This window comes from Python bivittatus, unplaced genomic scaffold (genome assembly GCF_059951505.1).
Source record: "Python bivittatus isolate LINGU-HERP-01145 unplaced genomic scaffold, Pbiv_v1 ctg000480_np1212, whole genome shotgun sequence".
NCBI lineage: Eukaryota > Metazoa > Chordata > Lepidosauria > Squamata > Pythonidae > Python > Python bivittatus.
This window is the reverse complement of record NW_028277075.1, coordinates 59,287,401-59,392,849: the sequence shown is the minus strand read 5'-3', so window position 1 is coordinate 59,392,849 and position 105,449 is coordinate 59,287,401. Positions and strand designations below refer to the sequence as shown.

At 37.3% G+C, this 105,449-nt stretch overlaps 3 protein-coding genes across 16 annotated transcripts; 2 read left to right on the top strand and 1 right to left on the bottom strand.

The window, feature by feature from the left end:
• Positions 1–7,793: 7,793 nt before the first annotated feature.
• On the bottom strand, positions 7,794–37,904 carry GTF2H1 (general transcription factor IIH subunit 1). 2 transcript variants are annotated; one of them, XM_007434963.4, is made up of 15 exons: positions 37,760–37,904; positions 31,034–31,202; positions 29,700–29,892; positions 28,487–28,649; positions 20,049–20,142; positions 17,711–17,860; positions 16,101–16,180; positions 14,854–14,984; positions 13,244–13,331; positions 13,038–13,126; positions 12,460–12,577; positions 11,568–11,658; positions 10,336–10,451; positions 9,242–9,334; positions 7,794–8,635 (listed from the first exon to the last, which is right to left on the bottom strand). In XM_007434963.4, exons 2-15 carry the CDS (start codon positions 31,185–31,187, stop codon positions 8,549–8,551), a joined length of 1,647 nt encoding a protein of 548 aa, XP_007435025.1. In that variant the 5' UTR covers positions 31,188–31,202; positions 37,760–37,904; the 3' UTR covers positions 7,794–8,548. The 2 variants fall into 2 exon arrangements, with proteins under 2 accessions (XP_007435025.1, XP_007435024.1); XM_007434962.4 differs by lacking the exon at positions 37,760–37,904 and adding an exon at positions 37,485–37,689.
• HPS5 (HPS5 biogenesis of lysosomal organelles complex 2 subunit 2) lies at positions 37,874–83,011 on the top strand. 10 transcript variants are annotated; one of them, XM_088146025.1, is made up of 23 exons: positions 37,874–37,981; positions 39,987–40,149; positions 41,571–41,681; positions 43,620–43,684; positions 44,550–44,742; positions 45,509–45,642; positions 47,773–47,988; positions 48,983–49,054; positions 49,980–50,068; positions 53,927–54,105; positions 55,508–55,666; positions 56,211–56,370; positions 64,467–64,590; positions 67,963–68,112; positions 68,573–68,644; positions 69,432–70,078; positions 71,559–71,679; positions 72,027–72,182; positions 72,636–72,755; positions 73,737–73,850; positions 78,471–78,577; positions 79,840–80,116; positions 81,314–83,011. In XM_088146025.1, exons 2-23 carry the CDS (start codon positions 40,051–40,053, stop codon positions 81,372–81,374), a joined length of 3,426 nt encoding a protein of 1,141 aa, XP_088002151.1. In that variant the 5' UTR covers positions 37,874–37,981; positions 39,987–40,050; the 3' UTR covers positions 81,375–83,011. The 10 variants fall into 10 exon arrangements, 8 of the variants coding, with proteins under 8 accessions (XP_088002151.1, XP_088002149.1, XP_088002154.1 ...); XM_088146023.1 differs by lacking the exon at positions 37,874–37,981 and adding an exon at positions 38,164–38,288; XM_088146028.1 differs by lacking the exon at positions 37,874–37,981 and adding an exon at positions 38,178–38,300 and having other exon boundaries at positions 40,001–40,149.
• A 2,366-nt stretch (positions 83,012–85,377) lies between these two features.
• Positions 85,378–104,084, top strand: SAAL1 (serum amyloid A like 1). Of its 4 annotated transcripts, none has more exons than XM_007440349.3 (13): positions 85,378–85,515; positions 86,575–86,739; positions 89,240–89,335; positions 91,505–91,588; positions 92,783–92,862; positions 95,339–95,398; positions 96,720–96,835; positions 97,876–98,059; positions 98,459–98,544; positions 98,645–98,833; positions 100,711–100,907; positions 102,309–102,401; positions 103,518–104,084. In XM_007440349.3, the coding sequence occupies exons 2-13, from the start codon at positions 86,614–86,616 to the stop codon at positions 103,608–103,610; spliced, it is 1,404 nt and encodes a 467-aa protein (XP_007440411.1). In that variant the 5' UTR covers positions 85,378–85,515; positions 86,575–86,613; the 3' UTR covers positions 103,611–104,084. The 4 variants fall into 4 exon arrangements, with proteins under 4 accessions (XP_007440411.1, XP_025030250.1, XP_025030249.1 ...); XM_025174482.2 differs by lacking the exon at positions 85,378–85,515 and adding an exon at positions 85,675–85,915; XM_025174481.2 differs by lacking the exon at positions 85,378–85,515 and adding an exon at positions 85,675–86,114.
• The last annotated feature ends 1,365 nt before the right edge of the window (positions 104,085–105,449 follow it).

Below are 105,449 nucleotides of genomic sequence, written 5' to 3'. Positions count from 1 at the left end.
TATGTTCATTCAGAACTCTGTCTTGCTAAATTCCATGGAATTTATTCATGAATTAGTGCATATAATACTGTACTTAGACAAACTGCAGTTTTATTTTAGTTAGCATCCAGGTGTGGGTTTAGTCAGAGCTGAGAGCGTTTCTGGGTTTGATTTCATAGCAGAGCACAAAATCTTGGATTTATTTATTTTTACTGCATGACAAATATAGTTATATCACTGATGCAGTTGCATGCATGAATTATTTAGAAACTACTTTCAGAATACTGGTAGCAAAATGAACCTCTTAAAAGTTTGCTAGACTATGCTTAAAAATAATTTGTTGAAGCCAAAAGATCAAGGGGAAAAACAGGAAGATTTAGCACAGAAAATAAAATGTAAGATAGATTTGTTTGTTGTTTATTGGATTTCAAGACCATCTGATTCCAAAAATACTCTGAGTTCCTTACAATATTTAAAAGAATACATAATTAAAAAAAGGAACATGATTGTTCAAACAAAACCACATAAATAACGTCCAGTAAAGAAATTGACAGGGGCTCTATAAACACCCTGGTGTCAGGCCTTGGAACAAATCCAGGTCTTAAGAGACTTCCAGAACATTTGGAGGGTAGGAGCCATCCATATTTCGGGAAGGATGCTGTTCCAGGTCAGGGGCTATGGCAGAGAAGGCACATTTCTACAACCCCACAAGATGACATTTATCCAATCATATTGGAAGGACAGAAACAGTTGGAGACAGGGGGTCCCTCAAATAACCAGGCCTTTTGCCATGAAGGGCTTTATAGGTGATGACCAGCACCTTGAATTGCACCTAGAAACCAACTGGTAGCAGTGCAGCTTGCAAAGCAGCAATGGCACATGGGTGTAATGAGAAGCATCCATCAGTGCCCATGCCACTGCATTTTGAACCAGCTGTAACTTCTGAATAGTCTTCAAAGGCAGCCCCACATATAGCACATTGCATTTGTCCAATCTTGGGGAGACTAGGGTGGGAGTAACCATCTGAAGGGTCAACCAGGCAAGGAAACAAAATAATGTTATAGTTCTCACATTCAGGTACCAGATAAAACCTACTTTCCTAGAACAATGTCTAATTTATAAAAGCATCTATTTCTAAGACCTTTATATATATAAGCTATAGAAAATATATATGTCTATACTTACAAAGATCAGAATAGTGCAATCACTGGTATCCCCTGTGAAGTTCCTTGGAAGCAAAAGTTGGATCTTGAATAAGCAGGATAGGAAGAGTATTGAAGCTTTTGAACTTTGTGTCAGAATCCTTGCAAGATTTAATAGTAGATTTTAATGTTGGCTAGTTGGTATTTGCTTTTTACATGCTGAGATTCTGCCATAGTAAAAGGTGGGGGGGAATGGGGGGAAAATGGATGAAACACCGTTAGAGGCAGATGGCTCCTTATCACAGGCGCTGGAATGCTCAAGGCTGTACCAGCGGGAGAATCAGGAGACTAAGGAGGCAAGGGAGGTGAAGGAGGGAAAAAGTAAAAAACAACTTTTGGCGCACACAGGCTTAGTCTTAGCAATGCTTTGGAACTGTACACTTGTTCTCAATAAATGAACTTTCTTTTGAATCAGTATTGGTTGCAAGAGAAGTTACTGGACTTGGGAGCAGCGGGTGGCAGATCATTACACTTTGGTGTTGGAGAAGACTCCTGAGAATACCATGGGCAGCCAAGAATACCAAGAAAACAAACAAATGGATCATCAAACAAATCAACCCAGAGTTCTCACTCGAGGCACAAATGATCAGGCTCAAATTATCCTACTTCAGACACATGATGCAAAGACCTAGCTCTCTGGAAAGGTTCTGGTGCTGGGAAAGGTGGAAGGAAAGAGAAGAAGAAAACAAATAGCAGCAAGGTGGATGGACTCAGTTACAGTCACAATAGATGCACAGTTGTAAGACCTGAAGGACCAGGTTAGGGACAGATTGTCATGGAGAAAATCTATTTGTTTGCTAAGAGTCAACATCAAATTGATGGTAAATCATCAGTCCTTCTCTAAGACAAAATATTAACTGTTTTCTGTAGAATGTTGTCAACATGTACAGCATTATTGTTTATATGAAATGCAAGTTTTCAGGAGCATAAGAATATCCTTCTAGATCAGGCCAAAGTCCAAACTGGTTCAGCATTTTGTTTTTCGTGGTGGTCAGTCAGAAACCCTGGGGTGCTTACAAGCCGAAGGTGGAGACATTTCCTTCTTCTGTTGTACCTAAGCAATTGGTATTTGGAGGAATGCTGCCCCCAACCTGGAAGTCACATTGAGTCTTCAAGGTTAATAAAGGGTTATATTGCAAAAAACAGACTTGTTTTGGGAGTAGCCTCAGTTTCAGCACTTTGGCAGATGGCCATTGACTAAGTGCTACAAGGCTGTCCAAAAACACTGTGCTATTTAGATGGTATCATTGTCACTGAAGTACATCTGCAAAATTTCAAGGTAGCATTACAGAGATTGACAGACTATGGCCTTTGAATATGATGCAGTAAATATGTGTTTTTTAAACCTAACAGTAGGTGGTCACACCATTTGATGCACAAATCCTACACAAGTGTTCAGAGAAAATTCAAGCAATAGAAGAGAATATATATAGCTCAGGGTTGAACTGTGGAGTCTTTGGTGCTCTCTGAGTTTGGTTGTTTGATTGCAGACATTACTCAACTAGATAATATCAGTGTAGTGAGTGTGGGTTTGCTACCTGTTTATATACAATAGCTTGCCCTGCCAGTTTTGGTGGGAGTGTGGTTTTCTCTGATGATGTTACCTAGTTGGGTAATGAAATGTCTGCAAGCAAACAACCAAGCTCAGAGAGCACCAAGGACTCCACAAAATTCAAGCAGTTGTGAATGCTCCAAAGTCACAAGATATGTTATAGCTAAAACCCCTTTTTAGGAATAATTATTATAACAAATTCCTGCCAAATGTAGATGCTGTGCTATATCTCTTAAAATTTTACTACAAGTGGGGAGGAATGGCAATGCAAATAAGCTTTTGGAAGTAAAGAAAATGGTGACATCAGACATGGTGCTCACAAATTATAACTTGCACTTACCAGTGAATTTGACTTGTGATGCTCCAACATATATTAGCATGGTTATGACAAATCATAAAAGATGACAGTGAACCCCTGATAGTTTTTGCATTAGATTCATTCATAGCAGAAGAGAGAACTCTGCACAAATAAGTGCTAAGTTTAGTTTGGGGTGTTAAACACTACAATGCTAGAACTGGTATGGAAGGGAATTTACTCTCATCATTAATCATCAGCCATTACTATCAATCTTCAATCCACAAAACAGATTCCACTTACAGCAACTGCTTGAATGCTTTGGGCTTTGTTCCTCGGAGAACAGAGACACAAAAATGGAATTCAAAAGGACACACATCAACGCAAATGGAGATGGATTTTGTATTTGTCTCTACAGGATAAACCACCTAAAAATGCACATCAGATGGGGATTCCTTTGATATGTTTTCTTTCACGGAGACTGAATCTTCCCACCACAGTTCAGATGATTCAAAGAGAAACCAGGAGAAATCCAACACTGTCTCAAAATGGTTAGCATACATAGCAAAAATCTGTTTATAGGGTTTTATTGCCATGATGAACTTGCATTTGACAGCAGTTGTATTATGTAGTTACTGAAAATCATCGTACAGTTCAAGCTTGGGGCTTGAGCATTAGAGGGTTTACATGTTGGACATCTCAGAGTGGTAAAGACAAAGACACTTGTTTGTAGTTTTGTTTGGTGGCTATAAATAGAACAACAAAACAGCTTGCAAAGAATTGCTTAGGCTGCCAACTTGTCCAAAAGATGCCTAAAAGACCACCATTTACCCATAGGAATGGCCTGCTTTGCCATGGCAAAAAATTCATATAGCCTTTGCAGAGCCATTTATGCACACAACCTTTTTAGTTCGAATAGGCATGTTCGAATAGGCTGGAGGTTTTTCCAGTAACTTCGACAACACTTACTCATACTATAGTTGTATTGAGAAATCTCTTTGGATGGATAGGTGTGGCATTACAATTAAGTGACAATGGATTACAATTTGTAGCTGAAGAGTTTCAGACGTTCCTGAAAAGAATGGAATCAACTTCCTGCCACCCAGCTGCAAAACAATTAGTTGAAAAATTTGCTCAAAGTTTCAAGAATGTTTTTGGAGTGATGTCTGAAGAAAACATTACATTGAAGTAAAAGTTTATGATCAATCTGATTGATGTATTGTCGAAGGCTTTCATCATCCTGGGCACAGAGAGAACTGCTCCTGTCTGTGCTCCTGCTCTCTGAAGATGCCAGTCACAGATGCTGGCGAAATGTTAGGAAACAAAACTTCCAGAACACGGCCACACAGCCCGGAAGACCCACACCAGCCAATCTCATTGATGTTATCTGATGGTATCTCTCATTGTAGCATTTATCAAAAGCAGGTAGTTCTAAGCTTTTATTACTCTGAAGGTGAATCCTCTGATACCTAGACCCACCCAAAAGCCACTAGACATACTGTTTTGCATCAAGTAATTCCATGTGTCTGATTCAAAGCAGATGTCTAATCAATGTAAGTAGTTTCTCCAGTAGAACAATGAATGAATCGTGACATTAATGACTGCCAAAAAAATTATCCAGCCTGCTTTGAAAAACTCAACAACCATCTAGCATTTATTGGTCACCCAAAGATACCTGTGGAAGCAACCTGGTTGGATTACAGTAAGTACAATCAGCCCACAAGATTGTTACATGCTATGGATGATGCCTCAAGCTCCTTGGAAAAAGATGGCATATGTAGTAATGAATGGATCTAATGAATAAAAGGCCACCAAATTAATGGAGCCTGAATCAAGTTATAAACTCATCTACAATCAAAAGTATGGCTGATGTTCCATCTGTTGTATGATTCCTTTCACTTACCTTCTACTAAAGATTTATCAACTTGTAAAAAGGGTTGGAATAGGTATGGGATTGTCAACTATAAAGCAGAGAAAGTAAAAAGAGCCACATTAAGCCATTTTTGTGTGCAGACTGATTAGATTTTTGAATAATCTTAAAATTTCAAACACTGCCCCTCCCAATCATGGGTTACTTACCAGGCACATATTTCAAATTACAGATAAGGAGGCAGACTATGATCTCAGCCATAGTGCCTCAATTGAAAAGTGTTCTGATCCTACAGATGGTCCCAAACACTCCAGCCAGACTGCTGTTGGAAGACCATGATTGTGCTAAGGCCATGGCATGATTTATCCTTTTTATTTTACTGTGAAACCTGCAATTCCCATGCCTTGCATTTTATAGGCAATTCTTACGTCTTTTTACTATATTTAGCCTTTAAGTCTTCAAAAGAAGTTTCACATTGTTAAGAGATTGATCTCTGTGAAAGAGATCTTGTGATGAGTTCCTGATGCCTACTGAAAGTCTCAGGCTTTGACAAGAGAATATAAATGCCTCTTAATGTCTTCTCAGAAGAGGCTATTTGTTTTCAGGAAGGTATGCAAAATCTGTCAAGAGCACATTTTTGTTTCAGTCTTTGCTATTGGATAGAGCAATCAGTTCTGGCAGCATAAAGACCAATACAAATCAAAACAAGATGGGATCTAAGCACAATGTTCAGACAGAAACACATGCACACACACAGGCTCATCTATCTCACCCCAAGGCCTAGAACAACCAGGTCTTCAAGGCTTTATGGAATGCCAACAGGGTGGAAGCCACAGAGATATAATTCTAAAGGACAGGTGTTGCAACAGAAGGCAGGCCTTGGTGTATTAGTGGTACTTCCCTAACATAAATGTTCCATGTCCCAGAATGTCTATCCCTAAATAATGTCATAATTAGAAAAAAGTGAAAAACATTTCCTCTGATAACAATATTGAACTAGTTCTTGTGATTGCCAATGCACTGTATTACTTTTTAAATCTGAAGTAGAAGTTAGAAAATTGGAAATTTCAAGAAATATAGAAATCCAGCCTTTTTGCAGACAAAGTTTGAAAGCCAGTTATGGACCAATGTATTAGACTGTATTATCAGCTTTCTAAAATATTCAGAGGCATAAAACACTAGCAGATACTTGATTCTAGATCTCTGAGTGTAAGAAAAATCACAAAATACATCCTAAAGCACCAGCAAACACTTGAGTAGAGAATTCAGATTTATTCTACAGCTTTTTATCAATGCCAGTGATACAGGTTCTATGAGTTTCTATTAAATATAAGTTCAGATTCCAATGCTTGTATGGTTAGCAAAAGACATTTCACAGTTAATGTTCAAATCACTTATCTGTTTTGGATCATGCTTAAGTAGAAATGGAATCAGCAAGCCAGATGGCAAATGTAGAAGAGAGCTGTCTATAAATAGTATGCCCAGTAGTTGCTGTTGCCACCTTCTGGTAGAAGAATCTTATGGGTCTTATTTGTCAAATAATATAGCCAAAACACTTAATATTTTTGCAACTGTAGTTTTTCTTCAAAGCCTATATATTTGAAATAAAAAACCAGGAAGAAGGCAGTTCATCTTTTGCCAAATGACTATAAATCTAGTTATCTGCCTGAACAAGTTCTGATTAAACCCACATTTATAAGCTTACATAATCTAATTATTGCTCAAAAAAATATCAGTGCAAATGTATTCTTGTCTTCACAGCTCTAAGATGAGCTAGAATGTGTTTGTAAAAGTCAATCTAGCTCTCAAGCCCAATCAAATTATTTGTTTCAGAATCTGTTTCAGTTTGCTCTTTGTTGCAGAGATGATGTTTGAGGATTTGTGTGTAAAATCCGTAATTGGGCACAATGCCAACAAGGTCACCAAAATTAACTTACCCAAATAAATTTAAGTAATCACATACTACCAGAATTATATTTCAGCAAGATGATATTCCCATAGCAGCGTCAATTCTTTATTTTTCATGATTAATTTCAGCTTTTCACAAACCATTTTAACCTGCTGGGAGCAACACAATTAAAATACAAAGGGACTTTTTTGGAGTGGGTAAGTGGGTACAAGTATCATTTTGTAGTACATACCATGCAGCTTCTCTGAAAACAAAAGCAGTAGCAAATTTAAAATTAATGCCTTAAATCTACTCCATAGTATTTCAGTACAGAACAGTGGCTGCTTAAAGTTTTACTTGTTGCTATGTATCAAAATCACTGGCATACACTGAGAGCATGTATACAAGTACATGCTCTTATATAAGGAGAAACTCTTGCAGCTCACAAAGTGATCAGTGCTACAGTGTAGATGGGATAGCAATCCACCATATCAATCCACTGTAAATTAGTAATACAACTCCAGTATTCTTTAATGGGGAGGGGCATTAACTATCTGAATATAATAGAAGGGTTCCACTTTTCCAATATCTGCCAGTAAAATTACTGTTTATGCAGTCATAAGCCTCTGGCTTGTCATTTCAATACATCTTATTACACATAATATAAGCCATTTGCTTGGTCCAAGAATGAACTGTTAATGAGGAAGACATTAAGACAACAAATATAAGGAGTCTGACTCCATAGATTATGCAAAACAAGTTTACTTTTACTTTAGTAAGTCAAGTACTTAATACATGGCAGGTACATTTTAGGTAAGAGTGAACTGCCTCTTTTTTGTATCTAAATGTTGTAAGGATTCCCAATATATTTAAAGATATGGGATAGTCACTCTTCAATGATTATCTAGTCGCCAAATACAGCGCTAACAGTCATCAGGAAAGAACTAAAGAAAACACATTTAAGATTGTTTTTGTGAAAAGTATAAAAGTTATTACTTCTGTAAGTGTTTAAACTTACATTAAAAATGAATTTCTCACCTCCAAACAAAGTCAAGACTTAAAAAAAACCACAGTAGTACACACTCACATTCCAAAGAAAACATGCAAACAATGGCTGGTGAAAATCCTGCATAAAATTCTGCACTGCCTGCAAGTGTGTCTCCTTTGAACACAGCATTTCTCAGTGCACTGACTGATTTTGTAAGGAAACCAGGACAAAAACGTGTCTTCTTGCATCTAAGTTCCTTAGGAATTTGAAACAAATGGTTTTAATTTGTGTAAAATTTTAAACCTGTTTCTAGAAGTACAAACAGAATTCAATAAAATGCTAGGATACAGTAAATAAAGAAATGTTAAGTTCTACCCTGTGCCATACACTTTAAAAAATTAGACGAACAATCTTGGAGTTTATTAATACACCTCTCTTAAAGTTTTTATTTCTGAAAGCAGCTCTTATGAAAATCAAAAGCAGTTCCTGAGTAACTGCAGTAAACAGTGTCTTTTGTGTGTGGGGGTGAGTGTGTGTGTGTATATATATATGTATATTTGCCACTTAGCTGTTCTGGTTTGGTTCCTTTAAACTCCTTAGTTTTCAAGTTTAACCTCTGTTCTCTTCCAAAAAGGTGCAAGCTCAGTAAGCATCATTTTAAAGAGTCTTTATGATGCTGACATCCCCTGCAATTTCTGTAAGATCTACACACAGTTAGTAGTTGTGCTCCTACAGCTATTGCAAATTCTTCCCCATTTAGAAACACTGTGGTCTTCACGTTTTCTTCAACATACGTCGGGACTGCCATGTATGGAATTTATTGTAGGCTGTTTGGAGCATCTCTTCTATGTGATTTACCAGCTGAAAAGAATACAAATTTTATTACAAAAACAATTTCCACTACTACAAAAGAAAATGTGCCACAAGAAATCAGTGATATTTAAGAAATACACAAAGGTAGAATCAAAGACTTCTCTCTCTTTTCCTCTACCAAACTATGTGTTTACTCTTTTATTTTAGCCATTTTAAAGTCAGATATTTTCATTGGCTAACAATTGCAAATAAGATGGGGGCACTTCTTAAATTTGTAGAAAAGGGAACCATATTTGTTTTTAACTTAGATCAAACATCTCTCTCTTGAGGGACAATGGATAGATCAAAATCACAACTAGAGAATCTACATAAAACTACCCCATAAAAGTGGATAACAGTTGCCTGAATTTCAATAGGATATTTTAGAAATGAAAAATATAATTATAGGAAATGTTCCTATGACTCTATAGTGATTGTTCATTCCAGAAACATGTATTCATTTAAAAACTTCCAAATCTATAAAGTCTCACTAATTTAACCAATTTATTTTCTAATAACCAATAAGATTGGCTGAGTTATTTATGAACAAAGCAATTTGCCACTCTTAGACATTATATTTAAGGAGGGTAAGAGAAAAGAATGTTTTTTTCTTACATTTGTGCTTAAATACTGCTTTCGAATTTTCTCTTGGAATGGGCATAGTTTCGTAATTTGAAATCTTTCCAAATTACTCCGCATTTTTACAACCTGAAAGCACATAGAAAATATTAAACAATCACATGGAGCTCTTTTACTTAAATCACACCATTCCTTCAAAAATAATAAATATGAATTTAATATATACATTTTAGTAAGTATCACAGGTGTCCATGAAACAAAAACTGTGTTTTTGTTCTTTGCACAAAAACGTTGTGGCCTTAAAGTTCCAGGTGAGTGGGTGAATTGTGATTCAGCCAAATCAAAGCCTGGAAATCTAGGTGGTTCCATGTTTGGGGTGAGACAAATCTGGAGAGGTCTTATATGAGGAAAGGGGCAAGGCTGGCTCATCCTGTACCCTTCTCTGCATGGCCTAAGTGCCCAACACCACCTGATCTTCCTGCTCGTTCCTTTCCCATGTCTGTTTCCCCATCTTGCATGCTCAGCCAGCTTCTCATCCCATTTTCTCACACTTTCCTTTCTCTAACATCCCTTCAATTGCTTCCTCTTTCAATGACCTTTGTTTTTCCTGCTTCCCCATCATGGAACACCACTACCTTCAGGTCCATGTTGGGATGAAACACAATCCATGCATGTAATGTTTTGCCCATATCTAACATTGCATTGTGTATGGCCTACATTTTAATAATATCACATATTCTGTTTTTAAGCAGATATATCACTACTCTTATTTTAGCGGCTTAAAAGGTTTATTTTATTATTATTGAAATATGCATACTCAATTTAGACTTTATGCCTGATTAAGATATAATAATTTCTATAACTCATTATACCCTTTAATTTCTAAATCCTTGTTGCAATCTAAGCAAGCAACAATAATTAGAAAATATGAGATCCAAAAACTAGGAAATTAATATTAAATTTACCCCAATACAAAAGTTTTTCTTGTGTACAAATAGCCGTACATATCAATGCCCAAATGCCCTGTAATTTTTTTTAATATATGACAGTCATTATAAGAAGCGTGTTTGCTTTTAATTAACTGCTCCCTCTATGAAACACTAGTTAACCTTACTGCAGATTCTTCTTACTTTTTCTTCCAGGAATGGTGTATTAACAGGAAAACAGGACCAGAAGTGTCGTAATAACTCCCCCACTGCAACATACAAGTGCTTCAGTTCAGACTGAACATCATTTGGCAACATCTCTACAATTAACATAAAGAAGGAAAGTACATAGTCATAAAAGGTCTCTCATATGTACTAACAAGATCTCAAAAATTTTAGCTCTCAGGCCAACAATTCCATTCAAGATCTTTCTTCCACAGACACTGAGATTCTTTCAGGTCACAAAAAGCTTCTGATCCAGCAGATGGTTTCCAATGGAGAAAAGGGAAAGAAGGTGACCACCATTACCTGCAAGTCTGCTCTGCAGGATAAGTGGCTAGGATTGCAAGACAAAGGGAGGAACTGGCAAAAAGCACTCATCATCAGCTAAAGTGGAACTTTCCTCAGGCAGGATTCCAGGAAGAAGTGCTGTATCTAAGTCCATATTGTGTATATCTTGACTACTTTCATTATAGATAATATTCCATATTTTACTTAAACACACACATACACACACACACACACACAATCAAATTTGTCACAGCCCATCTCATTGAAAAGCAACTCTGGGCAGTTTACAACGGAGATAAAATCAATTAAAATATAAAAACAAATCTTAAAAATAATACATTCCAAGAATGATGGAATTGGCGAATAACTCAGGAGTGACATCAGGGTGCCAGCCACCCCCAGGATTGATTAAAACTCTTATCGCTCCATGCTAGCTGGCAGAGCCAGGTCTTAAGTCCTTTCCAGAAAACAGGAATATATATATGCAGAGAGACTATGTCATGGAGTGGCTCTGAAATCTTCCTGGGCTTGTTGAAGTAAGTGTGCAAGAGTATGTCATAAGACATGCTTGAAAATCTGAATTTTCTCTCAATGCTGCAGATTAGAAACTGGAGGGGCTGATAGCAAACTCTAAATTCTGTCAATGCTTGGACTGTACAACTAGATGCATTTTAATTTTAATTTTACTCTTTCCAACCCAAGAGAATGTTGGAATATATTAGATAAAGGGGTTTGGTACTCTGTTCATCTCTCTGACTTAGAGTGGAGTTATTTTTGAGAGATTGGAAAGAATTCCAAAAGCCCTGTTCTGCATGTTTTCCCAACCTTGTTTGAAGAGACTGATATAACTACTGTACTGTCATGACCATTTGAGTTGATTATGCACAACTCATTAGTCACAAATAAGCAAGATATCAAGCTCTTACGATTTATGGCTTGCTGTGTTCCACCCTGCATAAGTGCTCCTCCAGGCGACAGGGCTGTAATAGTACTACTGGCAGCACCACTTGAGAGAACCTGGAAGGATAAAGATTTATTTTCAGTTAGTTTAGTAGCAAAAAGAAAACAAAAAGTTGAAATGGAGCTTGAATCATAAGGACTTAGACAAAAATCTATAACAGCTATATATTTCACTACTGAGGTGACAGTTCTTTCGTACCTATATTTACTAGAAGTAGAATATCCTATCTCAATTATTGCCAAGTTATTTTTCAATACAATCAACTAAAACGTAAGGCACAACTAAAATCCATCAAATTAAAGGAAAAGCTAGTCAGAAAATAGTCTGTCTGATATCAGAACCATTGAGGCCAGTAAAGGTTTTTCTCAACTGTTAGGCGCTGTTCCTCTCTCTGGTATCTTTCTTCTTTTCTTGCTCTTTCTAACATCCTCTTCTCTTTCTACTCAACTAGCAGATGAAGGAAAGGGCCCCAGATTTAGCCGGACAATGATTTCTTTGTTCTGTGTTAGCAAATGAAAAAAATGGCACATTCCTCCTGCCTTCCCATTTATCCTGGCCTATCCTTCCCTTCCTCTGCAGTAAAATTTAGACTGTAATCAATAAAATATGTGTACTAATGGCGAATAAATAAATAAGTTAAAATAGGGTTATACATGTAACTGGAGAAATCTCAACAATAATAGTTCCTCTAACTTGCAAGCCAAGTACCCCATGCTTGTTAAAAATCTTTCTGAAACCATTCCACATTCCCTCCAGCAATGTAAATAAGCAGCTTCAATACCCTATCTAATCCCCAAAGGATACCAGGCACTCCATTTTGAATGCTTTTCTTTTAAAAGCAGGAACATTTATCCTACCTGAGTTAATTTGGGTACATAGCCTTCCATTTCTTCTCTAATACTATACAAAGAATTAATAATATCATGGCTAGTTGCATATTGCTGTGACTGAATTGGTGTTGGACCATGGTAATACCTGTTGAATAGAGAAGAGCTTAAAATTAACATTCTGGGAATAAAAACTTAAATCTCAGTATTTTCAGATTATTTTAAGACTTTAGTACCTTTTTCTCTGTTAGTGCCATTTCATCAGCATGACGTAAAAATAGTCTATGCCTAAAAACTGTGAGATCATCTCTCCTACTATCAAAAAAGGTAACAGAGATGATTCAGAAAACTATAGATCAATTAGCTCATTTAGCACAAACAGTAAATTCTGTGCCAGACATCTATATTGGAAACTAAGGGGTTGCCTGTTGTTAGAAAACCTCCTAGTGAAAGAACAGGCTGGTTCAGGGAGGGTTGATTCACTGTTGACTGGTATCTAGTGCTTCAGCATTTTATTGAGAAATAGTCCACTTCTTCTACAGGGTCTCTGTTTACATTATTTACAGATCTCAGGTCTGCACTTTTCCACCTCTCAGGCCAAAACATACCTATCTGATTTCCTTAGATTTAGTGCAATAGTTTTAACGCTGTTGTTGTTTTCTAAATCTTCATATTCAATAGACTCTTGCAGCTTTACCTATAAGAGAAGATATAATCAGGGCTCTGTAAAACCTAGCATAAGAAACAGGATTTGCATTATCCAAAAAAAGGTAAAATGTATATGCTATGCTTTGAATTACTAAGGTAGCCTTACCTTTTTTACCGGTGGCTGAAAGATATCTGAATCCCTAGAGTTTCCATCCATACTGCTGGTCTCACTATAGTGATCATTTTGTGCTTCTCTGAAAACAACAAAGTATGTGCAATTGCTTTGTCTCTGAACATGTAACATAAGTTTAAATCTGCACAATGAATGAATAAAAACCCATTCATCTCTGCATGAAAGCAGAAAACACTTCTAATGTACGATGGAAAAGTCTGGGTAGGTAGGTGAAAGACTTGTTTTGTTCTAGGAAGAGCTTTTTAAGCTTTGTGGGATGTCATTCTGAGATATTCACTAACCCTGGGGAGAAGGGAGTATGTCTGAAATGCCTCTATGCACACGCTGAACTACACTCCGTGTAAAATGTTTTATACCACAGGAGGGAGATGGCAAAGAAACAAATTCATGCAGAAGAAATGACGTGTGGCAAGAACAAGAGCTATAAATTATCTTCCAACATTTACTCCAAAATCAACCCCATAACTCCCTTGGCCAAAGCCTGTATTTTCTTTAAAGAACATCACGCACTTCGCACACAGTTTGAACTGGTTTTGTATAAAGTTTTAAGGGGTTACAGTTCAAAGATCAAACAAGAGTGATTTTTCTGTCAGACACCTCTTTTAGCCAAAGTCATCATTCAATTGTATGCAGAAGCCTGACTCTCATTAACTTGTAAACACCTGTGTGCTACACTTTTGTCCCTAGCAAAATGTCGAATGAAAATACCAGGAGAAACCAGGAGCTAAACAGTATCTGTCTGACAGCATGTGATGCATTTATCCTAAATCTGAATAAGCAGATTTACATCTACCCAGTGTCTGGATGAGCGAATGCCAGTGTGATTTGAATTACATTAAGCAAAGAAAGATGGGATTATAAATGTAGTACTCTTGTTTATATAGCCTGTAAGTTGTCAGAAATCATTTGATTGTGATGGGATAAGAGTGTTATAAATAAATAAAAATTTTCTGAGATATTTCCTAAGTGATAGAATTCATATATGGAGGAATACGTATTTGAGAAAGATGCATTCAGTTACACAATCCTCCACTTGCAAACTGAAATGCTGAAGTTGAGCAATAGTTTTACTTTTTATGATTTTTAAAATACTTTTATAAGTTTAAAAAGTTTAAACATAGATAAAATCATTTTTAAAATTAGAGTTAAGCAAGCAATATTATAATTGTATGGCATGTTTTTAAAAGGGATGTCTTACATGTTTAAAAAACAAACATCAATACAAATAATTTGCCAGTATATACATGGCTAAATGCTAGCTTTTCTCTTTTATTCCTTTCCTACTACAGGATTCATCCTTCTCTTTCTGCTTTCAAATTTGCTCTGGAGAATATCCCTAATCTTCCATATTTGAGAGGTGTTTGGAGAAGAATCAGTCATCAATGATTTTCAAATGGTAATTCTGGTGCAAGGTGCTAGCTGATTTTTTCCAGTTATGTCATAATAAATAAATAAATAAATATGCCATAAACAAACAACTACATTATTAAATCATTGCCTCAGAGATCTCGTGACAATACAAAGGCAGAGAATTCCCAGCCCTATAGTTCCCATATTTAGATTTGGCCTGTGCTGAAACTTACTGTTTTCTGAGACCAGCTGCAAGGACCATGGCACTATGATGATTAAAGCGTTTTATAATAGCAGCGTTGCTGCTCTCCTTTATTGATTTTGTAGAGTTGGATGTGGATGGTGCCAAGGAAACACCGTAACCCTGCCAAAAACAAACAAACCAACCCTAAAATATATGTTGACTCATGACAGATGAAGAACTAATTATTATGTGGTCTAGATCAGGGCTGTGCCAAAATATACTTAACAGTTTTTATAGGAATTCATTTTTTCTGTCTTTGATTGAACAAAGATCAGGCTAAAATAATTTAAATCTAGCAATGTTAGCAGCACAATGTAAAAGTATATAGGATGATTATGAAAAAAAAATCCTAAGGTTTCTATCTACTTTTTTTTTTTTGTCTGCGCTCAGTCATTACTGACCCTGGAGTGACTGCTTGGACGAGTCCTTGCAGTTTTCAAGGCAATTGTTTCGGAAGTGGATTGCCAGAGCCTCCTTCCTAGAGCAGAGCCTAGCTGGCAAGCGCAGGAGGCGGGGTTTCCGTTGCTTCGCACCCTTTTCGGGCGAGCGCGGTTTCACGTTTACTGGCAACTGCTCCCGACTCCCGTGCAAGCGCCGCCAGCATTTTTCCTCCTACACTTTTTCTATTTATGTGCAATTACACGAGGTGTCCTTAAGGGATATATCATGCTATTACAATTAAAAATTGCTCAGTGGGAAAATTTTTTTTCTGAAGCTATCAAATTGCTTTTAGGCCAATGAGCTTTATTTAAAGTTTCCAGTAAGGTTAATGAGAAATATGAATATCAGTTTTTATAAAAATGAAACATGAGTCAATTTGGGTTTCACGTACATGTACGCTTCTTACATTTACACATAACATTTCCTTTAGATCAGTAGTATGTTATAAATTTGCCTAATCAGGGTCTTCTAACAACCAGTACCTGTTAAAGATCCATGCTTGAATAAGATGTGCCACACGTACTCAGATTAAAATCTAGCATATACTGGAAAAGCCCCATATGGAGATTCATTGTAAATTGTCCAATGAGCAACTGAGAAGTGAGTGAATATCACTGCCAAATGTAAGGATAATTCTCATCTATTCTTGTAAATCCAAACTGGTAAGGAAGACTGGCATTTATGAAAGAAGAAACATACTTGCTGTGGCAAAAGAATTATGAATCTCTAGGAATATCCTTTCTGCTCACCCTCAGTATAGAATTTATTTTATATTTTCAAATCACCTGTACTTACTTCATCCAATGATTTATCTTCCAAGGCAGTTAAATCTAATAAAGGATTTTTCACTCCTTGAGAGACCATTGCTTTTAACCCTACAGAAAGAATGAACCAAATTTATATTGGAAATATTGTGTCAGATATATAAAGGATAAATGATTTCAAAGCCCTAAGAACCACAGGACACTACCTTTTTCCAACTTATATTTTTCACCACGTAGCTTAATAATATTGTCAGGCAGTGGTTCTCCAGAATCTCAGAGAATTTTTGCAGCTCTAACTAAAGATTAGGGATTGAACCTAAGACCTTTTGTATATAAAATATGTGGTTTACTATTAAGCTATGGCCCCTCCCATAGAATACCAAAACTTTCCACAGATGGTACTATTTTAAGAAGCTATTAAGATATATAGGTCACAGGAACAACTGTCAGAAAGAGAGAGAATATCCTATTTAGAATTATTCATGGAATACTGACTATTTCATAATGGTTTATGATATTACAATATACTTAACATTAAATATTGGGGAGAATCCACTGGTGCATTTCTATGAGACGGAAATGGAAACAGTGATTCTTCCTCATGCCTGCATCTCACCTCTCATATGAAACAATCAACTGTGAATAATCAAGAACAGAAGGAGAAGATTCTAATATTCTCCACCCAGCCCTGTGAGAGAGTGGAAGCAGCTGTATGCCATTCTGGTCATGACAGACTATAGTCCATCATATGTGCAAACTGGCCCAGTGTGTTTTAGAAGTCTCATTTGAGATGGGTGATGTGGGTCTTCCAGGCTGTGTGGCTGTGTTCTGGAAGTTTTGGTTCCTAACGTTTCACCAGCATCTGTGACCGGCATCTTCAGAGGACAGGAGCACAGACAGGAGCAGTTCTCTCTGTGCCCAGGATGATGTGACCCTAGTGGGTGTTTATAGAGATGAGCAGGGGTGCCTGCGGGGGGGGGGGTGGGTGGTTGTGGGTTAATGAGTGGCTGCTTGTTTTTGTGATTAGCGTATGTGTGTATCTTCCTGGGGGTTAGGCAGGGTTTTTTCTGTTGAGTTGTTAACGAGTGGCTGCTGAGGGTGATTAGCATGTTCATTGTGTGAATTGTTCACGCGTCCTGGTGGTTGATCTGAGTTCGTTGACCTTTTGCAGGCTGTATTTTTCAGGATTGGTAGCCAGGTTTTGTTGATTTTTAGACTTTCTTCTTTTTTATTGAAACTGTGCTGGGGTTCGTGAATTTCAATGGCTTCCCGGTATAGCCTGGTATAGTGGCTGTTGGTGTTGTCCAGTATCTCTGTGTTTTCAAATAGGATTTTGTGTCCAGTGTGCTTGAGAGCATGTTCAGCTACTGCAGATTTTTCTGGTTGCTGTAGTCTGCAGTGTCTTTCGTGTTCTTTTACCCTGGTATGGATGCTGCATTTTGTGGTTCCAATGTATACTTGTCCGCAGCTGCATGGTATGCGGTATACTCCTGCAGCGGTGAGGGGGTCCTCGTTAACAACTCGTTAACAACTCAACAGAAAAAAACCTGCCTAACCCCCTAAAGTCACCTAATACATATAGTTTAGTTCTTTTAAAATTAACACAGTTGGCTATGAATACAACAGTGCTCTTGCACATACCCTTTTCATCCATTTTGGCACATTCAGCAAAAAGGTCCTTCGATCCTGCATTCAATCTATCTCTATGGAAATAATGAGATTGGAAGAATCGTGTCCAGAATTCTTTTTCTGTCATATTGTGTGGAACATTTTCTGCATATTTAAGCTTTACTATAATAAATATAAAAATTAAGACTTAATAGTTATCATGTAATCACAAACTCATTTATCAATTTAAGATATTGGATTTCAGATGAAAGAGCGCATCAAATCAAATACAGATCATTTGGCATGCAATAAAATGCTATTCGGTGTTGTTTCCTGAAGCAAATACAGTATAGGCAATCCTTGACTTACAACCACAATTGGGACTGGAATTTCAATTGCTAAGTGATGCAGTCGTAAAGCGAGATATCACGTGACTGCATTGCTTAGTGACCACAATCGCAGGTTATTAAGTGAGTACCCACGCCAATCCAAGCCATTCTGGGCTTGGTCCCTCCCAGCACCGAACCTCAGTAAGGTTAAGGGACTGCCTCCAACTCCCCCGACCCATGTATTTCCCCCTCCATCTCTGCCCTTTTGGCTGCCCTGCACCCTGTCTTGCAGGATGGCAAGCAGCCCCAGAACTGCACGGCTCTGGGGCTGCTTGCCACACTCAGGAAAGCTGTAACCGCCCCAGCCCCAGTCACTCTCGCCACCCTGTGCTCCGAGACACCTGCCGCTCTGTGCTCCACCGCCCCAGCTGACCTTCATCATCTTCTTGCTCCTGCTGCTGATGAGGGGCGCCCGGCCTGGCTGCTGGGCCAGGCTGGGGCTGGGCTTCATGCTGCGAAAAAAAAGCCGAAAGCAGCCCCTGAGCTGCAGCATGCCAAAAAGCTCCTTTGCAAAAAGCTCTTGGACAGGGCTGGGTTTCATGTTCCCCCCACCCAAAAAAAGAAAAAGAAAAAGAAAAAAGCCAAAAGCAGCCCCTGAGCCATGTTGTGCCAAAAAGCCCCTTTGCCTTTGCTCCTTTGGGCTTTTCTTTTTTTAGAATGCAAAAAAAGAAAAAAAAATCGGCTGGGGCGGCGGAGTGCAGGGCAGCAGGAGGCCAAAAGGGCATATATGGGGGGAAGTAGGGATATGGGGGGAGTTGAAGCACCCCTGCAGTCATAAGTGCAGGCAGGCTGCCATGTGCTCAAATTTTGATCATGTGACTGCAGGGGTGCTGCAATGACCGTAATTTTGGACACGGGTCATAAGTCCCTTTGTTTAGCGCCATAACTTCGGTCGATGGACCAAAATCAAGGACTATCTGTATTCTTTTCCACATAAAGAAACCGAGTATTTCAGCACTGGAAATCAGAGTCTTCAATTTAAGGGACACACAGGTTCTGTTCTTTAACGTTTAATACTACTCTCACCATCTGCTCAAAATGCAGAGTGACATTATCATCATTGTACATCATACCAGTAACACTCAGTATCATATACATATACAGTGCCTGTTGGGACATATGGTCTGGGTGGCTCACTTCTTGGCCGGCTCACTTCTTGGCCTGCTCACTCCAGGATCTTTCCCAATGAGATTGTCTGTGATATATTTGGGGGTTATCAGGCAAGGCAGAAAACCTCACCAGGCAAGCAATGAATAAACTGCGCTGCCAGGAATTAGTCTAGGAGAAGGAGAATGATAGAAAACTTTCACTACTGAACTCCTCTTCCAAACTTCAACCATTTGAAGTGCCTCTATGTTCTGCCTAATAGTGATGTGGCACTATAATGAAAAAAGAAGGCTCCATCAAAGAATGCTCCCCAAAGCATAGACCAGGATTCTTGTTTAAAGCTGGCCTTTCATGAAACAGAGCAAAATTACTCTAGATTAATTCTTGGTCTCCACTTCTATATACACCAGCACATTTGCCAAACAAATTGTTCAGCTCATATAAAAGACAAACTGGAGATATTTTCCTGTACGAGGGAATTATTGGATCATATTGCTTATTAGGGTTATGCAGTGACCTGTATTTGAAGTGGGAAAGGGGAGCTTAAGAGTGGACAGCTTTTAAAGGATTTGCTGATAAGGGCCTTTAGAGCACCCCCATACTCTCAATCAATTTTCTCTCTCTGAAGTCACATCTCTTCACAGCCTGTTTCTATTATGGGAACTTTATCTTAAGCACCAATTTATATAGTATAAATAGTTTAGAGGGATCCATATATTCCTAGTGGTGTATATAAACCAAAAATATAGCATAAGTGGCATATTTAATTGAAGGGATAATACTTTCAAATCACATTTAAAGTGCAGAAGAAAAGTGGAGTATATGTGTAACAGCAATGTTTCAAATGTGTATATTACAATATTATATACGTTTACCTGCAGGATAAGTCCTAAATATTGATTCAATGATATCTGAAGTCAAATTATATCTCAGGCCATTGCATCCATCTGTTTGAGGTCTAACATCAGCCTACAACATAAAAATATCTTTAAAATGGTTGCCCATCATTTTTATTAGCTTACTAGAATTACAACAAAAAAGAAAAAAACATAAATACAAGAAAGCAAAGGAGGAAAAAATGTAGTGAGATATTTATAAAAAGTAATTCAAACCAGTTTTTAAATAACAAGTTAAATCCTGAGCACACAGAATCATATTGTCCAGTCTTTCCATTGCATCAATGAAGGGCAAATTCAAAGGCTAAGAATACACATATTTTGTCAAGCCATACTTCAATTCCTGGTACACAAGTGTCTTTCCAAGAGCATGTATATATTTTTTGTAACATTTCAACCACAAAGATCCAAAGTTCTTCACAGATAAATTCCAAATGTTTGGAATATAACTTAATAATACATTAACATATTTAAATCTTAATCTTCTTCGTAAAACCTGGCTCACCATATTAAGAATATTCAACCAATACCGAGAAACTACAGGACATGACCGAATCATGTACATATACATGCCTTCAAATCTGTTGCATCTACAGCATAGGAAGGTAGGCAACTAACCAACATTTTTTTTTGAATATCTGTTTCAGGGTCCAATCAACAGGAAGGAAGGAAGGAAGGAAGGAAGGAAGGAAGGAAGGAAGGAAGGTCGGTCTGGGGTTAGAGTCGGCTGAGACTCTGTTGTTACTGAAAGAGCCCTGGTTTGTCCACTGCCCTGCTCCCTCTCTGCTGCATAAACCTTTTTGTTTTTATCAGACAGCTTTGGAAGGCATGACATTCTGCTACTTAGTAGGTGAAGGTTGCTTGGATTGTATTTAATATCTGTCCCATTCCTTTCTGCTGTTGCTTCTTGCAGGACGCTTAGTAGGGATGGACTGAGACTGTGCTGCTATTTACTTCAATTGTTGATGAAATGGAATTGTTGGCATAATATATTTTTAAAAATTATATACTATATTCAACATGCTAGGAGTTTCCAAGGCTATCAATTAATCAGATCCCAAATAAATACTCAGCATATGTTCTTTGAGCAAAACATTCATTCAGCAGGTATTAGGCTGGTTATATTCCTTCTGTAATCTCTCAGAAGTTTTCAAGTATCATTAACAATGAGGTAATCTAAGGTAGCAATCCCATTTTCAGCCCACACTTACCAAGAAAAAGTTTTACCTGCCATTTTTAAAATAAGGATTATTCTGAAGAGTTAATTAAATCAAAATTCATGTTCTTTTCTAATAATAGCTAAATATGTCCAACTGCCTTCAGTGCTGGAAAAACCATAGAAATCCAGCTACAATTGGAATACTTGCCAAGATTCAGACAGTTCCAAATAACAACTCTAACTATACCCATAGTGGCACATATTCAATCTCATTTTCATTCCAGTAAAACCAGAGATAAATATGCCCAATGATACAACTGAAAATCAGGAAAATTAAAAACCCTGTATTCCCAGAGGGTTGCAACTTTGGAAGAATCTTGGAGTCTGACTATTCCATAAAAGTTATCATCAACTTGTCGATTTGTCTAATTTTATTTTAGTGGAATTAATATAAACATCCTTCTTAAAACATATGCCCACCATGAGGTCATTTTTATTTTCATATTTTTTTCTTCTCCATAGGCTCAAAGGTATTTTCAACCATCTATTAATATCACTGTTAATTAAATGCAATCTGAATTACAGGTAGTCCTTGACTTACAACCACAATTGGACTGGAACTTCTGTCACTAAGTGATGTGGTCCTTAAGTGAGTTGCACCCAATTTTACAACCTTTTTGCCAAGGTCATTAAGTGAATCATGTGGTTGTTAAGCAAATCTGGCTTCCCCCCATTGACTTTGCTTGTCAGAAGCTTCCTGGAAAGGTCACAAATGACAATCATGTGATCCCGGGATGCTGCAAGTGTCATAAATACATGCTGGTTGCCAACCGCCTGAATTTTGATCACCTGACTGTGGGGATGCTGCAACAGTCGTAAGTGTGAGAACCTGGTTGTAAGTCACTTTTTTCAGTGCCATCGTAACTTTGAACAGTCATTAAACAAATGGTCATAAGTTGAGGACTACCTGTACTCAAATCTACCAACAAAGATATTTTCCTAAGAATAATTATCTCCAAATATTTAAGAAAATCCAAGCAAAAAATGAATCCCCTCTTCATTTATTTTCATAAAAATCTTGTTACTTGTTGGCAAAATATCAGACTTCTTCCAATTGAGTGTATATCCCAAATATTTACCATATTGCTGAACAATTTCTACAAAATTAGGTAAAGAGCTTTGATAGTCATCAGCATACAACAACATTCTACAGTCGTGTGAAAAAGAAAGTACATCCTCTTTGAGTTCTATGGTTTTACATATCAGGACATAATAAAAATCATCTGATCCTTAGCAGTTCTCAAAAGTAGGTAAATACAACCTCAGATGAACAACACATATTACACCATGTCATCATTTATTTTACAAAAAGAAAGCCAAAATGGAGAAGCCATGCATGAAAAATTAAGTATGCCCTTACTGCTTCCATAGGTATGAAGAGGCTAAGTAGCAGCCAGGTGCTGCTAATCAAATGCCCTTGATCAACTGATCATCAGCAAGTGTGACTACCTCTAGAAAAGTTTTAGGAATTTACTGGTCTTGAGCATTGAGGTGTGTGTTAATACAATGCCAAAGAGTAAAGACATCAGCAATGAGAAGCAATTGCTGCTGCCCATCAATCTGGGAAAGGTTATAAGGCCATTTCCAAACAATTTAAAGTCCATCATTCTACAGTGAGGAAGATGATTCACAAGTGGAAAACATTCAAGACAGTTGCCAATCTTTCCAGGAGTGGACGTCCCAGCAAATTCACCCCAAGGTCAGACTGTGCAATGCTCAGAGAAATTGCAAAAAATCCAACAGTTACATCTCAGACTCTACAGGCCTCAGTTACTTGGGCTTGTTTTGCAGCCACAGGACCTGGGCACCTTGCAGTCATTGAGTTGACCATGAACTCCTCTGTATACCAAAGTATTCTAGAGTCAAATGTGAGGCCATCTGTCTGACAGCTAAAGCTTGGCCAACATTGGGTCAATGATCCCAAGCACACCAGCAAATCTACAACAGAATGGCTAAAAAAGAAAAGAATCAAGGTGCTGCAATGGCCCAATCAAAGTCCAGACCTCAACCCGATTGAAATGCTGTGGTGGGACCTCAAGAGACTGTGCATAAACAAATGCCTGCCAACCTCAATGAACTGAAGCAACGTTATGAGGAAGAGTGGGCCAAAGTTTCTCTACAACGATGTGAGAGACTGATAAAGTCATACAGAGAACAATTACTTCAAGTTATTGCTGCTAAAGGTGGTTCTACAAGCTACTGAATCATAAGGTGTACTCAGTACTGGACTGTATATTCAGTTCCAGTCCATCACTGTTATATGGAGCCAACAACAGTTTCAACACTAATTATTTTTAAAATATATACCGTAAAACCTCAGTTCACGAATGCTTCTGTTCATGAACAATTCGGTTCGCGAATAGCAGCGTTTGCAAATTTTTGCTTCCGTTCGTGAACTCCGCATCGGGTGACGAACACGACCCGCAGCCATCTTCCCTGCTCTGACATGTGGTCGTGGCTTCCTCTAGGTGAGATCACGGTCGCAGACAGACACTTGCTGTGAAGCTTTTTGGTATCGCCTCAAGCAAGGTTAGTGTTCTCTCTCTTCATACTGTACTGTACTGTACTGTACTTTGTTTCATATTTTTGTGGTTAAAAAAAAATACATATGGTTCAGAACAGATTAACCTTATTTACATTGAACCTTATGGGGAAATTTGATTCGGTTGGCAACCAATTCGGTTGGCGACCATGTTCGTAGGGGTCAGAACGGATTAACCTTATTTACATTGAACCTTATGGGGAAATTTGATTTGGTTGGCGACCAATTCAGTTGGTGACCAGAATCGTGGAACGAATTAAGTTCGTGAACCGAGGTACCATTGTATACTGCTTTAAAGGAGCTAACAAAATAAATTACAAAAAAATGTTACAACTAGAAAAATAACTAAGTGCCAAAGGACACAGATGTCCTACCACACCCCAAATCCATATTTTATTATGCTTCCTTTGTCACTGCTTATACACATAAGCTCTCCTCAGTCCTGACAGAAAAACTATAAGAGAAAGTGCAGATTTATTTCCAAAATCCCATAGTGAGAACAGCATTCGCATCTGCACTATAGCATTGTATATTTTTTAGATCACCATCTAGAGATTATACTACCAAAGAGCAAGCTGAAGAAGCACTGGTGACGCATCATGTTTATTTTCTATGTTCCGTCAATAGCTAATATACCGGTTTCCGTGATGTTTGATTACGTGCCATGAAATCGGTGTTGACCCTTAGTAACCACATAGATTTTTTCCAAGACAATCTGTCCCCAAACTGGTCCTTCAGATTTTTCAACAGTGCACCTACTGCTACTGTAATTGAATCCATCCACCTTACTGCTGGTTGTCCTCTTGTTCTCTTTTCTTCCACCATTACCAGCATTATAGACTTTTCAAGAGAGCTATGTTGTTTAGTCGTTAAGTCGTGTCCGACTCTTCGTGACCCCATGAACCATATTGCGCCAGGCCTTCCTGTCCTTCACTGCCTCCCTGAGTTTGCTCAGTTTCATGCTCATTGCTTCAGTGATGCTATCTAACCATCTCATCCTCTGCCGTCCTCTTCTCCTTTTGCCTTCAATCTTTCCCAGCATCAGGGTCTTCTCCAAAGAGATCTCTCTTTGCATTAGGTGGCCAAAATATCTGAGCTTGAGCTTCATTATCGATCCTTCCAATGAGCAATCAGGGTTGATTTCCTTTAAGATTGACTGGTTTGACCTCCTAGCAGTCCAGGGGACTCTCAAGAGTCTTCTCCAGCACCACAGTTCAAAGGCATCAATTCTTCGGCGCTCGGCCTTTTTTATGGTCCAGCTCTCACAGCCATACATTACTACTGGAAAAACCATAGCTTTGACTATGCGGATCTTTGTCGGCAAGGTGACGTCTCTGCTTTTTAATATGCTATCTAGGCTTGCCATAGCTTTCCTCCCAAGGAGCAAGCGTCTTTTAATTTCATGGCTGCAGTCTCCGTCTGCGGTGATCTTGGAGCCCAAATAAATGAAGTCTCAAGAGAGCTATGCCTTTGCATAATTCAAAATATGATAATTTAAGCCCGATTATTTGTGAGAACTCTTGATTTGTTCCATCATCCATTTCTTTCCTTGGCTATCCATGGTATTCTTAGGAGTCTTCTCCAACATCAGAGTTCAGAAATGCCAATACAATTTCAGTCCTGCTTCTTCAAAGCCCAACTTTTGCTTCCATAGAGTATCCATACATAAAACCGCTGCCTGCACAATTCTGATCTTCTTACATATAGTCACATCATGACATCTGAATAACTGTTCCAAGGCTTTAATTACTATTCTAATGAATGCTAGTTTGTGGCACATTTCTTGACTGCTGGTTTCTTCATTGTCAGTATTCAATCCTAAAAAGCAAAAGCTACTCACCACTTCCATATCTTCATTGTCAATTTTAAGGCTATCGTTAATTTGGTCTTCTGTATATTTAATCTTAGTCCTATGATTTCACAGTGCTCCTTGACCTTCATTACTAGAGCCTTAAAGACCATTTGCATTTTCAGCTATCAGAATAGCATCATCAGCATAGCACAGGTTATTGATGTTTCTCTCTCCAATTTTAAAAACACCCTCACCTTCTTCCAATCCAGATTTCCTCAATACAGTATATATTCAGCATTTAAGTTGAATAAAAATGAAGAAAATATAAAGGCATGCTTCACTCCTTTGCTGATTGGACCCAGTCTGTTTCACCATGTTCTGCCTGGATTGTGGCTTCCTGACTTGTGAAGCTTTTGCATGAGGACAATGAGATACTCTGGGACTCCCATTTTCCTAAGCACATTCCACAGTTTAATATAATCAACACAAAGGCCTTTCTATAATCAATGAAGCATATATTGACTTCTTTTAAGTATTTGTTGGCGTTCTCAATTATCTAGCGTACATCAGCAATAATGTTTCTTGTTCTTCTGCCTTTTCTAAAACCAGCTTGAACATCTGGCATTTCCTTTTCCATGTAGGTCTGCAGTGGATGGCCTTAAGCATTATTTTGCTAGAATATGAAATTAAGGATAATGTGTGATCGTTTACACATACTGTTTAGTCTCCTTTCTTTGGTTCTGGTATGTAGACTGACTTCTTCCAATCTGTAGCTACTATATAATCAAGATTTGGTTACACAGTTTGGTTAGAACCTATAGAGAACCACAGAGATGACCTTGGAGAAGAAATGTAACAGTTAGCAAAACATGATTTAAGCCCGGGAAAAAAAGAGAAACTTCATCTTAAAGTACTAGAGATTCTTTTAAATATGGAATATTTTCTAAGGTACCTTGGATTTTGAGATGAAAGATTTTTCTGCTCTCATATTTCCTGGGCCATGTAGTCTAGAATACATATGCAAAGCTCTTCTTTATCAGAAGAACTTTCAGAATTCCATTTTGGAGTCTGATTAACAGAATAGCCCATGCACCACCCCTTTCCTTCAAACACCCATCTAAATAAATGACAGAACTTAGATATAAAATTTGGTCAGCTGACTATAATGAATGCCCTAATATATCTTATTATAAAATACACAATACAAGGCAACAACAGAATAATTATTTTGGTTATATCCCCAGCTATATGAGGAAATACCTGTTTGGATATGGGATTTGTCATGTTACTCTTCTTTTTCTTGTAGCACCATACAATGTAAAGTCTACCTTGGAATATTAGGAAACTTTCTGAAACAGAATTTGAGGATGCAGGGTGGTAAAGGAATTATTCCCTTCCCATTCTGTGATAGAAATCAGCTAGATCTCATCACTTATCTTTTCCATTTAACTGTTTATATATCTGATTATACTTTATACTTTCATTTTTCATAAAATTGAATTCTGAAAGAATTTTTAATCTGATTTTCTTGCTTTAAATATGAAATTACTAACAGTTATCATCACTATAGAAATTAGCATTACTATTAACAGAATGAATGGTTACTAAAATTCAAAATCATCCAAGAAGAGGAATCAAACCATGCCTTAATTTGGAATCCTGCACTGACAGGGAGTTGAACTTGATGGCTTAAACGGCTTCTCTAAATCTGGGATTCTAGGATATATTAATAGCCCTGGTAACAGAAGTTACTGTAACTCAGTGTTTGGGAGAAGGGGAAGTGATGAACACTGACCTGAACAAGAAACAAAGGATAAGAGTCCTCTGGCATTAAAGGAGCCACCAGGCAAATACTGAGAAGAATTTTACCATAGAAAAAGACATTTCCTGTATGCTGCCAGGGAAAACCTGAATTGTATCAAAGAAAGCAGTTCCTCAAATATTCTAGTCCCAGGGCATTTAGTATCTTGGGTTGAGCTTGGAAAATATTTGGCAGGCTTCAAAGAGCAGCATTCTGAAATCTGCGGAATTTTCAGATGCTCCTCAAGAGATCTTCATACACAACCAATTACATAAACTAATCTGGATCTTTCCAGAGCATCCAGGTAATTTCCCTCCACAACAGGGTGCAACTAGTATACCAGCCAAAACTAGTAAAGGACACCACAAACTACTAGTGATACCGGAGTATGAAAGACAATAGGGAGAGTGATTTGTCAAACATGACATCCAATATTCAAAACCAAGTTAGCAGGAAGAGGCTGCTCCATATTGGTAAAGCATTTATGACCCTTGTTATAAAAGCAATTTCTAGGCACTACAAATTCCACTACAAACTCCAGACAAGAAACAGGTAATAGAATTAAGACTAGGAGACTTTTACAGAACTATGAGTATATTTAACTGTGGAGTGGAAGACAGACTGAAAGCAATGTGTAGAGTTTCAGAACAGGAAATACTGTGCTTTTTCCAGACTTCTATTCATTAAATATTATGCTCCAAAAATACGAAAAACTTCTGAAGTGGCATCCAATGCAGCATGAGAAACTATAGTTTAAAATGGATAGAACGGCCTCAGTGTGAACCCAGAATTGCTTAGACATGTACACACAGCTCTTCACCAGCCAGAGTTTCAATAATTAGAAAGGGGGGGGGGAGAACAGGTGTATATGTAGTTCAGTTATGGAAACAGGTGTATTCATGTGCAAAAGAAGGCAGTATTCACTGTAAAACATGAAATAGCTATTCAATATTGCAGAAATTTTAATTTAGTTGAGTTGAAGACATATCAAGATAAATTGGAGAGATACTGCAGTAAAACTCTCTGGGTTTCTCCTATTAAAAAAACAAATCAATGAACGTACCAGAAAAGCAGCAGAAATGCCAACATCTTGCTTGTTAGGTGCTGTAGAATTATCCAAGGCATTCATGTTTAAACGGTTGGCCCAGAATTCCTCAGCACTAATCACCTGACTTACAACAAGGTCTTTATAAAGCTGAAACAAAACAGGGTCTTCTTGCAGCATTCTGTAAAGAAAATATTTAAAACTTATTGTTAAGCTTATAGGGCATTAGGAACTAGAGTTTCTCATACAAAGAATTGAATGGTCACACCTAATGTACACTGAGCAGATTTCTACTTTACAGTGGGATTTTCCATGCCTTTCTTTTACTTTGTACTCTTGAGCACTGTTCCCTTCTCACATTAAGTAAGATGACTAAGTAAATTTAAAGAAAGGTGACTGAAAATTTAGGGCAACTAAATCCAACTGGCCCAGCTCTGATACGTATATAATGAGCAGGGAAAAAATGAAGACTTTCATCCAAGTCTCTGAAAATAAAAGCATTTTTACACTACTCAGGAATCATAGGCATGTAGTAGAATACTAAGGATACTGAATAAGAAATAAATTTGAGTTGAAGAATCAAAACAAGTAATATGATTGTGGAAACCTTCCTAAGCCCAAAATTAAGTCTTGATTGATTAGGAAATCATCCATTAAGTTACAGATAAAAGGATAAGCAAACAAGCACATATTTCAAGGACCTATCACATGGTAACTGAATAAACTCTCATTTTCACACATAAGAAAACATATTCTTAGCGCAGTTCTGTACAATTCTACAAAAACACGTTGCAATGAATTTAAGTGTGCTTGCCACCCTACTTTACCATTGTCTATTGCTACCAATCAATTAGAAAGTTTACTTTATAAGTTGTTCTTCAAAATGATAACTTCAGAAAAAATAGTTTGAGCTGCAGAAAAATGGCACCTCAGTGTAATACTGATGCCCCCATGCACTACAATATTTTACTATGCAATCTCATTCAGACCTACAACTGATTGTATGACTTCCATATTTTCACTAAGATAGTAAAAATAGGTCCTATCTCTAACAAAAGAGAGGATAGCTATACCTCCAATAGCAGAGTATCCAGATACATTGAAAGAAATTAGGCTTATATTATAGCTGGCACAGCAGCTCCTAATGTTTAAACCATAATCAGCCTTTACTACTACTGCACAGTATTAACAATTTACTCAAAATACTTTATTTGTAATTGAAGGCACTTACCTGTTTTTTTCCTCAAGTTCCTTATTGGCTTTCCTCTTGAACTTTGGTAGCAGCTGTTGAAGAAGATCTTTTACTGCATCACGCTCTTTTACCGCTGTACTTTCATTAGAGAAATGGAAGTTGGTTGTGTCTCCTGCATGCAATACTAACTGAAGCTGAATCTTAGCTTTTCCTTCAGGGCTGATTTTCTGACCTATAATAAACAGAACATGTATAAGATCAAATGATTTATTAATCAGCCTTAAAGAGATCACCTTACAAGTAACTCCCATTTTTACTGTAGTTTTTATGACATATATTACAATAGCTTTTAATTTTCTGAATGTCACCCTGAACACTCTCATTAAAATACAAGATAGTATAAATTATATTAAGTATTTCAATCAAGAATTAATATATCCAAAAATCAAGTGTGGCAGACACTGGATGGATGTCTTTCACAGAACTGCAACTCTTTAAAGAGCAGCATATCAATCCTTTTCTAGTTCTTTTTATGCATATATGCATTATGTTTTAATGATCCTAAGTTGCAGCCTCTCTCTGTAACTATATATAGCATTCTCCTAATCCAGAGGTGAGCAGCCCATAGGATGCATAGTCCCAAAATTCTACCTGCAGTCACTAGAGTCCCCAGAAAATGGCATTGCTTCTGGAATAAGCAAGTCACCATAAATGGAAAAATGGCACCACTCACTTATGTGACATTATCATGCCACTGTCTTGTCTGCTGGGGCTCAACTACCTTGAAATGGTAATTTTCAGAAGTGTAGCCCCCAGACTCTCTTATACTGCACTAATGATTGATGAGTTCTTCAGATAGTCACCTAGTTACAAACTAGAAAGGCATTTAATTTTTTGTTGAAGAGTTATAAACAGCAATGAAAAAAATTGAAAATTTAGTCTAAAAAATAGTAACCATCAATAGTACATCTCATTGTACTAATAACCAGTGTATGCAGAATGACATTCTCACAAAGGATGTCCTGGAGAATGAACCAGGTCAGCAAAATCCTGTACATTTTAATTTAATGCTATATGGTAATACAACAAAAACTAAGCATGAAAAGGAATGTATTCCATTCTTAGATCCTTCATAAAAACAAGTGTATATTCCATCCCTTTCCTGAACTTCTTAAAATACTGGTGCAAATGGGGATGTGGGTGTTGTGGCAAAGTACAGTGCAGAAAGCCTATTATATACACCTCCTTGAGTTCCAGAATGAAAGGCAGGATATAAATCTAACTAAACAAAAGTAAACTTGCCCCCAAATTAATGTAACTGAAAATCTCAATATTCAGAAAAAAAATGTATGATGAGAAGGTTATCCACTTACATTTTATATCCGCATACATATGGCTGATTGTGAACCGGTCTTTGCCCTCAGGTGCCCAAGCTATTCTTTCAGCCATGAGATAAAGAGCCCCATCCTGTTTCTTTTGACGCACTTTCTTCACTATTAATAACACTTCTTCAGATGATGTTGCCATGATGACTATAGGATACTGAATTAAAAACAATCTTGTCATTTGTTTTCATAGTTAAGTGTTTAAATTTACATTGTGATTTTACACTACTTGTTGCTCACTGTTAGTGCACATCATTAAAAAAAAATCAATAGCAGGGTAAGTACCCCCCCCTTTTCCATCATAATTTGAGAGATTTGAATAAATTGATTAGATTAACAAATTGCACTAAGCTATAATGTGGTTTGTTTGCTTTGGGCTTATGGTGGTTAAAACAAGGCATGACTTTGTATTAGGTGTAAACCTAACCAACAATGTCAGAAACCACTAACAATGATATTTCATATTATTTACATGACATTAGAAAGTAAAGATTTGGACTGCACAGGATTTCATAAGAACTTTTAAAGTACCAAGGCACATTTTATTGAACCTTTCTATTGGATATACAAAACTATTACAGGATTTCCAATAATCTCTTAATTTTAGATATCAACCATTACTCTAACTGGCATATTGTAAGAGGATTTCTTACGAGAAAGATACTGCATCTGTTGTGACGGAACTGCAGATGTCAGGTACTGCAATGTACATAAATACATTCATTCAAATGTTATGCTATATTAACTATTACATTTCAGAATAAAGATAAAAAGTTTCTCCTGCTTTCCCCCCACAGGTCTTCACATAGGTATTTTTTTTAAAGAAATCACATTTTCTTTCATTATTTTAAATGAAATCCAATAGTATGCTTCCTTTCACAGAAAAGAGATAATATCCTCATTCCCTGCTGCAGCTGACTCTCAAAATCTGCTGTCAAAAGTATATTTGAGAGCTGAAGACAATTGGGGGTACATGGAGATAGCAAGGGGCAAGGACAACATGAATTTGTGTGTGCATTTGGATATTACTAACTTAACATACTGGACTACATCCAACAATACATGGGCCACTTAAGACAATGGGGATGCCATTCTGGCACCAGAAGATCATTAGATTTAAACTAGAGCAAGGGTACCCTAACCCTAACCCTTTCAGTACCTACTTTACCTTTAAAACATGTACACACGCGTACACACACATTCAAAATGTGATGTTATGACTTATAATTAAGACAAAGAAGTTCTATCTAATATATAATTATGATTCATAACCATAGATTATTTTTAAATCTAGTCCATCTGGCATTACATTACTTCTTTGGTACTAGTTAGAATGTTCTAAAACCTTCATGCAAAAACATATAGAGAAAACACCTCCCAATAATCTGATTATTAATGATCCACCTAGAATTTTGGGATTAGGTGGATACACATTTCCATAATAAATGCAATTCTCCTTCCCCACTTTAACTCCCAGCACAGCCTCAAACAGGGCCACCAACTATCAGGAGCACACTGGAAGCTCTACAAATAGGAAACCCCCAAGCCTGCTATTGACTGTTAGCAATTGACCTGTAAATATATTTGGCTGTACTGTATCTAACAGTGGTAAAAATAGAAGGATAAAAGCAGAACCAAATGTTCCTTCCCCTTTACCTTTCCAGAGTTCTCAAAAAGAACACTGGCTGTTGTGGGAAGAAGGGATCACACAAAATTGGGTAGACAAACTTTATATGATCTTCAATGGATATATCCAGCTGAATTTCATTAGCTTTGTCATATTCTGCTGAAAGACAGACCAATAGCTTTCTTATTTGAACCTAACCATTAAATGTAAGCAATTAGCTTGCTAACTGCAGATCAAAATCTGTCTGGGTAAACTGAGCTGGAGAAAATTTATAAGAGTGTTCTTGAAACTGGTACTTTCAGGTTAAGTTCCAATCCCTACAGTGTATGTAATGATATCTACTCATGATCATTACAACCTGTGAACTATAGGAAGGAATGAGGGCAAGGAAATGCACAATATGATAATATCAAAGTTTAAGTTTTACAATGTTTTGTAGAAGGGTAAAGAATTTGACAAGGAGCTCCCAGTTTTTAAAAAGTGTTCTGGAAACAATTAGGATCCATGCCAAATAAAGTTGTAAAGATTAGAATTTTAAACTGAGGCCAAAAAAAATGTTCAGTAGCCAATAAAGCTGAAGATTCCATCCATATGTGAAAACCAGGGGAAAACAAAAACACATTGTTTCTCAACAACGGCACCCACCCCGTTGAACAGTCACCCACCCTGTTGAACCGTCTCCTACCTGTAATCTGGAGGGCTCCATCACTCCTAATTTTTGGAACTATCTTTAAAACTGAGCTACAAAAGAGCATTCATTTAAACCTATCATTGGTACACCTACTATTACTATTATTTCTGGTTATAACTTATGAAAGGTTTTAGAAGTTTCATTTATTTCTATATTATTTTTCTGTTATGATCATTTCAGTTTTTTATTTCCATGAATCTCAATGGAGTTGGGCAGGATATAAAGTAAACAATGGTGTAAACTATCTACACCATAATTTGTACCAGCTTTAGGTCCCAGAAAATTTAATCTCATGCTAATTTTTGAGAAAATGCTATAGAAACTACTCCAAATATTGATATTACTATTTCCAATCATTCCACAAAAGCAGCTCTTCAGTAATACGTTTCTTTCAGTGCCAAAATTGGATATCCTCTATCAATATTTTTCTGCAGGACTGGCATTTTTATTGTTTTAGAAAAATCAAACAGTTTCAAACATTAATACATCATATTTGGAATACTTGTATATAATTCCAATTGAAATACACAAACTGGACTTAGAAAATTATGTTCAGTGATAATACAGTCTTAAAATCTTGATAGAAATAAAGGTATCCTCATAAAAAAGTAACCATTTATGTAACTACATCTATTTTAGTTTGTTTTATTTAGCTATTAACATAGAAGAGAGATATGTATCTATGCATTTTAAATTTCTACTTGGCAAGATAGCATAATAGTGCAGTTACATTTGGAATATAAACTAATCACTTGTTTCTTGTGCCTTGGATCTGACAAGAAATGAAATGAAGTTTAATTCTCAAAATTTTGGAAAGCACAGTAGGCTCATTTTTAGGGAAGGTATCAGATTAACTTCTCTTGCTTGCAGGGAACTATTTTTGTGTGTGGAACAAGGGGAGAATTAATTTTACATTCTCTCATGTTTCCTCAAACTCTGCAGCACAATTCTGAACATTTTGAGGCTGTAGAGCAACGTTTCTTAACTGTGGTTCTGTGGAACCCTAGGTCCCACAAAAGGTTGCTAGGGATTCCACAAAAGATTGTGACCAAAACAACAAAAATCATAGTTTTTTGTACTTCATGCACCATGCAATGCTAGCACTCACAGTGGTGAGAATTTTTTATGTGGTGCACTCAGCTGCTGGCCTGCCACTTTGCTGTTGTTATAAACATTATAAAATATGGATTGTGTATGTCAGAAGTGAATTTTATTGTGAAGGGTTTTTTTTTTTTTTTGCTATTTTTAGGAAGGGTTTCCCTGAGACTAAAAATTGATTAAAGTAAAAAAGTAGAAAAAGGCTGCTCTAAAGGGTATGTAATACAACATTTTGTGCAGACTTTCTCACAGGAAGGTCCCAATGTCAGAAAAATACATACTCTTCCTGTCATTGTCACATGAGAAGAATAATCTCTTCAAACATAGAGAGCCCAAACAATTTATGCTTACCTTCTGAAACAGATACATGTACCTATGTTGCTTTAAATATAACCACTGATACAGCAAAATTATTCTTAAGTGGGGATATTCAGACAAGGCATTCTCATATTCTTCTGGTAATCATTTACAACACCATGTTGTCTGAGTGAGAGGGGTGGAGGAAGGGGTTGAGAGTAGGATTTTGGATGCCAGTGAAGTATGCACAGAGTAGTCTATATTTTCGTCTGGTGCCAGGTGAAGAAACAGTTATTCTCCTAAGGAAGTGCTACTTTAAACAACTTTACAGCTGCTTTTACTTTCTATATTGCTTCCTTATTTTTTCTTGTATGATTTCTGTAAGTTGTATCAAATATTTAACTGTTTGAATTTTACTATAAACTACTTTGAGATTTTAAATGGGTAGTAGCATGTAATAGCTTTAAATAAATGAACAAAAATAACTTCTAATTAATTGTAATATTAATATACTCATTCATGGATCTATACTAACTTCCTAATCAAAAGTTTGCAAATATGAATTAATATAATAAATTCTATTTCACAGCAATTCAGTATCAGGAAACAGAAGATTATTGCTGAGGTATTTTTTATGCTGTAAGAAAAGTAAATGATTTACAAATTCTTATTCTTTACACCAAAGAACAGAGAAAAAACCAATGCGCCATCCTATCCCCTTGAGCATCCATGCCCATCCAAGAAAATTCCTTCCCAGCCCAGTAAATGTACATGTCCTATTACACTGTAGCATTTTTCTCCTCAGGAAATCCTCTACTCAAACTTTACAACTAAATACAGTGGTACCTCTAGTTACGAACGCCCCTCCTTACGAATTTTTCAAGATACGACCAGCTCCAGCCCCAAAAATTTGCCTCTACTTGCGAACTCCGCCTCTACTTACGAACTGGATCTGCGGCCATTTTCCCTGCTGCCACGCGGTCGTGGCTTCCTGTGGGCGAGATAGCGGTACCAAGGAGACGTTCGGTGAGGCTTGTGGTGTGTTTTGTGGCGTTTGGAAGGTTTTTGTGGTGTTTGGAAGGTTTTTGAGCTTTAAAAATAAAATGCATATGTTTCAGAACTGTTTAGCCGTATTTACATTGAACCTTATGGGGGAAATTTACCTCGGGGTGTGACCAAATTCGGAGGGCGGATTCGCCGTATTTACATTGAACCTTATGGGGAAATTTGCCTCGTGGTGCGACCAAATTTGGAGGGCGGAACGGATTAACCGTATTTACATTGAACCTTATGGGAAACTTTACCTCGACTTGAGACCAACTCGAGCTGCAACCAGAGTCACGGAACGGATTAAGTTCGTAACTAGAGGTACCACTGTATATAGATTCCTCACATACTAAAACAAGTTTGGGAGATCCTCAACTGCTCTGAACTAAAAAATCATGTCATACAGCAACCAAATATATATTTTTAAACCGGAGATTGAATTATTATTTTTTCATTAAGAATGCATTACTAGCAAAGAGGAAGAGTCAATACCCTGGTACATAAAGTACACTGGTTAACCATGGTTTATAATAAATAGTTATATAATGCATTCAGTTATAAATGGACTTAGCATGATGATATTTCTTTATATACAATCATTTTTTCTCCATGGTGCAAACCCTGTTAATATCTAATTCTATATACATTTTCCTTAGGTCAGCGTACCTGAAATAAGTCACAAATCACTTTTGTAGATAAATTTACTAAAGTAAATCAGTGATATATTAAAAAAAACCCTGATGGACTGCCTCTCTTTGATTACATCTGCCCGTCCCATCAGATCTGGCAGAGAAGGCATGCTGCGGATCCCGTTTGCTAGAGAATTACATTTGGCGGGTCCCAGGAGGCAGGCCTTCTCTGCTGTGGCACCCACCTTGTGGAATCTTCTCCCCCTGGAAGTGAGATTAGCTCCATCCCTCTTAACATTCCGCAAGTTCCTCAAGACCTGGCTATGTGATCAGACCTGGGGGCCCCAGGGGACTGGGGAGATTTTACGATGGCCCCCTTATTAATTTTATCCCCTCCTGTTTTGTGTGTTTTTACAGTTTTCTGTGTGTAATTGTTTTTATTTTATGTATTTATTTTTTAATTGTTGTATGCTGCCCAGAGTCACCTTGTGTGAGATGGGCGGCTATATAAATATGATAAATAAATAAATAATAAATAAAAACATTATCCCAAATTCCACTCCCACCTGTACATCACCCTAGCAGAATTACTAGCAAATCCTTTCCTTGCTCTTACCGAGACAATTCTGGAGAACAGAACTTCATATACCTCTTCCTCAGGGATCAGATAAAGATAGGAAATCCAGAGAAAGAAACGAAAATGCTGAATAGAAACTTTTACTTCATTAAGACCCCACTTCCTTTTAAAGGAAAAATGCACTCCATTTAGAAAGAAACATTTGGTGAGATAATGAAAATTTCCTAGGAGCAGGGAAAGGCAGCATGAATGAAAAACATGCTCCCTCCTACACTCGCCTGCATCTGCCACCTGCTTGTAAGGTTCATAGTGCCCAATCATGCAAAGCAAGAATCTGATGAGGAATCAGGGAGGAAGAGTAATCCTAGGATGGAAGACTAACTGCTTCACTACCCCCACCTCAACATCTCTACCAGGAGAGAGCGAGATGGGCCTCCAAACCCGGAACCGTTGAACCAAGTCACACTGCCTACCGTGAGGGTGGCTACCGTGGCTGTGCTATCACCACCGGTTCTTCCTTTTCTGCTCTCCACACAGAACCACTAACTTCAAAAGAAAGATGGTTCTAAACCTCAATACGGCTTCGTTCACAGCTTGTAAAAAGCTCAGCGGCCACTGCCGCCGCCTCCTCCGGGGCCATGGGGCGGCCAGGAGCACGGCGAAGGAACACGTGACCGGAAACAGCGAGCTCATACACTACAGGAGCAAGAACGCATCACGTGATAGGCTGCGCCGCCATGACACTTACCCGCTCACGTGATAACACCTGTCGCTCTCCAGGCCCCTTTTCTGGTCACGTAACGGTCTGTTCGCATCTCCGCCGCCATGACAGCCTTCCAGAAAAAAAATGGGGTGGGGTGGGTGACAGTACAGTAACAACGCGGTCGCTCCCGCCTCATTCCTTACGAGCCTACTGTCGAGTCCCGCAGAACTGGTGCCTTCCTGTTTTTGCTCCCAAACCTCCTCTTCGGTATAACAGATGGATCTGTTCTCGGTTGCCGGCGCCTCACTGAGGGGGGAGGGGGATCTTGCCCGAGCAAGGGTTCGAAGGGGGGGCAGCAAGGGGAGGGGCAAACGTGCGGCTGTCACGTGATGCGGATCGCGCGAGAAGGGGGCGGCTGCGAAGTGACGCGGCGTCTCGGCGATGGGCGGGTTTGGAGGAGAGGGTAGGGTGCTCGCGGAGTCACGCGCCGGGGCTTCTATCGAGAGGCGGGGCTGCGGGAGCAGAGAGGTCGGAGTTGCTGCGGCGCCTGGCTCTGTGGATGAAGCTGCCGCAGGCGAGTGCTTGAGTGGGTATCCCAAGCTGTGGCACGGGTGCGTGCTCTTTTTCGAGCGAGGAGAGTTAAAAGAGAACGACGACCTGGGCTTAAGGAGTTTTTTCCGTACTGTAGTTGTAAGTCCTTTAAGAGCCCGCACTGCTCCTCTCAAGGGTTCTTCTGTTCAGATTTGGTGTTATCTGTGGACTGTCACAGACAGCCGTGGGGGGAAATGCGTGTGGTTGAAGCCGTTTTTTACTAATTTGATCGCTCTTGTGTATTAATCTTTTCGCGAAAATACTGTCTGCGCGTACGAGTGCCATGGGGGACAAGACGATTTGCGACCTCCTAAGCAGTGCTTTTAATTTCCTCCAATTATACTTCTTGCAGTTGCTCGTTATAGTGCGGAGCTCTCTTGATTTGCACGAAAGGGGGTTCTGAAGTGCAGAGCCCCGTCTTCGATTCATAAGTGATCTATTTATATCTGCTGTAATCTATTTGAGAGTACCTTGGGCTGCTTGTGCTGGGAAAGAGCCCCCTAGGAAATGAACTCAACTCGGCAGAGTATGTACTTAAATTACAGGGGTGTCGTTATATTCAGAGCCACTATTTAGTCAGCCTCTGGCTATGCTTTTAGATAAGGAGGTAAAAAAAAAATTAGATAATTTTCGGTAAAAAAGCAAAACAAGTTTCTGATGTTTGTGTGTGAATTGTGCTCGATTCATATCTGATGATAAAAGTTTATAAAGTTAATGTTATTCTGTTTTGGAACACTCTAACTTGGAGAAAGGCAGGGAAACCACTGTAGTAAAGTGTAGCTTTGTTCAACACAACAGAATGGAAGAGATATTTAATGCATAGAATGCATTTTCACAGTACATTAGCCATGATGAAGACTGAGATTGTGGATGAGGCTGAAACCATGGCTTATAACTATTTATCTCAACCCTGACCCTGGTTTATCTGAATCAGATGGAGGGTCAGTGATTTAATTTCTACATTCAGTTCCTGAATATTGAATTATGTAGCAGAAGCAACAGCAAAATCACTCCTCTGTAGCTCCTAAGTTGTCTACACCTCCTATCCTTTCTCCCTGCTCCCCTGGATGCATGGTTATTTATTGTCAAAATAGTGCCAAGAGAAATATTAGTTGTGTTATTAAGCCACCTTATGACTAAAGTGTTTATTAAAAAAGCTGAACAGTTGCGGAAGGTCAACCAATCACTATAAATGTACTTTGGAAACTGACTGAAGAGGAGAGAAATAGTTTGTTGGGTGCCCCATGTGTAAATCTCTTGTATGTAGTTATCCTAAACCACAGGTAGGAATTTATGTGAATAGTCTCCCTTTCCATGTAATTTGTTAACAAGAACAAATCTGATATACTGTAATGCAAAGAATAAAATAAAACTCCTCAGTGGTACAAGGAAAATAAGTGTTCAAGGGACAATTGGTCTTGCCATAATCTGGCCAGATTATGTATGTCCTGGTTTAAGGCAATGCATGAATCTAACTATTATATTTGTAAACCATAGATTTTAGCTTAGCTCAGTATCTTACAGTAATTGTGGTTTATGGAGCAAAACATAGGTTAGCACAGATGAACCAGGTTAAAGTAGAGCTGGCATTTTATGAATGTTAGGCATTTTATAGCCTGAGTATCAAAATTATATGTTTAGGAAGCCAAATTTAACTGAACAGTATGAAATCATTTTTCAGATTTGTCCTTACAGGAGGAGAAGAAAAATGAAGCAATAACATTTTATGAGAGGCCATTGTTATCATGGCAGTGATACCTGAACCTTACAGCTATGTATTGGCAGAGCTTGAATGCCTTAGTCCCCTGCTTTCTGCTCTCAGGCTGGATTCTAGTCGTCTGAAGGTGTGTTTGAGTTACAACTGCTCTTCTGTAGTTTCTCCTTTTTTGATCATATTTTGATGTCCATATATTTGTAATGTATGATATATTATAAAGCAGCATTTATAATCATCGATCTGTTGGTATGTAACCATGCTAGTGGGTGTGCAACTGAAACAGGAGTTTTGGGCAAAGAAAAATAAAAAGCAAATTATAAAAACAGAAGATAATGAATAATGGAATTGAAGGAGGAACTTAATTGCAAACTGCCTGAGGAACTGAAAGTGTAATATTTTGTTCAGATATAACTTCTCTGTAGTTTAGCCAGATTAAATGTTGCTTCCCATTTCATTTTTCAATTATGTGTATTTGATTTAATGGTCAGCCAAAATATTTTTTAATTTTAGTTTCACTTTTTTTTGGAATTATCAAAACAGATTTCCCTTATCAGTAAAGTGTGCGTGTCCATGTTAGCTCTAATGAAAGGTCGTCTTTCTACTTTTCAGCTAGGCTTGTCAGCAAAGAATAATCTAGCAATTCTTATAAATCTGTTATAATTTTTTACAACTAATTTTCTGTTTCAAATTGTAAGTTAAATCTTGGCTACACTATAGATAATAGATTCTCCACAGGCTCTTCTTTTTCCCAGTGCATTTTGGGTCCAGAAGTGTTATAAACATTAAAACTATGGTTTCTTGAAATAAGACAATTTCAAACAATTGTTTCTGACGTTTGTTTTAACTGTGCATGTTCAAGATATATCACTGTTTAAGGTTTGGAAGTCGCAGTAGCTTATTTCATGTTGGATCTTTTGTCTGCAATAGATTAACAATCATAAACACTGGTTTATTAATCTAAAATGAAAACAAAAGTGTCTGAGTTGCTGGGGGGAGGTGGAGAAGCATGCTCACATCCAAAATTCACTAAGGATTATTCTTTAACATTAAAACATAATATGATGGTGTTTGTGAATTGAACCATTTCTTTAAAGGATAAATATACCCTCTTTTTTGATCAAAGGCAGCATGTAGGTTTTGTGGTATGTATCAGGATACACCTGGTGAGAGGCAAGGGGAAGGAAATGTCTCAAAGCCCAAAGTGGCTCCCTGCCCAGTGGGAGATAACTTTTTCTTCAGTCCCTTTCCATTTTTCATGTTAGTTATCCTTGTTCCCTAGCTCTTCTACTTTAGCCAGTCTATTGTGTTTTTTAATGTTAAGTTATCAAAAAATAATGTCAGCTGTGGAGGGAAAAAGGAGCCACACAAAAAGTCTCAAGGAGCCACTAGTTTAACAACAATGTTTTATACTAAGCAGTAGAAATAAACATTAAGTAAAGATCTTCCCTGCCAGTTTTCCCTTTCTTGAAAGTGAAAGAATGATTAATTATATGAATCAGAAACAGTGTATGGGCTTTTCATAACAACTTTTCCTTTTTTTTCTTTAAGTGCACATGTATAGGAGTTTCTCGAAAATGGTTGGCATTAGGTAGCTCAGGTGGAGGCCTAAATCTCATCCAGAAAGATTGTTGGAAACAGAGGCTTTTCCTGTCTCATAAGGTAAGACTGAATGAAACTTGCAGCAAACTTGTAATGGGAAGGAACTGGGAAGGCTGATTCATAAAAACATCCGACAATGAAAAAATAAACTGTTGATTTTAGAGACCTAATACTACTTTGTTCATTAATACTCCATTGGTACAGTGGGGCAAAAAAGTATTTAGTCAGCCACCAATTGTGCAAGTTCTCCCACTTAAAAAGATGAGAGAGGCCTGTAATTTTCATCATAGGTATACCTCAACTATGAGAGACAAAATGAGAAAAAAAATCCAGAAAATCACATTGTCTGATTTTTAAAGAATTTATTTGCAAATCATGGTGGAAAATAAGTATTTGGCCACCTACAAACAAGCAAGATGTCTGGCTCTCACAGACCTGTAACTACTTCTTTAAGAGGCACCTCTGTCCTCCACTCGTTACCTGTAGTAATGGCACCTGTTTGACCTTGTTATCAGTATAAAAGACACCTGTCCACAACCTCAAACAGTCACACTCCAAACTCCACTATGGCCAAGACCAAAGAGCTGTCGAAGGACACCAGAAACAAAATTGTAGACCTGCACCAGGCTGGGAAGACTGAATCTGCAATAGGCAAGCAGCTTGGTGTGAAGAAATCAACTGTGGGAGCAATAATTAGAAAATGGAAGACATACAAGACCACTGATAATCTCCCTCGATCTGGGGCTCCACGCAAGATCTCACCCTGTGGGGTCAAAATGATCACAAGAACGGTGAGCAAAAATCCCAGAACCACACGGGGGGACCTAGTGAATGACCTGCAGAGAGCTGGGACCAAAGTAACAAAGGCTACCATCAGTAACACACTACGCCGCCAGGGACTCAAATCCTGCAGTGCCAGACGTGTCCCCCGCTTAAGCCAGTACATGTCCGGGCCCATCTGAGGTTTGCTAGAGAGCATTTGGATGATCCAGAAGAGGATTGGGAGAATGTCATATGGTCAGATGAAACCAAAGTAGAACGTTTTGGTCTAAACTCAACTCGTCGTGTTTGGAGGAGAGAGAATGCTGAGTTGCATCCAAAAAACACCATACCTACTGTGAAGCATGGGGGTAGAAACATCATGCTTTGGGGCTGTTTTTCTGCAAAGGGACCAGGACAACTGATCCGTGTAAAGGAAAGAATGAATGGGGCCATGTATCGTGAGATTTTGAGTGAACACCTCCTTCCATCAGCAAGGGCATTGAAGATGAAACGTGGCTGGGTCTTTCAGCATGACAATGATCCCAAACACACCGCCCGGGCAACGAAGGAGTGGCTTCGTAAGAAGCATTTCAAAGTCCTGGAGTGGCCTAGCCAGTCTCCAGATCTCAACCCCATGGAAAACCTTTGGAGGGAGTTGAAAGTCCGTGTTGTCCAGCGACAGCCCCAAAACATCACTGCTCTAGAGGAGATCTGCATGGAGGGATGGGCCAAAATACCAGCAACAGTGTGTGAAAACCTTGTGAAGACTTACAGAAAACGTTTGACCTCTGTCATTGCCAACAAAGGATATATAACAAAGTATTGAGATGAACTTTTGATATTGACCAAATACTTATTTTCCACCATGATTTGCAAGTAAATTCTTTAAAAATCAGACAATGTGATTTTCTGGATTTTTCCCCCCATTTTGTCTCTCATAGTTGAGGTATACCTATGATGAAAATTACAGGCCTCTCTCGTCTTTTTAAGTGGGAGAACTTGCACAATTGGTGGCTGACTAAATACTTTTTTGCCCCACTGTAACACTCAAGTCTGAGTGTTAAGAGGTTGAGAAAATCCATTTAAAATGTGAACAATCCTTAGAGTAAAAATAAGTAATTTAATCGACTAATATGGTTGGAGTGGATAATTTAAAAAATGTATAGGACGTGGGAGTAAGGCATTGTGGAAACAATGTGCTACTAGGATAAGTCTGATCATTTTATCTCTTGGTAGGAAGGTGCCATTTCCTGTGTTGCCTTTTGTTTACATGATGAGGATTATGTTGCTGTAGCTACCAGGTGAGGACATGTTAACTAAATGAGTTATGTACTGTTCCATCATCACATTTCAGCAACGGAAGGAGTATTTCAATGATGCAGGCAAGATGTACAGTACATATATGTGTTGAGAAAAATGAAAGTGAAACAAATGTTGAACTTGGAGATATACAGTCTTTTTTCCATTTGCTCATCCATTTAACTAATAGCCATTTTAGTTTATAATATATTTAGAGCTTCAGATGCTCTGCTGTCCTCCTCTCGTTTGTGTGCATGGGATGAAGAATAAATACATACACTATCAGCTTGTCTTGGTATCCAGAAGCAGTGGGCTATGTTTTGAATGCTGTGGTCAGGTCTGACTTGCAGAATATCATAAATGGAAAATTATGTTCTCTTCCCCTTTTATATAAATAAGGGGGAAAAGGAGGATGAAATACTTAAGGTGCCAAACTATGATTTGTCTGAACAAGGCTAATATTATTTGTCCTTCAGAATAAGTGGGAGATAAGTGCTGCTTAGAAATAACTCATGATACTTCAGCATGTTCACTCTGGCCCTTTTTCATGCATAATGTTCACAAGAAGATTTTGAACTTTATTGAATATATTAGATAGGCTCCAGAGTGTTCTGTCTGTGAACAACATTCTGTTTGTGCAGTGGGATCCATTGGAGGGGAATTGTTAAGAGGCATACAACTTTTTTTTTATTTGTTTGTAAGGGCTAACCATTAGCTGGCAGCTGAAGGATTTGAAATTGCTTCATTTTATAATTAACATTATGCCTCAGTTGTATCGTTTAATGTCCAATGACATATTTGCTATTCATCTTGCTGGAATATATTGAATGAATTGTGGCTTAAAAATAGTAAACCTTATTTTCACAGTCAAGGCCTTGTTGTTGTATGGGAATTGAATCAAGAGCGTCGTGGGAAACCAGAGAGGATTTATGTCTCCTCTGAGCACAAAGGCAGAAAAGTAACAGCTCTTTGTTGGGATACTAATGCACTCCGTGTTTTTGTTGGTGATCATGTGGGGAAAGTGTCTGTGATCAAGATTAATTCCTCCAGACAAGGAAAGGTATGTCCTTACAGAATTTTGAACATAAGAGCCAAGCCTACAAATATTGGCAAGTCTTAAAAGTTAAGATTTCTGATCTCCAAAATATTGGCTTCTTTTTCAACTCTAAGATAGCACAAGCCCCAACCTTGGGAGGTTAATGGGTATATTTTTGAAGGAGGTCCTCCAAAGATTGAAGGATTTTCCCTCTATTCTTCTCAGTTTCAAAGTCAGGGAGAGGTCTAGGTCTGATGATGATTGCCAGGGTGAAATAGAATATTTTCATGGTAAGCATAGGAGGTCAATTTGTGAGTTGCTATATAAAGGGAAACACTGGTTTCTGGTAGACTTTTGGGTTCAAACGTATTGGGCCCAAATTCAGCAGTTTAGATTAAAAAAAAAAAAACAACTACTGCACACAGAACATGCATTTTGGGTATCTTGGCACTCTTATGGAGAATTCCATTTTTTTCTACATTGTGTAAGGAGATAATATCTAAACTATGATGTAGATTTCAGTTGAAAGAAGAAGCACAGTTAAAGAAGCTGCCATGCACTCTGTGCTTTTTTTCCTCCAGTGCATATTAATATTTAGAAAAACGCTTCTGCTGATCCTTAGATATTAATGATGTGCAGCCTTACAAAGATGAAATATATGTAATGTAAGTTGGTTTCTTTTGCTTTTGTTTTCTTGAACAATTTAAGTAATTTAATTTTGAAACTCCTCTATGAATGGAGTTCTGTCAGGCATGAAAAAAATGAGTGCACTTTCCATTTTTTTCTATAGGTCACTACTGCATTTGTGATGTTTCCCATTCATATTATAACCACGGTTGATTCTCGTGTGGTTCAGCTTGATTATCTGGATGGCAGGTTGCTTATTTCTTCTCTTACTCGCTCTTACTTATGTGACACAGAGAGGTAATTAAAATATAAAGTATTGTCTGTGTGAAAATTTGATCCAATGCAGGTAATCTGCAAGGCACCTTTGAAAATAATACCTTGCACTTAGAAATAAGGGCAAATATTTTTGTCACACATCTGAAGGTAACATTAAATTATATCTGTTAGATCAAGAGTCTCAAACTCAAATTGTCATGAGTGCTTCACGGGGACTAGTTAATTAGCCTGAAGGCTACAACATGGAAGCCTTGCATACAATGAGATAATAGTTTCAAGTGAGTTGTAAGTAAGGAATATCATAATCTGCCGTTAAACATGAATTAAATACTTTTTTAAATTGCAAAACAGAGCTGCAAAACAGATATTTTACAGTGGCTACTTAGTTGGCAGCATTTTTCATTAACTAGAACACATGACATAAGGCAGCTTTTGTTTTTTTTTCTCCTTGCTGAGCAGATATCTTTCTTTCCTTCAGTTATTCCTTTCTTTTCTCTCTCTTTGCCTGGCAGAATTCTCTCTCCCTCCCTCCACAAAGAGATGTTGCTTGCTTGCTGTCTTTCTCACATGTTGCCCAGACCCTCAGTTTGGGTGGTCAGATCCAGCCCTTCTCCTTGGTTACCTCATCCTACCCTTTCTCCAGTCTCCTAGCTCATCTCCGCTGGCCAAGCCTTACCTCCCTACTGCCCTGGTGCTATCCCAGAAGCAGCGTCCGCGGCAGATCACATGAATAATAATAATTATTTATTAATTTTATATGCTGCCCAACTCCCAGTGACTCTGGGTGGTTTACAATTGTTAAAACATTTAAAAACAAAAAACAATACAAAGAATAAGACAACACAAGACAAAGGAACAATGATGGCAAGAATAAACCCAGAAGGGAACAGAAAGGAAGATGCCATGCTGGCTTGGGAATTCTGGGAGTTGAAGTCCACACTGGTTAAAGTTGCCAAGGTTGAGAAACACTTATACCCTTTGTCTCAAATGCAGTGACATTAAGGGTCATGTAATTTAATATGCTGCTTGGGTAAAGGGGGTATTCTTTCCTCCTGAATGCCCATTAAATATAAACATATTTCACTTGTGCCACTTTATATCATTTGTGTGAATGCTAATAGGTAAATATAATGATTTGAGGGGGGTTATTTTTTAAGTTCCTCATCTGGACTATCTCAGCTGCAGTGGACACATCTATTATTTCAGAGGGGTGTCTAGATGAATATTTTGTTTGTTGTATCCAAAGTCCACTAATGGGTATCTGTTAAATTGAGGTTTCACTGTAACTATTTTTCCCACATAATTTTAATTGATTAAAGAAATTTCACATCATTTTACCCCTTACAAAGTACTATTGCCAAACATAATTGCATATACCCAAGAGCTGATTTTAATATCCATCACCCTTTTGAAGATCATTCTTATTCCTTTACATTACTTTGAATAAATGCTGATCCAATTTTAGTTCCAATTCTTCTGTTGCCTATGCTAATTTGAGCGCAAACATTTCATGGTAACTATGATGACAAAATAACATTATCAAAAAAGGATAGTGTTATTAAACAAAAAGCTTTGTATCTTGCAGGTATTGCACAAGTAAAAACTGTAGTTTGTAGGAGTTTGTCAACCTTTTCAATCTGAACTGTTTCAAGCACAAAACTTACAAAATTTCCTATGTCAAGTGCAGAACCTCTGAGTGCAAACTGGGCTGTTTTAGCATTTTGGAAGTGATTTGCTGTTGAAGCACTTTCAGAAATGTTCAAAATGGAATGTTGTGCAATTAAAAATGGTTTGAATTGATTTATCAAACAAGGTAGCACAGCCAAGTTCTCCTGATTACATCATGTCAGCCTCCTGTGCTTTGTCATACATTGTTCCTGCAAGTTCTTCAATTTTCAGGAGTGGCTTTTGATAATATAGAAAAGTAAAGGTTGGGGAAGGAGACAGGAAAGCCCTATTGACCTAAAGGACTTCCATTTTTCTGAAGTTGGATCTAATTCCTTATATTTTATAAGTGAGGTACAAACTTTGCCTATTATATATACACATATATACATTTTAGTGGAGATGTGAAGGCCCTTAAACCTTTGGTTTTTTATAGTGTTGTTCAGTAAATTTTCTTCTAAAGTCTCACTATTTCTGGTTAAATAGGGAAAAGTTCTGGAAGATTGGAAATAAGGAAAGAGATGGTGAATATGGAGCTTGTTTTTTTCCAGTTGGAAAGAGTTGTGCAAACCAACAGTCACTGATATATTGTGCAAGGCCTGGTTCACGGATGTGGGAGGTGAACTTTGAAGGGGAAGTGCTAAGTACACATCAATTCAAACAGCTGTTGTCATCACCACCTCTCCCTGTTATTACTATCAGGTATTGGTTCTAATGCAATCATGAGATGTCTAGGCTTGAAATCTAGGGAGGATCAGGCCTGGTTAGTACTTGGAAAGGATTCCATCAGAGTTCCATGTATAGGCTATAGTGAAGAGTTGAAAGAAAATCCAAGAAGTCATCAGTGCCAAATTCTGTCTGTGATCTTGATGTAGTCATTGTGATGATATATGTACAAGATCATGAAGATTATGTAAAGATGCCTTTAAATTGATGCCAGTTGAAATGCTTCTAAAATTTCAGTGCTACTTAGCATAGGGAGAGATGCACAACAATGATAACGCAACTGCTTATAACATCTTTCCAGACTAGCACATTTTATTAAAGAGCTTAAACTTTTGTGAGTATTGCTCACATTAACCATCTGGTGAAATGAGCTGTAGCTTACAAAAGCTTACACCTTTCAATAAAATGTGGTGTCTGAAAGGTACTATCAGACTCCGACTCCTCCTTTGTGGTATATGTTCACAGAATCATTTAGGAAAAGTGATACAGGCAGGCAGAGATACACAGTTTGAGCCATTTTTAATGATACACGTATCTTTTTGTAAAAATGATTATGTAGAAAATCCTGACAATATCCAGCTGTAGAAATATTGCAAGAAGTAGATTTATGTTGGTTGAAGTCGCACCAAGCTTTCAGATATTTGTCTGAAACTGTCTATAAAGTTTCACTTACAATACCTATATGGGTAACAGTTGCACAAAATATTCTATCTATTGTTATAGATAAGTTTAATTAGAAAAATACATTTAGGTGTTTGGGAACATTCTAAAGAATCAATAAAGGTTGGAGGAAAAAAAATAAATGAGTAGGTTCAAGAGAAGATTATAAAATAAAGCTGTTCAGAATTATAAGCAGTACTAAATATTCAGCACATTGTTGTGATTTAACAAATTAATTCTGAAGCATGAAATAAACCTGATGCAATTAGTAGAACTAAGTCCTAATAAACATAAATGTTTCCTTTTAAAGGGAGGATCCAGAGTATAACATTTCTGCGTGCTCTCCTCAGTCCTTGGCATTTCCCAGGCTGCTTTATTTAAGGTAGATGTAAAGCAACATATTATCTATTTCTACAAATTGAGAATTCTTAAATTTATATTTATCTCTTTTACATATTTAAGAATTGTGTTATATGTCATTTATATCCAAAGATGTTCAGATTAGCTTACATTGCTTCTTGTTCTGTTTTATCTTCAAAGCAACTCTGTGACATTAAGAGATAGTGACTTCACATATTGCATTAAGCCATGGTTTGCCTAACAATATTTATTGAATAAAGGGAAATTGGCTGGGTTTGTACAACATGCAAGCTATTTAATCATGGTTTACAAAACACAATAAATAAGTCTCTGTACACAGCCAAAATCCAAATAAATCACATTATGAATTTGCAAGATGTGTGAATTGGGATAGCAATTGGTTAAAAGTCACAGTGTTTTCTTATCAGAATTGGGATTTAATGTAGTCTTGGATTAATCTACTGTTGTAAGTGCCACATAATACCGACTTAGAATTGCATTGTCATAGGACCAATTTCTGTCAATTTTTATGAATCACAGTTCTGCTCCTTTATTTGTGATAAAAACATTTCTTGCCCTAACAACAAGTATGACATGAGCACAGTGCACTGTTTCTGTGCTGCAAACCTAAACAGTGGTTTCTCACATTACACTATTATCATCTATGCATGTTTATTTGGAAATAATTATTTGAGTTCAGTGGGGGATTTGCAAGTTAGAGGGCAGATGAGAACAAATCCTATGCTCTTGGATAAACCAGTGTGCTCTGTTTGAGAGGAAAGGTCTTTTTCCCACCACCTATTTCTAAGGAAGTGAATGCTTCTCATCATGCAGTGGTGACATTCCCATTTTGAGTATTCAAAAATGAAGAATAGTATTGGTGAAAAACAAATATAAAATATTTTGGCCACTTACATTTTCTTTACAAGCATTCTGTTTCCTTGCAGTGAGCACTGTATAATGACATGGACAGAAAGAGGCATTTATATTTTCATTCCTCAGAATGTCCAAGTTCTGCTCTGGAGTGAAGTGAAAGGTAAATGTATAGTGAGCTTCCTTGAAAATGGCTTTTATACATACGTGAAACAATGCAGATGAATTTTTAGGCTCTCCAAATATTATCCTAGAGAAGTTTTAAGCATTTGTTATAAGACAAATCACAATTTAATACAACTTCAAAAGCAATCTCAATTGCAAATGAGCTTTACAGGTAGTCTTAGTTTAGCAACTGCCTCGGTCAGTAACCATTAGCTGTTACGACAGTGATGGAAAAGTAACTTCGAGACCAATGCCTGCATTTAACCACCTTTGCAGCCTCTCAGTCATGTGTTTTGGCATTACAGTCAGTCAGTAGCATTGTCCTGTGCGTGACCCATTTTTTTCTTCCCCCACCCTCTCACAGAGTGGAGAGATTGCCTAAACAAGCTATCTCTTTCTGAGCTGCCCTTCTCCTCAGCTGCTAAAAAGTGCTAACCACAAGTTAACAAGCTCAGCTGTGTGATTAGAATCCTCTAGCTGGCTCCCAGTTGCTACCTAAAATTGACAAGACCCTAATAAGTTTCACACCTTTTTGTTTGCCTCCTAAGGAGCTTGCCTTGAGCATGCTAGGCAAACAGCTGGTGCTAGCGCATTCCTTTGGATTTGTATTCCCCATTGTGTGCCTGCTTACTCTCTTGTAATCCCTTCCTCTCCAATGAATATAAATACAAACATCAGTTCTCTTTTTACTAATTATCCCAATGCCGAGGTGAGCATTCCAAAGGGTGGTGGTTTGCCCTTCTACTCAGCTTCGTTGTGAGTCAAGTTCTGGAATATTCTCCAGCTGCTTGGGTCATATCCTTCTGATACTCTAAAGCAAAGGAAAGCTGAAGTAAAATCATAAGCACAGATGTGGCCATGTGATTTTTCACTTAGCAACTGCTTCACGTAATGATCATGTTGCTGGTGCCAATTGTGGTTGTTAAATGAGGACTACCTGTATTATGTCCTGTACACTTACGTCCTAATAGATGTGTCAGACATATATTGTGCACACCCAGGACTTAGTGATTTGGATTTCTTATTTGAGCAGAGTAGTGATTGGGGGACACGGTGGCGCAGCGGCTTAATGACGCTGAAAGTTGCCGGCCGGAAATGGTCGACGCTTCAGCGGTTCGAGTCCAGCCTTCGCATTAGCAGGGTGAGCTCCTGTTTCCTCCCCAGTTCCTGTAAACCCAACAGTTCGAAAACTCATGTGAGTAGATAAATGGGTACTCTCACTCCAGTGGGAGGAAAAATGCTGGCGGCGCCTTGCAAAAAGGAGTCAGGAGCAGTTGCCGGTAAGCGTGAAAAACTGCACGCGCCCGAAAAGGGCGCGAAGCAACAGAAACCCTGCCTCCTGAGCTCGCCAGCTGGGCTCTGCTCTAGGAAGGAGGCTCTGGCAAACCACTTCCGAAATACTTGCCTTGAAAACTGCAAGGACTCGTCCAAGCAGTCACTGCAGAGCTGGTAACGACTGAGCGCAGATTAAAAAAAAAAAAAAAAAAGTAGTGATTGTTTTGCTGGTAATCTTCCCTCTCTTTTTGTTTTCTCTTTTATTTATTTCTCTTTGTCATTTTAAATATGATTTTATATAGCTGAATGTAAATTAGGCTCAAATTATCCTTTTTTATCTTTTGTGTCTTAGAAATTTATGACCAAGATATCAAAATGATTTTGATTGCTAGCAAAATTATATTAAAATTAAAGAAGGTTCTTGAAGTTCATCTAAATGGGTGAATGAAAAATCAGCTTATGTCCCCATAAACAGGCAATACACATGAATAATGCAACATGATCAGTCACAGAGAACTAAAAAGGTATCTTCATACATGATACATTCTGTAGACAAGTGTCAAATTCAAGTTTATAGAATCTCATTGGAAAATGTAATTTATATATTTACTGCATATGGACATGTTGTAAACTGTTCCAAACATGCACATCAAGGAAAAGGTATGATACCTTTATGATTTTCCTAGTTCTGCGTTTATTTCTTCACAGACAGTGATGATCAGCATATGAAGGAAGTCCTCACTATAAGGAAAGAAAAAAACCCAAATTCTGTGTTGCCTAACTGGGATAGTCTAGACACCACAGCAAGGCAGTAGAAAATTGGCTGTTTCTGAGGCAGAACAGATACAGTGGGGCAAAAAAATATTTAGTCAGCCACCAATTGTGCAAGTTTTCCCACTTAAAAAGACGAGAGAGGCCTGTAATTTTCATCATAGGTATACCTCAACTATGAGAGACAAAATGGGGGGGAAAATCCAGAAAATCACATTGTCTGATTTTTAAAGAATTTATTTGCAAATCATGGTGGAAAATAAGTATTTGGCCAATATCAAAAGTTCATCTCAATACTTTGTTATATATCCTTTGTTGGCAATGACAGAGGTCAAACGTTTTCTGTAAGTCTTCACAAGGTTTTCACACACTGTTGCTGGTATTTTGGCCCATTCCTCCATGCAGATCTCCTCTAGAGCAGTGATGTTTTGGGGCTGTCGCTGGACAACACGGACTTTCAACTCCCTCCAAAGGTTTTCCATGGGGTTGAGATCTGGAGACTGGCTAGGCCACTCCAGGACCTTGAAATGCTTCTTACGAAGCCACTCCTTCGTTGCCCGGGCGGTGTGTTTGGGATCATTGTCATGCTGAAAGACCTAGCCACGTTTCATCTTCAATGCCCTTGCTGATGGAAGGAGGTGTTCACTCAAAATCTCACGATACATGGCCCCATTCATTCTTTCCTTTACACGGATCAGTTGTCCTGGTCCCTTTGCAGAAAAACAGCCCCAAAGCATGATGTTTCTACCCCCATGCTTCACAGTAGGTATGGTGTTCTTTGGATGCAACTCAGCATTCTCTCTCCTCCAAACACGAGTTGAGTTTAGACCAAAACGTTCTACTTTGGTTTCATCTGACCATATGACATTCTCCCAATCCTCTTCTGGATCATCCAAATGCTCTCTAGCAAACTTCAGACGGGCCCAGACGTGTACTGGCTTAAGCAGGGGGACACATCTGGCACTGCAGGATTTGAGTCCCTGGCAGCGTAGTGTGTTACTGATGGTAGCCTTTGTTACTTTGGTCCCAGCTCTCTGCAGGTCATTCACTAGGTCCCCCCATGTGGTTCTAGGATTTTTGCTCACCATTCCTGTGATCATTTTGACCCCACAGGGTGAGATCTTGCGTGGAGCCCCAGATCGAGGGAGATTATCAGTGGTCTTGTATGTCTTCCATTTTCTAATTATTGCTCCCACAGTTGATTTCTTCACACCAAGCTGCTTGCCTAATGCAGATTCAGTCTTCCCAGCCTGGTGCAGGTCTACAGTTTTGTTTCTGGTGTCCTTCAACAGCTCTTTCGTCTTGGCCATAGTGGAGTTTGGAGTGTGACTGTTTGAGGTTGTGGACAGGTGTCTTTTATACTGATAACAAGGTCAAACAGGTGCCATTACTACAGGTAATGAATGGAGGACAGAGGAGCCTCTTAAAGAAGTAGTTACAGGTCTGTGAGAGCCAGACATCTTGCTTGTTTGTAGGTGGCCAAATACTTATTTTCCACCATGATTTGCAAATAAATTCTTTAAAAATCAGACAATGTGATTTTCTGGATTTTTTTTTCTCATTTTGTCTCTCATAGTTGAGGTATACCTATGATGAAAATTACAGGCCTCTCTCATCTTTTTAAGTGGGAGAACTTGCACAATTGGTGGCTGACTAAATACTCTTTTGCCCCACTGTAAGCTATCATCTTGCCCTTCATATGCCTATAAACAGAGAATTTTAAGAGGAGAGCAAGTTTTTTCTTAATTATGATATATGTGCAGTATTTGAAGTTGGTTTTGGACTGATCTCATAGTATTTTTCTTTCTAGATATCTATGATATTGCAGTATATAAAAATGAACTCTTCTGCTTACATACCAATGGAAAAGTCTCTCATCTCTCACTTCTGACAGTTGAAAAATGTGTAGAACGATTGCTTAGAAGAAGCTTTTGGACTCTTGCAGCCAAAATGTGCTGTCTTTTCCAGAATTCTATTGTTTTGTGTCGGGTAATCAATGTTTTTATTTAATATTGTTTTTATTTAAAGTTTAATATGTTCTTTTTGTTTTAAAAAATTCTGAGAGCTTTTTATTACAATATAAATATCTATTGCTATGCTATCTTATAAGTTAACACATCTTAAGAATGTTTACAGAAGACTTATTTCCCCCCTTTCCCCTGTGTCTCCTTCAGAGTCTCTAGGGATTTCAGAACTCCTTTGAACCATGTAGGATGGGGGCAGGAGCTTTTCTGGAAGAAAAAGTTTTTCCAAACATGTCATTTTTTTTAGCTCAATACTTTTAATTTATGAAGATCAAATTATATTAAGACAACCTAAGATTGTTCATGTTTATTCAGTTCATTATTCATTTTCTGTAACATCAATTTTTAATAATGCAGTTTTATTGTTTCTTTAATCTCTTCAGTATCAGATACATATTATTTTAATTCTTTTTGTTTCTGGTATGTTAACTATAATTTTACTGAAATTCTATAAAATTGTTCTTCAATAATCAGTTTAAACATTTATAAATCCTATATAAATCCAAATGCAGGTAGTCCTTGACTTAAGAACCATTAGTTTAGTGACTGTTTGAAGTTACAACCGTGCTGAAAAAAGTGACTTATAACTGATCCTCGCACTTAACAACTGTTGCAGCGTCCCTGCGGTCATGTGATCAAAATTGGGGCACTTGGCAACTGGCACATATTTACAATCCCTGGGTCACATGATCGTTATTTGCAACCTTCCCAGCTGGCTTCTGACAAGCAAAATCAATGGGAAACCATGTGATTCACTTAATTGTGTGATTCACTTAACTGCATGATTGTCAGGCCTAGCCCAAAGAACTCATGGAGACCATGCAGGTTCAATCAGCAAGGTTTATTTGCCAGCACCTGTTTACAGAAATCTTCTCAGACTGACCAGCAGTTCCCAGGCACAACTCTCTACTGACTTCTGGAATGTTTAGGGATGGGCCAGCTTTCTCCGCTTATTTCCAGAGCGTTGCTGTGGAGACGAGAGCACCGTTTTCACCCCCCTTCCTCCATTCCAGTCCATCACAATGATTCACTTAATGACTGCTGCAAAAAAGGTTGTAAAATTGAATGTGGTCACATGATGCCTTGCTTAACGATGAATTTTCTGGTTCCTGTTGTCATAAGTCGAGGACTACCTGTAGCACTTTTAGTTACAAATTATTTTCTGTATTGTTTTGGTTTTTTTATATTGTTTTTAATTGCTGTGAGCCACGCAGAGTCAGATATTTGAAATGGGTGGCTATATAAATTGGAAAAATTAATAATTAATAAATGTGTTATATGTCTCCCCAAACAAATTCAAAACTCTGCTATAACTTTATAAAGCCTTGAGTTTTTTTCCCTCAGACATTCGTTTTGTGCATTGTTAGGCAAGAAAGATTCTTCCTGTAGATAAGCTGGAGCATCTGAAGTCACAGTTGGATCTTTCAACAGAAACTGATCTCATTACTCAACTTGAAGAACTGATCTCAAAACTTGAGCCTTTAGATTCTGCATGCAGCAGCAGAAGAAGCAGTATTTCTTCACACGTAAATATGTTCCTATACATTTATTTTCATTATATGCGTTGCATTAGATATTTTAGGAAGTTGTTAAATGTATTACAATCTTTTAAAATGGAAACTAACATTTGGATTGTATGTTTTATCCCAAGAGTCTAATGACTTGATAGAAAATTAGAGCACGGTATGATTCAGAAAAAAAGTTAATTCAATGTGTATTTTGCCTATAATAAAAATACTCTGTGAGACTGAGATTTTCCTTCTGCAAATGACCTTTGCTATAATAGCACTAACAAGGCAACTTGCTGTATTTATTTATGCATGTATCATATGTATTTTGGGATACTGCTATACTGTTGGGCTGTAGAAATGAATAATGCCACATATAAGCCCTCTCTATACATTTCATTTACTTGGAAAATTAAAATTGTAATCTTTCCTGTTAAAATCTATAGGCCTTTAAAACAACTTGGCTTTGATTTATCATAAAACAAATCTTTTAATCTACATTTAATTCTAGGTGCTGCTTTATAAGAGGAGATTCAAAGTTTACATTATGGTTTCTTAACAGGAGAGTTTCAGCATATTAGATTCTGGAATTTATCGTGTTATTAGTAGAAGAAACAGTCAGTCTGATGAAGATTCTTGTTCCTTACATAGCCAAACCTTATCAGAAGATGAAAGACTGAAAGAATTTCATGTACAACAAGAAGAGGAGCAGGTGGAACATGGTAATTTAAATATTTGTTAAATATTTTATAAACATGCAGTTGGACATTCTGTGATTACTTGGAGAACAAAGTTGCTGGTAATTCTGATCATTTGGCATCATTTGAAGTTTCTGCAAATGTCATTGAATTGACATTGTGATAGGTCTGCATTGATTTTGAATACTGATTTCATATCAAGACTAAATGATAAAAAAGACAGCATTGTGTACTATTTTTTGTAAGTCTTCACCCATATCTTGGGTATTTCCTCTCTTTGTCCCCTTTTCTTGCCTAGCCATAGATAATTCTGAATCTTAATGAGCTGTCAGAAGTTAGCTGATCAGCTAATTCAGTGGCCAGCAACACTCATTGTTTTAAAGCAGAATATGCTTTCTTTGGTTTTGGCTTAGTGTGTTATGAGAGTTAAACCATGGTGGTTTGTAAATCACAGTATTTATGAATTTGGCCATTTTGGCTTGTTAAAACATCATGGTTTAAAAATTAGACATAATCTTCATATATTTGATACATTTTAGTCTATTGGAGAATCCACATTTGGAGCAGTTTCCCTTTCTCATTAATACTCTATTGCTTTTGTATAAAAGCAGAGATATGCAAAATCCATAGATTGGGGAAGAACTCGTTGATTCTGAAGAACTCTGGAATGTAATGTTCCTCTCTGGACCATGCTGAACAAGATTAATATACTGTAAAGTTCTATACATTGTAGGAGGAAAGCTGTGTTACTTTACCATAGCCAAAAAGCAGGAGTCTGGTAGCATCTTTTTTGATTAACAATGTTATTAAAAGACATAAGCTTTTGTGGGATGCAGCTCACTTCATCAACTGCATCTGATGTAATGAATGGCAGTTCATGAAAGCTGCTTTTTAATAAAATTTGTTCGTCAACCACCTTCTGTAGTTTTGTATACGTTTGAGTCATTTGCCATATGGCAATCTTAAGATGCTGACTAGGGTAAGACCGTGTTTATTTTGTATGCTGTGCTTTGTGAGCACTTTGTGCTTTGACTTATTGATAATATTCAAGCCAAGAATCTATAGGAGTTCTGTAGGTTTCCCATCCAAGTACTAATTAACTTAACTTTCAAACCCAGATAAGGCCAGTTAAGTACTGTCACCTTCTGAGATATAATTTTCACACATTATAATTTGTGTGAAAATTCACTGATAACTAAGTTTTGCATGTTTCTGTATAAAATTATACGTACAAATTCATTTAGACCCGCTACGTTATAACATGTGTAATGAAAATCTTTTCTATTCTTGTTTGAATTGAACCCATTTCTTTTAGAATATAAAGTCTTTTAATAATTGGTGTGCAGTTTGCTTAAATTACAGTGTGAAGAAACCAATAGAGGTGAATATGTGTAGCTCAGGGTTGAACTGTGGAGTCCTTGGGGTTCTCTGAGCTTGGTTCTTTTCTTGCAAATGTTTCATTACCTGGGCTAGGTAACATCTTCAGCACTAAAATGGGATGGGGTTTGCTCTCTATTTATATACTGTGGCATGCCTTGCCAGTGCTGGTGGGGGTAAGGGTTTTGTTTTGCTCCTCTGGTAGTTCCTTGATTAGCATAAGTTTACTGCTTAGAGATCAAACCAATCAATCTTAAAGGAAATCAACCCTGACTGCTCATTGGAAGGATTGATAATGAAGCTCGAGCTCAGATACTTTGGTCACCTAATGCAAAGAGAGGACTCTTTGGAAAAGACCCTGATGCTGGGAAAGATTGAAGACAAAAGGAGAAGAGGACAGCAGAGGATGAGATGGTTAGATAGCATCACTGAAGCAATGAGCATGAAACTGAGCAAACTCAGGGAGGCAGTGAAGGACAGGAAGGCCTGGCGCGATATGATTCATGGGGTCACGAAGAGTCGGACATGACTTAACGACTAAACAACAACAACAACAACTGCTTGATTGTGTGCCTGGTGGTAACCTTTGCTTATCTGGGTGATGACTGCTGGTGAGGTGATCTTCTGGTCTTTTGTCTCTTTTGAATAGTATGTAGATGCAGTTTATCTCTGTGTGTCTGTTAATTGCTGCCTTGTCTGAATACCAAGCTTCCAGGAATTATCTTGCATTTTTGGATTTAGCTTGGTCTAAGATGCTGACAGTTTCCCAGTTAAAACTATGGTTAAGTCTGTCCATGTGTTGTGAGATTAAGGAATTTTCATCATGTTTTCTGACTGCTAGTTGGTGCTCGTGGATGCGCTCTGCTAGTCTTCTGCCTGTCTGTCCTACATAGTGTTTGTTACAGTCCTTACACTGTATGTTGTAGATGACTTCTGTTTTTTCTTCTTGTGCTATTAGGTCTTTTGGTTTACTTAAGATATTTTGGAGTGATTTTGTTGGTTTGTGTGCTACAGAGATGCCATGTGGTTGTAATAGTCTGTTGGTGGTTTCTGAGACATTTCTGATGTATGATAGTGTGGTCCTTTTCATAGCTTGTGTAGGTTGTGTGGTAGTAGGTTGAGTGGTCAGGCACTTTTTGCTAAAGTTGCGTGGATATCCATTTTGTTGGAAGATGTTGTATAGGTGACCTTTTTCCTTTTTCTGCTGTTCTGGGTTGCTGCAATGCGTTTGTGCTCGCTTGAATAATGTTCTTACACAGCTCCTCTTGTGGGAGGTTGGGTTGTTACTTTGGTAATGGAGTACTTGATTAGTGTGGGTTGTCTTCTGACAGACTTGGATTTCTAATTTGCTGTTGTTTCCTCTGCTGATGAGGATATCCAGGAAGGGAGCATGTTGTTGTTTTCTTCCTCTCCGGTGAATTTTATTCCTTTGAAGATGATGTTGATGGTTTCATGTGTCTTCTCTAGTTGTTCCTTTTTTATTATAACAAAGGTATCATCTACAGTGGGGCAAAAAAGTATTTAGTCAGCCACCAATTGTGCAAGTTCTCCCACTTAAAAAGATGAGAGAGGCCTGTAATTTTCATCATAGGTATACCTCAACTATGAGAGACAAAATGAGAAAAAAAATCCAGAAAATCACATTGTCTGATTTTTAAAGAATTTATTTGCAAATCATGGTGGAAAATAAGTATTTGGTCACCTACAAACAAGCAAGATGTCTGACTCTCACAGACCTGTAACTACTTCTTTAAGAGGCTCCTCTGTCCTCCACTCATTACCTGCAGTAATGGCACCTGTTTGACCTTGTTATCAGTATAAAAGACACCTGTCCACAACCTCGAACAGTCACACTCCAAACTCCACTATGGCCAAGACCAAAGAGCTGTTGAAGGACACCAGAAACAAAATTGTAGACCTGCACCAGGCTGGGAAGACTGAATCTGCAATAGGCAAGCAGCTTGGTGTGAAGAAATCAACTGTGGGAGCAATAATTAGAAAATGGAAGACATACAAGACCACTGATAATCTCCCTCGATCTGGGGCTCCACGCAAGATCTCACCCTGTGGGGTCAAAATGATCACAAGAACGGTGAGCAAAAATCCCAGAACCACACGGGGGGACCTAGTGAATGACCTGCAGAGAGCTGGGACCAAAGTAACAAAGGCTACCATCAGTAACACACTACGCCGCCAGGGACTCAAATCCTGCAGTGCCAGACATGTCCCCCGCTTAAGCCAGTACATGTCTGGGCCCGTCTGAAGTTTGCTAGAGAGCATTTGGATGATCCAGAAGAGGATTGGGAGAATGTCATATGGTCAGAACGTTTTGGTCTAAACTCAACTCGTCATGTTTGGAGGAGAGAGAATGCTGAGTTGCATCCAAAGAACACCATACCTACTGTGAAGCATGGGGGGTGGAAACATCATGCTTTGGGGCTGTTTTTCTGCAAAGGGACCAGGACGACTGATCCGTGTAAAGGAAAGAATGAATGGGGCCATGTATCGTGAGATTTTGAGTGAACACCTCCTTCCATCAGCACGGGCATTGAAGATGAAACGTGGCTAGGTCTTTCAGCATGACAATGATCCCAAACACACCGCCCGGGCAACGAAGGAGTGGCTTCGTAAGAAGCATTTCAAGGTCTTGGAGTGGCCTAGCCAGTCTCCAGATCTCAACCCCATGGAAAACTTTTGGAGGGAGTTGAAAGTCCGTGTTGTCCAGCGACAGCCCCAAAATATCACTGCTCTAGAGGAGATCTGCATGGAGGAATGGGCCAAAATACCAGCAACAGTGTGTGAAAACCTTGTGAAGACTTACAGAAAACGTTTGACCTCTGTCATTGCCAACAAAGGATATATAACAAAGTATTGAGATGAACTTTTGATATTGGCCAAATACTTATTTTCCACCATGATTTGCAAATAAATTCTTTAAAAATCAGACAATGTGATTTTCTGGATTTTTTCCCCCATTTTGTGTCTCATAGTTGAGGTATACCTATGATGAAAATTACAGGCCTCTCTCGTCTTTTTAAGTGGGAGAACTTGCACAATTGGTGGCTGACTAAATACTTTTTTGCCCCACTGTACATACCGGATTTATACTTTAGGTTGTATGTGAGGAAGTGGTATAGCTTCTAGGCGTTGCATTACAATCACTGCTATGAGTCCTGACAGTGGTGATCCCATGGGTGTGCCTCTGATTTTTTGGTATATTTGTCCATCAAACTGAAAATAGGTGGTGAGGCAGAGGTTGATGAGGTCCATGATTCTGGGTATTTCGATCTGGGTGTATTTGTTTAAATCGGGTGGGTTGTGTAGAACTGCTGATATGGATTCTTTCACTAGTTCTGGGTTTATGGATGTAAAGAGTGCTGTGACATCAAATGAGACCATAATTTCATCTTCATCTGTGTATACGTCTTTGATTTTCTGGAGGCACTGTAGTGAGGAGTTGATAGAATATTCACTGTTCTCTGTGAGGTGTCCAAGCTTTTTTGTCAGTCCTTTCGCTATGTTGTGTGTTGGAGTCCCTGGTAAAGATACAATTGGTCGGAGCGGTATGTGTATTTTAGGTCGTCCATAGAAGTGTGGGAGGATGGGTCCACTGCTTTTCATCTGCCATTGTTCTTCCTTTGTGATCTGGCCTTTCTTAGTTAGGTCGTTGAGGGTTCTCTTGATTAGGTTGTCTAGTTTCTGTATTGGGTTGGTGTTAACAGGGATGTAAGCTTCTTTGTTCTTTAATAACTTTTTGGCTTTTTGCAGGTATTGTGATTTATCCATAATAACTGTGGTGCGGCCTTTGTCTGCTGGGAGGATGATGATGGTTTGGTCTTTCCTTAGGCTATTGAGGGCTGCTCTGTCCTCTGCTTTGAGTTGGTGTTGATATTGTGTTGTTCTGATCTTTGGTATGATTGTCTGCCTTATGTTTTCTTGGGTCTCTGGGTTGAATCCTGTTGTTTTGAATGCTGCTTCTAGGGCTATGCAAAAATCTAGTTGATTGGCATTGTCTACGTTATAGTTGACGCCCTTCTGGAGGATATTGTGTTCTGCAGTGGATAGTGGCCGGCTAGACATATTGATTACCCATTCTGGTTCGGGTACTTCTTTGTTTCTGGGGTTTAATTTGAGAAGCAGCTACATACTATTGAAAAGAGACAAAAGACCAGAAGATCGCCTCACCAGCAGTCATCATCCAGATAAGCAAAGGTTACCACCAGACACACAATCAAGCAGTAAAGGAACTACTAGACGAGCAAACAAAACCCCCACCTCCACCAGCACTGGCAAGGCATGCAACAGTATATAAATAGAGAGCAAACCCCATCCCATTTTAGCACTGAAGATGTTACCTAGCCAGGTAATGAAACGTTTGCAAGAAAAGAAGCACGCTAAGAGAATCCCAAGGACTCCACAATGTGAAGATACTACATTCTTGAAGTTTTTGTTATAAGACAGCAGCATCAAGACACAAATGTTTGCATGTTTTTCTTATCTCCTTTATTTTGCTATTACTTTTAGAGCTTACAGGGTACACTATAAAGAGTTGAATACTGTGAAATATTAGTGTTATTAAATATATACATATATATACTGTGCAAAAGTTTTAGGCAGGTGTGAAAAAATGCTGTAAAGTAAGAATGCTTTTAAAAATATATATTGTAATTGTTTATGTGTATCAATTTACAAAATGCAAAGTGAGAGAACAGAAGAGAAATCTAAATCAAATCAATATTTGGCATGACTACCCTTTGGCTTCAAACCAGCATCAATTCTTACACTTGCACATTTTGTACACTTGCACAAAGTCAGGGATCTTGTAGCATTAGAGTCAGGTGTATGATTAACCAATTATACCAAGCAGGTGCTAATGATCATCAATTTCATATTTAGGTTGAAACACAGTCATTAACTGAAACAGAAACAGCTGTGTAGGAGGCTTAAAACTGGATGAGGTACAGCCAAACTCTGCTACTAAGGTGGGGTTGTGGAAGACAGTTTCATGTCACAGGTCATACACCATGGCAAGACTGAGCACAGCAACAAGACACAAAGTAGTTAGACTGCATCAGCAAGGTCTCTCCCAGGCAAAAATTTCAAAGCAGACTGGGTTTCAAGAGGTGCTGTTCAAGTTCTTTTGAAGAAGTACAAAGAAACGGGCAACGCTGAGGACCGTAGACACAGTGGTTGGCCAAGGAAACTTAATGCAGCAGATGAAAGACACATCATGTGTATTTCCCTTGGACATTGAAAGATGTCAAGCAGTGCCATCAGCACAGAACTGGTGGAAACCAGTGGGACCCAGGTACACCCATCTACTGTCTGGAGACATCTGGCCAGAAGTGGTCTTCATGGAAGAATTGCGGCCAAAAAGCCATACCTCCAACATGGAAACAAGGCTAAGCAACTCAACTATGCACAAAAACATAGGAACTGGGGTGCAGAAAAATGGCAGCAGGTGCTCTGGACTGATGAGTCAAAATCTGAAATATTTGGCTGTAGCAGGAGGCAGTTTGTTCGCCGAAGGGCTGGAGAATGGTGCAATAATGAGTGTCTGCAGGCAACAGTGAAGCATGGTGGAAGTTCCTTGCAAGTTTGGGGCTGCATTTCTGCAAATGGAGTTGTAGATTTCGTCAGGATCAATGGTGTCCTCAATGCTGAGAAATACAGACAGATACTTATCCATCATGCCATACCATCAGGGAGGCATGTGATTGGCCCCAAATTTATTCTGCAGCAGACAGCGATCCCAAACATACAGCCAATGTCATTAAGAACTATCTTCAGCATAAAGAAGAACAAGGAGTCCTAGAAGTGATGATTTGGCCCCCACAGAGCCCTGATCTCAACATCATCGAGTCTGTCTGGGATTACATGAAGAGACAAGGATTTGAGGCAGCCTACATCCACAGAAGATCTGTGGTTAGTTCTCCAAGATGTTTGAAACAACCTACCTGCCGAATTCCTTCAAAAATTATGTGCAAGGGTACCTAGAAGAATTGATGCTGTTTTGAAGGCAAAGGGTGGTCACACCAAATATTGATTTGATTTGGGTTTTTCTTCTGTTCGCTCACTTTGCATTTTGTAAATTGATAAACATAAACAATTACAATATATATTTTTGAAAGCATTCTTACCTTACAGCATTTTTTCCCACTTGCCTAAAACTTTTGCACAGTACTGTGTGTGTGTGTGTAATTATATATTTAAATTACTCTTGAAAAATGGATGAATTCTAGCAGAAAATCATGTTGATTTTTCCCATTATGATTTGTCATATTCTAACTGTACTCAGATCTCAAATATTGGTGGGAATGTACTATTGGGAGACTTGAAAGAACAGGTTAGGGATTGATCATCATGGAGAAAATCTATTTATGTGGTTGCTAGGAGTCAAAAATGACTTAATGCCAAATAATCAGTCAATCTGAGGCTAAGCTAAAATGTTCTCCCAGTTATTTAACAAAGAAAATAATTTTCCTGTGGGGAAAGAACTTTCTCAGATCCCTATTTTTTGGACATTCAAAATGAATGATGTTTCCATATAGATTTTAAAAGGTGGGAGTTATGGCTGGAGAGATTTTTTAAATCTATTTCAGTCTTGAAAGAAGTGAAAAAACTAGCGGGGAATGCCATGTGGTCATTCCTAAATGTTATAGGCAAATCACTTGACAAAATTTCTAAATGTTGTTGTCAAACCACTTAATGTTATGACTTTACATTTTAATTTTGTTCATTAGACAGCATATCTCATGCTTCTGTGGTGGTCGACAATGTTCGGAATGAGCCTTTTCTTCCATTCAGTATTCCATTGTCATTCCGTTCCCCATCTCCTCTCGTCTCCCTTCAAGCTGTTAAGGACAGGTAAAATTGTGTGTGAATTTCTTATCCATCACATCACCCTTTTTGTTTAGTTTAATTTAAACATATCATGTTAATCCATATCTGTTTTCTCCAATCTAACTTTCAACTCGCTTAAAGCTAGCTAACAGAGAGTTAAAGATTCTTTTTAAAAATGTCAGAATGGTGGACTGAGCAATGGACTTCTTCAGTATGTATTTTGCTTATGAGTTTCTGTATATCACTAAGTGTAGTTAAAAGATCTTGGGCCTTTGGGAATTGTGGGGTTTAGAACCAACAGTTGCCCACTTCCTTCATGAGAAGTTGTCTGTACTTTGAATTAGCTTTTCTTTCTCCTTACTTGGTTGCAACAGATCTCGGTGGATCAGCCCTGTCATGAAACTCCATATAGGTTACCTGTGGCAGCTGGTCTTCTTTGGAGCAATTTTCTTAGCTGGTGATAAGGGGAGTTCCCCACTCATACCATGTGCCTTACACTTGCTCTGTATAGACTTTTCATGATCACCAAGACTGCGATCAGAGCCTTCAGAAGAAAGGATTGCCCTAACCACAAGCCCCCCAGGGTTTTTGGAGCAAGCTGCCAATGGTCTGTGAGCAGCACTGATTCCAGTGATGTGATTGAGAAGCTCCTCCACCAGATTGTGAAAAAGTTGCACATGTTAGAGAAGCCAGTGTGAACCATATGGTGTGAATGAAGCAACTTCCTCCATCACCAGCCAAGCAAGTTGCCCTGAAGAACAAGGTCTCCTGCCATGAGGAAGCTGCATGGAGCCTTGTGACTAGATTGATCCAGCAAGATCTGCCACTGCTGACAGAGGAGGAGGAAGAGCACATCCTTTGAAAAAGGTACTTTATGCATACCAAAAGCCCATCTGCCATTTTGTGAATTTGTAAAGTAACAAAGAGGGCCAAAAAGAGTAACTGTGCAAACCTTGAAGTGAGGTCTGGTCTGTGATAACCACAGATATGTGAAACCACAGATAACAAGGCTGCAGGTAATATATGTGCGTCTTTTTCTCTGTTCTTTTCCTGGTAGAATATCTTTGGCATGGGAGGTACTTAGAGGGCCAATTTTATAAACAAAATTTATTTAAGAATATTTTTGAACAGATCATACAATATAGAAGGTGTTTTAGAAGTATAGAACTCCATGCTTATTTACAGAACGATAGTTTTCTTTTTCACTGGTTTGTCTGTTTCCTTTTAAGATATGCTGACTTTTCCTTCTACTCTTTACTCTGTCTACTGCTCATCCTTCCTTATTAAGAAACTGTCCAAATAGCCCTTAATTTACTTTATAGAATGCAAATAATTTACCATTTTAACACTGTCAATTAAGCATCAATTCCTTGACCACTGATCCATTAATATTAAATGTAGAGGAAGCAGACAAGTAAATGCTTCTATGATTGGTACTATATGCAAGCCATTTGCGGGTATGGATTCTGATCAGAAGACTAAGTTGTATCATTTCCACAGAAAAATGTTCCAGGAACAAATTCCACCTCAATATGCACAAAATTATAAGGCCAGGAGAGACAGGCGTAACAGGAAAAGATGGCCATAAGAAGAGTCAAGCTTAAACAGGCAGAAAGATTCATCTGGTCAGCACTCTGGTCTGCTAGTGGCCAAATTATGTCAATGCCCGCAGACAGGTTATGAATGTTGTTGTAACTTATTACTTGGTATAAAGCATAGTTATCATGACTACTTAATAGAATTATCTTAGATAATTAATAGAATTATCTTCTATAAGTTAGAGTTTAAAGCTGTCTGAATTGGTAGCCATTGATTGTGAAGAGAAAATAGTTCCCTTTATCTGTCCTGAACTTCTTATCATTTAGCTTCATGGAGTAATGCCCCACAAACTTTTAAGAAGTTTCAGTTCAGTCCTGGAAAGAGGAAATGAAATTTTGCTCATTTACTAAGTTGATCTTGAAGGTCAGAGGGACCCCGATATGTTACGGATGGCAAAACTGCATCAAAGGAGGAACTGGAAGGATTTGGTGATGTTTCCTAGTGGAAGTTCCTTTCTATTCATGTATGGTATCTTTTGGATCTAAATTTTACTATTCTTCCTATTCAGTTAGCATTAAAAAAAACCAGCCGAAACCACATAGGAAATGATTGTGACTTACAACGAAAACGAAAGTAAAGTTTTATTAGTTTATTTTGCTCCAAATAGCAGTATGCTGTTTTGAAGATGGGAACAAATTACTTTCAGGTTTTGCTGTGTTTTGTTATTTATGCTGTTATTTAAAAAATCTTGTTTTTTAAAATAAAACAAGTGATGTCTAACTACCTGTGTGCCTAAAATTACAGAATTTATTTTTTGGTTTGCATACAGTGTACTTCAGCCCAAGCAGTTATGGTTAATTCTTTTATTTCTGAAAGCTACAATAAATACCGCACCCTCCCAGCTGCTCTTTCTTTGAAAATATAAACACCAACAATTATTTAGATCTATTTCCTGCATATATGCAAGAAACTGCTGGCTTTTTTGCAAAGATGAGCAACTGTTTTTTCTTCTTTCTCTCCTTTCAAGTAGTCCTTCCAAAATGTTTTTCACTTAGCAAATCCAATCAGTGAAGTCTTTATATGATCTTCTATATGTCTTGTTAAGAGCACTTCAGAATTCAGACTTTGGAATAGTCCTGTCAGGTCCAGTGTTCATTCTCTCTACCCCCTCCCCTCCAATTACTTAGCCTTAAATCCTAAGAATAGTTCTGAGAATACTGAAAGATTATTCAACATTATTTCAATTATAGATGTTAATACTGCTGGTAGTGTATATTTTCTTAGTGGACCAATACAGCAGACATCTATACCTACTGGCAATTTTTGCATATTTTGGAAAATACAGATGTTTAACCAATGTGTTTATATGAGTGGTAGAGAACTAGTGCACTTAATTCTGACAGTTGTTTACTGCAATATTCCATTTAATTTTGTTTGCTACAGACCCCCAAAGCTGTAAAATATGAAATTAGAATCAAATTGCAATTTGAATTAATATATTAGATTTTAAGCAATGTACCCAGAACTGAAATAATGAAAAGACTTAATGGCTTTTGTATCATAAAATCTTTGGCCAGTATTATTTAAATATTTAGATCAAACATAACAATTATCTGTCAAGGAATGCTAAACATTTTAATTGTAGAACCTGTATTTTTTTCTAACCTTATTTTGCTTTAACAGTTGAAAATTGGGATGATTCTTAATGATCCAAAATCTCTGCTTATGCTTAACTAAACTCTCTTTCTTCATATTTCCTTAAGGGCCTGTGAAAACTCATGTGATATTAAACCAATATGTTTCCATTTAGCTTTCTGCTCTTTCTGGGGATTATACCATTTTTACTTTGATTTCTAGTGTTTCTAGTTTTGTACGCAAAACCACAGAGAAGATTGAGAAAATTGGTACCCTTCATCTGAATCCTGATAGAATCAGACAAGACGTTAAAGATGAAGAGCCACTCTCAGAAGTGGCTGCCAGAATAGAAGCACAGCCTCTGGAAAAAGAGTGAGTAAAATTTCATTTCACCTGTGCCAATATTTTTCTTTCGGTACGATAATGAATTAGGAAAGCTACTGCTTTGTCAGTAAGCTATGAGAACCTTGCTAGACTACTCATATTTCAGATGCATGCCTAAAAGTTCTTATTTTGAAACATATTAAAATGCCATTCAAAGTTACTATAGGAATTGAACTGGGATAAAAAATGCATTGGAATATATGGTGTAGAACATCAAGCATACAAAATAGATATTTGATAGCAAACATGGTTACATCTCTGTTCAGAATGCTGCTGAGAATACGTGGTTAAATTTAGATTTTAAAATCTGTGTTTGTACTGTTGAAATGTGAGGGACTGAATGTGGAAGGAATCACAAGACTAGACTGATCTTCTAAATGCTACGGAACTAAATAAGAAAGTAAGGATGTTTTTTTAACATGCACCTATTATTTATTAAAATGTCAAGAGTTGAGCTACAGAGCCAGCCTCCAGAAGAGGATTACCTTAAAGACATCAAAGCAGTAACTACAGAAACTCTGTAAGTAAAATCAAGGTCTTTTTAAATGAAACATATGTACTGCTCTGTATTCGTTTGAGGAAAGGCAGAATAAATACAATAAACACATTTGTAGGGTATATTGGGCTGGATCAGACATATCTTCTGCATGAAGATGAGCTACATCTTTCTGTGGAAGGTATTCCAATCCAGCAGAGATGTTTGCTGGAAAAAAATGGTGGAAAAATAATTTTCACATTTTCTCTATCCAGAGCAGATTGCGGAGGGGTGGCATGTATATAGGCTATAGGGAGAAGTGGAATTGACAAAAAACATTTTTCTCTTCTGTCCACAAGAAGGACTTTTATTTGTCTGTGGATGTGTATTTTGATGGATAAGCCACGCTGAATGTTCAGTTGAAATATAAAGAATTTTTCATTTCAACTTCCTCTGGAAGTTGCAGGAACCATGGAAGTTCTTCATAATTTGAATATGAATATGGGAGTTGCACAGACAGAAACAACTTTCTGTATCTTACAAAGGCTTTGAGAACCCATGCATTGAAATTTTACCTGTAGTAGCCAGGTGGTTCTGAAACTGTTAGTAGTTGTAATTGCAGTCATTGAAGTACAAGTAAAATGTCAATGAGGAAAACACAGCATACTTCAAAATTTAATTATTTGAATAATCAGAAATTATGGTGAAGAAAATAAAAAGGGTATTTTGAATGTTGTAGTTAATTAGAATTGCAGTATTAGCTGAACAGAATTCTTTGCCAACAGTTTTGTATTTATTAAAGTACAAATCGAATATCTTTCATTGTTTAAAGGGCCAGACTCCAGGATCCACTTGTTTTGTTACAACCACAGTACTTGAGGGCAATTTTGCTGGATTGGATTCCATTTCTAGAAGAAGCCTGTGGATTAAAAGCAGCTGTCATTTTAGATAATGAGACAACTGAGAGAGACAAAGAAATGCCTTTGCAACCTGAAGACAGAACTTTTCAAGAAGATGTGCTAAAGGATCAATATAATGAACTTGAAGATAAGGAACTGAACACAGTATTGAGAATAAACTATGAAAATGAAGATCCAAATACAGTACAGGGTGAAACTTGGGAAGAAAATACTAATTCAAGTACAAATTATCAGGCTGATAATATATTATGTGAACAGCCTTTGAGGACAGAGGCTGTTTTCAACCAGCCGTATCAGATTAATCCCCCATTTTTTATAGCACAGAACATTCAGAAAGATCTGATAGAGCTGACAACTTTATGTTTTGAATTAAATATATATGAAAGTTCACAAGTAAATAATGAACTGTGTGTGTTACCAGATATTTCATGTGCTCTGGCTTCTAAATTCATTAGGGACTATTTTTTCCTCCTTGATTTAGAAAGGCTGAAGAGGTGTATTATTACCTGTCACAACAATCATCCCGAAGTTTGGGATGCCTATATGGAAGGTCTGAAAGGCAAGTAATTTTTAGGATCTTGTGTGTTTGTGTCTATCCATTCTGTAGAGTTTTGTCTTACAAATAAATCTGTAGAAAATCTTTGGAAGCTTCTGTAAATCTTCCTGCAGGACAGTTGTATATTCTTAAAAAATAAGACAACATTCAAAAGACCTGAAGGCTGAAAGGCAGGTAGGCCCAGTTGGAAACTGTAATAAAAAATGCAGGCAAGCCTTAACCTAGGTCACTGGACAGCACTTACTGTCCGCATGTCATTACCTATTGTGCACGAGCACACACACAAAGCTCATTGTTTTAAAAAAATAAACCAAACCCTGTACAATAAGCCTTTAAAATATCTTTGATTAGGAGTTACCAGGCTGTGAGATTTTCTGTTTTCCTGCTGTGGTGGAAAAGAAGGGCAAGTAGGGTTAACACTGGCAAAAGAGCCAATAGATTTGATGGAAAATCCCTGATGCCAGATTAGGCCTGTGGACTGGAAGTTCCTCACATTTGTCTTGGAGATTTCTTCTGATTTGAAGTATAACATTCAGGATTCTTTGGAGAAACCTATTACTATTCAGTAAGGATTGTGAGTGCAAGAAACCCACATCTAAACTTTCCCATTTCTTTTCTTTCAGTGAAATTCATTGAGAGAGAGAATGGTTGCACATTCATGCCCCTTTAATAGAGTCATTCTGGTAGCAACTTCCAGGCTCTAGAATCTCTTTAAAAGCTGCTATTGATCAATAAATTATTAGGAGTTGCTAATAATACATTCAAATTGTTGGTTTGACTTGAAATTGTGGTTTGAAAAGCTGTCATTAATAGTGTATATGTGCATATACAAATATCCATTGACTCATTTGATTCAAGTAGATTGATTCAGAAGTTTGATTTCAAGGGGTGATTCAGTCATATCATCTCTGAATCAAAGATATGAGGGAGAAGTTAAAGATTATAGCCATATTAAATCTCGGGGTTTTTTTCAGTTTATTTAAATGTTAGTTAAGTAATTTCAATTTAGTATTAGTTCCATTTTTTGGAATTCTAGGAAGTGCAATCCTTGGCCCAAAGATTATGCTCCCCACTACTTGTAAGACATTTTTTTTTCCTTTGTCCCTCCATATTCCCTTATACTTCATATCTACTTCTGAGGATTAAAAATAATTCAGAATAGATATGAGAGATGGTGAGAGGAAACAATGAAATTCCACTATGAGTGGAAATCCTCTCAATATTGTCTGTTGCCCAGTGCACTTCGATCAGTAATACTAGGAGTTACTCATCAAGAAACAGTGTAGCTGAGTATATATGACCATAATCCAGTTATCATAGCTGTAATAGGTCAGATTTGAAATGAAACATATGTACTTTGAAAATACAAAAAGTCTGTTACCTATTCAGCAAAGTTGGTTTAAGATTGGCACTGTGAAAATTTATGTTTTGCATAATGCTGCTGTTAAATATGATGGTTGTAACATACAATTATTGGTTTCAGAATTGACTCTGACTAGCCCTGTGACAGTGGCACTTGAAAATGGAGATATGTTTAAAACACTGAAATTGCTAGTTGATTTGGGGCCCTGGGATGCTCCTGTTTTGCTGGCACATGCTGAAAGGTATAAACCTTTAGATTTGTTTAAATACATATAATTTAATTCTTAGCTGTTGACACAGAGAAAAATCACGTCCCTCTTGAGAGCTGTCATGAAACACGTGTAGTTTGTGAAGAAATCCTATACTTCTGACCTTGATAGTGGATCATGCATGCTGTTGCATACAGAGGAATGATTGTCATATTCCTTTCCATTTTTATAAACTAAGTTTAGGCAAACTTTGTTTGGATAATTTTTTTGTATGAGCAGTATGTGGTACAACTAATGTATTGAAAGCATGCTTACTATTAGCTGAATGATAATTCTAGGAAGAATTATGTTTTAAATTTATCTTCTGTGTCTTATTGTAGGCTTTATAAAAAATTTGGAGAAACTTCTCTAAGACCTTTGATCAAGTTTTATCCTTTGATTGCACCTTCAGATATCAAGCAAATTTGTAAAAATAATCCTGAACATTTTCTAGCATATTTAGACAGCCTTATAAAATCAAAGGCTGAAGATGAACGGTATGTATTATGTTTTCTTAATTTTGGGAAGGGAGGCAAGAGATGGAATACAGGAAAATGATACAAATATTAATCCCATCGTAATGACATTTGACACTTGGAGGAAAGTAGTATTAAGTCAGTATTAGTAATTGTTAGGAAAAGAGTTTGTTCATTAGTTTTATGATCTAGTTATTTTGTCAGCTCATCAAAAAGATGTGCTAAACTAATACTGCTGGTACATAGTGCATTAAACATTTCCTGTTTTCTTTGTTTTTATAAACTCTAGAATTCCTAAAACTAAATAAACTTTGTGGTAATATTTGCTTCTCTTTTTCTTAAAAGAAAAAAAAATGCTATTTAAATATGTAAATACATTATACTGAATTTAGATGTGAAAAATGTGAGGCCCAATTAGATACTGTAAATCTGACAAATAATTACAAAAATTACTAATAAATATTTTTTTTCTAGTTTATCATTCCTTAGATCTCTTCTTCATCCTGATTCATTACAAGTAGAGTGGCTGTGTTTAGCAATGTCTCATGATGCCCCACATAAAACAAGCACAATGGATATCCAAGGAAATCCACGGTATGAATTGTAGTTTACTAGCTTTTCTGATTATCTATGTAGCTCCAAAAAGTCTTTTTCCTAGAAGATTTCATCTACAAATTTTTCCTAAGTTTTCTAAGGCCCAATCTGGATGATTAGATGCTAGCTTAAGGAACCAAAATATGTACAAGTTACATGCAAGTCTTTTGCTCATTTTTAACTCCTCCTTTGTGTTAAATGAATATTGTAAAGCTACAATCAGTCATTATTTTTAAATATGCATTAAGGCTATGCAGCTATTTGGGTTAAAAGCTCCCCTATCTCCTCCAAAACATCTTTTATAGTGCTGATCCAAATAGCTGCATACCCTAGACTGCATGAATCAGAAACCATGCTTAACATTTTCCAAATAATACAAACTTGGAAGCCCACTTTTATCTTCAAACAGATAAAGCCATTTGAAACGAATTCCCTAATGGTTTGGTATAATTAAAATAAAAAAAGATTCAAGACAGTATTTTCTGCCTGTAAGCAATGGGTCCGATGTAATGGGAAGTTGTAAAAACAAGACTTTCTTTCAAAGGTTTATCAGTAAATTTTTCTTTATTTTCTCCTTAAGCGTTTTTTCCTTCTGCTCCTCTTTGTGATATTTTCTCTGGTTAATGGCAGTATATAAAATTCCCTTTAATGATATTAATATTAGGTATTAATAATATTTATATTCCTTGCTAATATAGTTATCAGACATCAGGGAGATATGGATCAGATAGCAAGCCTTTTCTGTGGTAGCCCCCTTACTTTGGAATTCTCTGCCACTGAGGTCCACGTAGCCCGCTCCCTCTTGGCAATTAAAAAAACAGCCAATATAACTCTATTCCACTTTAATCTACCCAGTCTTCTGTTTGGAGCAAAATATTAAAACTGTAAACAAATAGATGTCAGTATAGATTTTGATTACAATTATTTATTGAGCCTTCTTTACAAAAAGCTTTAAAAATTAATTTTTACTACTGTTTTCAGGCCACATTCGCATTTGTTTACTTGGGGGTATAATCAACTGATTGTACTTTTGCTTAATCTTCCGGCTGATGTTGTAAGGAAGGAGAAAATGACTGACATATGTCGAAACTATGGGTAATGTGGAATATTTTCTTAAAACAGTCTTGAAACTTCATTTTCATCGTATAATGCATGTATTCTTTGTTTTGTCCTTTTTCATAATTTATCACTTCACACAGTTCAGCTTCAGTCTAGGATATACGTTACTCTTGTGCACAAACATGCTCCCTATATATTAGTGGTCAGATAGTGACTAATTTACTTGTTGTGTATTCTGTATTCTTTTAGCTTTCATACACATTATCTGTCTGCTTCATCTACCACAATTTATTAAATTGTGTTTCAGTTAAAACAAACCTCTCTCTCTCCTCCCTTCTACTTAGGTGACATTTTTTTTTTATCAGTTTATTAGTTCAGCCCATAATAGCCATTGCTAGAATTTCATTTGTGGCTCAGCTAGTGATATATGGAGACCTTGATTATGGTTGCTGCTGAATAGAAGATTCTGATTATGTGTCATCAGGTCAGTGTCAACTTTTAGTGACCATATAGATAGATTTTCTCGGTGCATCTGAATAGAATAAAAAAAATACTATTGAATTATATATTTTGCTACTTTATTTTGACTAAATTTGAAAATTGAATTAATTTTACCTGTCAAAAGTACAGCCCTAAAAAATTTAAATGTGAATGGTACCAAATGCATAAATTCATTGAACTTAGAAACTCACCTCTCAACTCTTTCATTTTCAGTTGGGTCTAATTATTTAGTCTAGATTGTACCCCAATTTATTAAACTGATGAAATATTTTTCGGTATTGAATCACTCCAAAGTGAACAATTAATAGGAATATGTTTTGGGAACAGAGCATCTCCTAGTTTGGTCTTACTGTCTTTTTTGTAAAGATGTTAGTTAAAAAGGGTATATGCTCTAAGTCATTTCCTGACTATAACTAGTCAATTTATTCATTACATAGAGGGGGGCATCTTCACTCTCTTGGGTTTTCTTCTTTTTTTGTTTTTTCTTTAAAGGAACTGTCCCTGCCACCACCTCTACTGTAACATTCAGCTTGCCTCAGTTGTAGTGGCAATGAAGGAAATTTCTCAAGGCTGCAAGATTAAGACTGTAAATAATCAGCAGCAACAAGGATAAAACTCAGAAGCATAGTCTTCTTCAGGAAATTACAGAATGCATCTGATCTAAAACATTTCGTAAAATATGATGACAAAGGAGACTGTCAGCACTCATGCGATGCTCAGCCTCCCATGTTGCCATCTTGGGGATCAAAAGCCAGCTTCCTTTATAGTTGTCATTGAATCTGTGTATCCCCAGTATTAAAGTAAAGATGGATGCCAAGGCTGCTTATTTTTAGTGACTAAGAGAGAGATACTGGGATTCTCCTCTCCCTGAACAAGAAAAAATGAGTGGAGATTTTTCCTAACTTTGATGATCTATATGTATGCCTGGTGACTTAGTGTTGGTCCTTTTAGTACACTGCTAGTCCTTTGCATTCAATAGAACCACAGAATTGGAAGATGCCCCAGAGGTCATCTTGTCCAACCCCCATTCAGTACAGGATCTGCTAAGGCATTTTGGACAGATGGCTATTAATCCTCTGTTTGCATACTTCCAGTGAAAAGATGAGGCAGCCTATTCCACTAGGTTGACAGCTGTTACCATCAAGAAATTCCTTTTATTATCTAACCTGAATTTGCTTCCCTATATTTTCACATTGGTTCTGGTCCTGCTCTGTGGGGCAATAGATAAGAAGTAAGCTCCCTCTTCTATATAGCAACACTTCAGATATCCAAAGACTGCTATCTTATCTCCCATTTATCTCTTGTGCAGGCTAAATGTACTCAGATTCCCATGGCACTCTACTTGATAACATGGCTGATGTGGAGCCATTTATGAGTACTCTGGTGCAGTCATTGTCAGTTATGACTCCATATAACAGTTATATCACCTAGCTCATATTTTGCCATTTTATTAATAAGGATATAATGATAAATTTTGTTGACTACTTTGCTAAGGTCAAGGTACATATGTCCACATCAATCCCTTAATCTATTAAACTAGTAACTCTGTCAAAAAAGGAGATAAGGATAGTCTGGCATAACTTGGTTGCAAAGATATGCTGGCCCTTGTTCTGCATTCCTATCCAAAGGGTCACTTATTTATTTATCAAATTTGTCACCGCCCATCTCGTTAAATGACTCTGGGTGGTTTGCAAAACAATTAAAATCAAAGTTACAAAATTACAGTAATAAATAAAAACTAAAAGGTTCCAAAAGAATTGGTGATCACTCAGGGAGCGTCATTGAGGTGCTAGACACCCCCAGGATTGGGTTGAGTTGTTATCCTCCCCAGGCAAGCTGGCAGAGCCAGGTCTCCAATTTTTTCCGGAAGGCTGGCAGGGTAGGGGCCTGCCGCACCTCTAGGGGGAGAATGTTCCAAAGGGTGGGAGCAACGGCAGAGAAGGCTCTCCTCCTGGGCTCCACCAGTCGACATTCTCTCACTGACAGGACCTCCAACATGTCCTCTCTGCCTGACCGGGCGGGATGGGTTGATGTGACGGGAGTAAGACAGTCCCTCAGGTAACCTGGACCCATGCCGTGTAAGGCTTTAAAGGTGATAACCAACGCTTTGAATTGGACCTGGAAGCAGAATGGGATCCAGTGCATCTCACGTAATAAAGGTGTTATACGCACTGTTCTTGGGGCACTCAGAATTATCCATGCGGCCGCATTTTGGACCAGCTGTAGCTTCCAGATACTCTCCAAAAGTAGCTCCATGTAGAGCGCATTGCAATAGTCTTGCCGAGAGATGACCAGGGCATGAGTGATTGATCAGAGAGCCTCCTGATCCAGGAAAGGGCGTAACTGGCATACTGCATGAAGGTGGACAAAGGTTCTCCTGGCCACGACTGCCGCCTCCTCCATATATGTTGTTTAGCAATTTAGTTGAGGAACTTTCCCAGTAAAGATGTCAAGCTCACAGGTATTTAATTTCCCAAGTGATCCTCTTTCCTTGTTTTGGAAATAAGAACAATATTTGCTTTCCTCCAGTTATCTGGGATTTCACCAGTTCTCCAGGGATTCTCAAAGATTCTTCAGTCACCTCCTCTAGGTTCTTCAGTACCTTAGGATGAAATTTATCTGGCTCTGGAGAGTTGCATTCATATAAATCAGCTAGGAGTTCTCCTTGTCTGTCCTGAGATGCAGTTTCCTCTTTCCACTAGTGGCAAAGCAATGGTCAGTTAGGTCTTCATTTTCCTTCTGAGAGAAGACAAGTATAAAACATGAATTAAGACATTCTGCCTCCTTAATATCACCCGTTACCAATTCATTCTTTTCTCCTCATGACAGACTTAGTTTCCTTTCATTTCTGACATGCCCATGGGCATTTCTCACAAGGTTCTTCCCAATTTCTGATTTAGTCCTTTTTGACCCAATTCCTATGGTTTCTGGCAATTATCTTGTATCCTTTGATTATATTTCCCTCCTCCATTTTCTATACATGTCTCTTTTTCTTTACGAAGTTTTAGGAAGCTCTCATTGTATCCACACTTGTCTCTTTAGATTTTTCGTTTTTTCTTTCTAGTAGGAATTGTTTATAATTATAGTTTCAGTACACTTCTCTTTTAGGATTTCAAGCCACTAGATCTTACTTACCTTCTAGCTTCTAGTTCACCAAACTGCAGTCTTCTGAAATCCAATATACAAATCTGACTCTTCTCTATTCTCCTTCCCCTTGATATTATGAACATGATCACTTTAGTCACCTTCATTTCTTCAACCAATTCCTTTGTTGGTAAGGATTTCATCCACGATAGCACATCTCCTTATTCCTTTTTATACCTTCTGTCAATTTTTTGAACCTCTACCTTGTGGCAGAGTTAGATTTCCAGATGTCAGAGTAAATGAAATCTTCCATTGGCACTATTGCATGCCTCTTTCAAAGTTTGATCATCTGGCACAGACAGGCTTCCTCCATATCTTCTGCCTGTCCAGGCAAATTATAATAAACTCCCATGATGATATTGCTTTTGTTTCTCTCTTTTTATCCTTACCCTAATGTTCTCAAGATATTTCCATGCTCCAATTCATGAATGTGCACTTGACAGTAAATAAGATTTGTGATCTATACTCTGAATCTATATATTAGTTGAAATAAGAAATTGTTCATCTTCTCATTTAAGTTTAGAATGTCTATTTAGAACTATAATCTAAAGGAAAGGAAGAAAGGAAAGGAAAGGAAAGGAAAGGAAAGGAAAGGAAAGGAAAGGAAAGGAAAGGAAAATGAAATTGATTTACTTATTTAAGTTTAAAATATACATATTGTTAATTCTGGTACCTCTCAATGGACTTTTCCTGATTAATATTGAATGATGAGGTTTTATTATTTGCTAATAGATAAAAGATGAGATATGGGATGAAGAGATTTTTGGTTAAAATGTCAGAAAAGGTGGTAAGTTACTGAAATTGTACTTGTCTTGATGAAGGGGGAAGTTATTTCTTTATATATCTTTTTTTCTTTATATTTTTTTCCTTCCTCTTTTTTTCTCTCTGCACTTTTTTTTTTTTATATTTTTCTTAGTTTGTATTAGCTTTTATCTTTGTATTTTTAAACTTCAATAAACATTATTATAAAAAAATAGAACTATAGTCTAATGTTTTGTTTTACTGTTACAGCTTCTGGCCTGGATTTATTTCTCTCTGTTTGGAGTTGGATAGAAGATCTGAAATATTTGCTAATATTGTTCATTTGGATGATATGGAGTTGTTGAACACCAAAGATGGTTAATATAATTTAAGAATCAAATTATGTGTGTTAAGTATCTAAGGCATGCATTTTTAATTTCATTAACATTGAAATAAAACAATTACATTTAACAAAAAAAAATCTGTTTTTTGGAATTGCATCTAAGAAGACAGTAGAACATAAATTTTGCACGATAAAATTTGAATTTTTTTAAAATATGGTTCTGCTATTTTCTGCAAAAGTAATTTGTAGATTTTGAAAGCCTGTTATATTTAGTTTTTAGGTTTGTTATATTCATGTAATTAAAGTAGAGTCAAAGTACTATGACTTCCTAAATCCTCCTGGCTCTAGTCAGAAGTTGAGTAGTGGTAATTGGTGGTGAGGTCCCTTTCTGCCATTCTTCCCTCCAGGCTCCAATGTTTAAAAAGTTATGTCCAGAATTCTACTTTTATTTAGTTGACATTCATTCCATTCTGTTTGGGATATAAGTTGAGGGAAAGTAAGGATGTAGAATTTAATGCATCCTTGGCAACCTAATATGTCCCCAAACTACCCAGATTTAATAACCATGAAAACTAGAAAAGCCCAAATTCTCCAGGGAAGACTCTTCATTGCACAGTTCCTTCTTTGCCATTGGAAAGGATTCTACAGCATCCAACAGCCACTCTGGAAACAAAAAAAAATTATTCCCTTAATCAGGCTTCTTTATTTTCCCATATGGGTTTATCTTCTGTGTTACCTTGGAAATTGTGAACAAATTCATTTTTAATGTCCCCTTCCAAACTTCAGCAACTAATTGCAGTCACCATGATTTGAAGACGGCCCTCTCCCCACCACTTCCTTTATATACATGCAAAATGCCTTTAGTTTACTAGGAAGGAACCTATTGATGTAAACCAAATAGTGAGCATACCATGTATTACTAACCAATATTAACTCAAAAATGTGATGGGAAGACCAATGGTTCACATATACACAGCTGCCAAAAAGATTTAAATTAGATAAAAGAAGTTATGAATTTACCCCGGAGAAAACTGAGTTTGAATATGCTTTGAACATATTCTGTTTCTTACCCTATACATTATCTTGCAATGTGCATGTTGCTAGTCTGGCTTTGTATCTTCCACTGATGTGTACTGGACTTTATAAATCCATTGATTGCTGTCTAGATCAGAATGTAGTGAGAGAAATGTTGCATAATGCATAGCTGTACCAAGACATTTGCTGCATACCAAGTAATATAAAGTAATTTGCGTTTTGCTGTAAATAGCTTTTTTCATAAATCAAATCTGTATTTAGGGACAGTTCCGAAGACAATAGAAGAGTGGAAGCTCCTTCTTTGCCTTGTGAAGAATCATGACAACATCCTTGTTTCACATGATGACACTGCTGTTAGTAATGGTACTCCTGAATGGTCAAATTCTGTTACTGTTGAAAATGTTGCACTCCTTGCAGCCAGAATAATTGGCCCAGATCGTTCTTTGCAGCTGTTGCAGGAATGTGATCTGGTACCTGAATTATCAGAAAGATTTGCCAAGATCTGTGACATACTAAGAATTGCTGAAAAACGGCAAAGGTAAGTGTTATAAGAATTGTTTCTCATAGATGGGATCCAGAAATACTGTATTATGATTTAGAGCTGTTATCACAATCACAGTGCTTCACAATCAATTTTCTTGAATACTATGATTTCAAGATTTTTTTTGGTGACAAACAGAACATCAACATGAAATAATAAAAAACACAAAAGCAAACATTGAAAAAAACTACTTGGTTGCATGAGCATTTTCCTTTTAAAGCGAAATATACAACTTTTAAATTTTCATATTATTTCTATCCAAAAAGACAAAAATAAGTCTATTAGATTGAGCAATTAAAAATGGAGACCACATTTGAATAAAACAATCCATAATTAAAGAATTCAAGATTCTTTTCTGTTGTGCCAATTTTTTTACAATCAGTATTATTTCCTACACTTTTAATAGGATTGATCAAAAGAAAGATTAAAAGATAGTTTTTCAGTATTTCACTATAATAAATCTGGCAATTAAAAAACTCAACTCTCAACAATTCTGGATGGTTTATAAGTTTATGGTTTATAAGTCTTGGGAAAATTTATAGCCAAATTAATTAACAAAGAGATAAGTGTGATTTTTTTTTCCAATTCTCTGAAAAATATTTGACCAAAGGTAATATTTAAATGGGTATTGTCACCAGAGTTGTAATAGGCAGCAATTTGATTACAGCTCCTCCATCAGTACTGAAAGATTCTGACTGATGCGTCATTTTAAAAGCCTATGTTATATTTCTGCACTGCTGTTATAGACAGCTTCTAATTACTTATCATAGAGTATTTAAAGCGATTTATACCACATGAGTTCTCAAATCCAATGCCCATACCTTTTAAAGATTTTCAAGATACCCTGTTGTATTTGATACAATACTGAAATTGTTCCTTTGATTTTAAATAAAATATGGAAAGCTGCAGCCTGTCCTGGCTATATTTTCTTAAAACTAGGATTAAATAAATCTCTTGGGAAGAAAGTCAAGTAGGATAGTTTTGTTTTGTGTATTGTCTTTGTAAGTTTTTTCAATTTTATTTTGATTTAGGATTGTTTTAACTTAGCAAAGTGGGTAATAGAAAGGTCTTAAGAACTCATTAAAAGTTAGAGCTGTGGTGGTGACAAGTATGTTATATTTATAGGCCAATCAGCTTGATGAAATAATGCATTTCTTTACAATTTTTTCCCTTTATGCTTCACTTCTGTTGCAGAGCCTTGATCCAGTCCATGCTAGAAAGATGTGACCGATTTCTGTGGTCTCAACAGGCATAAAAAACATTCTGGAATATAAAGACAGTGATAAGAAACATTTTTTCCTACTTTGTACCATTTTAAAGAAAAATCTTTCTGAATAGAAAAGGCATAGTAATGAATATAATAAAGCTTGTTTTCAGTTAGATTTCTGTTCAGTATTAGAGATTTATACTGATTATTTATGGAAAGTGTTGGATGACGTTGCCAAAAAGATAGAAAAACATTTATATGCAAAATATTTTTCAACTGTTGGGAGTAAGCATGAAGATGGGATTCTTTATGTTGGAACAAATTCTTATGTACTTAAATTTGGTTAAGAATGAAATATTTAACAACTTTTATGTCAGAAGTTTTTGGATTTTTTTTGGATAAAACAGCTTGCACATGAATATAATTACAAATATTTTATAATTAAAGAGTAATCATGTACTTTCTGAATAAAATAAAAATCTTTGGCATGGTGCATTGTTCAGTTAAGCATGACATGATTTTATCTAACCTTCCACATATGTAAAAAATATTGTGAAATTATACTAGTTACATTAAAAAACTGAAGTGGTAACTAATAGAATTGAGTAATTCTATTAATTGGTATTACTGGCAATACCAATGTCTAATTCAAAATAGGCACTCATGGAACTTATATGTATTTGAAGCTTACCTGTTTTATCATTTAGAGAGTTGATACAATTCATTGTGGAATAGAGATATGAAAAAATTGCTGTATTTTTCTAAAAGCCTGTCTGACAGGGGTAGGAAGGGGGACTCTCTTGCTTGGTTTTCAGGAAATTGAAGACATTGCTGGTAGAGATATGAAACTGGTGTCCTTTCTTACCAAGTATTTGGCTGTGTTTTTCATTTATTCACTATAGTGGTTTGGGTAGATAAATTACGCTTATGTATATTTGGCATGGATCATGTACTACTAATTTTTGTTTATTGCTAAGGTAGTGATTTTTGGTCTGGTAATTGGGGAAGGGAAAGGTTATAAAATTATTATGATTAGTCTTGCATTCAGCTGAACCTTCTCCTGAAATGAATTAGAATTGCACCATCTTTATTCTCTGGTTTACAGCACTGCAATAACAAGCATTTCATGCTCCTACTTATTCATGTGTTTCAGGGTAATTAAACCGGCAGAAATGTTTCTTTTCCTCTTATGTTGAATAAAGAAAAAGAAATATTTGTTTCAAAGCACTAAATAAAAGACCTTGTAACTATATGCCACAATCCAAAGAGTCCCATTCCCACTTGCAGGCTTAATCTGTGTTCATCTCCTGTTTCTACATAGTAGCTTCTTAGCTTGCTATTTTATTTTGGGGAAGCTTTTGATGGAACCATGGAACTATGGCTGTGGCCATAACTTTTCAACTCTTTAAATCTGAGCTCACCCTGTTGTATAAATGAGTACTACCTCATGTTTGTTTTAAGACTGATTTAGATGCACAGGGAGTTCATGAAATAATAATATTTTGCACTGCATTCTATTTTCAAAATTATTATTTTTGGTATTTGTCTTATCTGCCTTCTACTTTTAAAAGAAACAATTCATAAGCACTCAGTATTACTTTGTAAACATTTTTATATTAACAGAAATCTGGAATTGTGCTCATGATTTTACCTAACCTGATGTTTAATAAAGTTAATATAACTTACTTGTTGCTTCTTTATTTTTCAGGACTTTCAATGATAAAGGTTACCACTGAATGTTAGATTTAGCTTTTTTATAACCGTCATGAGTATTTCATTGAAAAACATTTCACTTTTCTTAATATATGACTAACAAGTTTTCATGATATTGAAAGCTTAAAATTTTTGAAACTAAAATCTCTACTTTTCAGCTAAAATCCCCCAAAAGAGACAAGCACAGAGAGAAAGCTTTATTTTTGGCACACTGCTTCCTGTGGCAAGGAAAGACTTGGACTTAAATGAAGTCTTCAAAACTGACTTGCAGTGCCGAAATAGCTTTGTTGGGGCAACTAAATCATAAAGAGGCTATACCATAGTCACCTATTGAGGAATAGAAAGGTGAACAAAATTTAAGAAACCAAACAAGGATTGCAATCCTTAAAAGTTTTTCATCCTGTGAGATATGAAAATTTCTTCTTACATGTCTGCCATTATCTTGATCTCTGATTCTAAAACCAAGGAAATGTATTGGTCTGGCAAATCTTTAGGTTTTTTTTCAGGTGAATAATATAATCAGCTTCTCCCAATATTTTAATTCTGTTAAACTCTTTGTTATGCACTAGCAAGCTTACAACTTCTTTCTAGATTTGTCTTAACTATATAGTAATTGGAAGCAACTGAGTTTCCTATTTTGGAGCTGAAGGGCTTCAGCATCAGCTCTCTTACACCTTTCGTATATATTTAGTATATACTTAATATATTTATGAGAAGGTAACCTGAATCATAAAATGCATGTAGATTTAAATAGGTAAATGTTACTTACATTATGTGCTTAGTGTTTTCTATTTATGCCAGACATCCTTCGTTTTTCATTTCCTTGCCTGAAGCATATGTGTGTGGATGAGAAAAAACAATTGGGAGGCTAATCCTGTGGTTAGGGAATAAGTTGACTGTTGGCATGTGGAAAATGTAAGAATGTGTGTAGATCAAAATACATCTTCTGAAGGGAATTTTCTTATGCTTTGAAATCACATTTTTATGTGGAATTCTAATTCTGGTTTTGGCTGATATTTCAGAGGTCAGGTCTTCCAGGAGTTGAGTTTAACTCTTGGTTAATTGATTACATAAACATGTCCATGTTGGCTTCTTGGAAAACTTATGGAAATTGTTTTCTGTGGCCTTATTCTGGCATGTTTTCTTTTTACTTCCCAGTCTAATTTACAGGTCTGATAGTCTCATCAAAATACTGGTGAAGGTCAATCCTGCTTTGCTTTTTTTAGACCAGTCAAGGTCAGATAGATGCTATCTGTTATGACATAATTTACATCTCAGTCCCAAAGCACATCACACAAGGTAAAGATTTTTTCTTCATAACATAATTTGCTAGGCCCCTTTTTCCTTTTTAAAATTAAATATAACATTCAGAGTAATAAAAAAGATCAAAAGGCTAGTTTCTCTATGCCTCTGAGATACTATCTCCTATACATCTCATTATTTGTACTCCTGTATGTTAAATACAAAGTCATAGTTAACATTAGGGTTACTTTGGCTGTCAATATGTTGATGATTTGGCTGTCAATGTATGCATGATGTTGCTTTATTAGCCTAGTGGAAATGCTTCTTGTGTAGGCAATAAAAGCAGAAGCATCTTATGAGAGTCATGTTTCAGTTGTTCTCACAAGCCAGTTAAAAAAAAAGGATCAAATATGGAAATAGGCTGAATCCAGCTAGGGGTTGCAGAGAAAGAAAAATCTCCCAGTGAATCCTTAGGAGAAAGGCAATTGGATAGGTTATCAGCTCCTCGATTCCAAGTCCTCCTTCCTTATCTTTCCTGATCACCTGACAGAGTAGTTATTGTTAAGGGGCTGAGAAGACTTCCAAAAGCCATGCTCAGCAGGCTTTTCCTACCTTATTAATTTGATGTTAAAAAAAAAAAAACGAAGATAAACACCCTTGAGTGACATTGATTCCTGGTAATTGCAACCATATGGTTTACCTTGGCAGCTTTACGGCTTTCCACTGCCTTTTTCTGGGGGAGATTTTTTCAAATTCCCAAGTGATTTTCCATCCAGGTATTAACGAGGCCCAGCCACCTAGCTTAGCTTTTAAAGCCAGTCAAGTTCGGCCGGGCGCTGTCACCTCCTGAAGCAACAAACAGGACGTGTGAACGTGCCAATCTTGATTCGTTCGATCGCCCACCTTTCCTCCAGCATCTCGACGCGCCTTCGCGTTTTGCTGGCGCCGCCGCAACAACCCAGAGGGAGAGGTTGCACCGTGAAGCCCGCGGAGGGCGGTCATATTTGGCGGCGGCCACTCCCGCGCTGCGTCAGAGCCAAAGCGCTGCGCGCGCGCAAGAACGACTTCTCCGGGCGGGACGCCTCCAGTTCTGGGCATTGCAAGAGGAAGCTCCTTCCGGCCAGAGGGGAGGCCCGGGGCGCTCCAGGCTCAACCCCGAAGTCTTTTCCAACGCCGAGAGGCGGCGAGGGCTGGTCGGCCCGCTCGAGCAGCCCCGGCCTGGCGCCGCTGATAGGTTCGTTCAGCCGCGGGGAGGCGGGAACGGACGGGAAGCTGGGAGGAGGTGGAGACCTCCAGGAGCAAAACAAAACGCGGACCAATCGGTATCCGTCAGCGGACGGGCGGGAAGCTAGATTGCCGGAACAGGGGAACCCGCTGGGAGTGCGGAGGAAGTTGGTGTGGGCGGCGGGAGAAGCCGGTCTCCAGATCTGGCGGCCTTTGGAAAGTGGTTTCCGTGCGTGGGGCTTTCCTGAGGAGGAGGAGCGGCAGCGGCAGCGGCAGCGGCGGCGTCTGCAGCAAAATCCCCGGGATTTTGCGAGGCTAACCTTTAATTCGATGCAGAGCTGATCCCCGATTTGTTTTCGGCTCCAGGGAAACAACAGGGCTTTTCATTTGACACGGAGGCTGGCAAAACGGTTGTCTTCCATTCGCACTGAATTCCCTGACTTGGTTTTCCCTTTTCTGGTTTTGTTTGATATTTGTTTGTAATTAGCTGTATTGAACAGCCCTGTTTTTTTCCTAGGGAGTAAGGGGTTATTTGCAAATCATTTTTAGGAGATCTAAACCCAACGGGACAGATGTGAATCGCTTTGACCTTCCAGTTATTGAAAACATGTCAGCATATTTCCTCCTCACTCTTAACAAATGAATAATTGAATATACGTGTATACATCTTCACCTAGTTTTTTTAAAAATAATTTCTTAGGTGCAATGTGAGTGTGCATTGTTCTGAAGCACTATGAGCAACGTGAGGGTTAACAGGCTTGTCAGCGTTTGGCTCTGGATGTATTTCTTATTTTTAAACCTAGGAGATTATTGGTTTTAGTAACAGACACATTTTTCCTATTTGGCAGGGAAGTATTGCAAGGTACTACTGTAGGCATGAAAAGAGGAATAAGTGACATGTATTTGCAAAGCATCCAAATGTAAAAGTTGGGAGGGGACGTGGATATCAACCAGTGCAAGAATCTATTGCAGTGGACTTCTACATCTCTGGCTAAAATTAATGCATTTTGGCCTTAGCCTTGAGTTGTTTTTCTTTCTAAAATACATTGTTGTTTGTACTCTTTTTTAGGAATCTTTCAATCTATTAATAGGACAGCATTGCATAAATATGGACAGAAATCCTTCACCCCCCTCAAGTGATTCAGAGGAGGAAGAAGTGGCTGCTGGAGATTCCATTGGAAATACAGTCTACAGCAAACTCTGGCTATTTAATGTGCTTACAAAATTAATTGAGGTATTGATTGTCTTCCTCATGCGCACTGGCTGTATTGCTGAAACGAGGGATCTTTTCATAGAAGGGTGGCCTGCACAGGTCAGGTTTTATCATGCATCAGTGATTCAGTACCTTGGGAATAGGTATTTAACAGCTGATTAGGAATAGTTAACTCAAATTATCACTCAAGTTTGCAGACACAGAAGATGTCATTTTAAATTAATCAGAGTGTTAAAAGACTTCACCCAGAGTCTTATGTTAAAATTTGAACAAGGTCAGGCAAAAACCTGAACAATTTTCTAATGGGAAAAATTGACTGGGAATTAAATAATTATTAAAAATATTCAGTTATTCTATGATTAATTCAGGATGGATCAGAACAAAAGAAAAGAAAATATAGATGTCGTAGATAAAAGATAACATTGTATACAGTAGAATTACTGTAGTGCTGTCTTGGACATCTTGACCTGTTAGGTGTTTTCCTATCATGGCACTTATATTCACCTAAAGTTCAACATTTCCATCCTGGATTTATCAACAAAGTGAATGTCAACAGTCCAAAGACATGGTAGAGATTGGGACTTTCCAGATAAATTCTTTTTAGTTTAACTAACTGGAAGCAATAGAAGTGTGTGAGTAAAAAACAATAAATCCTCTTATTTCTAACAGTTCCTAGCTTTGAGGAACAGAGGGACAGAGTAGCAGAATGTCTAAGCAAAGTACGTATTAAGAGTGCGTCAGCATATCTGATGTCATCTGTAATCCTCAATTAGATTAACTGAGTCATGTGTGGCACAGAACCACAAGAGCCAATCTGTCATCTTAAAGGTGATAAATATGTTTAGATTATCATCACTGCCCAATATAGATGTGTGTGTGTGTGTGTGTATATATATATATATGTACAATTATAGTTTTATATGTTAAATATATAAATGTAAAACAACAAAAAATGTTGAAATTAGAAAGACTTGCCTTTTACTAAACATGGATGGACTCTGGCTGCAATAAATAACATTCCTACATCTGCTATGGTAGTATAATTGCAGCATGAACATTACTTCTGTTATGCTTTATGAAGGTAACAATAGATTGTTACAATAATTGCTTAAGTCTACTGGTATGTTTTCCGTGGGCTATCGTATTTGGGTAGAAGTTGCATGTTATATCCCATGTATAGGAGAAAAACTTTGTGTTATTTTAATTGTACTGTTCTAACAGTATGAAATTACCCCTCTCCCTTCAGCCATTTCTCTCCTGAGTTTGAAATCCTTGGCATCTGGTTTGCAGTATATAAACCCTAGTGGGTGGTTGAAAATAAACAGAAACTATTGTATATAGAATGAGAGAACGATCCCTTTTCTCAACCACCTCCCACCCACCCAATAACTCTGCCACATTCTTTGTAGTTTTTATTACTGTTTGGAAAAATCAGTCAATCAAATCTTTTCATAGACAGGTATAAGGTACAATTACGAAGAATTACAACTATTTCAATAATAACACTGAAACTTTTGGGAAATTAAAAAAAATCTAAAAACTAGCATTGCTAATACAATACTATAATATTAAAATGCTAGAATCTCTCTACAAAATTCTTAATATTAATACAAAGACTTAACTAAAAGAGGGGGCACTGTTTGGAAATGGTGATATTTTTCTTCTAATTGAGAGCACTTTCCAAGGACTGTTCAAAATGTTACCATATTTATCAAGATGTGGAAATGGAATGAAAGAGAGCAATAGAGTATTTGATTTCCAAATGATACAGTTGTGAGAAAAATGAATCTTTGGGTGAAAAAGACAAGTTTCTAGAGGCCTCAGATGAATGGGATCGCCTCAATAAGATTGAAACATAAAGGCATGTGGAAGCATCCTTGAAGCTGATGTGAACCAGGCCGGTTGTAAACTCCTTATCACAAACATTCCCATAGCAACCTGGGCATCTGCCCTGAGGGAGGATGCCTTCTTCCTGGCATTTGGCACCTTGAACTAATTTGTGTCTTCTTCTCTGTGACACTGTTGTTTTACTAGCAGATAACAGAGGGGCAGAGAGTAACTTGAGAACTATTGCCTATTTAGGTATGCCTGCATCATCATATGAATATGTATGCATATACGTTCTTTTTCCCTTTCCCTTTTTGTAGAACTGTATAAATATCAGAGCATCCATTTTGCCTGTAGGGGAGTGCCTCCCACTAACTTCTGGTGGGGTCCCCCTCCAGTATGTACTGCTCAATAAACACTGCAGTGAAGCCTTGATTATTCTGCATTTGTGTCCTGTGTTTTGATCCCACACAGTTAATGATGTTCTTCAGCAATACTCAGAAGAGAAACAGTAGAGTGTGTGTCTATCATAAATACTATCTTGGTTATAGGTCTTAATTGCATTTGACACATTCTAATAGTGCTAGATATTTGGATCCAACTCTGGATAACTTTTCAGAAACACTTGAGTTGCTTTGGTAACTTTATGTCTGTGCTCTTTTTTTTACTTTACAACTTTGTTAACACTTAAAAGAAGGCTTCAAAACTGGACAATGCAGAAGAACCCATGGAACTAGATGAAGAGATGGAGAATGATATTTGCAAAGTATGGGACATGTCAATGGATAAGGTATTGGTTAAAACTATCTTCTGTAGAGTATTAAAATCATTTGGGAATAGAATTAAGGGTATCTAAAATTAACTAGGAACTATTAAAAACTATGGGCATGATGCTATGTTGTGATCTAAGGTAGCTGCTAGTACAATCATAGATAGACTGAAGATTTCTGACAGCACTTTTTTTTTTTTTTTTGCAGAGAGGATCTCTTGCTTTTTAGAGATTAAGCAAAAAAGGGTATCTTCAAAAATATGTATTTTTAAGTTGGAAAATTTGGAATTACTTTTTAGAATTAGGTGTCTTCAAATTGGCTTCAGTTTCTGCTATAGAAATATTATCTTGGCCTGTCTTTAGTAATATCCAGTAATGCTTCCAAGGACAATCCTGCAATATCCTTGATACAGTCTATTTTCTTGATCTGTTTTCCCATTCTTTTGTTTCCTTCAATCTTATCAAGTATAATAATTTTTTTCTAGGCCATCTGCTTATATCATATGCCAAAAGTCTATGAGCTTGTGCTTTCTAGTCTGCTTTTACTTGTTCCTGGAAGTATTGGTGATTCTTGCACTTGTGCTACTCTTTGTAAATGCCTCCAAACCCATCATTTGAAGACATATCTTCTTTCTCTTCTTTGTTACGGTAGTTTCCAGCTTTCATATTCTTACATTACAATCAAAAAGACCATTACTTTAACTGTTCTGATTTTTGTTGTCACTGAAATTTATTTTTTCATCATGATTTTGCCTTATGTTTGTCACTGCCTTCCTCCTAGTATTAAACTTTTTATTTCTCCAGCATGCTGTCTGTCTTCACTTAATCACTGTTAACTGCAAGTTCACTTAGCATGTGAAATGACATTGTCTTTGTCTTAACATTAACCAGGATACTTCATTTTCCATTTTTAACTTTCAAAGACAATTTTAAAAAGTCTTTTTCACATTTGACTAAGAAAATGTTGCCCTCTGAGTACCTCAGATTGTCAACCTCCAATTTAGATTTCAGCTGTAATTTCTTCTAATTTTGCCATTCTTATGATATATTTGCTAAATATGTTAAACAAATATGGGGACAATATGCATCCTTGTCTAACACCTATTCCTTACTCTGAACTACTGTTACTGCAAACTGAATTTTTACATTAGTTTCAGGTTCATTTTTAAAATTCCTTTGAAGAAGAATCAGTTGTTTTGTTACGCCATTTAGTCTTAACATGTTCCACATTCTAACAATCTAACATGATTTATGCTGCAAAGATTTGGCTGTAGTCAATGAAATAAAATTCTGTCTTGTATTTTCCTGCTTGGCATTATCCATCCTACGTTGTGTCCCTCTGAAACCCACCTATTTATCTGGCATTTCTTTCCCCATGGTTTGCTCTACTTTGTAAGATTTTAAGCAAAATCTTGCTTATAAGAGACAGGGATTCTTAAAATGTAGGTCGCATTTTTCTTTTACACCCAGGCAGGGTTGTATAGGCAGAGTTGGAGCATGATCAAATCTTTGATGCTTTGTTTCCATGCTTTGTTCCCCATTTTACCTGCACAGGTTGACAAATTTAAGAATCTATGTGATATACATATTAATATGTAATTATTAAAAGTAAGTGGTATTTTTAAGTGGTATATTTATTACTTCCCCAGTCATGACCCCTGTAAAATTATTAGTTTTATTCATGATTTCCCTCCCAGATTTATCATTATAAGAGGTTGCAGTAACATACTGCCTAAGAGCCCTTGGCATAGATTACTAAATCTGTTCTTGACGTTGATCTTACATTCTGTATGTTCTCCAGATCATATTTTAAATTAAGCACTGGAGAGTTTCGTTGATGTACCTCTTTCAAAAGAAATAACATATCTTGTACTATCTGTTCATACAATGTTGTTTTGATCATTTGTTTATGATCAACTGGTCCTCTGAATAAATGAGAGAAAGAATATACATAATATCCACACTACTGTCTAAGATACTATAGTACCAAGAAAAGAACCATTCAGAGGAGATAACATCAATATAAGATCAAACCTCACTTTAAGAACTAAGGTTATTGTTTGGGATGATGCTGGCAGAAATGTTTTACGATATATCAAATTCCAAAATGAACTTTTAAAACTTTTAAAAATTATGCCGCTCCTGACCAAATAAACTTTGTTAATTTTAATCCAACTTTCTTGCTTTCAGGATGTTGCTTTATTTTTACAAGAGTTTAAAGCCCCTGATATATTTATGGTTATTCTTGCAAAGTCCAAGTGTCCTCGACTTGCTGTAAGTTCCATTATGAATCTGTGCTTATTACGAAGTGTTGAGCTTTGGATCATCATAGGAATTATGCAGTTGAATAGAGCCCAAAAAGCAAATAAAGATACAATATTAAAATGTAGAAAATTTGATCTTTCAGAAGAAAGACATTAAATATGCAATTGACTAAATATTTCTGAATTTTTAACATCTCTTGTTAGTAATCTATTACTTATAATATACTTCTATAGTTTTCCAAATTTTTTAACATTGGTTGTAGCAGTGTTTTTCAACCTCAGCAGCTAGGGAATTCTGGGAGTTGAAGTCCACACATCTTCAAGTTGCTGAGGTTGAGAAACACTGGGGTATAGAATCATAGGATTGTGTAATATCCTGTGGATTCATCTAGTGTAGTTTTTCTGCCCCACTTTGAGATGGGTTATTTGATTTGGCTTCCACGCCTGCAGGCCTGCTCTGCTGGAAGGCAAAAGACCCAGCTATTATTGTTTGTGTTCCATGATTTCCAGATTAGCCTATTGCAATATATGTTATGTAGAGTTGCCCAAGAAGATAGTTCGGAAAATTCAAGTGATGTAGAATGCTTCTATTTAAGAAATGTTAACTGACGTATCCTGATTGGCCATGCCTTGGCACAACTTAATTGGCTTCCAGCTTGTTTTCAACTGAAAATGGCTTCTGAATTTTAAGGTTTTGAATGTACTGGATATGGCTTCCAAAACAGCATATAATAGAAATCTACACAATGGGACAGTTATAATTAGGAAAATCTTGATATAGGTGGAACCCGTTCACACTGTTAGCAAGAGATTGATTGATTGATTGATTGATTGATTGATTGATTGATTGATTTGTTAGATTCATTGCACCTTTCCTTTAGGAGCTCAAGGCAGTATATACAATACTCCTTCCTCTGCTTTTCCCCTACAACAAGATAATGCAGCTCCTAAAAGATAATAATATATATACCAAAACATCTTATTGTGCAAAGGCTGTCAGTATGAGAAACCTAGTACTTAATAAATATGTTACTAAACCTTATTAAAGGATCTGGCCATACTTTAAGAAGAAGTGACGGCTATATAGATTTCTGCTTTGATTGATTCAGCATTTATTGAGAACACTAAAGCATATGTTTCCTTGATAATCCTTGTCTTAATGTATATATAACTTTATGCTAATTTACTATATTTTGGATTGCAGGAAATCTGTGTGGGTATTCTGGGAAATATGGCCTGTTGCCAAGATACATGCGTATCTATTAGTAAAGATGAGAACCTTGGGTAAGTTTTTATTTCAGGATTTTCAGACTCCAGTTTTAGCTCCTATGGCTATTAAAACACCATTTCGTACACACTGATTCTTAATAGAATGAAAGAAAAATATATATCTGATGTTAACATTTATAAGACTCAGCAGGTGGATATAAGATGTCTCAAATGTTTGTCATGGAGGAAGATACAGGAAAAGCAGTGTCAAGTCCAAATGTAAGAATAAAAAAAAAAATGATTTTATAGATACGTATTTGCAAACATTATCAATCGATCAATTTTATTTACGGCCAAAAGGCCCCAAAGGAAGTTACAAATATAATCTGAACTTGGCATTAGATAAAACAGTTTAACAAATAAGATATTTAATAAATATTACATAATACACTTAAAATCCCAACTCATTGATTTGTTACTAAAAACCTTGTTGCAAACTTTATCAAGGACAAGATTTTTTTTGACCTGGCTGTATTAGCAAGTTCTATACCTTTACTGAAATCTAATTTATCCAGTTGTTTAACTTTCATGCTCCCCCCCTCCACAAAAAACAACTGTTTCTTTTCTCACTTAACTTCCATTAATTCTTTGTTCATCCATTGCTTCAGCAGGAGAGTCTTAATACAACGTGCAAAGAACCATACTGAGTATGGCCTGAGCCTTAGGGACGCCCAGATAAAATCTTTGATACTCCTTTAAAGGATAAAGCCTGCTATTGCAAGCATCTGTTCAAACTGCCTTTTTATCTCAAAGGAGTTATATAGTATGGATGCAAAGGATTGCTCTTCCAAAACTTACTGATAGTGAAACAAGATGTTTCATCTTTTATCTCAGCCATTTTCCCACTGTTGGTTTAACGCACCACTCATTCATCCTTGTGTCAGCAAAAACATTGCTGCTTTAAATTTCGATGTCTGGATTGTTGACTCCATCTTGATTCTGCAGCGACTTGGTGCCAGATTATGCTGCCCTTGTATGTAGATGTGCCAGTATGCCCCTTCTCATGGTGTTATTCTGGCAGGAAACATACCCAGATAAGGGTGCTAGCACAATAAAAAGTGGAGTGCTGCATTTGTCTTCTTTGTGGCCTTTTATCTTTGCCCTATTTCAGCTTTGTGGAACTCTGCTTTCACTCTCTATTCCTCTCCTTTGTTTTGTTTTAATTGCTGGTGGTATTTTATGTGGGATTGAAACCCTTGTGTGTTAAGGAAAAGCGTTGAATTTGACATGGAGCCAGTTCAGAAGTAACTTTTTCCCATTCTGGTTTCCTGGCAACTGCATCACTTGCTAAAACCACTTTTTTCTTTGGTGTGTTGCGAGAGAGAGAAATGTTTTGGGAAAAGCAGTGGGGCTTGTCTACAGCTTAATATTCTGTTCGATTTGTAAATGGGGAGCAAGAAAATAATAGATCTAACAGGGTAGAGAAGATTGACCAAAGGGGAGGGGGCCATACCTCTAGATATTTCTACATCTGTAGCAAACACTATGAACCCGGTCATCTAAATGTGAAATGTGGAACATGAGTACCTCAGTGGTAGAATGTATGCTTTAAGGACTAGTGATCTAACTATATAATGCTACAGCCATACAGGTGGTCCTTGTTTAGCAACTGCCTTGTTTAGTGATCTTTCACAGTTATGATGGTGATGAAAAAGTAATTTTATTAGCAATCCTCACATTTACGACCTTCACAGGTCTGGAAAGGAAAGGAGGGGAAAGGAAAGGAAGATCAGGAAAGGTGAAGTAGGATCATAAACTCGGTCCCAATGGTGGTCGCTAAACAAGGACTAACCGTACTTCCTTTTCAGTGACCTGTATAACATCTCTTCTTTTGCAAGCAGAATAATATTGTTGCTATTGAATTATTATTGAATAATTATTGAATAATTAATTCAATAATTATTGAATTATTAATTAGTAGAAGCAATAAATCTTACTGTGTTTCCTCCCTGAATGCCTTTGTTGCAGGTTTTCTTTATTAGAAATGTTAAAGCAGATTTGTGTAGAACCAGGCACTTGAATTAATACAGTAGACCATTCTCTTTAAGTCACTTAGTAAATCAAGTATGTATCTATTGCATGCTGCTCCAATCAGTGTACATCAACCTAAGGATAAATAATAGTCTCGTACAACATCAGTCCCATCTCACTCCACACAGCATAAGCAATAATAAATAAGTGGTAGTCTAAGAACACCCGCTGGCATTAGCCTTCAACGGGCTATTTAAAAAGAACAGTTTTAAACATTCTTCTATAGGCAAAAAAGAGGGGGGGAGGCATGTTCCATAGTGTTGGGTCTAGACTTGAAAAGGTCTGCTTTCTGTTGTAGTAAAGCATTCTCCAATATTGCACTTGCTCTTTATTTTAGCAACTCTAAACATTAAGGATGACAGGGCTCAGGAAGCACTGGTAGATGTCTGAGTAAAGGCATAGAAAATAATGTTTGTTTCATATTTTATATGCTGCTTAACCGATACTGTAATTTTTCCAGACAAATAGTGCTGCAACGTTTATGTGATTCCGATTCCCCTACTCTGCTTGAAACAAGCCGGTAAGCAAGGGTTTTCTGTTTGTTCGTTTGTTTCTGAGTGACTAAAATATCTTAGCATAAGAGACAATGATAAGCCAGAATGGCAGAATTCTGATTTACCTGGAAAGAGGCAGTAGGCTTGTGCACACGGTTTATTTGCTTGTAGCTTCTCTTGCAGTGAAGTGCAGTTCTCAGATCTGGTCAACTCTGTGTGTTGTTTTATACAGACCAAGACATCTAATTTATTTCTTCCTAGATCAGAATCCATGTATGCCTGCTTTACTTGTAAGGATAAGCAAACCACTGATGGAACTGTTGTTGCTTGATTATAAGTTAGCCGTGATTATTTACAATTCTAGTTTCGTGTTAGGTGTAAATGTAGCCATTTACTAATGCTCACAGGTAAAGTGAAATAAATAAATAAAAATAAAAATAAGTATATATAAAGTATCAGTACTCAGTGCATTTTTATCTTCTTACAACTGTTGTCTCCAAAAGCTGCTCATATCAGTTTTAAAATTAAACAAGCTGACAGTCCAAATAAGTGGAGGCAAAAAGGAGGGACCAGTTCTTTAAGGCCGTAAAGAAGTGATGAGCAATATATACTGGCATATATATTCCATTCAGCACAGGTTGATCTTCCTTTCCTAGAGGCCTTGCTTAAGGAGCTATTTTTGGTTCTTGTTCTTTTGGACAATAGATAGAATTGTTATTCTGATAATAGGGGCAACGTTGTATTGCTCTTGATCCTTCCAGTCCCTGGCAACTGTCAGGGATACGTGAGTATTCTACTGGCAGAGAGGCTGAAGTAAGGAATCTAGTTAGTCTCCCTTTTGCTAAATGATCTAACTGCTGCTTATTTGGTCACTGTAAAGAATCAGGCTGCTTTCTGCTACATCATGAAGTTTTTCTTCATGGTCCTACCTCCTAATGGCCGCTGGTCCCCACAGCAGTTAGTAAGGCAAGGTATTACTTTGGTTTCCATTAGCAGTATGAATTAGGAAGCAATTAGAAAGCTAGTAGGTTCCCTTTTTATTACTTAAATGTACTTGGGAGAAGTACGACTGGACTCAGTAGAGTGCTTCCAGGACTTCTATATTCTTACTTTTCCCTTTATTCAATTTTTACATTTAAATTGATTTCACACATCGTTTGCTAGATGTAATTTTAATTGTGTACCTAAGAAACATATACAATGATAAAAATTTAACAGTGCAGTCTTATGCAAGTTTACTTAGAAATATATTTGATGAGCTTACTTTTAGATGCTTATAAGATTGGAGTATAAATTTGGGCTTTTCAAAAAAATCCCATACTTGTTACATTTCCATTTCCCCTTTAGGTTACTGTTCACTTGCCTCTGTCAATCTGAGGTGGCTAATATTTGGGTGGAGAGAATCCGACAAAGTCCATGCTTCTATGACTGTTTCTGCTTTATCATGTCTAGTTCTACAAATGGTAAGCTAACACATGGAGAATATTGCACCAAAGGGCATTTTTTTAAAGTAAAGAAAAATGCACAATTCCCAATGTATTTTGATTATGGGGACCAAATATTTTTTAATTACTTCTAAGGAAAACTTTGCTTGAAGCATTTTTATTAAGAAACAAAGAATCCATAACAGAGCAAAACTATGTGAACCAGTGGAATAGTCTTTGGTGTCTTTTTTCCCTATGGTTATAAAGTCTTCCAGTTATTCGTAAAATACTCTGTTACATAAATATAAAATATGAATGTGGGTGGATCTTCATAAAGTACTGTTGGCACTTACGTTTACAAACTGAAGGAACAATAGAAAAGTCTTTTTTGAATCTCTGGCAATCCAAATCTTGGGGAAAATAAACTTCAGGATTAGGTGCTGTAAGCACTCTGATTTTCTGAATTTTCTTAAATATATTTTCAAACATAAACATAGGCTAAAAGGGAAAGAATGCAAGATATAAAAGGAAAATGTACAACATTTCCAGTTAAAAAGTTGCAGACAGGTGGTATATGCATGTCCTTTCATACTCCAAACCACCTTTTTGCCTTCAAATCCAAAGTGCTGCTCCGGTATTTAGTAATACCTAGTAACATAACATTAAACTGCTGTTTGGAAATTCATAGAATGCAGTGTGTTTAATACCTCAAAGTGTTAGGGGACAAGCAACAGACTCGTCATCCTAATTCTTAATGCTATGCTTCATGTTCTGAAAATCATATCATTCCTGCAGAGTGAACTGAAAAAATAAATATAAAAGTTAAGAAAAAGGAGAGGAAAAAATATATACAACAAACATTACTTGGGGGGGATTTTACTTCTCTGGTAATTTTGTATTTATTTACTTGAAAATAAAATTGTATTCCATTTCCTAATATAAAGATTCTCAAAGCAGCATACATCCAAATCAATTACTGTTGTGATTTAAACAAAGCATACTAAAATAATTCTGTTTTCTCAATTTTGCTTTGTATTTTATGTGGTCTTAATTCAACTGTACTTTAATTTTTGTTTCAGTGGAGTTGCTGGTGAAAGTTGGTGAGGTGGTTGATAAGTTGTTTGACTTGGATGAAGAATTAATGATAAATTGGATTAAAAAAGATTCTTGTCCATCAGCGGGACAACCCACAGATGATTCTCCAGATGAACTTCCTGATTTTAAGATTGTACCTTGTCTGCTTGAAGCTGCAAAACAAGTTTGGTAAGCATCTATCAGTATGCATGCAAGCATAGAAATGTAAGCCACCTTAATTCATGCAGTAATGTTCAGGCTACAGTGTACTATTTCCGAGGCATCCAAGGTGCTTGAATTGCCATATAATGCATGACACAATATGGCCTAGATACCATTTCCCTCTGAAATCAAATTATATCTGCCTTTTGTAGCAAAAACACTAAATCGTGTCAGTACTAATATTTTAAACTGGAAATGTTGGGGTTTAACTATCTTGGAAATCACTGAATGAGGTAGAAACATTTCAATAAATATTTGCTTTTTTCAACAATATGTCCCCCTTCAAGTCTGAGTTTGCTCATACAAAGACACACAAATCTTTCTTGGTAAATAGTTCTAAATAGAATTCATAATGCTTTACTGCAGCTCGGATAACAATTCCGAAGGACTTGAAGTTTATATGCATATTCTACAGCTGCTCACTACTGTGGATGAAGGCATTCAAACAATTGGTATGTTTTCCGAAGCATTTAATTAAAAAGTATTTGCAGAGAGTCTTTTGATAAAGAATTTTTCCAGGGATTGACTGATTTTTTTCCCTTCATTTTCCAGTAAAGTCTCCTGATAGAGGAAAGGAAATGTGGAACTTGTTATATAATCTCTTCTGCAATGAACTCTGCCAGCCAGATGATCCACCAATTATTGTTCAAGAACAGAAGACTGTGTTGGCTTCTATTTTATCTGTGCTATCAGCCATCTTTGCTTCACAGACTGAACAGGATTATGCCAAGATAGAAAAGAGTAAGTGTTATACCATATATATTACAAAAGCCAAAATGGTAGGGAATTTAATCAAAGAATTTCAAAATTGAATATTTGAAGGATAGTATAGGTCATAGCAGAGTTGGGGAATGAGAATTTTGCAGGAATATGCTCAGTTCAATTTCCATGTGAACAATTACTATGCTATTCACAAGTGGTAAATTTGCCATATCTTGAGTTCTTCCTATTTCAATGGTATGAATTTCCTAATTTTTCTGTTTAGCAAAATTAATCTTCTTGTAAGTTTAATTCATTTCCTTTAGGTTCAATTGATTTTGAATCACTTTGTTCTAAAATCAAGATTGGATTCTCCTTATATCTTGATTATAATTGCTTCAGTTCATTCATCAATATGTCCTTTTGTTCTTGCATGGTTTTCCTGTTCCTTAATGCCAAAGAAATAAACAGTCCTCTCATGAGAGCTTTACTAGAATCTCACACGGCAGATTATGAAACCTCAGGAGTTAAATTGTTTTGGAAGAATCTCTTTAATTTACATTGGCACTTCAGTTTACTATCTTTTTGCAATAATAATAGGCCATTCAGCCTTCATCTTTTTGGTCTGGAGGTTCTTCTACACAGTCTTACAGTTATTGGATTATGATCTGCATAAGTAAGAGCTACAACTTCCACATTTATAAAATTGGTTAATGAGCTAGAGATATAGCCCATGTATGTGCTTGAGTAAGTTTAGTGAGCGGAAGAATAGTAAGTATATTCTTTCCCTAAAGGGCATTTATGTTTCAATCTAAAAGAGAAAAGAATGACATAAAAGAGCCCTATTTATATCTCCAATATCTAAAAACTCCCTCTGCAATTTCAAGAACTAACTGAAAAATAGTTTCATAACATTTTATTTATTGTCATTTGGACATAAACTGAAGCTATTGTTAATTTTCCTATGTGGAATTTGAAATTGTAATAGAGGTAGTCCTTGACTTACGACCATTTGTTTCGTGACCGTTGGATATTATGATGGCGCTGAAAAAAGTGACTTACAACAGATCCTCGGACTTAACCGTTGCAGCAACCCCACAGTCATGTGATCATTATTTGGATTCTTGACAATCATTGCTCATTTATGACGGTTGCTGTGTCCTGTGGTCCCGTGATCACCTTTTGCGACCTTCCCAGCTGGCTTCCGATAAGCAAAGTCAATGGGGAAGCCGGCAGGGAAGGTTGCAAGTCGTGGTCACATGATGTCATGCTTAATGATTACAGTGATTCACTTAACGACTGCAGCAGTAGAAGTTGTAAAATCAGGTGTGGTCACGTGATGCTCGCTTAAGGACTGCACCACTTAACGATGAATTTTCCTGTCCCTATTGTGGTTGTAAGTCGAGGATTACCTGTAGTGTAAATTTCCCTTCTTCATCTTGAATTTGTTTTTCCACATTTTATGATAAATATCTTAATATATATGACTATTTTTTTCCAGTTTGTCTGAGGCCATACATATTTGACTGAAGTGATTACATTCTTAATAATTCTTAATTCTTAATAAAAATACATCATTCTTTTTAATATATATTATAAGACATATCTGCATTTTCCCTTTCTAATATTTTTCCTTTTAAATGGACTATTCAGTCTATAAATATTTGTGGAAAATATTTTAATTTGATCTATAATCTAAATAGATCTATAATCTATTATATTAATTTATGAAGAAAGAACTGCTGCTTGACCTAATATTTGATATTTTGTCTATTCTGGGTGTTTTTTTTGACTGCTGTGATACTGTCAATGACTCAATAGACAAAGTCTACCTATTTTAAAAGTTACTTTGCTACTAGAAATTCCTCTTTGCCCCAAAATACTTTCATTCATCATTTTTAAATTTTTTTGTATTTCAGATATGGCTCTTATTGACAGTGTGATTAGAGTGTTACAAAATATGGATGAAAGTGTGAAGAGATCTGTAGATAGCTCAAACAAATCCCAGTCAGAAGAGTGTGAAAAGTTGGAAATAGTTGATGAAGATTTCCATTTAAAAATCTTGAAGGACATCTGTTGTGAATTACTCTCCAATATGCTTCAGGAATTATCAGAGGTAAAAAATCATATAAACTTAAAAGTTAAGAAGGGATGGTACTCAAACTGATTTGTTTCAGCCCTGGTTTTCTCATTAGTGTAGTAGCTCTCATAATTGTGAGATGGAAGAATTCATTTTTAGGGCTGCTCATGCTTCAAAAATGATTTAGAAGGATGTTATGGAATGCATGGGAGTTACAGGTTCCCATGCATTAATTAAAGCAGATGTATCTTTAATGTTGGATGCGGTGGCGCAGCGGCTTAATGACGCTGAAAGTTGCCAGCCAGAAATGGTCGACACTTCAGTGGTTCGAGCTCAGCTCCGCATAGCAGAGCGAGCTCGTGCTTCCTCCCCAGCTCCTGCCAACCCAGCAGCTCGAAAACTTATGTGAGTAGATAAATGGGTACTCTCACCCCGGTGGGAGGAAAAATGCTGGCGGCGCTTGCATGGGAGACGGGACCAAGTTGCCAGTAACACGGAAGCCGCGCACGCCTGAAAAAGGCGCAAAGCAACGGAAACCCCGCCTCCTGCGGGGCTCTGCTCTAGAAAGGAGGCAATGGTAAACCACTTCTGAAACACCTTGCCTTGAAAACTGCAGGGACTCATCCAGGCAGTCGCCGCAGAATCGGTAACAATTGAAGTGTGGATAAAAAAAAAAAAATCTTTAATGTTATTTATTAAAGCAACTTTTCCCCCCCAGATCTTAAAAAAAGACATGGCTGCTTTTAATGGAGCTACACTTGCACTGTCACATCTTCTGAAGTACTTCTGAATAATTTTTGAAGCATGTGTAGTCTTACTAATTTTGAAATTGTCTTCTAGAATGGGAAAGGAATGGAATCTATATTTTGATGTGTTATGAGCATATTTGTAGAACACCTTCACCATGTTAAAAATGATAGGAAAAATGTGGCTGGCTTGCATATTATGACTTGGCAAGAGTCTCACTAGAAAATTGTTACTGCAGACAGAGAAGGTCAGTCCTCTGTGGGATGAGCCTTTTTAATGAAACATATCAATTTATTTTGATTGAGGGAGAATGTGTAACTATCTTCTTGTTTTAAATGATTATTTTTCAGCTCTTCTATAAAAAACTCTACAGAACACTTCCAGCAATTATGGAATATTACACTTTAACACCTTTTCTGCAGCCAGACTGATTCAAAGATTGTTTTATGCATACTGGAATATTAAATACTTCAGTATTCAAGATTCAGCATTCTGTATTTTCAATATGCAGAGCTGTTATTAATATTAATTTTTTTTAAATACTCTTTGATTATTGGGTTGCCATGACTAACATTTTTCATTGGAGCGTACTGTTTATATTTGTCTTTCACGGTTGAGCAACCAAATTTAATAAGCTTTATTAAAAATTCTTTATTAAAACAGCATGTAACTCTTTGCTGGTATTTTCAGGAAAACATATTGGAGGGGCTCAAGCAAGGTCATATAAATGAACAGAAATGTTCTTGTGCATTTCAGAATCTCCTCCCATTTTATTCATCTTCGGTATGTATGACTTCTGAAATAAGCAAAAGCCATGTTTAAGTTGATTCTTAGGTATTGTCAAGGATAAATATAGCTGATGTACGTAGCTTGACCTAAAAAAAGATTTAGAAGTTTATGTTCAGAAATGTGGTGGGTAAAATTTCATTGATAGAATGAAAACCTGTCTCTCTTCTCTTTCTTTTCCCCTCTCCCCAGCCCAGCTTCAAGCTGTATAACCCATGTCTTAAAAATGGTTAAGGTGTTGGACCAGCACTGGGAAGACCCAGATTTGAGTCCACCCTCAGCCATGGGAGCTCACCGGGTGATTTGGGGTTGGTGTTGCTCTCACCTCAAACTACCTGTCATGGTTGTTGCTGTGGGGAAAAATGGGAGGGAGTTCTACCATCTTGAGCTCCTGAACCAGAGACAGGATATATATCAATAAATAAACTCCCAGAATTTACTTTTGTGCTTAGGTTTTGGGGTTCCCACTGTTAAAATAAGGGAACATGTTGGTGCTGGAGAAAACACTGGTGATGAAGCTGCCAGAACAAAGAGGGGTTTCTTGTAGTTATAGGAGGTAAATTCTAGTATAATTTCTACAGTGTTATGTAGCCAACTGCCTTCAAAGCTTTCTGTGTTTTGAATTTCACCAATTGATTTGACTGAGAACATCTATCATAGGTATTCTATGATTAGAGGGTTTTTATTGTCATGTTGGTGTTATAATTTTGTTCATTGTTGTATGCTACCCAAAGTCCTTCTGAAATACTACAACCTTGTTTGTTTTGTTTTCTAAGCCAAGAAATACTTTCTTTACATGATGCATTCTCCATACCTTTAATATAGTTTAAAGGGCAGCAATGAATATTTTAGGAAGGAAGTTTTCCATTGTCATAGAAGTTGTATTGACTGATATTTGAAGTTCAACACCTAGAAAGCTTTGAAGGCAGTTGGTTACATAGCACTGTAGAAATTATTTTATGTCCTGTGAACTAGTGAATGGAATTTGGAAAGGATCTACATCCTGATCAAGGTGCTTGATAAAATAGGTTCATCCTCCTTAGCAAGTCCCATGTTTTACCTGATTGAACTTGCTATACAGTATATGACAAAATATACTCTTCTTTTTCCCAGGTGGAGAGTTTTCTTGAAGTGCTGCATGGAGCGGATCAGACTCTTGCTGACAGCTTGAGCAAAAGCTTCCCAAGTTTGAAGCACCAGACATAAGCACGTGGGTCTACTTTGTGCAGGAAATTGTGTATAATTCATTTCTCATTGAAGAAGGCAATGGATAAAGAATTCCAAACAAACTGAGACCTAGATGACAATCCTTTTAAATAGAAGTGATAGAAAATGGCCTGAAAAACAAACTCCCTGAAGACTGTTTAGCATCTGCAGCTCTGCATTTTTTAGTGCTGTGGGTAGTGTCAAAATGCAACATAATTTTATATGTTAATAGCTATTGAGGTCGTAAATTTCAACAAAAAATGAACAATGCTTCATCTAGTCTTAAAAGTTGTTCTTTTCCCCCTATTAAAATTAAAATTAGTTAAGATTTTTACAGAAAATATTGCTGTGGTTTGTTTCTCTTATGGAGTTAAAAAAAGATGATTCAGAACATTGTACCAAGATAAACCTTAACATTGTAGTAACATCCAAAATTGGACATTTTTGTAACTAATAAATAAGTATTCTAACCTACGCAACAGATATTCTGCTCGTGCGTTATTTTTGTTAAATGAAGTAAACTATAACTCAACTATACTTCAGAAGTGCCACAGGTTTTCTAGTGCCATGCAACAGCTTCCAATAGCTACTCTTTGCCAGTGCCACTGGTATGGAAATTGCAGTGTTGGAGGAAGGTTCATATGAATTTCATATAACATATGACACAACATATATAACATTATATATAACATTAAAAAAAATCCCCTCTTGCCCCTATGGGTGGTACGTGTCTTCCTCAGTCTCGGGTCCTCTACCAGAGGCCTGGGAGTTTGAGGGTTCTGCGCAGTATCTTAGCTGTTCCTAGCACTGCACTCGTCTGGACAGAAAAGGAACACCTGTGGTCTGATGGAGCCATTCTCCCAGCTTAGGAGTCATGGCCCCGAGTGCTCCTACCACCACTGGGACCACTTTGGCCTTTACTTTCCACATCCTCTCTAGTTCCTCCTTCAGGCCCTGGTACTTTTCCAGCTTCTCATGCTCCTTCCTCCTGATGTTGCTGTTGCTTGGTACTGCTACATCTATCACCACTGCTGTTTTCTGGTCCTTGTCTACTACCACAGTGTCTGGTTGATTGGCCAGTACCTGCCTGTCCGTCTGGATCTGGAAGTCCCACAGGATCTTAGCCCTGTTATTCTCCACAACCTTCTGTGGAATCTCCCATCTGGACTTGGGGGGGTCTAGCGCATACACTGTGCAGATGTTCCTGTACACAATGCCGGCTACTTGGTTTGCCATTCAGTGTATGCTGTTCCTGCCTGTGTCTTACACCCGGGCGCTTGGCAGCTATGATGCCTGATAGGACTTTCCATGTTGTGGGGAGGCAGGTTATTGGCCGGTAGTTGGATGGTGCTGTTCCCTTGTGCAGGTCTTTCATGATCAGCACTGTCCTTCCTTGTGTTAGCCAGTCTGGGTGGGAGCCTGCTGCTAGCAGCTGGTTCATCTGTGCTACTAGGTGTTCATGCATTGTTGTTAGTTTCTTTAGCCAGTAGGTGTGGGTCATGTCCAGGCCAGGTGCCGTCTAGCTCTTCACGTTCTTCACCCACTGTTGGATGTCTGCTACTGTGATGGTGACTGGTTCCTGTTCTGAGAGATTGCTGTTGTCTGCTTTCAGGTCCTGCATAACATATAACAAAGAGCCAGTTTGGTGTAGCGGTTAGGGTGTTGGGCTAGAAAGCAGGAGGCTGAGTTCTAGTCCTGCCTTAGGCATGAAAGCCGGCTGGGGGACTTTGGGCCAGTCACTCTCTCTCAGCCCAACCCACCTCACAGAGTTGTTATTGGGAAAATAAGAGGCAGGAACATTGAGTATGTTCACCACCTTGAGTTCTATATATAAAAAAG

Excerpts from the sequence above, each read along its gene's own strand:
- SAAL1 (XM_007440349.3), top strand. The coding sequence starts at position 86,614 with ATGGACAGAAATCCTTCACCCCCCTCAAGTGATTCAGAGGAGGAAGAA. Across the intron at positions 96,836-97,875 it reads CATGTCTAGTTCTACAAATG|TGGAGTTGCTGGTGAAAGTT; the intron begins GTAAGCTAACAC and ends TTTTTGTTTCAG. Across the intron at positions 98,834-100,710 it reads TTATGCCAAGATAGAAAAGA|ATATGGCTCTTATTGACAGT; the intron begins GTAAGTGTTATA and ends TTTGTATTTCAG.
- HPS5 (XM_088146025.1), top strand. The coding sequence starts at position 40,051 with ATGGCAGTGATACCTGAACCTTACAGCTATGTATTGGCAGAGCTTGAA. Across the intron at positions 40,150-41,570 it reads TGGATTCTAGTCGTCTGAAG|TGCACATGTATAGGAGTTTC; the intron begins GTGTGTTTGAGT and ends TTTTTCTTTAAG. Across the intron at positions 68,113-68,572 it reads GCACAGCCTCTGGAAAAAGA|AGTTGAGCTACAGAGCCAGC; the intron begins GTGAGTAAAATT and ends TAAAATGTCAAG.
- GTF2H1 (XM_007434963.4), bottom strand. The coding sequence starts at position 31,187 with ATGGCAACATCATCTGAAGAAGTGTTATTAATAGTGAAGAAAGTGCGT. Across the intron at positions 28,650-29,699 it reads GAACTTGAGGAAAAAAACAG|AATGCTGCAAGAAGACCCTG; the intron begins GTAAGTGCCTTC and ends TTTTCTTTACAG. Across the intron at positions 10,452-11,567 it reads AACACAGCAAGCCATAAATC|AGATGTTGCCAAATGATGTT; the intron begins GTAAGAGCTTGA and ends TGTTAATTGTAG.